The sequence below is a fragment of the Salminus brasiliensis genome, chromosome 19 (assembly GCF_030463535.1).
Source record: "Salminus brasiliensis chromosome 19, fSalBra1.hap2, whole genome shotgun sequence".
NCBI classification, from domain to species: domain Eukaryota; kingdom Metazoa; phylum Chordata; class Actinopteri; order Characiformes; family Bryconidae; genus Salminus; species Salminus brasiliensis.
In genome coordinates, this window is record NC_132896.1 from 21,323,935 (window position 1) to 21,468,113 (window position 144,179).

At 40.0% G+C, this 144,179-nt stretch overlaps 1 protein-coding gene across 4 annotated transcripts; it reads left to right on the plus strand.

The window, feature by feature from the left end:
• The first annotated feature begins 46,536 nt into the window (after window positions 1-46,536).
• Window positions 46,537-107,562, plus strand: pcdh19 (protocadherin 19). Of its 4 annotated transcripts, none has more exons than XM_072663594.1 (5): window positions 46,537-50,049; window positions 52,865-52,997; window positions 81,556-81,614; window positions 83,221-83,393; window positions 104,798-107,562. In XM_072663594.1, exons 1-5 carry the CDS (start codon window positions 47,918-47,920, stop codon window positions 105,358-105,360), a joined length of 3,060 nt encoding a protein of 1,019 aa, XP_072519695.1. In that variant the 5' UTR covers window positions 46,537-47,917; the 3' UTR covers window positions 105,361-107,562. The 4 variants fall into 4 exon arrangements, with proteins under 4 accessions (XP_072519695.1, XP_072519696.1, XP_072519693.1 ...); XM_072663595.1 differs by having other exon boundaries at window positions 52,883-52,997; XM_072663592.1 differs by having other exon boundaries at window positions 46,538-50,049; window positions 52,865-53,210.
• Window positions 107,563-144,179: the final 36,617 nt, after the last annotated feature.

Below are 144,179 nucleotides of genomic sequence, written 5' to 3' on the forward strand. Positions count from 1 at the left end.
CAGCCTCAGGGCATTTGGAGATGTTGAGGGTGACTGCAGGTAAACTGATAGGGCACATCATTATCATTCACACATACAGCCCTGTGAAAACATGCACCGAAAGAGAGAGAGGGAGAGAGAATGGAGAGATAGAGAAAGAGAGGGAGAGAGAATCTGCAATTCAGATGGCTCTGCCTGCACCCAGTTTTGCTGTTGCAGGGTGTATATTTGTGCCGCTACATCTGTATTTTTCGCCCATATGTTACTAAGGTGAGTGACAGCAGGTGGGGATGTGGACCAATTATATGTGGGCTGTTTGGTTTGATGAATGTCCCAGTCTGATTGGCCTGGCGAGAAGAGGTGCGGGCTGCCCACAGCTGTCGCAGGGAATGAGAGCAAACATGCTGAGGAGAGAAAAGCCACAGAGAAGCACACGGCCCGTCTCGGCCCCCATCTCTAAAGCTCTACCACCTCACTCACCTGTCTCCACAGCTCTCCTTCTCCTTGGCAGCCTCATACACACTGACAGTTATGGTCCAACTATAATGACTGCAGAGTGAGTGACTCACGGCAAAGCACAACGTCGCGTTCACCTAGACTCAGCCTTAAGCTTCACACAGCCTGCAGGAGGAAGGAGTAGATTCCTACTGAAAATAGGTGAAATGCAGTGTGAGGGACAACAGGCTATAGAATATTTCATCATATATATATATTACATATATTTACAGGCTCCCTCATTGCAGCCTGAAAGTACTGATCTGCATAAGCCAACATGCAGGTGAGGACGCAGAAAAGTTTTTTTTCGTCTGAAGACTTGTCATGTCTATGCAAAGGTCGCTGCATAATGTAAAACAGTAAAACAGTGCACCATGACTTCCAAGTCTGCTAAATCTTTCTGATTTGAAAGTCATTTGCAGTCTAACCAGGGGTTTGACTTGCCTTTCAAGCATGTTCTCTCAGGTAGAAAGTATGGTTTAGCATAGTACAGTAAACCGTGCTAGAGCCCACTTAAGAAATAGGACTTGGGCGTGGTACGCATGTAGTTTGATTGCTAATGAGGCCCGCTTGAAGAGTTGGACTTGTACAAGGTACACATGTAGTGGAACTATAACCAGACATCAGTGATGCTTCTGTAAAAATGTGTGGAGCACAATTAACAGAACACAAAACTATAAGGCAAGTTCTGTGCATGTGCAGTCTAAATCGGGCAGGCATGGAAAACTTGTTAGCGATGTGTTTCTACAATCTAAAAAGCAGTATTGTAAAAATGTAGATGTGCTCAGGCTCGGAATGTTAAGGGCAGTGTAAGCACAGTGTAAGCCAGTGGGGGAGTGGGAAGGGGGGACATTCATGCTTGGACACAGTACAACGCAACCAGGCCTAATGTGAGTACACCATTTGTCTTTTACACTTTAAACGGACCTCCACTACTTCTTCCAACTGCCATTTCTTAATTGCATCATGAGGACACAACAACTGTGTGCTAAGCAGATTTTTAGAAGTGGCCACATCTGCTGACTGTTGGGACAAGGTTTGAGGAGTCAAAGCATTAAAAAAGATTTGAAATTTGCAGTGGCAGCTCAGGGGTTAGAGCTCCGGGCTATTGATGACAGGGCTGTGAGTTCAATACCGGGCTCAGTAAGATGCCACTGTTGGATCCTTGGGCAAGGCCCTTCACCCTCTCTGTTCCCAGAGCGTTGGAGTTTGCTGCTCTGGGTGTGTGTGCTCACTGCTCCTAGTTCAGTAGTGTGTGTGTGTGTGTGTGTTCACTACCACAGAGGGGTCAAATGCAGAGGACACATTTCGCTGTACATAGCACAGTGACAAATACTTCTGCATGATGCTTTTTTTCACTTTAAAATTGTACAAAACAAAAATGATCTCATTTAAAATGTGAAAAAGAATGTTTCTTTATGAACCTCGGAAGAGCAGTTCATCTTCTAATCAGTTAACAATTCGCAGACATTTTAACAATACCACTGTATATCAAACCAAGTTTCTTCTTTTTTTGTCACTGACAATAACATAACCTTCGAAGGGTTAAATTAATTCCACCCAGTTCCTTTTCTAAGTCTTGGCTCCCTGGATTGTTAATTTCTCATGCTCTTGCAGATTCTTTCCTGTCACCTTCAGCCTTGGCTCACTTACTAAGTGCCTGCACCTGGATTTCTGTAAAGCTGCTTTGTGACAATGGCTTGCGAAAAGTGCTATACAAATTGAATTGAATTACGATTTGATTGAGGTCTTATGCAGCTGAACTCAACGCCAATAAACAAGGACAAGCTCTATGATTCTGGGATTACTGTTTCTTCCTTTTCCCTGCATATTTTTGGCTATCTTGGAACCTGTCTGATTACAAGTAAATTATACCAAAAAGCCACCCTCTCCCAGCCTTACCAACCCACACCCTAAAACACACGCAACAGAACTTGCAGTCTAAAATTGCCTACTTGCAGTCATTATGTTATTATGCTGCCTACTGAACAGCTGGAGATCTCGCTTAGATTAGGTATACAGCACACAGGCCCAGAGACTAGTTTTACTTTCTAGAGGCACAGCCTCTTCAGTTAAATCACATTTGCAACCACCAGACCTTAAAGAAAGAAGAGTTCGCAATTGAATTTGTTGGTAAACAAATCACACATCTTGCCTTTTACCAAGGTGACAAAAGACATTAAAGCTTTGAGGACCCTAAAATGCTTTGCATCAAACAAATCTTATATCTGACAATGAAAGGCTTAGGGATCTGTATATATATATATATATATATATATATATATATATATATATATATATATATATATACACACACACAAAGGAAAAGAAAGAAAGAGAGATAGAGAGGATGAAAGAGAGAGAGAGGGGGGGAGGTATAAAGTGAGAGAACACAAATAGAAATCCTTCCAGACTTTTATTCATGAAAGAGATTAAGGTGTCTATAATTCAATTCCATTACTATATTTAATAGAGAGCAACATTTTAAGATCATCAGCCATTCAGTGTCTTTTCTGTGCCACTACCTTAATCCTCAGGAGCTGGTGAAATACATTTAGGGTGAATATCTCTAGTGCCTTCACTAGTGGAGTAATGGCTTTTTCACTGTTGGAAAAATTCATTATTTTTATAGTATCGACTTCATAGCATGGCCTATTAGAAATATCATTGCGAAATAAGTGAATAAACTGAACAGGTCAAAAGTTTGGGCAACACTTTATTTTGATTTAGGCCTTAGTCGTGCCATAGTAGGAGTGAAGCATCTGAATACACCGAGACAAATATTTCGAAGATGTTCTGTTGATGCATTACTTATATTAACTAGATTTACTGTTACTTTTATGTGTTACATTAAGTAGACTTAGTATGTTACTTCCATTAAACGAAACCTCAACCCAAAACCTAATTTTAACCCTAACAACGGCTAACCAAAGTCTGCTGAGTGTTTAATTTATCTTTGACTTAATCAAATGACCACTCCAAATAAAGTTTCAAATAAACAGACTATGGAGCTGCCTCAGTCTGCACACCATTTACAAGAGACAGCTACACATCCAACAGAAGACAATACATTTGTCTTACTTCTGTTATACAATAGCCTGACTAAAAGAGCTCTAATGCAATACGGCTATCAATATTATGTAGACACTTAAATGTTATAAGGTGAGAAAGCCAAAGCGGAATACTAATTTTATACTTCCCACAAACAAATGTTGAAAATAACACCATGTGGAGGATGTGTGAGCCTTCACCTCACACATTCCTACAACCACTGTGACACATACACGCTACACACATTCTTAAATAAATCACTATTCGTCTACATTACTTTGTTTACAAATGACACTTTTTTAAACATTAGAAAAACATAACAGTTGAGAAGTACAGCAGTGTGGCAGCATTCGTCCAGTAAATCAGTTTCTAGAATTAAACATCTTAGGACTGCATTCTCCTTCAGCCTGACTTTAATTTTCATTTAGCTGTTCTCCCCACTGCCTCCAGTTTGGTCCCTACCGGTTACCTAGGAGTAGCCCACCCTGCCACCAATCAATGGCAGGATCTGCAAGGGTGCAGACAATACCAATGATGATACTCTGGGCCAATGACTGGTGCTACAGTGCGAATTGGTGAAATAAGGTGGTGTTTTTCAAATTGCTGTGACCTACTGATGGCCGTCAGGGTCACAAAGAAGTCGCATCTATGCATATTTGTTAGTTTTCCACACAAACAGAGCTACATAAAGTGGGTTTTGGAACAGAATATGAAACATTCTATTTCTTTATGGCTCCTATATGGCTAGAACAACATGCAAAAGAAATGCAATTATTGGGTAAACAAGACCAAAAGGGACATGCAGTCACCATGCTCAAAGCTTCAAGACATTTTTTGCTGCTTGCTCCGAAGTACATACACTAATCATGCGAAAAAAATAATCCCATTTGTCAATCCCAATTGGCTATTTCCAGGAAAAGCTCAGGTGACAGCAAATCCAAAAAGAAGCAGTGCTTAGAGTGAAGAAATGGCTACGGTATTACTCATAATTAATTATAATTTAAAATGTGTTAATTATGAATGTAGGAGATTAATGGCTTGCTTTGAAACACAGAATAAATAAGCATGTAATAGATTTTGCCATAATTGGAATCTGGCAGTTACATTGTGTACAATTATTTTAATGATAAATGGCAGATCCCACCTCTCCCACAACTCACAGGACTCTCCTGGACATTGATAGCAGCTCCCTGATGCCTGCAAAATACATACAACATCACAGAAATCAGAGTGTTCAAAACATACTTCCCTTGTAGTGACTTTTTTTTTTGCCCATGGGTGTTAAATGACTGTAAAAGACCAGCTTAGGTGAGTTAACAGCTGCCATTCTTTCATTAGCAAATATAATGTTATATTCTAACTAGTTAGCTGTGCTGCTTCATTAATGTTTCTCATAATGAGTAAGAGTGTGATGAGCTCCCTGTAAACTTTCGTAAAGTTAAAAAGGAAATACAAAAGACAGACTCATCAAAATTACAAAAAGTAGAACATTTTGATGGTGCTCTCTCCCTTCATCACTCTTAAAGTGAGGCTGGCTGGCCCAGGCGCCTGTTAGCTATTGTAGCGAAGCTGGGAACCTGACACTTTCCTCTGAGTATGTTGGATGCCCAGCAATGCCACATTGGTGGCAGTTTGAAAAGAGATGGTGGCTGACTTTGCATGTGTTAAGTCCTCACCCTTCTAATGGTGGGGGAATTGCTAGTGCGAGAGGAAGTTATAAAATGGGTGGGTTAACTAAGTGGCAGTACTAAATTGAGAGAATAAAAAAAAGTTGTTACTTGTTTTTGTAGGGTGGGATGTCTGGAATGGACCAATAGAAATGCTAGCAGGAGAAGCTGGGTGACTGCACAGTGCAGTCCTAAGATCAGGTAGGAGCTCATTCCACCACTGAGGGTTAAGGGTACTAAACCAAGCATGTTTTGATTCTAATGATGGACATAAATTATCATGATTTGTATTTCAAACACACAACAGGAATGAAACATCGGCTCCAAAGCTAATCATTTAGGAAAGAGGCAGAAGAGGAAATTTGTTTGCCAAGCATTGGTGTGTAATGCAAACTTGCAGGTCAAAGGTCACCAAACTTAAACTCTGATTTGTGAATAGCATCTCCAAAATAAATTGCCAATGGTTTCAGATGAAAGTGTGTGAAGGATGAAACTTTTCTCGGCTCCGGCCTTCAAGAGGTGAAGGTCGAGTCCCAGCCAGAGCCTGACAGGCTTAATCCTCAACTCCAAGTGTCTGTGTCCACACACTAATCAGTATCCAATACCTCGAGGGAGTGCTGGAATGGGCCTGCCATAATTTATGTGAACAGACGCAGCAAAGCTTAAGATGATGGCGGGGTGTCATTGGAGTGATCCATGTCTCAGTTCACCAAAAGCCGGCTCTCTGACTCAAAAACTGAGCTGCAGCTCTGAAAGCAGCTAGCTCCCACTTGGATGGAAAGTGGCTTGTTTCGGCAAACCTACAGTACATCTGTTGCTGGTAGTCACAAAGTCACAAAGATTCCCAGTACTGGAATACTCACATGACATAACATGATTAATAATCTCAGCTTGAAACAAGTCAGGTTTGTAAAGTTATCTTTTGCCAAAAGAAAAAGAAAGAAAGAAAAAAACACTGAAGCTTGGAAATGACAGTCTGTCAGTAATGGATGAACAGCAGGATGTGGGTAGGAGAAATAATTTTACTCTTGGGTCATGTTTATTTTTCGAAAGTGATGAATATTTGTTTCCCACTGCTGCTCCACCCCTCCCCCTTCCTTATACAAGGTACTGTTGTGTTGGCGTGGGTCTGGGGCCCTGATTGCTAATTACTTTAAGCTGAAGCTTGTGTAGGATTTCATTACGGCTGATTACTGCCAGGGTGGAGTTGTATTTACAGCACCCACTGGTGGCTGGAGAAACACTTCCAAACCAATTTCCATTATTCCATTAGTTAGCAATTGTTTCATTAAATAATGCTCTTTTTTATTGTTTCATATTTGCAGATGTGAGGGATATGAATCAAACACATCCGAGAGCTAATTGTTGAGACTGACTGACTGATGAAAAGAAAAGTGTTTCGACAATAAGTGAGTTGTTCGGTTGTTCTTTCAACCCATTGATTTAATCAAACCTCTCGAGTGGCATAATGTGATAACAGTACAAATAGAATGTGTCCTTTGGAATTAATAGCGTTCTGTGAAGAGCTGAAATGATCAAAGCCCTATTGTGACTGTGCTGGAAAAAAAAACACCAAAAAAAAGACTAGCACTGCTTCCACTACCTTTTAAAAGAAGGACGCCAGAGAGGGAAAAAAATGACCATATTTGTTTCAGCAAGCCCAGCAGGGTTTTTCTGCTTCTGTCCTGCTGCTCGATCGCTGTTGACAGCAAGCGCTTTTTAATCCAGGGGAGTAAATCCCCCCACCTATTCCCCATTCATGCTCCTTCACACATGGGTGACTGGCAGCTGCTTTTGTAAATAATTATAAAGTTCCTGGCAGAAGGCTCACAGCCGGGATCACACAGAGGGAGGAACGGTGGCAGTGGCCATGCCTGCTTGGCCAAGTATTAACCTGTCCATCTTAGTGTGTTGTGTGCTCTTTCCCTCTCTCTATATATATATATCTCTCTTTCTGCAGTCACAGACACTTCAACACAAACAAGGCTGCGGTCACTGGATTGAAATAAATATTTGCGAAAGGTTTTCACTTTTCAAGTTATTACTTTATCGGTCAAACATCTGCAAAGCACCACAGCAGCAGCACTACTAAAAAAAAAAAAAAAAAAAAAAAGAAAATCATGAATGTTTAACAAGATTCCAGTGAGTTTGTCTTGACTTAAGCCTCAAGCTGTGAACTAAATTATTTACCACGGAGAGATTTCTTGCAAACTGTTCTTGGGGTGATTTGTGCAGAGACAAATCGTCCTAAAAGCCAAATCTAATGAGTCATAATATTATGCATCAGTATGTTAAATGGAGTGGCAAAAGTAGCTTCATATTTAACATACCATGCCACAATAGTGGTTCGTCAAAATAATTCATTAAGGTGCTCTGTGGTTTTAGGAACGAAGCAGGTAATTACACTACGTGGCGCTATAAAAACTGTGCAGCCTTGGATGTTATCAATGCCGTCATAGCTGACACTGTTTTGGATGGGGGCAGGGGTGGGGTAGGGGGATGCTGGTGAGAAGTGACTGAAGCTACCCCCGCGAGACTTCTACAGGTGTCAAGGCAACATGACGAGTCTGTGTCAACAACAACAACAACAACAAAATCATTTTCTCCTCGCTCACAGCATGAACTCGCCTCCCTGAAAAAAAAAAATTAAAACCCTATTTATTCACATCTCGCCTGCACCTCCACTGCAAAAAGAAAAAAAAGCCATCCTTCAGCGGCTGCTCACAAAGGCGTATTCCACATGTTGCCTCTCTTTGGAGCCGCGATGGCGCACCTGTGTGCAATCTCTAGACAGTTACAGTTCACCTGCAGCTCGGCTCGAACGAAATTACTGGCCGACCGAAAGAGAGACAGAGCGCGGTTGTAATGAACTGAACTTTTACCATATGTACCAGTTATGGAGGCGAGATTACACAGAGGAAAACAGGAGCCATGCTGATTCGCAGCAGAATTAATAAGCAGAGCCCTAATGGCCCAGCGGCATCTGAGCCATGACTGTGTCTCTGACAGGCCTCCCCGTGCCGCTTCAGAGATGTATAGTTTGGTCGTGTTGCTTGGCAGAGCTGGTCTCATTTACGGTGCATTTCAATAAGGCTGTTTTAGAGCAGAGCGACTCAGTCTTAGCTTCGTTCATCACGACTGACCTTGCACTCTACTGTTTGTCCGCCTTTCATTGCCTAGAAATGGCTAAATATTTCAACTTGACCCAGCACAGTGTTCTTCTTCTTCTTACCCAAGTAGCAAGTATGAGATTTTCAGCTTTTCAGCACAACATATGCTCTGAGAGATAGATAATATTACCTTTTTCAAACTACATTGACAATTATATACACATTGCCCTCTAACTTAGTTACACTTAGTTGGTGTCATCTAGGACATTATACATAGCACTAATTGACTACTTACCCGTGTATTTTCTTGCAGCAGCCATAACAGGTCCTTTTCACATGACCAGCCTGACACTTCCATTGGTCTCTTAAGCAGGCAATTAAATTTACGGTATAGGCATTACCAGGCAGCTCTGGAGTGCAGCGGGTTAGCATGCATTTGTGATGTTTGCATCATTGTTTGCAACTTTCTCATATGGTAGACCTGAAAAGTGAGGACTAAGCAACTTTAATAGCCTGGTTCATCGATTCCCAACTGATCATGGATTACTTTTCGAATATATATTATATGGACAAAAGTATTGGGACACCTGCTCATTAATTATTTCTTTTGAAATCAAGGGTATGTTGTTGGAGTAACTGTCTCTGCTGTCCAGGAAAGGCTTTCTAATAGATTCTGGAGCATTGCTTCTGGATTGCATTCAGTGACAACAGTGTTAGTGAGGACACAATGTTGTATGATTCTATTCTAGTCCTCTTCTATTAGCAATTCTTCTCTGCATCTGTGTCAGCAATGGGTGCAGCCTAAAGTAGCTGAAGGCATTCATTAGAAAGGGTCCACACTGTATATTTAAGTTGTTAATATAGTTAAGTTGTGCTGCAGAGATCAACCGTAGTGTCCCTTACATATCGATTTGCAGGGTTGATCCATGACCTATTTTAAGTAACATTAACCTTCTATGTTCTAAACGGCCTGACTTGGCCATCACGTCTGCGCTGTTAAGACCTGATCAAACGTCATTTTTGTGTGGAGATGTAGTTCTGAGGCACACCACAGAGTACATTTAAGGCTGACTGCTCCATTTGTTTTGACTAAAGTAAAAGTATACTTACATTCTTTCTCAAACCAACAGATTTGGCAACCTGGAACTATGAAAAAAGCCATTAGTAACTGGCTTCTACTGGACTTGCTGCAGACTTCTGTGTGGCGTTAGGCATATCACCACTATAACACTGAATGATGTGATTTTACCACAATTATGTTATCGCAATTTATTTTTAGATTTTAAGAGAAAGAGGTATAGTTTCCCATAAATGGTGTAATACATCTTATGGCAGCTGTACACTGGCACTACAAACTTGTAAGACACCTTTGTAGCATATATTTATTTTACAGTTCTCCAGGCAATAGCTAACATTATTGGCAGAGCTGGCTCTTACAATTATGTACACTGGAACCTTTTTCTTCTATAAACTCTTTCTTGAAGGTTCCTCAAAGCATAAGAGGTTTCTCCACAGTTTCAAAGTTAAGAACCTCGAAAAGTTCATTAAGGATCTTATACTTTTAACAGTGTAGGGTCTATTTAGGTCTTTAACTTGTCATTTAAGTTTGGCTGTCCATATGTTCACACAATCCTTAGTTTATGTTTTGCATTAGGGTTCTCTTTAGACATGTAAATTTAGCAAAAGAGTAATGCTGTTTCCACCCTGCTTTCTGTCCAGTGTCTCTGTGTAGGCTCTAGACCTACTGTGACCTTAAACACGAAGACATGGATAACGTGAATGAATGAATGTTTTTACCTTGTGCTGTACATGCAGCTGAACTGGGTCATTGCATTCAGCACAGAGACTGTTAATCATGGGGTTATCATGAATATGCAATTTTTTGAGATTCAGACGCACATTAAAAATAAAAATAAAATAAGTTTGTTGAAACCCTTGTTGTTGACACACTGTTGACACATCAAAAAGCAGCTGTACTAAGCTTTCATCTAATAAAAATAAATAAATAAATAAATAATGAAAAGTAAATACCCAAATAAATATTTTGTTGCTATGCGACATCCACTTAGTTGAGTGAAATGCCAACATATGTTTATTTTAATCACCCTTAAATTGACCTAATGGGTATGTTGACACTGGTCAATTTTCATGTAATTTAGCTCTGAATACATTCTGATAATGCTTTTAAAGAAATAAAAAAAGTGAAGTGTTACCACTTAATTTCAGCTTTTTCACAGAACTCTGCAAACAATCCAACTAAACAGCATTTATCCCTTGTAGATAAGCTTTGATTGAAATGTTGATTTTAGATGTTCTTCCCCAAACATCAGCAACACATTATTCTGTGCTCATCATTCAATCTCTCTCAAGACCGCTATAAAAACTTTAAATGTTAATGTTTCATCATTCTCCAAAGCAAGTCCAAAGAGCTGTCCTGTGTTAGAGAAATTCCTCAGGCCTGTTTGCGAAGCCGGACGGATTTAAATTATTCTGCTTATGCATATATGAGGATAAATAGTGTATTAGCTCTGATGTGGGATGGCAAAACAGGTTAAGGGAAGAGAAGACAGCATGGTACGAAGAACTGTTACCCACTGCAGGGCTCTAAGCCAATACAGCTCGTTCCCCCAGCACAAGGGAGATAAAGCCATGATTAGAGAGAGAGGGAGAGAGAGAAGGAGAGAGACACAGACACAGATAGAGAGAGATATATACAAGGTACAAGGTGAAGAAAAAGAGTGATATATATTTTCTTTACTCCTTTTTCACTACAATCCTTCTCAGTGTCTTTGGCCTGGAGCAGAGCAGGCTATTCCTCCAGGCTAAAAGAGCTCCATACAGTCCTTCCCCCATGTTATTCCTCTACTGTCCCTTATTCTTCTCACCTCTCTCTTGCACCATTTTATTGGCATATTGAACAGCTGGTGGGGGAGTACACTTCAACTCTGTTCTGTTGCCGGTGTCTGATGTTTTCAAAACCTGGGAGATATAGAAGAGTTGTCTTCTAATACTGTCATAACATTCAAGTCTTTTTCTGCAAAATGATTCGTGTGCAAAATCATATTGATGTCCTGCAAGACAGGTTGCAACTTGGGTGACTGTGTAAAAAATTCTAAATACCTCCAACAAGAAACAGTAACAAAAATATTACTTTTGCAAAATGATTCAGATTTTCTGGAGCATTCTAAAGCTGCATTATGCTCCTGAGCTCCCCTTAGAGTTGGGAAGTGTAATTCGTTTTTATGGCACTGTTGTAAATACCAGTCACACTTTTCAACAGCTAGAGATACAGAACTAGTGTCTAAACTGAAAGAATCAAGTGAACTGATGCAGTACAGTTATCTTAATGGATTTTACCCAAATATGAGTGCTATGATGTTCTCACAAGGCATCAACTTAAAGTTCAGTTGCATTTAAGAGATGAATCAGGTGATCAATGGACTATTTAAGTAAAGTGATAGCTTGTTCTTGCATACCCAGTTAAAATTTTAGCTCACTTCAATAATTCTGTAAACAGTAAAACTTTATATTTGGGGCAAATGTTATCCATTGCTAAAAAAAACAAACCACATGGACACATTACATTTTGCATATTTATTTGAATGATGTGATAACATATACCCTAAATGACTTTTTGTGGAATAACTGGAATGTTATTTTTTGGAGCGTTTCTGCTGGGCTAAAGTAGTGTAGTGAACACATAAGTGCACAATGACTAATTTAATGTGTTTATATTATATACGGTATGTATGTTTATTACACACATACAGTTCTGGTTAAGTTGTTTCAGTAGTAACAGCAGAGGCTTTCATAGGCGAAAATTGAAAACAAAAGCAAAAGTAATTGATTACTAATGATTTTTCTGGTAGTGTTGTAGTGTTGTGATACATGTTTTTCATTGGACAGCAACGGCATGTGTATGTGTGTGTTTATATATACCTGAATTGCAATAAATCTTCAAGTAAGACATAGACAAACGTGTTAAATACATATTTTAATCAAAGAAAGAGTTCTAAAACTGTATTTGTTTACAGGTAGAAAAAGACTGAAGATTGACGGAACCAAAGTGGTACTAGTTTCATGAAATTTACTTATCAGTGTTTAAATGCAAACATAAGAGTGGAATACTCTGCTGGAGTAACTCTGCACTTGGTCAGTCTAGCTTTGCATGAAGTAGATCAGAGTCAGCAGACTTCACCTGCACACATTATTGAGAACATCCTGAGAGAATGAATGTGCACTGAACCAGAGTTGCATCATTCAAGTGTGTTCTCTTAAACCAACAGATATATGTTCTCTACTCTACTTCAGACTACTAGTCAGTTAGTCTGAAATGCTTTGTGGGATTTTTTTTTAAGAAAAGGGCCTGGTATTATTGAACGGCATCCAGGTATAGACTTTCAAGACATACAAGACATTATTCATTTGGTTGCCATGCAACAGCAGTTCCTTTGACAAAAAAAAATCACACACAAACACACATGAACGCATTTGCACACACACTCAAGCACACGTGTACCTTGGCCTAAATGCACTGAACAGATCTCACCATCAACCTTCAGTATTTTGCTTCATTTTTTGTTCCTTATATTTCTTTTGAAAAATAATTTGGAACTCATTAATCTCTACACCAGAAAATCTTATCTTCCAAGCGTAATTTGTTTTGACAAAATCGTACCTTGCTCTCTGTGAGCTGAAAACACTTCAGAGTTCCAACTCTCAATCCAATTTTACATTTCTATGTGGGTGAGAGCACTTTCTATTGCAACCAATGAGGAGAGAGGAATACTCCATTACAAATGGCTTCATTAAGTGCCCTCTGCAGAGGAGTCTAAGTGGCCTTGTGCTAATACTAGATCCAACTGCTTTGTCTCCCCCTCAGCCTAATATTCTGTGAATTCTCAAAGAGACATTTGTCTCTGCTCTCTCTTTCAAAGGAGAAATGACTTCTTTCTCCCTTATTCTATCCTTTTTTGTGCATATCTCAGGCAGCTAAATAGAGGGGGCCGCTGGAATTTAGCAGGGCCGTTTTGTATTCACTTGGGCCGGCTTACGTTTGGATGAATGCAGATCAGTGCCTTCACTTCAGAACGTCTCGTACATTCATATTCTTAATAGAAATGATTATGGATTCTGCGGGAATCAGAGCCGTTTGAATAGGCAGAGCGTTAGGCTGATTCCGTTGCTGAAAAGAACAGAGGAGATCAGCCTTCATTGTCAAGGCTGACAAGATTAAGCCAACTCAAAAAGCTGATCAAAACCAGTATGGCTGCACAGGCTGGGTGGGGGGAATCAAACCCATAAACAAGCTCCTGACATTGGCGAGGACACAGAACCTCTCAGGACAGGCAGGACACACACACACACACTTACAAGCTCTCCCACCAATCAGACAGATGTGTTCCTTTGCTATTTTTTGTATTCTCAAACCAGCGTCTTGTAATTTCAAGTTTTCCACCAGCTGGAAGGATTCAAATTCCATACCAGTTTAAATATGCTGATTGCTCCTTTAATTTTAATTTCCACATCCACAGCCTTACATTATGCAGAATAATTTGCTTCAGTAGTGTCCTTATACATACTGTTTCTTTTTAAAGATGCAGTGTGGTGGATGCAAGGCAAATTTGTAGGCTTCTGCGGTCATTATGTGGAATATTTCATAAAGAGTGAAAACTTAATCAGTGTGTAACTTCATTCCGCCACTGTCATGGGATTTGTGAGAAGGAAACATTTCTCATTTTGACTCTAGTGCTTAGTTGCTGTGTTAATAGCTGTCATTTTTAAATGAATGTGGATATTAGCATAGCAGCTGTGGGTGTGCTGTGGAATAGGAATCAGAATCACCACAGAGCCAGACAATGACCTAATAAAAACACAGACTAGTCAAATCGCTCCACCAAAATAGGCTCATAAAAAAAACCCTCCATTCTCAAAGTGCTTACAGCTCTTGGCCTTAACAGTATCCTCACCCTCCTGTTTACTCGCTGGCTTTCAGCACAAGCCAAGCAACAGAGACATCTCTAAGCATCTATTTTGCAGTCACATGTGTATATTAAATTCTGACTGTCCTGCTGCAGATCCTGGTCTACGTTTTCATTTCCAATGCAAATACAGCCATGCCGAGGCCCTGATCATTCATCAGGCAACCATCTCTGAACAGTTCCTGCTCTCATCCAGAACATTAATATTTCATTGCATTTCATGCCTACGAACAAGTTCTGCTTATGAGGCAACACATTTTCATTCTGGTGATAATCTCACACTGTGCTGGCATACATGCAGAAAGAACATCCCTCCATCAGACGCATTGCCTTCTATAAAGCGTCTGCTGAGGACGAGACTGATTTGGCCAATCATATCAGTGTCGAGTTTTATGATCCACTAATGCGTCTTTCTGTTTTTTATAGCTATGCAGTATTAGGGTGGCTGTATAGCTTAGCGGACGTATATGATATCAGGCCCTGTAGGACACAGTATAACTGTAGAAAAAAAAGAACATTTAAACTGTCCTTTATTAAGAACTTAAGAGTATCACTCTAAAAACCCTGTAGACTTCTACCTTACAAATATTTAGATTACTGATTACCATTACTAAGCATATATTATAAAATATATATAACATATATTTTGCTAATTATAATTATGAAATAAAAATACTGTCTTTCTGGGGGAGTTTTCACTAGATACTGTTATTTTCCTTGAATAAGACTGCACAATAAAACAATTTCCAGACTCTTCCCAGAAATGTAAAAGAAGCCTAAACTTAGTTTAAAAAATGCATTTGTAGGGCATTTTTGTTTGTGTTATTTGTGGGAAATGGCATGCCTCTAAAAATACAATGAAAGTCACCAAAATGTAATTGATTAGTGTTATGTTTATTATTTTTGACAAAACTCGTAACCTTATACTTCATCTAACACCACCTAGCTGCATTCTGCTTTACATACATGTTTTTTATGCAATTAAATGAAATCAAAGTCATGAAGCAAGTTTCCTTAAGTGCACGGCAGCTTTTGAAAAAAAAAAAAAAAGGAGTAATTAACTGAAACCAATGTTAAGTGATGTTACACATAGAGAGATTCAAATTACCTTCAGTAATCACATGTAATGGCTTACCAGTCTTATATCCACACAGGGCAAACACTGCCAATGGAGCATTTTTCAGGACACAACAGAGCTCATAATTCACACAGCAAGTTGGAAAACAATTTGCTAAGAAGCAGAGCACAGTTAAGTGGAGCAAGACTGAGGGTTTAAAAATGAGAAGATCACTCTCTATGACAGAAGGAAACCATTTCATATTTTTATTCCACACTTTTCATGTTTTGTAGAACTATGAGCGAAATATAGATTACACACTTCAAGAAAATCTTTGAAATGTCATGCCTAATTCACTTGATGAATAGAAATAGGCAGACTACACAGCATCTCGATAACGTTAGGATTCAGACAGACTCTTTTAAACTATTGATTTAACTGTTGATTTACTTGTGTGCTTTGGGTCAATGTCTTGTTGCACCACCCACCATCTCTTAGCTTGAGGTCATGGACTGCTGCCTTTACATTCTCCTGTAAATTGTTTTGATACACATTTGATTGTTCCCTAAATGATCACAGGGCTACTGTGAACTATCATGCTCCTTCCACCATATTTCACAGATGCGATGAGGTTTTTGTTGGTGTGCAGTGCTCTTTTTTCCTCCATGCATAGCATTGTCCAAGAAGCATTGCTGAATATGCAGTTGGTCTTGTGCAAACTTAAGATGGGCAACAATGTCTTTATTGGTGTCCTTCCATGAATGCCACATTCATTTTGCAGTTTTGTTGTTTTGTTGTTCTTTCTCACCCTTTTAGGATTTCCCTTTGTGCTCTTGGAGTGATCCAAACAGAGCACCCACTATTTTGGAGAGCAACAACACTCTTGAATGTTCCCTATTATCAAACAGTTTGTCTAACTGTGGATGGTTGTATACCGTGGTGTTCTGTAGCCTTTTCCAAATGCATGTGTCTACAATTTTTTAAAGACATGGTTCATGTTAACCAATCCCTCTTGAGACAAACAGATTCATCAGTAACCAGGTTTTATCTGCATTTATTTCATGGGTACAGCACTTGTGAAACTCAAAACCTCTTCTCCTTAATTGAAATAACTTTAAACATTTAGCTCTTATAAAATTCATTAACACTGGGAAACACAGTGTGGATGTTTACGCAATGTGTTAAATAAAAAACAGGGTCTGACAATTGTTTACTCAATGTGCTCAATAAAATACAACTGTATCACTGTTTGTGTGTTATTAGTATGATTTTGTTAGATTGTGCTACTTTGATAAAGTGATACTTACAAAAATTCCAAATGGTAATTTACTTTATTGAACTGTATGTAGTAGCCTAAGGACTTGCAGGGCTCAGCTATGTTCCAACAATCTGCAGAAACAGTGGAGTAGGGTGATGCTTTGTTTAATGTAACAAGTTGGCACTGTCCTGCCTTATTGAGTTTGTTGTGCTGCATATTATAGAAATAGTGCATTGTATAGTGTATCAGCCATGTTGTATTGCTGTCAACACTGCTTACAGTTGTATGTAAATGTTTTGCTTAAACAAAATGTTTACATAAAAAAGGGATGTAAATATGGAAGTGACAGATTGTTATGTTGTATAACCTAAAATGCATCATCAATTTAGTGATGTACATTATGAATGCATAGGACAGGGGACAATCAGATAACTTTCCTTAATTTTGAATGATAAATTATCATTTAATACCTTGCTATTAGCGTCTGTAAATGTTTCATATGAAGTAATTTTTGTTACCAGAAAATAGGTGGTGTTTTTAAAACACACAATACAGATTTATTGTACTTTTTCTGTTTTAATTTTCACAATTGTCTTTTCATGTATGTTATTCATTTTTAGATAATTTTTATAGATGCAAATGTAACCCTCTTTATTCATTAAGTTTGAATAATTATATTTGTTTTTGTTTTTTTATTAATATAATTGTAGAGAAATATATGTAACAAGATGAATGCACAATGGGTACAACAAGAACAGGGTGTTATAGTTCATATTTAACATTTTATTAAATATTTGTTTCATTATATTATATAAAGCTTCGCCAACATATCACCTAGGATCAGGAAACACAATTGTACAGAATAGTTAAGGGAATATGAAACGAGTAGAAATAAATGATTCAATCTGAGGCACTGCATTTTAGGTCATTACATTAACCAGTGGTGTCACTATAGATTTATAAAGGGGGTAAGTCTTTACTAGGGGTGGAAGGTGGGGGGTCTTGGGACATGGTCCCCCAGGATCTGACATTATCTAACTAAACAACAATTGTTTTGAAATACTGACTTTTTTTTTTTTTTTTTTTTGAATTATTTATATATTGCTTGTTTGACACAAAGCACTCTCAGTACGTTCGAGGCATAATAATGGTGGATAAATGTCAAATATGCATGCAATTAAAATACTGATATTATTCATTCAGTAACACAGAAGGTATGACAGAGACATTTGTGTCTGTTTGAAAGTGTAACCTGTTCAGTGTTAAATGTTATTTTAACACTGATATAACCACAGCATTAACCATGTCACAGCACATGTCAATTGATATTTTAAAACAGATTATAAGTATCGTATAAGTAAAGTATATACGTACATAAGTAAGGGTCTAATGTCATTATTAACAGTAATTCATGGCACTTTAATGCTTGGCAAGTTTTGGTTAACCTTGGTAAACATTGCTTGAAAAAGGGTAAGCCTTTGTAAACGTGGCTTTAAATGATAATTTGACAATACTGTTGTATCTACCATGACAGTTACTGCTAATAATTTTATGTAACAGTGTTAAAGTAAAACGTAACTAATATGTCCATGTTTTTTTACCTTCAGTAAGCGACAAATACACTAACATTATATTGTACTAATATCATATGTAATGTACTGTTTTGGTCTAATTAAATAAAATAAATATAATTAAAATCTAACAAATTATGTTGCTCAATAATGCTGTTTCTCATTTTAAGGTCAATTAAAACAATTAATTGTCATGGGTGGATGTGTACAGAAATATTAGCAGTAGAATTCAGCAACAAAGAATTAAATTGTCTAGCACACAGTTCTAGGGGGTTTTTCAAAAATGTCCCAGTCCCTCACAATTTTGTAGAAGAGTTGACTGTTGAACTGTTTGAACCATTTAAACCATTTAAAATTTGTTTTTCAACAAATCATCATTTATAAAAAATTTATAAAAATTTTAATTAAAAAATATTTATTTATCTTCACCATTTTATACAAAATAAGAGAAGACTTTTGACATATCAAACTGCCTTTCACGTTTCCCACCAAAGGAAGCGACATCACTGAATGTGATTTTACATATTACATTTATATTACGTTCATATTACATTCACATTTACATTTAAGACATTTAACAGATGCTCTTATCCAGAACGACCTACAAAAGTGCTTAAAATGCCACCTATTTTATGGCATTGCCGTGCAGCCCAACAGATCCCCAGCTCCGCTGCACCAGCTAACAGACGCCTGTGCCAGCCCACATTACTTTTACAATATCTATATAACCTGAGAGAACACGGCAAATTGTACTCTCTCTGACTCTTTATTTACTTATGGGAAAGAATTACTTAAAACTGAAAAATAACAAAAAATTATATGGGAGACAAGAAATGTATGCCCTAATTCCAGAATCACCCAGGAGCAACAGCACCAGGCCTTGAAAAAACACTTTTTTGGTTTTTGTTTACGTGGTTAATGAAGGGCCTGTCTTGCAAATCACATTACATTTTCTTACAGCTACTTTTAAGCTTAAATCTTCTGTCCAAAAATGTGTTATAGAGAATCTTTGACAGTCATCAGTTTGTTACATTTTAATTAAATTAACATAACTATATTGTATGATATATTATATATAATATGTATAATAATATACTACATATATAATATCATAAAAAATATATAATAATATAATAATTTAATAATATATACAAGGCAGGAACTAAAGAATACTGCTGCGTGACATCTTAATAACTACTATTAACTACTAGGCAGTCCTGATTAATAGTAGATAATAGTGAACCAATGATTATGGTACTGATCACATAAACATCAACTGCTCAGCTAAAATATCTTACATGCCACTGGGAGAACTATATATATATATATATATATATATATATATATATATATATATATATATAAATCAATCTACAATTCAGTGTCTAAATTATTTTATAAGTGTTATATTTTATATTTTTATAAAGTGCTAATACAAAAGACATCCTCAAAGGATTCCAGGGACAAAAGTACATCCAGTTATAATCAAACACCTTTTAACAAAAGTAAACTTGCCACCTAGTCTGGGGCATGTACTTAAAGTACTTTTACTTTTAAGTTAGCAGTTATTAAACCTTTGACTACTTATATCCAAGATTCTAGAAAAAGACTGTGGCCCAACAACATTGATCATACTTGCTTAAAAACCACATGATCAAGGATGTGTATCCCTATTAGTACTACTCAACCTCAGTGCAGCTTTTGATATGATAGACCACACTATCCTAGATTAGAGAACATGGTTGAAATCTTAGGAAAAGTTTGGTTCAAATCAAATCAATGGATTTCAGATTGTAAAGGTAAAAGATGTATCTTTAAATTATACTAAAGTGAGATATGGAATTCTGCAAGGCTCTATTTTAGAACTGTTATTTTTTTACATTATAAATATTGCCTCTATGCACAGTATAAGCAAACATGGCAGTAACCATTGTTATGCAGATGCTACACAACTGTACATCAGCCAAATCTGATGACACACTTAGATTAATCCTTTAACACAACAAGGCTTATTATACACAGGCATATTATTCAGTAACTACAGGGACTTTTGTACAAACTATTTGGAACAAAATTCTGTTACTGATAATAGAATTTTGTAATAACACTTTCAGCCTGATGGCAACCTATAGGCATTTTGGGGGTTAAGGTGTTTAAGAAAACCGACAAAGACATTAAATGCTGGATGCTGCATAAATTCTATATTTAAAACAGTCACAAAAAACAGAGGTTCTCCTTTTGAGTCCAAAAGCCACAAGACATAAATGATAGAACTTAATGTCAAATCCGGCTGATTTCTCTGTTATTCCTGGTTCAGCAGCTAAAAATCGTGAAGTTACATTTGATTCAGATCATTTGACCAACATATAATTAACATTCCTAGGACAGCTTACATGTACATTGTGATGTATACATGATGCAGAAAAATGAAAACATCATTTCATTACCTAAAGGCTAGACTATTGCAACACAACACTGACAGGATATTTAGGTAATTCTAAATGCTACAGTCAGGGTTCTTACTAAAACTAGAAATGTTGATCATATCAGTTCAGTTCTATCAGCAAATAATTGGGTTCCAGTTAAATTCTGTATTGATTACAAAATTCTTCTATTGACATGCCCTACAAGGCCTTGCTTTTGAGTACCTGAGAATATCTCCATTCTTATTATGAACCATCACTACTTCATTACTTAGATCACAAAGTGCTGGCTTCCTACTAGTTCCTTGAATTCAGAAGTCTTCACTAAAGGGAACAGCCTTTTCTTGTAAAGGAAAAACCATCCATATAATGTTTGTAACTCGTCATGTCTAAGCTGATTTGTTTTTTATTTTAGCTTTTGGTAATGAATGTTTCCTTTAGTTAAATGTTGTAGATCCAGGGGTTCATGGAAACAGGCTGTGTTAACGTCTTGTTCTCCTTTTTTAATTAGGGTGTTATAGTCAGATCTGTCACAGTTGTTAGCCACACTCTGATGCTGTTCAACATTCTCTATACTCCATAAATCCAATCACAACAAATTCTCTTACCTTCATAAATCTTACTAAATCTTTTTACCTTCTCTAAATTATTGACTGCCCACTTATCTGACCCACATAAGACCAGCTACCCACCCTCCTGCTACTGCTACCTGCCTATGTTGAAGCTTACATGGACTCTATTTGCTACTAATATTATTATTACCATCATTAAACATCTTTACTTACACTACATATTATTTACACACGTTGACAAAATTGTTGGTACCCCTTGGTTAATAAAAGAAAAAAAACACAATGGTCACAGAAATAACTTGAATCTGACAATAATAAATATTAACTAATTAACTAATAATAAATAGAAATTCTATGAAAATGAACAAACAAAAATCTGACATTGATTTTGAACCATGCTTCAACAGAATTATTTTTTAAATAAACGTAAAATAAAACAGGCCTGGACAGAAATGATGGTACCCTTAACTAAATATTTTGTTGCACAACCTTTTGAGGCAATCACTGCAATCAACTGATTTCTGTAACTGTCAATGAGACTTCTGCACCTCTCAGCAGGTATTTTGGCCCACTACTCATGAGCAAACTGCTCCAGTTGTCTCAGGTTTAAAGGATGCCTTTTCCAGATGGCATGTTTCAGCTCCTTCCAATGATGCTCAATAGGATTGAGGTCAGGGCTCATAGAAGGCCACTTCAGAATAGTCCAAAGTTTTCCTCTTAGCCATTCTTTGGTGTTTTTAGCTTTGTGGATCATTATCCTGTTGCAAGACCCATGACCTGACGACTGAGACCAAGCTTTCTGACACTGGGCAGCACATTTTTCTCTAGAATCCCTTGATAGTCTTGAGATTTCATTGTAGCCTGCACAAATTCAAGACACCCTGTGCCAGATGCAGCAAAGCAGCACCAGAACATAACAGAGCCTCCTTTATGTTTCACAGTAGGGACAGTGTTCTTTTCTTGATATGCTTCATTTTTCCGTCTGTGAACATAGAGATGATGTGCCTTGGCAAAAAAGTTTAATCTGTCCATAGGACATTTTCCCAGAAGCTTTGGGGCTTGTCAACAAGTATTTTGACAAATTCCTGTCTGGCTTTTGTATGATTTGTTTTCAACAATGGTGTCCTCCTTGGTCATCTCCCATGAAGTCCACTTTGGCTCTAACAACGACGGATAGTGCAATCTGACACTGATGTCCCTTGAGCTTGAAGTTCACCTTTAATCTCTTTAGAAGTTTTTCCGGGCTCTTTTGTTACCATTCATATTCTCCGTCTCTTTAATTTGTCATCAATTTTCCTCCTGCGGCCACATCCAGGGAGGTTGTCTACAGTCCCATGGATCTTAAATTTCTGAATAATACCGTAGTCACAGGAACATCAAGCTGCTTGGAGATGATCTTATAACCTTTACCTTTAACATGCTTGTCTATGATTTTCATTCTAATCTACTGAGACAACTCTTTCCTTGGCTTCCTCTGGTCCATGTTGAGTGTGGTACACACCATGTCACCAAACAGCACAGTGACTACCTTTACCCCTATATATGGGTCCACTGACTGATTACAAGATTGTAGACACCAGTGATGCTAATTAATGGACACACCTTGATTTAACATGTCCCTTTGGTCACATTATTTTCAGGGGTACAATCATTTTTGTCCAGGCCATGTTTCATGAGTTTTTTTTATATATATAATTCTGTTGAAGAATGGGTTAATGTCGGATTTTCATTTGTTCATTTTTATAGAATTTTTATTTATTATTACTTCAGATTCCAAGTTATTTCTGTGACCATTATGGGTTTTCCTTTTATTAACCGAGGGGTACCAACAATTTTGTCCACGTGTGTATATCAGCACACCTGAGCAGAAGAACAGTCTTATGTGGTGGTACAGTGACTCTCTATCAATAATTTATAAGTAGTTTTGAACAGAGGAGAATGAGTCACTCTTGTGAAAATCTAAAAACAAAAGGTTTTCCACCAGTCAGAAGAACTGAGTTGCTGTGGTTATTTATAAAACCATTGCATTTACCAAAGAACCCTTAAGTAACTTTTTTATGAGCATAGAAGTACTGAAAACATGCATTTTCCACATGGAACTATTTATGTTCCACACATAAATAGTTTTATTACAGAACTCAAATGCAAAAAGATTTACCTTTTCACCAAATAGACAAACATTTCTGAATATTTACAATGTGTTGAATGATGAACCATCATGGCTTGTTCATGTGAAAAGTTCATATATTTAAATTGAAAAGCAAAAAACCTAAGTAAAGTTTATCTTAGTAATTATAATTATTATGAACTGCATTTGTTCAGCCTGTCAGTAATATTGACAGATGTAACTTGCATTGCAAATGCATTGTCAATTACTGTTTTCAGGAGTACTGGTAAACTTTGGTAAATTTTAATTTCTCTCACCTTAGAGCATTTGATCAAATGGTTTTATAATAACCATAAAATAGATTTTAGAGGACAGGGGCTATTTTTTATCATCTATAAAATGCAGAATATGTTTAAGACAACAACATGTGAGGCTTTGTGAACAAAAACAAAGTTGTTTGCAAACTCACTCACTCACTCCACCATTGTGCAATGGAAGGTGTAAAATTACTGAAACGGACATTGGAAGGTCATGAAGATACCAATATGATATAGCGCTACATGTGACAGTCTCTGTGCACCCACTAAGATAGGACCCCTTTCGTTACTCTTCACCTCCAACTGTAAATTACTCTCCAAGTAGCAAGGACCTTTAAGGTCGCACGGCAAGTGGGAGATGAGGTGGTGTGATCAGCCCCGGGTAATTCACGACAAAGATACCACCTCAATCTCCTGAAATTATGGACAGAGGAGGTCCCTGTGGCTCTGGTGATGGCTGAAAAAGATGGGCTAGGACCAGAAATTCAAAAAAAAAAAAAAAAAAACTTGCTCCCCCTTGAAGAACATCTCTCACCCTCCTAGCTCCTAGAGGACAGATGTTGCTGAGTTGCAAGCTGAGTTTTCAGATGTGATTTTACCCCTGCCTGGTCACAACAATCCCACAGAGCACCACATTGAAACTCCTAGCATGGTCATGCTTAGCCACCCATACAGCCTGAACACATAAAAGAAGTGGATCAGGTCAATTTAGAGAAAATGCAGGAGTGAGCAAGGAATCCTATAGTGACTAGACTAGTCCCATTTAGCTTGTGACATGGCCTGATAGGCCTATCTGGTTATGTGTAAGTAAACTATTGTGAAGTGAAAGTAATCTCTAAATTTGACTCACGATAACTTGTATACTGGTTAAGCATTTGCATTTATTTAACACTAGACTAGACTATTTTTTCATCCTGTTTTAGGGTGTTCCAACTGCAAGTCTAGCAGTATAAAAAGTGTGGTGTGGTGGATAAAACTTTTTGAGATTTCACTTAGTACATGGACTGTGCAATTAACTAAATCAAATCTGATGAGGTATACCATAGTTAATTTAGCTAAAAACTCAAAAAAATAACCGCAACACTGTCAAAATTGTTTGAGTAAACTGAATTTGGGATATTCAGAGATCTGCTGTCTTGGACACAGAGCACAGTCACTGTGGAGAGGCAGCTCTGCTAGGAAATTGATTATTATGTGCATGTTTTTATAAGCTCTTTTGTGTACTCGTCACAGTATATACAGTGGTATGAAAAAGTTTTGATGATTTTCCTTTATAAATCATCGGCTGTTTGGATCAGCAATTTCAGTTAAATATATTATATAGCAGACAAACACAGTGATATTTGAGAAGTGAAATTAAGTTTATAGGATTTACAGAAAGTGTGCAATAATTATTTAAACAAACTTAGTGCATAAATTTGGGCACCCTTGTCGTTTTATTGATTTAAATACCTTTAGCACAAATTATTGGAACAAAATTTGTTTTGTAAGATCATTGACCCTTGACCTACATACACAGGTGAATCCAATTAAGAGAAGGAGGTTAAGGTTTTCTCCTCTTTGCATGTTCTCTGAAGAGTGGCACATGGGAGCCTCAAAACAACTCACAAATGACCTGAAAACAAAGATTGTTCAACATCATGGTTTAGGGGAAGGATACAAAAAGCTATCTGAGAGATTTCAACTGTCAGTTTCCACTGTGAGAAACATAGTGAGGAAATGGAAGACCACAAGCACAGTTCTAGTCAAGGCCCGAAGTGGCAGGCCAATAGGCCAAGATAGGCAGAGGCGAAGGATGGAGAGAACAGTCATAGTCAACCCACATACCAGCTCCAAAGATCTACAACATCATCTTGCTGCAGATGGTGTCACTGTGCATCGTTCAACTAGAAGAAGCCTTTTCTGTGCACACGCCACAAACAGAATCGCTGAGGTATGGTAAAGCACATTTGGACAAGCCAGCTTCATTTTGGAATAAGATGCTGTGGACCGATGAAACTAAAATTAAGTTATTTGGACATAACAAGGGGCGGTGTGCATGGCAGAAAAAGAACATAGCATTCCAAGACAAACACTTGCTACCCACAGTAAAATGCGGTGGCGGTTCCATCATGCTGTGGGGCTGTGTGGCCAGTGCAGGTACTGGGAATCTTGTTAAAGTTGAGGGTCGCATGAATTCCAGTCAATATCAGCAGATTCTTGAGAACAATGTTCAAGGGGTGTCCAAACTTTTTATCCCACTGTATAGAAATACAGCTTGGAGCTTTGGAGCTTGGTAAGGAAGTGTTTTGGTCAGTCTACTGGATCGGACAAAACAATCTTTCCTACATTTAATCAGACCTGTTAGCCATGTGAATCCATAAGCCAGTCAGTTCTGCCAGCATATTTAGTGAGGCTATGGGATACAGATCAGGCAGAAACATGGAAAGCAGACAGGGATGGAAGTTTTAGTAAACTATTGAAATGCAGCAACAAATGAGAATTTAAAACAGAAGTAAGTTAAACCTTATTCCCAACCAATTTCTCTTGGATCTTTTATGAAAATATTATCTGCTTATTCCAAACAATGGGTTCATTTTTATTACATTAGTAGCCCTGGCCTATATTTGTGTTTTTTATTTGTGTCCTGTTGTATATGACACAATGTTTTGTGTCATGTGTACAAGGACTATATGTATATATAGACCTACTGAACAAACAATATGAAGATAAATACTATGGGCAAAAACACACAGGGAAGAAAACTGCAATTGAAAATGAGCATTCTTGGACATGAAATTCTTGAGTGGAATCATTTAAATTCTATAATTTACCAGTAGTTGACAGTTTGTGGAGCCTTTCTGGGAAACATTACATTAAAGACATGTAAAACTTGAAATATGCTGGGTGCCCAATGAAGGTTTTTTTGGTGGCTATAAAACCTGCCATCTTTCACTGCACATCTATACTATCTTTCACTGAGTAGGAAAATTGAGAATCTGATTCATTGTTCAACAGACATAGATGAGGCCATAATGGAGAGCAAATATGAAGTAATTTCCCATTTTTTCAAGAATGGCTTTTGGAACAGGTAGGGCCAGCATAAGTAATAGGCAGAAGAAGTAATTGCCTGGAGTCTCAGCAATGCTAGGGGCCTCCACATCAGTGGCCTGCATAAAAAAAACAGAATAAAAGAGTATTTTTATATATATATATATATATATATATATATATATATATATAATCATTTATCATTTATACACCACCATCGTCCCCGTGCCGAAGAAGTCCACGGTGTCCTGCCTCAATGACTACCGTCCCGTAGCTCTCACGCCCATCATCATGAAGTGCTTCGAGAGGTTAGTCATGAGGAACGATGCCATCACCACCACCCTTCACCTCTCCCTTACCCACCTGGAGAAGAAGGACACCTACGTCAGAATGCTGTTCATAGACTTCAGTTCAGCATTCAACACCATCATCCCACAGAACCTCACCAGGAAGTTAAGCCTGCCAGGCCTCAACACCCCCCTCTGCAACTGGATCCTGGACTTCCTGACAGGGAGGCCCCAGTTAGTCCGGTTCGGGGACAGCAGCTCCAGCACCATCACCATGAACACTGGGGCACCCCAGGGCAGTGTACTGAGTCCTCTGTTGTTCACCCTGCTGACTCATGACTGTGTTGCGAAACACAGTTCTAACAGCATCATAAAGTTCGCCGATGATACAACTGTGCTGGGTCTCATCAGCAAAGGCGACGAGTCAGCATACAGAGAGGAGGTGCAGCAGCTGACAGACTGGTGTACAGTCAACAACCTTCACTGGAATGTAGAGAAGACCAAGGAAATGGTTGTTGACTTCAGGAAATCAAGACCGGACCACTCTCCGCTTAACATCAACGGCTCCTCTGTGGAGATCGTTAAGAGCACCAAGTTCCTTGGTGTCCACCTAGCGGAGAACCTCACCTGGTCCCTGAACACCAGCTCTACAGCCAAGAAAGCCCAGCAGCGTCTCTACTTCCTCCGGAAGCTGAGAAAGGCCCGTCTCCCTCCACCCATCCTCACCCTCTTCTATAGGGGAACCATAGAGAGCATCCTAAGCAGCTGCATCACTGCCTGGTTTGGGACCTGCACAGCCTCTGACCGCAAGTCCCTCCAACGCATTGTGAGGACAGCTGAGAGGATCATCGGAGTCTCTCTCCCCTCCGTCATGGACATTTACACCACCCGCTGCATCTGCAAAGCAACCAGCATTGTGGATGACTCCACCCACCCTTCACACAGACTGTTCTCCCTCCTGCCATCAGGAAGAAGGTACCGCAGCATCCGGTCCAACACGACCAGACTCTGCAACAGCTTCTTCCCCCAAGCCATCAGACTCCTCAACACAACTCAACTTCTGAACTGATATCTTTCTGGTACATGTACACTCTCCCTCTCTCTCTCTCTCTCTCTCTCTCCAACCATTTACCCCAGGAAAAAAGTGGAAGCATTTTTGCACAAAGCATTGCACTAATAACTTTACTTTACTACCTCACTGGACTCTATTTATTACACATTGCACAATTTGCACACTACCGGCAATTATTTATTATTCTCTGGTCTGTACTGTGTTGTGTTGTCTGTCCGCACTTGTTTGTTTGTGTTGCACTTGTGTCTTGTATGCACTGTCTATGTTGCACCATGGTCCTGGAGGAACGTTGTTTCATTTCACTGTGTACTCTGTATGTAGTTGAAATGACAATAAAACCCACTTGACTTGACTTGACTTGACCAGTCATAGGTGCGCATTATGCACCTATGACTGACTGTTTCAATTAGTTATTTAAAACCACCCACCCCCCCACCCCCACACACACACACACATATATATATATATATATATATGTGTGTGTGTGTGTGTGTGTGTGTGTGGTTTTAAATAACTATTTGAAACAGTCAGTCATAGGTGCATAATGCACAAAAGTCAAAGTTACAAGCTGTACATAACCAAGAACAATGGTAAGCACCAGGTGACCAGGTGTAAAGCACACCACTGGACTCTGGAGCAGTGGAAGCGTGTTCTGTGGAGTAACGAATTATGGTTCTATAATTTGTGTATAGTATATGTATAGTCTATGCTCATTTCACAGTCTATATTCAGTATTTCTAAATAGATCTGTGTGAATTAATATTTTACTTACGAAATAACATGCTAATAACAAAATAATTAATAACAAAAACAAAATAGTTCATCTTTTTGTGTATATTTTTATATAGCTACTGACTGTCCAGGCATTCTACATCTCACACAAGTAAAACATCACATATTTAAAGAATGTATTAGAGGTACAGAAGAATGCATTTCCTGTGTATTTTAAGTTGTTCCTTAATGATTGTAAATGAATAAATGTTTGTAACTTTGCTTGATACTTTGGTTGGGGGACATTATTCAGATGCCAGTTAAAAGCCTATTTACAATCCTATTATTTAAAATAAAGCATGCTGATTTTTCTTTTATGAAGGGCTCATGGAAAAATAAGCTGTGCTTTTGTTGACTGGTGTATGGTGTATTTCCCACAAAAGTTACATATTATAGCACAGTTTTAACATTGTACCAAAAAAGGAATTATGCCTTTACTGGATAGTGTAGCTATCCTGTTGTGTGCTCTGTTAGCAAAGCTGAAGAGATTGTAGACAGGTTAGCATTTAGCCCCTACTTGTTTCCCCAGGTTGGGCTTTCTTGAGTCTTACCGATAAAAAAAAAAAATTAGCCGGTTCCATCATGTGCTTAGCTCCAGTTTTGTAGTCAGCTGAGACAGTCCAGTTTGTTTTTGAAGGACCAGCCGTTGGAGAGAATAAATGGTAAAAGTTGGTCACCTAGTGCTGGCTTTTAGCATGAACCCTCATTTACTCCCCCATCTTATGCGTCTTTATATGAAGAGTTTAAGCTCTCTTCTGGAACAGCTGGAAAAGCAACTTGTTTTTTTATGGGCATGGATGGAGGTCTCTTCTGTGTAGTGCAAAAAGGACAAGGGGATATTACAGTTTTTCTCAGCTGATTTGGTACATTGGTACATGGCAACAAGTGTATTTCTTAAAACAGTTCAGCAAAACTCAATGAAATACCTGCAAAAGCACGTACCTCGCTCATAATTCTTTGTTTTTGCCTCAAAAACAAATATTTATGTCAATTGTCAGTGCCATCAGAATATCAATATGCCTGTGTTTTACTGTCTATAAACAAGGCAGTCAAAATACATAGTCATGTTGTCAGTGCAACAGTGTACATTGTAAGTATATTCTGATGGAATGGTAATATTCTTTTACTGTATTGTTCACACTGCAATTTGTTGACAAAAAAAATCTGATAGAAATTCAGGAAAGTACTTCTCTGACATAGCAGCACACATTGTGATGTCTCCTCCCCGCTGGCCTAGCACATCAATGGTAGCCCTTTGGCCAATGATGTTTTGAACTCTAGATTTTGCAAGGTTAAACCCAGTCTTTTCCAGGTATATGTACGTGTGGAGTGATTCTCTTGATTCCAGTTCCATGATATGCTACCGCACAAAACCAGTAACGAAGTACATATAATGTTTATTTTGAAACAGAAACAGTTACACACATTCCAGCCATAGCAAATGTGTCAGTATGCATAAGGCTTTTACCTGTATATAATTGTAGCTCTTTCACCCTGTCACCATTCATTTGAAATGGAACCTGGAACAACTGTTTCATGCTCACCTGGTGTCGTTTCAGAATTTAGTCAATAGTGGAGATGCTTACAGATTTTATATTTTGAAAAACAATTTTGTTTTCCTGTATAATGGCTTGCTGGATCTCCCTTAGCATTATGTCATTACTTGCTATGACCTTAGCACATATAGCTTCCTTTTGTTGAGGTGTGAAAATAGGACCTCTGCAACGCCTATAAACTACTTTTTGTCCTATGTGGTATAAGAATGCAAAAATACAAACCTATGTACTCTACGAAATGTTTGAAGACACAGTTGTTCTTCCAATATTTGGCTGTACCGGGCGACCAACTTTAGCCATTTTAAGACCCTGATTTAAAACATGGTCCACAATTGTTTGCCTTATTTCATCTGGGACAAACCTATGGGCATGGACTTTTCTACCTCTTCCTCTGTTTTGTCTCTTCAACCTTCTATCATGCAGCCTTAGCCCTCATCTTGGCTGATCACCCTGTGCATAGCCTTGTCTTTCCATTGTGAGACTTTATGACACAGCAGTGTTTTGTGTCTATATATGTTTCTCAATTGAAGGTTCATGAGATGCACCTCTGACCTATGTTTGGGAGCTGTTTGACCATTGGTTGATCTAAACCCTCACAAATTCCCCATCTTAACTGAAAGCCAAGATTCTGCTTAATTAACTAGGCCTATAAGAATTTAATACATTTAGGATAAATTATCCTAAATCTACCAAAACATTTCATAGAAATGTATGAATTATTAAGAGATTATGACAACATATGACAGCACTTTCGCATGTAATGACCTAGGCAATGACCTAAACAGACAATTCAACAGACAATCAATAGTACATTTTGATAAACATGACAAAAGCAATTGATAATGCAAAAAACAGCAGAAACTGGTACATGACCAGTTGCATCAATGTACGAAAGCATTTGCAAAATGTGAAACACAATGATGATATGGGATTATGATGTGCACAAGTGACAAGGAGATGTGGAGATTGAATGAACAGTTTTGAGAATATAAATTCTGATGTTCAAAAAAAACATGAACCAAACTGATGGAGTATCTCTTACTAAATGAATGTTTCAAATTAAAGGAACACATTTACAAATGAATTAAATAGAACATGTTGACAATAGCCTACTATTGAAGGTGGCATAAATTGTGTATTCTGTAGACCACCAACAAACACCAACAACAGACATGCGTAATGTTTTTTTTTACAGTCACTGACATGGATTTCATTGGAGGAATTTAACCTGCTAGATTTTTTCTCCTCTAAAATGTAGTCAGCCCATTCGGAGATGTGATGTTCATCTACGTTGGAATGACTTTCAGACATGCTAATTGCCTTCCTGTTGTCTGTGGAGCAGATGAACGCCAGTGTTTCAGGGTGCACCTGTGGCTGTGTGACCCTCTGGGTCTCTCTTTTAAATTTGGCTGTTATAGTCAGACCAGCATCGTTAGCCACACTCTGATACTGCTCAACATTCTCTGCTTTCTGTAAATTCATTCAGAACTAATTATGCCCACTTATCCGGCCCAACCTGTTGGAAGACTGACCGCTGGGGTCCCCTGTATCTGTGTCAGACCAGCTACCACCCACCAGACTGACCACCAGGCTCTCCTGCCACCTATGTCAGACTAGCTGCCCACCCTCCTGCCACTGCTGCCAGCCTAATGACCATGTTAAAATTTAAATGGACTCAACTTAACTGCCATCTTTTAATCTGCCACTATTATTACCACCACAATTAACCATCATTACTCTCATTACTCTTACCATCTCTACTATGATTAAATTAGTTATATTATATTATGATTATTTGCAGACCTGAGCAGTAGATCAGTTTTATGTGGTGGTATGGTAACTTTTACTGATACTTTATAAATAGTTCTGACCAGAGGAGAAGGGTTCCTCCCTTGTTGGTCTTGGTTCCTCTTTTCCACTGTCTCCTTTGGCTTGCTCACTGGGGGTCATAGGTTTTTATGTCTTGTTGTCCTCTTACTGTTTACTGATTCTGTAGAGCTGCTTTGTGACAATGGCAGTTGTAAAGAGTGCTATACAAATAAATTTGATTTGAATGACAGAAACAAGAGTAATGTAATTAATTATACCTTTGGTGACAAGATATAGTAGTGTTATAGTAGTAGTAGATATAGTAGTATTGGAGTCATTCATATCCCATAAAAAGAATTGATTTAGCCTTTTTTATTTAGCTTTAGTCTTTTTTTTGTTCTTTTTTTGAAATGTTCAAAATCAGTCTGTAATTGATTGTAAGAACAGGATTGCTTTTCACCAATGCGTAGAGAAGTACATTTTGTTAGACTAAATATTCAAGTGATTTAAATGGATAAAGTAGTAATTTACCACAACTGATTTGATAATAAAACTCCAATTTTACAATTTCACACTAACAGTGAATTATATGTCTTTGCTCAACTCTAATGATCAAGGGGAATAATTCAGGAAGTTCCACATATCAAGCATGCAAATCCACATAGTTTAAAATGTAATTTTTCAAAGCACTAAATTACAATTATGCTGCTCATGCAGATTATTACACACGCATACAATTTATTCCAATTTAAGGTAACAGCACCGTCCAATGGTGCCCATTCAATGTGTCAAGACCTAATAGTCATGTTAAAACTTGAGCTATTGTAATTACTGAGCTCACAGCGAATTGCAGAAGAGCGGCCCACAGTGACAGACAGACTCAGTACCTCATTTAAGCAGCAATTAATCAGAATGTCACATACTACAAGCATCCACAGTCTCATTTCCCTTAATTGCTAAAGGATATGAATTTTTGAGAGGAAGCATATTCTAGATAATAAAGATTGACAGCTGCTATTTGTTAAGGACCTGTGGGCCAGAACAGATGCCTATGACCTTCTGTAAGGTCATGCAAATGCATTTGTATTGAATTATAGGTCAGACAAGGTGAATGTCCTGGAGGGAACTGCTTAACTTCAGAAGATACATCTGCCCTCTTTGGGTTACCTGATCCCCAGTACACCTGTGTGTGATTCCCTTCAGTAACGCAGCAGCTGCATGTGATGCAGCACTGCAATGAAGGCATATATTATACCTCAGGCTTTCTGTTAGGTATGGAATGGCAAATCAGTGCTGCAGTGCATTAGTCATCCATTTACATAGCTACACCAATAATCCAGTGTCCAACTCAAAGGTCGAGGAATTTTACAGGGAAGCATGTCATACAAGTTTCTGACACATTAAAGCTAAAAGTAACACTTTACTGAACAGTCACATACTGCCATATGCAGAGGTATGTGAACCTCTGACCAAATGCCAAATGCCAAATGCCTTTTTTTATTATTATTGAGAAGTAGTAAACACATACTGTAGCTAATCATTTTCAGCAACCCTTAATGCAATTAGTCTGTTTTTCATAACATGAAAAATTTTAATCATCAATGTAGCTTGTGCAAAAAAAAAAGGGCAGCTTACAGAGTCAGGACTCTAGCAGAAATCACTACTTGCAAACTTGTAGCCAGTTCCTGCAGTTGGATTTCTTCCCCACTATTCTTTGCAAAAGTCCTCTAGTTCTGATATATTCTTGGGTTGTCTTGCATGCACTGCTAGTTTCAGGTCTATTAACAAATATTCTCTGATATTTAGATTAGAGAACTCTGAGGGACGCAAAGACACACACATTTCAAAAGACTTTGAGTTTGTGTCTCTTCCATTTTGGCTTTAAGATATTCTGTAGCGTACTTCAAACATTGGAATTTGCGACAAGATTGTGCAGGTCTCCTTCTTATGTGTTCCATGAAGATGATATTTGTGCAAGCAACGCTGCACAGTGGAACAGGGCACCAGCCTCTTGATTTAGCTAAACTTTCATGCAGGTTCTTGGCAGTCATATACTGTATCTGGTTTGCTTTACCAGCATATGAGCATTTGTTGCTTTTCACCATATAGATTTTGGTAGGGTAAATAATCAAGCGATTGAAAAGAATAAAGTGAGCCCCTTTTAATTCATCACAACTGATGTGAAAATGAAACCATCAAAATTTTCCAGTAGCAGTAAATGTGTATTTGTTTATAACAATCATGCAAATTCACATAGTTTAAAGCATTTTTCTCAAAGCACTAAATTACAATTATGCTGTTATGCAGATTATTGCACATGCATACAATTTATTCCAATTTAAGGTAACCCATCCATCCTTCCATATATCATCTTGACCTCCACAGGTCCCCCAAACTGCCCTTTTGGCACTGTAGAAACTGCAAGCTAAAAATACTCTTAGAAATCTTCTTATAGACTTCCTCTACCATGTAGGCATCAATTAGTTTTGTTTTCAGACCTTTAGGCAGTTGCTTAGAAGGAGCCCATGGTTGCTAAGTGCCAGAAGTGTCAGAGAATTTATAAAGCTTGCAAATTCGCCTGACAGTTTGTAACTACAGTTGGTGACATGCTTCAGGCCTGAGTTGCAAATCAAGGTTATCTAACTCTGAGACTTTGTAAAAAAAATAAAATAACTTTGAGTTTAAGGTGTTTAAGGTGCCCAAACCTTTGTATGAACCACACTCATGATTTTCTTTTTTTTATCTTATCATACTACATTGGCTGTTTTACTACTTTAAAAAATTAAAATAATAATTTTAAAAATCCAGAACTTTTGTATTCAACTGTATACTGTAGCATTTTGTCCTGAGCTAGATCTTGTAGCATCATGAACAAACACACAACTCCTATACGATTATTACATATGCTTAGCACACACATACATGCATAAGCCCTCTCTAAACTCTAAATGATAGTCTCTCTCCAAGTCAGGTTAAAATGCTGTTCACCCAGGCCTAGTGCTGCACTGCATCACCCCACCCTATCAGCTTTTCTTTCAGCGAGAAGGAGGTTTATTAGAGAGATTGGCCTAAATCAGAAGTAGCAAGTCAGCATCAAAGTGAAGACAAAGAATCGTAATTTGCATGAGGCAGATTGGGCAGCTTGAAAGGGTTAAGCGTGAGTGGATTAAAATGCTTTCACACATCCGTTTCCATACTCTAATCCTCTTAGTGCCCACTCCTAATACATTTTTATATCTTTCCTATCTCTCACCGAAGTTAAATATCAGATTAGTTGCCTGGCTTCCACTATATCATATTACATTCTTATCTAACACTGAGAGATGATGGGGTGGGGGGGTTGGGGGAGTGAGGTCATGGGCAATCCATAACAGACCCTCACTGTTGTTGAAGAACACCCCAAAAACAACACCCATCTTCGGTGTTTATCTCCTACTCAATGCCATTTTATATGGTTATGAGAGTTAATCTCTAAAATAGATGATTTATTTATCATCCTGCGATTTATTGCCGGATTAGGCTCCCCTGCTCCCTTGTTTACAACATGCTGGCAGAGAGGTGGCAGTCTTGTCTGCCCAGAGCTTGTGTGTGTGTGTGTGTGTGCACGGCTGTGTCTAGACATTCGTTTCTGATGTGCTCCATAGGAAAGCCTGAACAGACCAAATTATGCTTTCCTATCTAGCTGTGGGGGTCCACCCTGAAGGCTGAGAAAATCTATTTTATGCATAAAATGTGTTCGTAGACTTGCCCATTTACTTCGGCTTACAGCAGGATTTAAGCTTCAGTGCGTGCCACGACATCTCTTCTCCAATCACAGTTATCACAAGACCCTCAATTTCAGTAAACAATGGGGAACAAGGTTAGTCATTGTCTAAATGGAAGGTAAATCTTTACAGTAAGAAATTAGGAAAGATGGCACAAAATGATATACAATTCAATGGGTAGAATTACGCAGCGGAACATTCTTTTCATGACCTAATTGAATTTCCTTCTAAACGAAAGAATGCATATCACACACACACACACACACACACACACACACACATTAATATATGACTAGTTTATTCTAATGCTGCTTCTAGTTTATTCAAATTCTACTTTCAAGGTCTTTTGCTCTCACACAAACACACACACACACACACACACTGTGGCAGGGATATTACCTGCCCATGGGCTATCTCTGCTGCATCCTATACACTGTGTGGATCTAAATGTAATTCTGCTCGCCCTATAAGAGGCTTACAAGTAAAACAACACCTTGCGCAATCTGACAGTATAGTCTGTAATTTCAGAACAATGAAGTGGTGAACTTGTCCAATTTACAGAAGGAATACTAGATAAAAGCCCTAGCAGCCTTACACACAGAAGTTCTTAAATAATTCTCTATAGGCACTTCAAGAATGAAAGTTGCTTAAACTGTCAGATTTTCATTCTTTCAGATGCACAGCCCCACATTTTGTTCACTGTTAATTCCCAGGCCAGAAATCTCCCTATCACATTTGTCAGCCTTCTGACTATAGTAGGCTGTTGTGCTTCTGCGCTTTTGATCTCCTGCCTCTTGACAAGCAGGCAGGTAGACATTAGTAAAATAAAAGTACATTTATTGGTTTCATGGCACACACACACATTTTGATAGGGTTGTGGTCTAAGACTTTGGAAAGACTCTGAGTTGTGTTTGGGAGTCGTTGTCCTGTTGGAACAACCAATTGTGTCCAAGTTTCACTCTGCTGAGATCTGGATATGGACTTGCCCATTGTACTGTGTTGGTCAATTCAACGTGAGTGTGGTCAAACTCATTTTATGTGAGCACAGAGAAGCTACTAGGTTCTTAATCATGATCACCTATTGGAACTTAGAGGAAGTAGCAGTGCTGGAACTCAGCACTGCTACTTAAAGTTATAATCTAAGCGGGGGCATATATAATAGGACAAAACATTTTTGATGTACACTTATTCTTCCCTAGAAAAACAACAGTTCAAAAAAGTCACTAAAAGCCCAAGATTGCCATTACATTAATGTCTGTCATGAATCTTAAACTTCTGACCACAACTCTTAACTCTTAACTCTTAACCCTCACTTTTTATGGCAGGCTACTTAGTAAGACTTATAATAATAAATCATATTGTTGTTGTGTTACAATTTTAAAATATCACAAAGAAAGTAATTCAGTAATTCAATTGTGGAATGATTACACAGAGTTGGGGTTATAACAAAACCAAAAGTGGATGGCCCCTTCTTCTGTGTGCAAGTCTGTAGACACTAGCTTTGGGATAATTACCTATGAATGAAACCAATGTTGACATAGAGGGAATTCTTATTCTTCTCCACAGCCCACACACTGGGGCCAGCGGATGGTGAAACTCTGTGATCCTCCCCAGTCCCCGAGGGCTGAGTAAACATGAGCTGACACCAGCAAAGGAGGAATTCCTATAACCTGAGGCACTATTACCCTCCTTCCCTCTCCCACCCACCTATACACACTGTTGCGGGCTATCTGCAAAGGCAGATAATGAAGCCAGCAGCTATCTCCACTGCAATTACCTGAGACAAAAACCCCGGGAGAGGCAGTGTTTTGGAATGTACTATGCCCAGAGGACACAGTGAGGAGGGGGCAAGCCCAGCTCTGTAAAAAAGCAAGGGATAAGGGGATAAGAGATCAATCAAACCAAACTGACTAGCAGACACATTTTGACCTAGAGTCAATGTACACAGAGAGAGTGGGATGTTTCCTGCAATGTAAATAATAATAATTCATATATGCTGTGTCTCCTTGCATGACTGGGTAAAACAGTCATTTCCTGTGGTTGCATGTATACATTCATAAACAGGGGGGTTTCCAGGGTTCTGCAGGACAGAGAATGGTTTCACATATATAAATAAAATAATGCTAAATGCTCATGTGATCATTACAATTAATTCAATACACTGGTGTCTAAATGTAATTTAATTTGTTTCATTTTAATTATACTTTATACTGTTTAATTATACATTATTTTATACTGTACAGTACAATCAGTACAATGAACAATTATTGGCTTCAGTCTGAATTAGGGTGCTGCAGCAAATTACTATTTTGATTGTTTTGAAACAAATAATCAATTGTATTTTGAATCGCTCAGTTACCAAAAAGTAACTGTTATATAGCTTTAAGCATTTATATTTAGCTTAATACTGTTTTATACATTTACTAACAATGAAAACAATAAAAATAAATAACGTCAATGTTCATTGTTTTTTCCTGCTAATAAAAAAGATCTATAAAATGCCAGTATATTTTTTGTCTGTCAGAAGTAGCAGAATAGAATAATATTAAAAAGTAAATCCATTTTCCATTATATTTCAGATCAGAAATAATAAATAAAAAGGGAAACATATGTGAGAGTAATTTTAGCTTTCTGTTTAAAAGTATTTTGAGTTGTTGCTTCATTTGTATTAAAGACTTTTATTTTGACATAGACTGTCTTGAGCCACAATATCCTCAACTGTCCCCTGCCTGTAACCAACAAACTGACTGCCTTATTTTGTTGAAGGGTAAGACTTATTCCTAACAAGCAAGCTGATTGGCTCTTTTTGTTGAAGAAAATGAGAAATGTACATGTTATGTACGTCAAACCAGAGACTGTAAAAACGTCTGTTTGTGAGCCCCACCACAACCAGACGGTTTTAACGTCTCTAGTTTGACGTACATAACATGTACATTTCTTATTTTTACACTCAGCCTGTGTTCATATGAGACTCCCACTCCTCACAGATATACCTCTACTCTCCACTCAGACACCAGGGTGATGTTGCTGCAGATGAGTTGCTGTGTTTTATCCACATGCTTCATTCATGTAACAGACAGCTGCTAAGAAGTAACAACGGCAGAAGAATTCTATTCCTCATTGTTATGGTTAAACTTTGGCTTTAATTTGCGGTTCACATACTTCCTAAACGGTTTTTAGTTAACACAAGCAACACACGTGCAATGGTATCACCATCTAATCAACTATTAAAATGAGTTGGTAACTAATTAGTCAGTTAGTTGCAAACCGAGTCTAAATGAAACAATACCATATTATTACACTCTAATTAGATGATTATTTGCAGTTCAGTAAATAATAAAAAATAAAGTATTATTTTAATAGTGCCATTCTAATTATTCAACACAATTGTGAAGGTCAGTACTTATATGTTCTGTTGCGCCAATGCTTCTTTTTCTGCTTATTATTATTATTATTAATAATAATAATAATAATAGTTGTAGTGGTGTTAGTAGTAATAGTAGCAGTAGTAGTAGTATTGGTGTTTTAACAAATGTAATATCAAAATTAAAAGAGAAAAATCTATTTGGACCATGCTAAATAAAGGAAGCAGTTATTTCACAGTTAGTCCTATGGAGAATCTGTAATATATACACTGGCAGTCAAAATGATACGTGTATGTTGTACATTATGAGTCTATATGTAATACACTAATGATTAGCAGTATGGACATATTTGAAGGGATCTATCTCTTTATAAATCTCATGAATCTATCTAATGAACGACATAGTCTCCACTTAAATAGTTTGCGGGATTGTGTTGGGAAATGTCCAATAGCCATGTGTGTGGAAAGCAACTCATTTAGATTGTTATATATCTATATATTTTTTACATGATAAAGCAGTTTGAGGCTGTCATCAATATGACCTACAGAATACTAACAGTAACCTATTTAACCTATTTAGATATCTAGCTATGAATTTTTGATGATTTGATTGTTGTCTGCTGTGCATCATTTGAGGTTGCATGACAGTCAGTGTATCTTTAAAAATGGTTCTATATATTACATATTCATAAAACCATTTTTAGGAAAAGTCATGGAGCAGAGTCATGTGGAAGTAAAGGTGAACTTCAGACAGACAGTCAAACAGAGTGAGAGGGGGGTTAGGTAGAGAGAAAGAGAGAGATAGAGATAGACCAAGAGAGGAGGGGGAAGAGAAATAGTGAGAGAGAGAGAGATATACAAAGCACAATCTGCTCAGAGCAGACATTTCAATACTGGATGTGCAATTAGCGTGCACTAAACAGCATGCCATGCCTCTCAGAAGCTATTTCCTTAATCCTTACAGCAAGAAGGAGAATAACTCTCCCAAGGAACGCAATCTCTCTCCATATCCCTTGCTTTGCTGCAGAACAGCTATCTGCTGCTGGAAACTGCCACCTCCTCGTTGCTCCTTAAAGCACCTCTAATCGCCTGAGGCATTATACAGGGCTAATTTCCATACTAATTTCTTTCTTCTCCCCCTTCCCTTTAATTCCAGCCTGATGCAAAGCACATCCAATCGCAGAAGGACAGACGGCATTGTGGGATACATGTTTGGAATCGAGAATGTCAGCCGAGGCACTTCTGCAGACAACTCACATACAAACATGGGGAGGCCATTAATAACTCTCCTTTAGGTGAAGAAGGGACGGTGCGGATGGTGGTCCCCTAGAGGAGCGGCCCCACTGCCTTTATTGATACCGTTGGTCAAAGAGAAATGCTGCAATCCCCTGTCACTGCGCCTGCCTGCCCAGGCTGAAACTGTAACAGGGCCAGCTCAGTGAGCCCTCACCAATCGCGCTGCAGTAAACAGCGCTGCACACTCTGAGTGCTAAGCCTGAGCTCTCTCATGGCCATGTAGCAGCTTCTGTGGGAGCAAAATAACAGGAGATTATTCTGTGTGCACACCGGCTCAAACAAAGACACACACACATATATTCAAAGGAAAAAAGGAAAAATAAAATGATACACATATATATATATATACACAATAACATGTACAATAACACAAACGGGGATAGGGGAGGTAACATGTAAACAGAAAAAAACTATATTTCATCCAGCATTCCACAATCTATTGATGATTACTGCTTTGACAGAGGTCGGCCCCTGCTTAGATCGTTGATAGCCTCTTTACAGGAAAAGAGAGATGGAGTGCTTATGGGCCGACATATAAACAAGCATGCTGCTTATTATCCCCTGCTTAAGGATTCTGCCTGGGTGCGCTGGGGCATTTTAAACCATACCCAATCATGGAGAAAGCTCAACATTTCAGTACACACTCATGACATATTCCCTCAAAATCAATAACCATGCATTTTCTGCTCTGATGTGCCATGATTAATACAGGCCATATGGGTGGGAATGATGCGGAGTGCATAGCCAAGGTTTAAACCCTCTGATAATTGGTATGCACATAACCGCAATGACACATATTATAAGGGCCTTTTGGGCCAATTTTCTAATTGCAGTTTGGTGACTGCACTTGCTCCGTATGTCCTGCTGTTTGACCATTTTTTGACTTTTGCGATATATTTCAGTGCAGTGCAGTCAGTGCAGATCCTCCCTACATGCCAACTACATAAGTTACGTATGGCCACTCAACGGCCGAGGGATTATTTACTTAGCTGAACATTATACATTTCTAAAGGGGAAAAGAGTGCAGGATATTCATATAGGCAGATGTGTTTTGTGACTTTCAGACATTCACAAATCAAGTCATGTTACATATAAGCGCAGTGACAGTGGCTTCAATATATGTGACCAAACAAAAATAATAATAATAAATAATAATAATAGCTAATAATAAAGCTGCAGACAGTGAGCTGATTTTAGATCACTTATATAGATCATGGTCATGATTAGGATACCCATGACCTAAGTAGAGGATGTATAGGAGGTTTAGGTGAGGTCAAGTTTCTCAATGCATTGGAAAGCTTAGAATGTGTATTAATGTAAAATTGCAGTGAGTGTAAACATGCGCAGCGGCATTCGCTGTGATTTCCTCCTATTTATGCTGTAACCTCTGTTGCCCTGGATCCAGCGACAATGCCCTGAGAGACTAGAGGGGATTTGTAGTAATGCTCACGGATCAAGCTTTGCCAGCCACTCATGCAGTATATATTTAGATATTAGGCAGACGGATTTGATCAAGAAAAATAAACACAATCAATATGTCCTCCCTGCTTAAGCCCTTGTGAATAAATACACATGAACTCACATAAGCTTACAGCACAAATACAGTAAAAAAGCCTGCTTTGCAATAGCTCTGGTCTGTGCCCTCATTCCTTCTCCTGACATACGCCTAACTTGGCCCAGATTTGCTACCCAAACACACACACACATATACACACGCATACACAGTCATACATGCACACACTATTACACACACAAACATATACATACACACAGAATCATTGTCAGAAGCAATGTTTGCCATATTTACACAGAGGCTTTTCAAGCAACCTAATGGCTTACATTCTTCTAATTTGTCTTGACTAGGGAACAGCTGTAAACAGGGAGGAATAAGCACTCCAGCCTACTGATGCAATCAGATAGGCCCCACCCAGGCCTCCGCATTTACAGGTGTTTCAGCCTGCCTGTTCTGTTATTAATCAGAACTAGCACTGAATAAAACGCTCTAGCTAATTGACCACAGTGATCTCGATGATATAATGCTACCAAGCCATGCAGTGCAAGCGTGGCTAAGCGGTTGTGACCGTGCACAGTGTTTTTTTGCAGTCATGTTGGCCACCAGACAAAGGCAGCTGATTTTTCGTGCTTAGGGGTAATCAGGCTGCAGTTGCATTCTCCAGCTATGTATTGAACTTATGATTGTGCATATTGTGGGAATAGTATATACGAGTGTGGAATTCTAAACACTGCAGTAAAGGTGGAAAACTGCCACATATGGCACATTTTCTATGCTTTGTGCTATATATGTGCCATAACCTTTGGCACAAACGTTTACTCAGAAAACATAGAAAACACACTTGACTTGGGTGCCCAAACTTTTGCACACACATACAGATTTTTACATGTGTTTACTTGTGATCATGTGGTTAAAACACTTCACAGGTTAAAAATGTGTGACATGTAAAAGACTTCCTTGGATGTCCAAACACTTTTTTGATAGTGCAGAAAACGCCCTGAGATGGAACGGGAGCCCCTCGCCTTCCCACATTGGTGCTGTGTATGATGGAAGAAAGGGTGAAGATTGGGTGGAGGTTCAACACAGAGTTAAACTGAGAAGCAGGGGTATATATGAGGTTTAAGGCCCAGGGTTTGGGGTGTGGTCCTTCTCCCAAAATGTAGTTATTTCCTAATTCTTTAAAAAAAAAAAAAAATAGTGCAAAACTCCTGCATAGTTCAGTATTCTACCATTCTACTATTTCATACTGAGTAACATGATGGTTGCAGGTTAAGCGTACTAAAATGGTATACTGTTACAGCTCATAAACATTTAAACATGTGTTTCAGTATGCCCCCACTATGCACATTTGAACTGTGCAGAACAAATCATTCATCATGACCTCCATTCACACAAAGCGTGCTAGCAGACACAGCACATGGCAGAAGGAGGAGGACGTAGGTCACAACGTGACGCATCGCTTCAAATACAGCCAAAGCAAGCACTGCCATCTTGCTCAAGTCTGAATCAATGCACTGCTCTCAGTCCGGCCCCCCACCCCCAACTATTACACACACACAAACACGCACAGATACACAGAGACAGAGCCCAGTAGGACCAAGGCAGAACAGGGCAATAATGCAGCAACATGGCAGACAACCTCAGATATTCCTTTCAAACGAAGCAACTGGGAAGTCTACCACGCCTTGGCAGAAAAAAAACACCATAAAATCAGTCATTCCCTCTGTACTGCAGACGGTGCCGGCTCAAGGCTCCGAGCGAAGAAAAAATGGGTCTTAAAAAAGTTCAAAACTGCCGTGTGATTGAGAGGCTCCCCTCACACAAAGTAACGCTGTCTGCGGCCTGCACACCTTTGAGCTGCTTTATTTAGAAATTCACACAAAGCACACCGCTGGTTAGAATGAGGGGCAGAGGACTGCCGAGGCCGCAGCAACAGTGTGAAACAAATAGTCACAAGAAGAAAGGAAGAGTGAGAGAAATCAAAAATGAAAGGCCCTCCCAAAACCTTGACTGGCTCAGGTCTGGAGCTCCGTCTTTTGTGATTTGTGATTAGTGGATTTCTCTCCTATTCTCTTTTCCTGCTTTTTTTTTTTTTAACTTCAAAGCATTTGTGTGTCATCCTGTGTTTGTGGGTTTCTGACAGCCATCTCGGCTCTTCAGCAGGCTGATGTAGTGGCCATTTCACTCTGTCCCTCAACACAGCGCCAAATTCACTCTGTCTTTTATGGTCATTTCTCTTCCATTAAAATGAATGGAGCTCAACTAGATTACAACCCCCATTCATATGCATCACTCACTTTTGCAAGATCAAAACCTTCCCGGTATGCCACAGCAGAACAAATGCTACCGTTTCATGAGGCAAGCTACTATTTGTTGGATATCATAGAGGAATTTGTTGTGTAGCACAAAGAAGCAGACTAAATAATTAAGCACATATAAAGCTGTTACCACACAAATACAAATTATAATGTTTTATTATAATGTTTGACAAGTCTTAATTTCTTATTTGGGTCTCTACAATGCTCAAACGAATCGCTAATAAAGTTTATTTAATTGTCTCATAAACACAAAATGATTGGGAGCATTAATGACACTGATGCAAAGACTGCTGAATTGCAAAACAGATCTATCTGCTAATACTTTGATGTCAAAGAGGAGCCTAATAGACTGCATGTGAGCCTTGGCTTCATCAATACGGAGAAAAGGAGATAACAAGCACAGCTTGTCTAGTAGGGATTCCATTTGGCGCATAAAATCTCTCTTTCAGAAGTTTATTGATGGATCTTACCACATGCTATATTTTAAACATGAATTATAAAAAGGCTTGAGGAAAATGCCTCCCCCGCAGTTTAATCTTACCTCCCTATTAAGAATTTATTAATGGGATAAAACTAGCTGCAAAAACACACCTTCAGTATCCTCCCAGTGTTTTATGCATGAGCCACAGGGCTGTAAAAGCTGATGATAGCCACTGGGGACTCTCCGATAACCAATGGCAACGGTGGGCCGACAGCCTCCCCGAAAGCATCTCAAGTCGGGAACAAACATGGGCAGGAAATGCTCAAGTAACAAGGACATCTGTGTTTGTTCATGGCGTAAGCCTGTGCAAGATGTTGTGCAGGAGCTTGGCAAATAGACCCACGAACAGTGCCTGAATGCTTTGCCATGTCAAAATTATTCTGATTTTATAACACTTTAGGGGGTCAACCTCAGGAACAGGAGCACAGTTTGAGGTGATCTCGGTGACCTATTTCATTTGATTTGACTTAAATAAGTCTGATGGCAGCCTTCCTATACCTAAGTAAAGGGCCTATGTCCCAGTAAAAGGGCTCTGGTAGGATCCAACTCCTGCCTGAAACCTAGGCTACTTTGCTCAAGCAAGAGAAGGAGGAACGGGACGCTAGGTGTCACCCTTGTGACTTTAAAATCGGTTTGCCCTCAAAATGATCTCTGTTATGGGCGCCATATTACACGTCTCGCTCCACCACTCTCCCTGCTTGACAGTACACTGGGGGAGGGGGGCGATAAACATTGAGATAGATGAACTCGTCATTAAACACGAACAACTGCTTAAACGATCTTGCATCCTACAAACACCAGACGAGCGCAATTTGCCCCTGGAATACCTGTGCTCTTATTGGTGGACTATCTTTCCTTCATGCACCACTTGATCAGCATACAAACCCTTCAGGCAGGTCCTTCAGGAGCGCAAACTGGCAAAGAGGTCAGAAGCAGCACAGGAGAGGATACATATCAAAGAGGAGGGACACGCCTTTTTCTGTCTGCGTACTAAATGAACCAATCAACAAAATATATAACATGAAAGATGAGAAACATACGCACATGATGGTTTAAGATGAGGTAGAAAAAATAATTAAAAAATACTGCCTGTTGTAGAAATTGCCTTATGTTCACTGAACATCCATTCAGCCAAGCGACGCAGCCGAAGTCACGTGATCCTGCTCTCAGCTTGAGTGAGGAGATACCTAAACAACTCTCTTAAAATGTCCCGTGAGAGAAATCAGCGGGGGAAAATGGATTCACGCAGACTGTATGTCTCTATGCTTGTGTGTTAAAAACAAAGTAGGAAAGGGGGGCTGTGTGGGTGGATTACATTGCGGGGTTTAATTATTGTGGCGAAAGCAACTTCTGCTGCATGTTCGTTCTCCCTAACCTAACTAGCAGTAAGTGTGAGGACGACGACGCATATATTCGTCACCATTGCTCCAACAGGAGTTTCTGTTTAGCCGTTTTTGCTCTGCTCCTCAGCAACATGTAGCCCAACCTGTCTGCATTTGATCTCGCACAAGAAATAAACGCTCTCTCGCGCGCGTGCATGTCTGTGAGAGAGCGAGCGGCAGCGTGTATTATTAGCTAGTTGTTATACTGAGAAGGTGTGAGTGTCTATCGCCGCTGAGGAAGTCTGTTCACTATGCAGCATCCTTCCCCACTCAACCAGTTTACATTCGGCCATGGTCAGAAAACCTTTTTCGACAAGCAGAAAGAACTCGGTCAGATTGAGCGAGCGAGTAGTTTATAATATCATAACTTAAAAAGGGCTTTCTCAAATCTAAATCATAACGTTTCTTCTCTCGCGTAATCTGAAGCAGATTCAAAATAAACGGAATATCAGCGGTCCTGAGGGAGGAAGAGAAGCACAAATCTCCGCCGTCTTCCTCGCCCCGCTCTCCCGACACTGGCCGAGTTTCGTAGCCGGGCTGTGGCTCCACCCACCAGCAGCCCAGCATCTCCGGCGTGACCTCTGATTGGCTGAGCTGGACTGCGGGTCCCGAGACTGAGCGCGAGCCGCGCAGCTTCGTCTCGGCCAGTCCGCGCTGGAGCCGCGTGAAAGGCGCTGCGTTCACAGGGAACGACGAGAAACAAAAAAACTACTGAAACTGGGATATTTTTACTAAAACGCTGATACGCTCTCTCTCCCTCCTCAACAGGCTTGAACTGAGCTTCTACACGCGTCAGACACCTCAAGTTATCCCTCAAGCACGGATTTGATTTCGCTCTGGCTGGACTAATAGAGCTGCCTCATACAGGTCTCGGGTGAAGAGATTTTCCTGAGAAAGCTGCGGGGTCTCGCTCGCTGTGGGATTACTGGAGCATCGTAAAGTGGACCGTGTAGGCTACAATTTAAGACTGGCTCGTACAGCAGCAGCAGCAGCAGCAGCATCGTCGTTGTGCCACTTACCCGTGCAGTTTTTGTTGTTGCTGTCCATCTGGATTCTGTACCGCTTTAATGGATTTGCGCTTTGCCATAGGCTAATCACAGACTGATGAAGATCAGAGGCGTCTTCGTTTGAGCGCACCGTGTTGATTGGACACAGGCTGCGCTTCTGAAAAAAGCACGGCAGTTTGTGGTAAACGGGAGGATCATGGTGATGAGACCAATCAGTACTGAACTGGAACATTTTTAATTGCTTCTCTAATGCTCCCAACTTATTGACCTCCTCGTGTTTTTGTTTTTCTCCCACTAAAAACAAAATGGTCGATTCGCAGCATGGGGCTGTGATACATTGCAGCTTTCGCCAGTGCTCCTCATGGTTGTGTGTTTTTTCTCATTCGTAATGCGTTTGCATTTTTCTAGGTTTTGTGAGGATTTTGTGTGACGATGCAAGATATAGCCGGTGTAAAAAGATTTGCAATGAAGTGAATGGAAGTTTACCCTCCCCCTGCATGCTTTTAGCGTTTTGCGTTTCGCGTTGTTTTTTTTTTTTTTTTTTTTTTTAAAGGATATGTCGTGGGCGCCGTTGGGACGGAATGAGCGCGAGCTACCGGGACGCGTGTAGCCGAGAGCAGTAACCGAGAGCAGGGGCGAGCATCAACAGGTCGTTTTTTTTACCCCCCCAACCCGCGCCATGGATTTCGCGCACGTCCTTCTGCGCCTTCTCCTGTGCTGCACGGGCGCCGGTGCCGTCTTCAACCTCAAGTACTCGGTGGAGGAAGAGCTGCGCGCGGGCACCAAAATCGCGAACGTGACGGCCGACGCCAAGGTGGCAGGCTTTGCGTTGGGAAACCGCCAGCCGTACCTGCGCGTTATCTCGAACTCGGAGCCGCGCTGGGTGAACCTGAGCCCTGCGGGGCTGCTCATCACTAAGCAGAAGATCGACCGCGATGCCGTGTGCCGCCAGACGCCTAAGTGTGTCGTCTCGCTCGAGGTCATGTCTAACTCTATGGAGATCTGCGTGATTAAGATTGAGATCATTGACGTGAACGACAACGCACCGCGCTTTCCCGCCGCCCGAATTGACCTGGAGATCTCGGAAAACGCAGCACCCGGCACGCGCTACCCCCTGGAGGGTGCGAGCGACCCAGATGCTGGGAGCAACGGCGTCCAAACATATACGATCACTCCTAATGACATCTTCGGCCTGGAAATCAAGACCAGGGGTGACGGGTCCAAGATTGCTGAGCTTGTAGTGGAGAAGATGCTGGACCGGGAAAGTCAGTCGCACTACACTTTTGAGATCACAGCTGAGGATGGCGGTGACCCACCCAAGACTGGCACAGTACAGCTCAATGTCAAGGTGCTGGACTCCAATGATAACAACCCTGTATTCGATGAGCCTGTGTACACTGTGAATGTGATGGAGAACGCCCCATTGAACACCCTTGTCATTGACCTAAACGCCACGGACCCAGATGAGGGCACAAACGGCGAGGTTGTGTACTCCTTCATCAACTTTGTGTCCAACCTGACCAAGCAGATGTTTAAGATTGACCCCAAGACGGGTGTCATCACCGTGAATGGCGTGCTGGACCATGAGGAGTTGCGTGTGCATGAGATTGATGTGCAGGCCAAGGATCTGGGGCCCAACTCAATCCCGGCACACTGCAAGGTGATTGTGAATGTAGTGGATGTGAATGACAATGCGCCTGAGATCAAACTGCTTTCTGAAAATAGTGAGATGGTGGAAGTGAGTGAGAACGCACCCCTTGGCTACGTAATTGCACTGGTCCGTGTGTCGGACAGTGACTCGGGCGCCAACGGGAAAGTGCAGTGCCGTCTGCAGGGCAATGTGCCCTTCCGGCTCAATGAGTTTGAGAGCTTCTCCACCCTGCTGGTGGATGGGCGTTTGGACCGGGAGCAAAGGGACACCTACAACCTGACCATTGTGGCAGAGGACAGTGGCTATCCACCCTTACGGAGCTCAAAGTCCTTTGCAGTCAAAGTGACAGATGAGAACGACAACCCACCATACTTCACTAAGCCACACTACCAGGCTATGGTGCTGGAGAACAATGTCCCAGGTGCCTTCCTTCTCGCTGTATCAGCACGTGACCCAGACCTGGGAATGAATGGCACCGTGTCGTACGAGATTGTCAAGTCTGAAGTGCGTGGAATGTCTGTGGAGTCGTACGTAACAGTAAATGCCAACGGCGAGATCTACGGCGTGCGTGCATTCAACCACGAGGACACCCGCACATTTGAGTTCAAGGTGTCAGCCCGTGATGGTGGTGACCCATCGCTCAGCAGCAATGCCACAGTGCGCATTGTTGTTCTTGATGTCAACGACAACACACCCGTGATGACCACGCCGCCACTCGTCAACGGCACAGCCGAGGTGTCCATCCCCAAGAATGCAGGTGTTGGCTACCTGGTCACGCAGATCAAGGCAGATGACTACGACGAGGGTGAAAATGGCCGCCTCACTTACTCTATCTCTGAAGGTGATATGGCCTACTTTGAGATTGACCAGATCAATGGCGAGGTGCGCACCACCAAAACGTTTGGTGAGAACGCCAAGCCCTCTTACCAGATAACAGTGGTGGCCCACGACCATGGCCAGACATCCTTATCTGCCTCGGCCTACATCGTCATCTACCTCTCCCCTGACCTCAACACGCAGGAGCAAATGGGAGCTGTCAACCTATCCCTCATCTTCATCATTGCTTTGGGCTCAATTGCTGCCATCCTCTTCGTCACCATGATCTTTGTGGCAGTCAAATGCAAACGGGATAACAAGGAAATACGAACATACAACTGCAGGTACCTGAGCAATTTTTGACACAGCTTCATTGGTTTTACCAGTGTCTCTATGCATACTGTGGTTGTTTGTTGCTCATCATATATATATATATATAAATATCATCATATATTCTATGACAAATGGCAATGTAATGCATGTTTGATGCTCTAGCTCAGATTGTCATTGCGAGTGGGTTTAGCTGCTGTTAGTGTGTGCATGCGACTAGGCCTTACTGGGCAGTGGCCAAGGATGACTGCAGTGGTAAAATGTACGAAAAAAAGGAGAGCAGGAGGCACATGGCTGTGTAAAACCGCTATAGTTTTAATACTGATTGACATCACTGAAAATAACTCAGTGTTAAGTGTAAGACACTTATAACACATGCACTTGTCATTTTATCACATTCACACAGAGCCTACATGGCTCACTTACTTATTAGACCTAGATGATCCTCACTTTAAAAAGTCAGGGCGCAGCATGTCAAAATGATCCATAATCTCTCAAAAATGTCAGTTACATTTTTGGAAACGTATTACTGCACTCATAGACTACTACCTTTGTAAAAAGAAAAGGGATTAGCAGTGCCATTTGTACTGCTCATGTCTGTGAATGATGCCTCCTATCAACAAAGAGATTGGAAAAAGCGTGCCTTACGAATGCAGATCAGGCCTGAGCTGCTCCTTAACTGTCAGTTCCCATTAAGTCAAAAGAATTCAGTAATTTTAATACAGGGTTTTCCACAATCCTGTTCCCCAATTGTTCTGACCAATACTGTGACTTGGAAAATATGAGAATATATTCAACAGATTATAAGACAATATGAAAAGGATGTCCATATATATATATATATATATATATATATATATATATATAGTAAGTACAGCATCTTCGAAAGCATGACCGCAATTATGCATCCGAAAAGTAAACAATGAAAATGTACGGCATGTTAATGATCTTTGACTCCAAAATATTATTTTGTTCATATAGTGTACTTGGAATACCTATTAATCTGTTACATAGACCTCTAAGTTGATTTCCCATCTCAACATTACCGCTCAGCATTTCCATATAAATTGCTTTTGCAAATTTAACCTGAAGCCATCGCTATACTTCTACACTGAGCATAATTTTTGTTGACGTTCCTGTCATGGGATGCAACATACCATGTTACTCACCATATTAACAGAGATGTTTTGGATGAGGGAACATTGTAATGCATGAGGGATCCAGGTTTCAGGTTAGAGTTGTTATATATTTACAAGAAAGCCTATATTCAGCGAGACTGCAGACTGGCTGAACGGAGCCTGTGTGTAGATTGCTGTGGTTCACATTTATTTTTTTGTCTCCAGATATAAACCTGATGGAGGCTTTCAGCTCTCTCAGCAGGGGGGTAGTGAGAGTGCTTGATATGCTTTTCTCGTGCTATACTCAGAGACTCCTTTTCTCTGGCTTATCCAAGCTTCTTCAGATCAGTTTTGCAAGGATGGGAGCCAAATACTACAGCTGCTAAACAATATAGAATAAAAATAGAACTTACAGCACAGAAACTAATATTTTGTATATTATAATATATATTATAATATAATATATTTTTTATATATAATACACACACATATATATATATATATATATATATATATATATATATATATATATATATATATATATACACACACACACACATTTTAGAACTGTACAAAAATATATACAATAATATCACAAAATTAAGCAAATCTGTCATTCCTGGAAAGGAACTGATTTTTTTTTTTCAAATGCATAAGGTCATAAAGACACTTTATAAGGTGTTGTGTTTTTAGGAAGTAGCTTCTTTAAATATAAAAAGTTTAAAGAGTGCAGATTTAAAAGAAGCTGCTTCCTATTGTCACTTGCCATTCAAGAACCGTATCTCAAACACAACAGACTGATACAGGCTCTTTTTGGTTCCAATTTTCAAACCCCCTTTAAGATTTAAAACATCCATTACACTTTTGCCTGCTTTGGATCAGAGAATGAAAACTGCTTTTAGATGCCCTCCAATAGATGAGGTCCCTCACCGTTATCACCATTTTTCACAGCTAGAAAAAGCAAGAGACTTAGGCAGACACAGCCAGCACCTAAATGAAAGGTAGAATGGAGGAAGCAAGAGGAAGCAAGAGGAAGACTTTAATTAAGTTTAAGCTAAAAACGACTGCCTGCCTTTCAGGAGGAATGTGAAAATAGTGTTTGAGGCTAATAATGATCCTCTTGGGAAAACAGAAGGGTCAACTGGGAGAGGCAGAGACTGGAGCTGCTTACAACACACGCCTCGCTTATGACCTCTCAGGTTTGTGTCTAGAGTGAAAATAGTGCAGCAGGAATCTCAATGTCTCTCATTTACTGTGATTAGAATCAAAATCCCCTGCTTGAGTCAGAAATAGCCATAAAGGGCAAAAAATGTAAAAGCTGAACATTTTTAATTTGACTCCAGCTGCCAGAGAGCTTGCTAGTATGAAAAGCAAATTAGAAAAAGGAAATAATTAAGTGTGGTTTGAGCTTTGAATATCGTTGCTTACTTTCCTGGTGGTGTTCAGTGTCATTTATCGCTGTGTGTGCTGTTGTGGTCTGGCATGTTTGCATTGTGCTGCTTGTTTGTGACAAGTTGAGCCGCCGAGCATGGAAATGCAAACAAATCAGGAATTGGCTCCATTGGAGGCCGGAGGTCACTTGACTGTGGCCTCCCTTGGCGCTGCCAATGGGTCCCAGGCCTGTCACCTCAGTCAGAAGGCGGAGCCTGTTTGGGCCTTGACTGGGAGTGCGGTGGGGAAGGCAGAGCACTGCTTTATTGAGTCTGTTCAGTTTCTTTTACCTGCGCAGGGTGGCGGAGTACTCCTATGGCAACCAGAAGAAGTCTAGCAAGAAGAAGAAGCTGAGCAAGAACGACATCCGGCTGGTGCCACGCGACGTGGAGGAGACGGACAAGATGAACGTGGTGAGTTGCTCGTCTCTCACCTCCTCGCTCAACTACTTCGACTACCACCAGCAGACTCTGCCGCTGGGCTGCAGGCGCTCTGAGAGCACTTTCCTCAACGTGGAGAACCAGAACTCCAGGAATGCCGCGCCCAACCATGGCTACCACCACACCTTCACCGGGCAGGGCCCGCAGCAGCCTGATCTCATCATCAACGGCATGCCACTGCCAGAGGTGAGACCCGCTCTAATCAGTCTTATGGCCTGCCATGGCTGCCAACAAAGGGGAGGGATAGGGAGGCATGGGAGGACCGCGGGAGGTCAGGGTGCCTTTGGTGCATCGGGGCGAAGGCCACAGGCCTGGAGGACAAGACGGAATCAGAGCTCTTCAGGATGAAACGGAATGTCTTGTCTGACTAAACTGGTCTTTTGGTAGTCGTGGCCAGAACCTGTAAACTGACTGGTTACTTTTTTGTGTTGCTCATTCTCATGTTGATTTTATATTTCTATGATGCTATGATGTAAAGTAGCTGGGGTAATCCACGTATGGACAGTGCTGTTGTTATTACAAAGCATGGTAGGCAAAACTTGGACCATTTCCAAAGTGGATTATTTGGCCACCTCTGTTTCTGCTGTTTCCATTTTTTTATGTGTGTGCTGAGCTGTTGCACAAGAGCCAGAGTCTGAACATCTGCCAAATGCATTGACCCGGCTAATCGGCAGCGCTGCGTGTCATTTCAGGTGCGAGCATTAAGAATAATCATTGCTTAAACGCCTGATGTGAAAGTCAGGGCCCTACACTGCTGCTCTTTGCAGGTGGGCTGCCTGCACAAGGCGCTGTTTGGATTCGGATGGTACACAGACACACACTGAGCTGGAGGTGTGGACATGCAATCAAATTGAGAAAGCTTTCAGTTCACAGGGAGTGAGCACCGTTCTGCAGATCTTTAGACTATTGATTTATCAGGTTTGCAAATCTATGGACTGGTTTGATGGTCTGCTGAATACTCAGAGGAGTACATGAATGAGTGGGATGGTATCAAAGAGGTGAGGTAGAACGCAAAATTGACAAAGAAGGTAATTGAGAAAAATGACTCTATTTGAGCTCGAACATAAGCTGTTTGCACATTTGTGTGTGTGTGTGTGTTTATCTGCTTGAAAAAAGGGAATTAGGGAGGTGTACTGCTGGCAAAGTGAAGCACTTTAGATTGGCATTGAACCTCTGATTGGCTTTTTCAGTGTTGCTCTTCTTTGCTAAAGATCACAAAAAGCACAAGGAGCGGTGAGGCATGTAAAAGGTGTTCTATATATGTATATTGTTCTAAGCAGAACTTGAAGCTGCTTAAAATCTTTAAATGGTGGATAAGGGCATGTTATCGATGGAGCCCTGCTTACTGCGCCTCCACTGAAGCAGGTCAGGTTGCATTCTGGTGAACTGAAACTGCACACCGGCTGGACAGAGGAATTATGGGGTGTTGTAAAAGCAAATGTAGTAGCCAGGTATAGTGGCTTAAGCCTCTAATAAAAGCACCTTGGCAGCAGGATTAGGGGACCTCTATTTATTTCGACAGATGAATAATAAAAAAAAAGTGCAGTAGAAGAGAGAAATAAGTGTGCAGATTGAGTGTGATTTCTGCCTATATATTAGAGTACAGAGAACGAGAGGGAGAGAATAAAAAGCAACAAGAACAGAGTAAGAGAGTGAGGGAGAGAGACACGGTTAATGACAGACATCTGGGCTTTTTTTTCAATTTTCTCAGGGCTGCTAATTGTTCTGATAAAGCTCATTGGTTGCTTGCATGCGGACCCCATAACACACTGAGCCCCACCTGACACTGACAACTCTTTGACCACAGCCCTGTATATTTCTCCTTCTAAGCCCATTGAAAGAGCAATGATGGCATTAGGGCTAATCTCTCTCGGCCTGTATTTGTGTGTGAGAGACAGGTCTTTTTTTATTCTCCTGTCTTGCTCTTCCCGTAGCTGACTGTAGCGTCTCAGATCGTTTCTCCTCCATTGTGACATTTATAAAAGACAGTGGCTCAATTTCCAGATATTGTTGTTTAAGAAAAATGTTGTCAGCGTAATTACATGCCCGTTTATGTGGAGCACAAACAAACATTGGAACTGTGAAATGGCCGATAATAGCTCCGTCATGCCTTGCAAGCCTGGGCCTGAAAGCACTTGACTCCACAAGGCAGGGTTTCCCAGAGGTCTGCCTAGGACACACTGACTTGTGCTCACTTCTGATTAGCAGTGCATCGCTCTGTCCCCACGGCTTTGTAACCGTTCATAATTCAGACATCATTTGGAAGTCTTCTATGGCCTGCAAAGGTTCGGGCACTCCTGGTCAAATGGCACACTTGTGTACATTTTAACGATTTTAACGATTAACATTTTGCATGTTGTGTTTCATTTTCACATTAAATATGCTGTAAAAAAGGATGTACTGTATTTGTACTGTGGGGAAACATTTATATAGCTCTGTAGCTTATTTTTCAAAGATGTGCAGCTATGCTAAGCTTCTGGCAAATAGGATAGCATTCATAAAAACACAGCCTCGTTCAAATGACACATTCTTACTGATTACTCATTGGCTAACTTAGGCGCTTGGGATACTTGACCATTTGTAGCCCCGGCTGTTTGCACACAGAGAACATTCAGCAACATTTGTGTCAGATGCGCTACCAAAATTAATAAATAAATAAATAAAAAGCTGCCACTTGGACAAGGCACAAGTGCATGCGTACCAGCCATGAGAATTATGGTCCAAGATAACAGTGACATGAATCTCAAGAGCTCAAGGCCAGCTCTTTGCTTCTAATACTGTCTTGCTGTCTCTAGAGGTGGTTTTATACTGGCTGTCCCTGTGGATCCATGTCTATTGTTTTGAGAAAGCACAGTGCTTAAACCTGCTTGCGGTTTATCTGTAGAGGAGCATGCAGGCCAAAAAAAAAAAAAGCCTGCCAATTACATTGTAGCTGTTTGCAACAGATTCTTTAAAGAAAGAGGAGCACCCATGGAGATGTGCTTCTGAATTACTAGCGTGTGCTGTGCTTCACGCCACCTGTGATACAGTTAATAAGATAAAATTCTGCAGGATATTGATCTGCATTGAATTAACTTTATGTGAAGAGATATGGCAGATCCATTCAATTGGATCTCATTAGAGTGCTAAATGGAGCGGAAAAAAGAGAGGCCTTCCATTTTCTTTTTGTACTTTTTTTGGTAGCTCTAAATTGCATTCTTGTAGGAAGAAAATCTGTCCACGACTTTGCCAAGTTTTTGCTCAATGCTAATTGAAGTACTCCTCCACCAGATGCTAGCATTCTGCTACCTGAGAAATTACTCCATAAATCCCACAGCTAGCATATGGGTCTCAGATACAGTCTAAGAAGTGGGCTTTGCTGCTCAGGAGGCACCTGTACAGTGGTTCACAAAACATCCTCATGCTTACAGTAGCGGTATACTTGAACTGTAATTACACATGTGCAATATAACAAATTATGCCACATTACAATACATCACAATACACTTTTCTGAGCATATCATAGTTGTCATCAGAATAACACTGACTGGCTGCATTTTTCATGAAAAAGATGGATCTCAGTATGGAGCCGATCAGAAAAAAATGAAGCTAAAGAAGGAAGAATTTAATCTAGTACATCTAGCCTGAAATAGCACACACACACACATACACACACATATACAAGGTGTGATTTCTTGTTAACTGTATATCTTGAGCATGTACTTAGATAGCAGTATCAGTTTTAGTATTGCTATAGAAATATATTAAAGAACTGATATTGTGCTATCTGTAATAATTAAAAATGTTTTGTTCTACTGAATTCAGAACAGGGCAGTATGTGAAGTGTTCAATCAGATTTGTTGTATAGGTTTTCACATCATTTTATTTTTAAATGTGGCACACTTGACATTTTATATTAGGGATTTCCTGGTTCTTTGTTAAGAAAATGTTTATCCTAATATATATATATATATATATATATATATATATATATATATATATATATATATCCATCATGCAGCTACAGCTTAAATACACAAATACTCCAGACAAATTCACGTCATTTTCAGTATTCAAAGCAAATGTCATGCTGTACTGGTGTTCTGCACATCTGCCGCCACCTCCGCCGCCAATCACCTGCACCTCCCTCTGGCTACTCCCTCCCTCTCTCTGTCTCTCCTTGCATGCACACAGGCAATATCAATTCCTCACTTGTGCTCTGTCTCTCTCTTAACATCTTAATTGCCAGATGCCTGAGCATTTTTTACAATATATTGTAAAATATACAATATATTTACAATATATTCTTTTCCCATTTCCCATATATATATATATATATATATATATATATATATATATATATATATATATATATTTGATTTTTTTGCATGGATGCTTTCCAGAGCCTCAGTATTCATGTATTCCCCCTCTTCCCTTCTGGACAAGTTGAACTCATGACACATGACACTGAGCATTTTTTTTAGAGATGGATGTTTTGGCTTATTTGAAGCAGTGGGATTTCATGTTTCTTCTGCTTTCATCACACTAAGCCAATTAATCATCCTAAATCCCATACAAGATAAGGTAAAGGTCACAGCATGCTGCCTCCCTGAAGGGCTTTCTTGAGCTGGGCTGCTCTGATGAGGTACAGCGATTTAAACAGTTTCATTGAGAGGTGCCTTCCTTCTCTGCAAAAGAGGGGAACTAATCAGAGGAAGGAGGAAGAAAAAATGCAGCAGACTGCAAAGAGTGGCAGCTGAACCTTGAACTAGAAATGCTTATTTTTTATCAGTCTTAGCTCGGCTGTACTTTGATGTCACCACTTCCTTGTGCAGAGAGAAAGGGAAGTGTAAGAGTGCAAAATTAAAGGGAAAAATAGAAGGAGTTAGAGAGAGAGAGAGAGAAAGAGAGAGAGAGAGAGTGCGAATCGTCTTATCTCAAGCACCTTGTGATGCGGGCTGATTGGATTCTGGCAGATGAAGATGGGAATTATCTTAGAAGGTTATATTTGTGAACTGCTGATTTTTTGGCACTCATTTTTTGGAGCCTTCAAGGGCTCCCTGCTAACAGAGCAACTCCATCGGAATAGAAGGAATGCATACTACTTGCTCAGCTACTGTTGCTCATGCATGGCAACACAACAGCAACGTAATGTCATGCCATCTCGTTTGCCCTTAATCTCTCCAGTAGAGCTTGCAGGGTGAGGCCTTTATGGAGCCGTAATGAGAAAAGCCATAATAATCTCTGTGACTCATTGATTTTAAGATGAAAATATTTTTTCATAAGAGAGTGGGAACTGTATGGTAAGCAAACTTAGATGAACCACATAGCAGGTGGGCACTGCCAACAGGCACGGCCCCCATCGCTAAGCTCTGTCTTTATATGAGACGGGACATAAATATGTCATAATAACCAAAGGCAGCCAGTGGTGCTTCCTGGGGCCACCAACCTCCAGTCAGAGTGCATGCAGGCAACGGGCAGGGTGTCAAAACAAGGCGAACTGACACAGGGCGATGAGAGTGCATCAGCACAGCCCGGCTCCAAGCACACATGATGGCTGCTCAGTGTGAGCGGCAGGCCGGTGCACTGTGGACAACGAATAACTGGAATAATAATGGCCATGTCAGAAAGCCAGAAAGAAAGAGAAGGAAAAGAGATTTGTGGTATTTTGTTTTAGCCATGCATTCATCTTTTTTCTTTTCTTTCAATTACCTTGACTATTTGGGGATGAAAATGAAGCGAGCCTCTGATTTCTACAAGAGTCTCTTTCCATAAGGCAGAACTGTGACTGCTCTGCTCATCACGCTCTCTTTGCCTGCTAAACAGAATTTTCAGTTCAGTGCAGGCATCTCCATGAAATTGTGCACCGCACCTGAAAATGCGAATTTAGGCCTTCCCCTAGTAGCTCGAGTTCAACAAAAATGAAAGAAAAAAGGAAAAGAATGCAAAATCCATTAAGAGATGCTACATTAGTTTTTAAGGCTCTGATTTTGAAATTGCATATATATGTCACCTGCATAGGTGTTCAAATATGAGAAAAAGTGAAAGTAGGTGGGCTTTTCTGCTTTAAGACTGAGCAGCTAATCTGATTGATTAAAGTTTCTTTCAAGTCGACCCAAGTCGTCATATAATTAAAAATAGACATTTTTTCACATTCCAGGGAACACAGTTTACTTTGACAGTGCTCCCCTCACACAGAAGTCTTTCACAGATGAGTCACAGGTTATTTTGAATTCAATTTCCGAAGCCTGACAACAAGATGTGGATGTACTAGCAGGTTTTATAGCCATGATTACACAGTACTTTTGTGATGTCTTACCCAATTCTTATATATATATATGCTGTTGATAGACATTTGGTTAAAAAAATTAGTTCAGTTGACAATGCCCTTTGCATTCTTAACTGTTTCCTGCAATGTTGGATTTAAATGAAATGCATCATAATTTCATTTTATGACTGAATGCATTGTATGTTTGGGTTTTAGAAACCTTCTGCTGCTCCTCGTGTTAAATGAAAAACCATTTGGCTCATTTTTTGCCTTCCTTTGAAATTCTTTTTTTTATTAAAACAAAAAAACTAATGTAGAAGAGACATTTGGAAGAGATCAGACACAACAGAATATTTTTCACACTTTCTCAAAGCAACACTTAATGTGTGATATTGCTGAGATTTTCTGTGGGAAGATAGAACCTGTGAAAGCGGCCATGATGGAAATCTCGCTGGCCAGAGAAAGATACAGTTGAGGCTCACAAGAGAGAAAAATAACTTCATTAAATTATTCTTTCTCTTTCTCTCTCTCTCTCTCTCTCTCTCTCTATCTCTCTCTCAGCCTTATCTCTCATTAACACAGATTTAGCTGCCAGCACTGAAAATGCCCGCAGTTAAATTAATAGGATGGGGAAAGGTCGGCCTACATTTTTTAACACAGGCTACACCAGTTGTTGTTGCCACAGGGAGTGTGGAAAGGCAATTTTCTAACATACATTTCATCGCCATATGTGTGCTAAAATACATGCCCCTGCTGTACAGCATGGGTGGTCGTTCTGACACCCCATCATTTGGTAAAGTGTGTGCGCCATGTGCTCATTGAAGTTACACATGGAAGACACAACAGAGTGAAAGATAATAAAGTGATGTGATGTGGAGTAGATAATCCCTGTAGGCCACAGTTGACTGAAGGTGGTAATAAGTGCCACTGATGACAGAACAGTTGCTTCTTAGGTTCGGTAGCTCAGCTGTAAACAGTAAGTTTCAGAAGCCTTAGAAATGACTAGAATGTATTTGTTTTGCATTTTATGTCATGGTGTGCTTTTTCTCCAGAGCAGGGGCAGGGGACATTTAGAGCTAGTTGCGCTTGTACCAAAAAAAAATTATGAATTAATTTTCCTTTTTTCCCATTCATTTCTGCTGATGTCATTCAGGTGACAGGATGTTCTCTGACCCAGGTGTAGCGGATGATGTGCCAATGTGTCAACTAATTCAGAGAAGTAACAAGGCCATTGTACAATGCTGCAGCATGGAGAGGAAAGCTTAGTTACCGGAAATGCACTTTTACATGGAAAAAAAAAAACTGAGGTAGAAACACAGAGAGAGAGAGAGAGACCTTTTATATTGCTCTGTTTCTTTTGGCCAATAATGAAGTCAGGGAATGTGTTTTTTTTTATCTTCTCTGCTGCCACACCAAATGCCAGCCCCTGCATGTGTTATCATAAACCAGGGGAATATGCATAAAGTTCAAGCGCTTGCACAAACACAAATGTGTTATTTCCTGACATGTTTAGAGACACAAAAAGAGCCCCTGTTTGGTTTATTCACTTGTGCCGCAGCTCCTTTTCTCAGATTAATATCAGTATACGTAATTGTTTGTGTATCGATTGCCTCTGACTACCAGCTTCTATATGCGGTTCATAAAAAACTATGATGTATCGAGTCAATTACACATCAAGAGCAGCTTGTTATTCCTGGCCTCAACAGTTTTGATTGTTATGAATATAAAAGTCTAAGAGTCTAAGAACCTAATCAAACTGCAACTGGACTGAATTTCCTCCAAGATTAATTTCTGTTTTTGCCTTCGTTTTATTTTATTAATGGCAACTGCCTCCCCTCCTCCTTATCTCATCTTCCATGATTGCGTTGGACCCTGCGCTGTTTGTCTAGGTAGGCAGCCTGTGCTGACTTTTGTGGAGAGGCGGCTTAATGAACAGAGAGATTGTTGGCAGGGCCGGCAGTAGCACTGTAGATGCGTGGCTGGGAAAACAGCAGGCCAACGTAATTGTCCATTGTTCATCCACAGAACAGGAGGCAGAGCATGTAATGAGCTGTAGCACTCGCTCACGTCTGGCCTAATGGACTATGACCAGTGCCAGTCCTTCCAGGGGCCTTAGCCGCTCCTGTCGTCTCCGCAGCCCGATCCATCCTGCTCTCACACTCCAAACCCTGGAGCCACTCCTTTTATATTTCTTCTTTGCTTGGTTGCTGTGAACGTTATGCTATTTTGACGACACACTCTCAGTTCTGTAGAACAGATTCTAAAAAAAAGAAAAAGCTGGAGAACAGGCTGCACAAATACAAATCTGAAGATCAGAGAGGCAGAAAGTGCTGATGTTAGTCATGAGATATTTTTCTTCACCGATCCCATTTTGTATTTTGATTACTCCAGTTCCCTGACAGTGATTCCCTGTGACTTTCGGGGTAAGGGCCTTTTGAACTGTAATTTATTGGAGTTCAGAACATGATGTCAAAGGAAAGTGCAGACCTACCATGAGGAGGAAGTAAAAGAGAGTTTTAAAGTGGTCAGAAACGCATTTTCTGAGAGCAGTCTGTTAAACACAATGGAAAGGCGCCTTGACACTCTCGTCACGTCCGGAGTTTGACGTCCTGCAGTCAGAGAGCCAGAGTTAATGAATGAGATTGGTGTGCTCTGATTCGCTGCTCTTTTCCTGTACACTGTGCTTTCAGCAGGGGCTTTGGCCTCCCTAACTACACACTGACGAGGCAGCTGTTCTCCAGGAGAATTGAGGAGCGGGGGTGGGGGGGTCAGGCGGGTTAGGTGGGATGGAGGCTCGGAGAGGGAGAGAGAGACTACATGAGGTTGACGAGTCTCATTTCACGGCTCTAACGATGATGGCCTTAATATATCCTAAGGGTCCATGGGAGCAGGTCACTATGGAGCTGAGCTGGGGTGCTCTTCGTCCCAAACTTCTGAGCCATTGTTAGCCTAAAGCACTCTGACAGGGGCCATTACAGTAAAAAACATGCAGTCCCTTGCATGGACCTGCCCAGAACAGCGCACAGTGATTGGCTACAAATAACGCTGGGGGGTGCGCAGGGGAGGAGTGTTATTCCCTGTTGGTATCTTGTTTATTATATCTTGGGTGTGTCATATAACAAATGGAGGGAGACAGTTTTCTCTCTAGGGTTCTTAGCCTTTCCCCAAAGAGCATGATTAATTGTTATTGTGCTCTATTTTTATGTCGCGCCCCCTGAAATACATAGGTGTAGGTAGGCTGACAACACCGCCTCAGGCGCTCTCTGACAATGTTTGCTTTATGGTATTTTCATATTTTATGGCCCCTGTTGATTTAGCTACTACTTGCCATTAGATGTAGTACTGGTGCACTCTCTGCTGGAGTTTAAACAGTGCAGCGAGCCTTCTGTGTTGACTGTGTGCTTTTTTAACTGGAGCAGTAGTGCTGGGGGGTGTTGCTTAAATGTAATATCTAATCCAATTCAATTACATACAAAATGATGAACCATATATACTGTATACATTATTGAATATGTCCGGTATGTTTAGTGCTAAGGCATACTACAGTCTAAATGATATTCAACAAACACACTGGTTTGTTATTGCAGAGATTCTTAGATATGCCCAGCATTTCTGGTTTCACAAGCTCCCACTGCAGTGTCACATTGTGATCTCATGCTTTATTTTATTGTTGTACAGCTGTTTTAATGTGTTATTAGTGGGAGTACCTTCACAGCTTTTTGTAAAGGTCGCAGTGCTATCCTTTCATACTTGATGCTATCTAGTATGAGTAGCACTGGGCTACCACTCTTCCTGATAAAAGAAACTAGAGGAAACCAAAAATATGGAGCCCATTAAGATTCCAAAAATGAATAAAGACTGCCATTAGAGAAGGGGTTTTTTAATAACGATAAACATTTCAAGATAAATACCATTTATATTATCCTTAATTCCTTTTAAGAAAACAGCTCACAGTGTTACTTCGCAGTGTTAAACCAACACTTGCAGTGATAAATATAACACTTACAGTGTTGATTTAACACTCACAGTGACTGGCAGGTTTGCTGTGTATGTTTATCTTGCTTTTTACATGTGTTTTGTTTTCTAATACAATATTATGGTAATATCATAAATAGTCATAAAAGATTAAAAAATTATAATGAAGTTATATTTATATTATATTTATATTTATTTATTTATTTAAGTTAAAATGATAGATTTTATTGAATAAGGACCTTTTGCACAGGACTGCATATATTCAGTTTGTTTGTTTATTTATTTATTTATACATTGCTGTATAACATTGTTAGGTTAAATATGAAAGCTGTTTATCTGGGCAGTAGGTATTTATTTGCTAATGAATCTATTTTTTTTTCTAAATTCGATGTAGGTTCTATGAGAAAACACAATTATAGCCATTGTAATGGATTTTAGGTCTTTGCTTAGATGCTTAGGACTTTTGTTTGCCTTTCATATCAGCTCCTTTTAGGAGCACTTTGTAGTTTGATAATTACAGACTGTAGTCCTTCTGTTTCTCTGAATACTTGGTTAGCCTTTGTCAGGACCCCACAGGACCACCACAGAGCAGCTATTGTTTGCGTGGTGGTTCATTCTCAGCACCGCAATGACACAGACATGGTGGTAGTGTGTTAGCGTGTGTGTTTACCTGGCACTAGTGGATAAAACACAGCAGCGTTGCTTGAGTTTTTAAAAACCTGAGCGTCACTGCTGGACAGAGAGTGAACCACCAAATAGAAATGTCCAGTCAGCGGCAGCCTGTGGCCAGCATCCTGTGACCACTGATGAAGGACTAGAGGATGACTAACGCAAACTGTGAAGCAACAGATGAGCTTCTGTCTCTGCCTTTACATCTACAAGGTGGACCAAGTAGGTAGGAGTGTCTATTAAAGTGGACAATATATATATAAATATATAAATACTGTCAAATGGCACTAGACGTTAAAAATTTCAGTGTGAAGGACAACATAATGCATAATGATACATACATTGACCAGCACTAGGATGCGGTGTACTAAGCTTAGAAAACTCAGCCTGTACCAAACCAAGAGGAATCTGAGTGGCTTTTGCTGTGACTTTTCAAACGGGCCTCAGTAATAATTACTCGGCAGGCCTAAGCCCAGATTTGGCCTTGTTTTGCCTAGGACAACAGGAACGGGTCTGCCTGGGTTCACTCTGGCTCCAAAGCATGTCTGAGGCTTAGCTGCTGGAAGATAGCACAAAGTGCCAGGTGGGGAGAATGCGAGACAATGGGCAGGCAGACCCGCAAGGCTGACTGGGGGAGAGAGCAGAGAAGAGAGGGGCTTTTTTGGCTGCTGTGCTACCTGAATGCCCAGGGCTCTGCTTACTGGGTTGGAGACACAGAGAAAGCGAGAGAGTATGGGAGAGCAGGAGAAGGGACAAGGTGGAATGAGAGAGAGAGAAAGAGAGAGAGAGAGAGAGAGAGAGAGAGAGAGAGAGAGATTCTAATTATAACCCTCCAGCCACTGTGTTGTGGTGGGCTACGCCAGGCACCAGCTTGCATGAGCAACTGCAGAAAGCTGACTTTTGGTTTAATTTGGAGGACTAGCAATAATCCAGACTAAGTCTCTTAAAGCTGCAGCTTCCCCTCTGTCGGATTATGGGGCTGTCTTTAAAAGGATAAGAGCTGCTTATCAGTGCTTCCCTCAACACTTCTTAGCAACTTCAAATATATATATATATATATATATATATATATATATATATATGTATATATATATATATATATATATATATATATATATATTATAAAGAGGACTGGTTACAGTCACATTTGGGTTTATGGTCTATGTCATTGAGATTATCCACACATATAACAGTTGGGATCCAAACCTATCTGGAATATGCACAAAATGCACACTGGGTGAAAAGAATGTCCTAAATACAAACATTTGGTAGAGTTTTATAGAGCACTTTTTGTGGTAATAGAAAGGTCCAGCTGTTCTATAACAACTCCACTGCTGTCTAACAAGAAATTGCTGCCGTGCTGTTTCCTTTGGTATTAAACTCACTGCATACATCTAAACACGCTCGCATGGCAAAGGAAACGTGATCAAAGGCATGTCTGTGTAATTAGTGCATCACGTGAATTTATGTCCATTCTCAACAGGCCCAGCTTTCAAATAAGCGTCTGTTTGTTGTTTTTGCTCAGTCTTCATAACATCCTTTTTCCTTGCCAGGATGTAGATTGACATTAATGGGTTTGCGATACCTTTCAGTTTAAGCTTTAAATAAATTCCCCATTTGCAATGATGGCATGGCGGTTGAAGATTTTATTTACTCGTTTTGTTCACCAACTTGAAATAAACATTTGTGAAGTGGCTAACTCTCAGATCTGGTTAAAACTTTATGACAAAGACTTTTTTTTGCAGATACAGAGAAAGAAGAGGGATGATACTCCCTCCAATTTAGCCCTGTTTGTCTGAAACATCATTAATGAAGTGTTACTTTTTGTCTCCTTTGTTTTTTGGCTGACTGGCTGTCAGAGCTGGTGGGGGAATAGACACCAATCTAGCACTTGTCACCATACAAGTTGTTTGAAATCGCATGAAAGCGAGAGGCTGTCACTTATCCCGAAGGGGTGGAGAGAGCGCAAGAGAGGACTTCGGGGGAGGGAGGGGGGTGGAGAGAAAGAGAACATGCTAGAAATAGCGGTGCCAGTATGCACATACTTGTTTACAAGTTGAGATCTTTTATTAACTCCTCTCATTAACCCTTTAGGCCCCTGCGAGACCATGTTTTCCACAGAGACAAGAGTCGCTTTCTGCCAGTTGACACCCTCACACTTCAAAAAAAAAAAAAACATCAACAAAGAAAACATGAACAGAATTGATATAAGCAGATCTGGAGAAGTAGATTCAAACAAAGAGATTAAAAGAAGATCTCATGTAACTGTTGTAAAACAAGTGTACTCTTTTAATTGGGGCTGTGATAGAAGAGTCTGTCAGCAAGATTAGATTAACTCCAGTGTTGCTGCTCTGTGTTAATTACCAACCAGATGTACACATTTGCTCTTCACGTTGTCATTTGGACTTATGCATATAAGCAAAATCCTACCACGTGGTTTTTACCATGTCTTCCACACTATTGTTCTAGGGATGATCCTGTTGAAACACAGTGAATAGTTTCCTTTTGCATCTCGCAGCCTCTTGTGTCCTCCTTGTATTGTCTGGGCTGACCTTTGCTGCAGTCCCTCTAATTATCTCCATCAGCGAGAGCCTGTTAACCAGGACAGTAATTATATCACATTTATGTGAAGGGATGCATTCACCAGTGTTGGCAGTCTAGACGAAGCTACTGTCACTATGCACACTCCAAATTTAGACAGTTGATTTTGTTAATGATAAAGAAAATTATAATGATATCAAACCATCTATTAAAAAAACACCATTAGAAATGGTAGCGGAATAATTAAACTCTCGGTACGTATGATTATTTCATGGAGGGGGGTACTCTAATAAAGAAAATGTGAATCAAAGCACGAACGATGCTTCATGCCAGTAATTACCTAAGTGCAGATGATATTAATTTTCATCAAACTCCCTCCCATAGATGTATGACAAGCTCATCGCAGAGAATGATTTTCAAAGATTCCTTAAATGGCTTGTTAAACTGAAGTTCAGGACTGTAGATGTCAGATTCATGCTGCTTGAGAAAAAAAAAAAAACACCAAAGGAAGCGATTGGTCTCGAAGCTCAAACGGAGCTGAATGGGGGCATTTGGAATACTCTCTTGGCGTGTGTGGTTCTCCTGTAATGAGTTTAAGTGAGGCCCAATTATTCCACTTGCCATCAAAACAGAGGGGAAATGATGCTTTCCTCCTGTCTGCCTTGTCTGGCAGAAATATCTTTTGATGGACAACCGAGTGCGTTCCGCAGACATGGTGCAAACAGTAGCGTACTTCACAGGTTTGTTCAGGTTTGTTGTTTATTGTTTATTGTTTAGTGTTTTGTTGAATATGATGCCTATATTTATTGTATGTAATGTCTGATTGTCAGTTGATGTTTCGTGTTAAGTGTAGCATCATGTTTTTAAGGACCTATATTTCCTACCCCACTCAGTACTTCTGTGGTGGAAAGGAATGATTATAAGTTTGACTCTGTCTTTGACTATACGCTAGGAAGAGATTTTTTGTGTGTGTATTGTTAATGAACTAATGCATACTCAAATCTAGTGGTCTGCCTTGATAAATATGTCATATCAGAATATCCTTTGGTACTACACTGTATTATTTCACTGTATAGTATTTACGTATTTAAATAGCAAATGCTATACACTGCAGCTTACTGTGAGGCACTCAAAAATTAGTGTAAACCATTGTATGGTTTCAATGTCGATTATTATTTTGGATATAATGCTGGTTGATGTGTCAATACCAGTAAAATCAGTATATACAGTGGGGGAAAAAAGTATTTAGTCAGTCACCAATTGCACCAATTGTGCAAGTTCTCCCACTTAAAAAAATTAGAGAGGCCTGTAATTGACATCATAGGTAGACCTCAACTATGAGAGACAAAATGAGAAAAAAATTCAGAAAATCACATTGTCTGATTTTTAAAGAATTTATTTGCAAATAATGGTGGAAAATAAGTATTTGGTCATCTACAAACAAGCAAGATTTCTGGCTGTCACAGACCTGTAACTTCTTCTTTAAGAGGCTTCTCTTTCCTCCACTCATTACCTGTATTAATGGCACCTGTTTGAACTCGTTAACAGTATAAAAGAAACCTGCCCACAACCTCAAACAGTCACACTCTAAACTCCACTATGGTGAAGACTAAAGAGCTGTTGAAGGACACCAGAAACAAAATTGTAGACCTGCACCAGGCTGGGAAGACTGAATCTGCAATAGGCAAGCAGCTTGGTGTGAAGAAATCTACTGTGGGAGCAATAATCAGAAAATGGGAGACCTACAAGACCACTGCTAATCTCCCTTGATCAGGGGCTCCACGCAAGATCTCAGCCCGTAGGGTCAAAATGATCACAAGAACGGTGAGCAAAAATCCCAGAACCACACGGGGGGACCTAATGAATGACCTGCAGAAAGCTGGGACCAACGTAACAAAGGCTACCGTCAGTAACACACTACGCTGCCAGGGACTCAGATCTTGCAGTGCCAGACGTGTTCCGCTGCTTAAGCCAGTACATATCCGGGCACGTCTGAAGTTTAATAGAGAGCATTTGGATGTTCCAGAAGAGTATTGGGAGAATGTCTTATGGTCAGATGAAACCAAAGTAGAACTGTTTGGTACAAACACAACTCGTTGTGTTTGGAGGAGAGTGAATGCTGAGTTGCCTCCAAAGAACACCATACCAACTGTGAAGCATGGGGGTGGCAACATCATGCTTTGGGGCTGTTTCTCTGCAAAGGGACCAAAGGGATGAAACGTGGCTGGGTCTTTCAGCATGACAATGATCCCAAGCACACTGCCAGGGCAACAAAAGAGTGGCTTCATAAGAAGCATTTCAAGGTCCTGGAGTGGCCTAGCCAGTCTCCAGATCTCAACCCCATAGAAAACCTTTGGAGGGAGTTGAAAGTCTGTGTTGCCCGCCGACAGCCCCAAAACATCACTGCTCTAGAGGAGATCTGCATGGAGGAATGGGCCAACATACCAGCAACGATGTGTGCCAACCATGTGAAGACTTACAGAAACATTTGACCTCTGTCATTGCCAAGTATTGAGATTAACTTTTGTTATTGACCAAATACTTTTTTTCCACCATTATTTGTATTATATTTCCCATTTTGTCTCTCATAGTTGAGGTCTACCTATGATGTCAATTACAGGCCTCTCTCATCTTTTAAGTGGGAGAACTTGCACAATTGGTGACTGACTAAATACTTTTTTTCCCCACTGTATGATATTTGCTACTGATATAACAATACAGACAATATATTGACTAGTGGTTTATCTAAAATGCTAACTTGATAGGAGAAGTACAATGTTCATAACCTAAATGTCTTTATTCAAATTTTTATTTAGTTTGCATTCAGATTTAGTTATGGATATTCAAGTCCATGGGACAGAAGAACAGGCTTGGAGGGTAACGCCAGAGCCAGAGGGGGATAGGGAGGGTACCTGTTCTAAAAGGCCAGTTATGTCTGCTGCGAGACTTTTGACCATGTGGCTGTGGCATCACCAGGAATCGACCTGTTTTTTTTGTCTGATGGTGGAGCTTAGACGGCTGTGCCACTCAGGTGCCGCAAGTAATTTTAAACAATTTCTGTTCTGTTCTGTTCGTTCTACCAAGATGAAATTATCACACAGTGTGAAAGCTGTCATTTTTAAACAGCAACAGTTTGTGTGTGTGTATGTGTGTGTGGTGTTTGGACACTCTTGTAAACAGCTCCATTCCTTTATTGAATGGTACATTGTTTTCTCACTGAGCCTGTCACCTGAAGTAAATGTGGCTGATACTCTTCTCTGTGCCGGCTACTCTTCTTGCATCCCGCCGTATTTCCTCTGAGAGTCGCAGCAAATTACACCACAGTAGGAAGGAGACGTCCCTGTCACACTGCACTGTTTCGTTCCTCATCTGGGGACACTGCTGCTTTCCTCCAACGCTTGGTATTTTTAAGTCCTCTTAGGAGGGTTGCACTTGGAAATTCACGTCAGACGACTAGGGGATTTCTACGCTTTCCTTTCAAAACATCTTAAAGATGATGAGAAAAGACCACAGTTGGAGACCTAAGGTCTCCAACTGTGGTCTTTGCTCATCATCTTTAAGATGTTCTGAAAGGAAAGCGAAGAAATCCCTCGTCTGACATTAAGGAACAAGAAGAAGCCGACCTGAATAGGACGTCTCCGCGCATAAGCCTGGAATTGGCTGTAGCTTAGGAGGTCCTGTATGAAAGGAGATGAATAGCATTATCCTCCGCTGTGCAGAGACAAAGAGCACAACTCAGCCGATCTGCATCTTAGTAGATAAAAATCTAGCCCAGAGATATGTTTAAAGCTGATAAAATATTACGCATATTCGAAAAGAAGCACACACGCATACTAGCGGATGCATGCACACACACACACACACAAGCACACAGACAGCCTTCGATAAGAGACAATTGCGGAAAGTTGTTTACGCCAGCAGAACAAAAGGATTTCTGGTCCTCATTTCAGGGAAGTCATGGTGACGGGAGAAGTACACAAGGTGTGTTATTAGTTTCAAATGAAAGAGGGAACTTCATTAGATGTTGGCGAGCCAGATGCACTCTCCACCGAGCATAATCAAGGCCTTTATCTGTGCCTATGCAGATGTGCACAGGCCACTGTCACTGGGGTCGCTATGACCTCTCAGCCGTCTGCTGTTGTTTTCTATGACTGCCCACCTACCCCCTCACCCCACCCCAACCCCCTCCTCCCAGCTTTCCTTCCCCTTAAACCTGTTTGTCCCCAAAGAAGATCTAATACAAATTAAATTAAAGCAAGGCAGTGCAGATAATCCCAGTGTGTTTGGGCTGCTGTAGCAGCGTGGGGTCAAGCCCACAGCATCTGGCCCCCTCTCGCCACAGCTAGCATGCAAGCTGCTTCGCTCTCTCTGGGAGTCAGTGTACTGACTAGCCTACTGAGGAGTGTGAATGCACACACTTGTGTTTCTGTATGTGTGTGTGTGTGTTTGAGGGATGTGCTGGGAGTGGTATATAAACAGTGTGAAGGAGTCAGTCAAGGGAATTTTGTTTAAGTATGTGCAAGTGTATGTGTGTGTGTCTTAGAAAGTGGTGTAAAAGATTGTATTTTGATTGTATTTAGCTCTTAGTGGAGACCTTGTTTTTCTACAGAAGCGTCATACACAAATCTGCAACATTTCTTGCTAAATGTTTGCCAAGTGTAAAGCAGCATGCAGCATGTGCATAGTGTAAATTATAGACTGTAGTACAGGAAAGCATGGTTGGAAAATTGAGTTCAAATAAATGTTCGCTCGTAGAACACGTGGGACATGGTTGGAATTAGCTCAGTAGCTTTATTCCCTGGTTCTGTTCTACGCCTATCGTAATGGCATGAGAGGACATTACTGTTGCGATGCTGATAGCAGTCTGTCGGAGCACTGATTGCAATCTGCTCTTCAATCTACAGATGTGCCAGTAACGTGCAGAGAGGTAATGCGCTCCTCTCAATCCTGCCGTTGACAGCTGCCTAAAAAGACCATCCTGAATATTAGGCATGCAGATGCGCTCAGCGTGGCTAAATCGGGCCGCTAACTAGACTTCCATTACTGGATCATGAGTTGCGCTGATTGGGTCAACCTGGTTGTGGTTACAGCAAGCTTTTTAGGCCCCCATCTGTCTATTAGTGTGGGGCGGCACTTCCCAGCACCCAACCTGCTCCTGTCCAGCAGTGGCCACTGTGTTCGGAGTGTGTTTGGCAGGATGGCTTCGGCACATGATTGTAGTCATCGGTTGGGGGAGGGTGGAGGGACAACATTGTCTGTGTGTGTGTTTGCCTCGAATTCCCAGCCAAGGGCCATGCCTGCCAGCACAGAGCATGAGATAAACATCATTTGTTTGAGCAAATGGGCCAGGGGTGGAACGATTAATGAAAGATGATGAAGTTCCACCTGTATCCCTCAGTAGTGCTTCCTGTTTGCTGGAGTAGTGCTGCCATGCTGGCGTGGATTCTGACTCATCCGTTAGTGAGTGTCAGATTAAGGTATGTCAATATCGGGACTGACTCAATTCATCTGGGGGAAGAAGAGAGACAAAGGGATGGAGGGAGTAAGAGAAAGAGAGAGAGAGAGAGAGAGAGAGAGAGAGAGAGAGAGAGAGAGAAGAAGGAAAGCAGCAGAGAGGAAGGGAGTTAAAGTGGCAGGGAGACAAAAAGAGAAAGGGGGACAGACAACTGAGAGTGTGAGGGAATGAGAGACAACAGGAAAAATTAGGGAGGGAAAGAGGAGACAGAAAGAGAGGTAGAGAGAGCAGAAAGGAAGAGAGAGCAGAGAGTGAGAGTGAGTGAAACAGCAGTGAGTGAGTGAGTGAGAGAGTACTGCATTTGAGAGGTGCCTCGGAGTCTGTAATGAGCTTCTGCAAATCTCCATCTAGCATAAAAAATGCCTGAAAGATGCCTTGTCATGGAGATGGGAAGCGCCAGAGCTTTTGAGTGGGGTGGGGCTGAGAGTAGCGCCGAGAGGGAGGGGGTCTATTAGATATCCCAGCAGTGCTGACAGATTTTTGGGGGAAGCGACCCTGAGGTGTCGTATCATTATTTTGGATCAGAGTATCAGCCAAGTATTTGATTTACACTCATAACAAAAGCAGCATCCAAAATGGATGAGCCCTCGCTCGCCGCAGGAGCCTCAGCGCGGGGATATTACATTGATGTAAAGGTGTTCACATCGCTCATCTCCCTTCCCGATCCTGCCGCGCCTGTTAGAGAGTGAAAGAGTGAGTGAGTGAGTGAGTATGAGTGAGAGCGAGAGAGAGTGCAAGCAGAAGAGGGAGAGAGAGAAAAAGAGGGAAAAAGCGCAGTAAAATGACAGCGCTGGAACTGTAGTGTAGGAATGCCACTCTGTCTCCTCCGCCCTCCCTCTTCACAAAGCTCGGCATTGCTGCTCTGGTCATTTGGCATGTACGAGTGGACTGGATTAAGCGGGGCTAAAATCAAACTGCCAGAAATGTAACAAGTTGGGCCTTTTAAGGCTTTGGATTACAGGAAAAATATTCACTAAAGTCGGTGGAATTATTTGGACATTAAATTACACTGGACCTTTTCCTGCTGCTAAATTGGTCGACTGACTGGAGCCGCCTTTAAAAACCTCTGCCACTAATGCAGCTGGAAAGCTCATGCAGTCGCTAACAGCCCTGTTCTGTCACGCCCGTTGCTGGGAGAGTCGCGAGGCCACTAAATCTGCCTGGATTAGCGGTTAGCTTCCTGTGGTTTAGAGGAGGCGGGGTTTTTGTGCCCCTTACCTGTCGCAGGTGACAACCGGAAGACATGCAGAGATTTCTGGGACAAGGGGGCGTGAAACATTTCTTGTGCCCATGTCCATATTAGTGAGAAATCCCCAAGGCCTGCCTCCAGGAAATCACCACTATTTGGGTTTGATTAGGTTCCACGGGTTTAAAGAAAAGTAAGCCGATTTACCCTTTGAAAAAGCAACGCAATAGCCGCATTTTTTTTCCTCCCCTTTTTAGCATGTAAAACCCAGAAACTTAATCTTGTTTCTTTATTCAGATTGCCTTCTGAACAGTCCGGTGCAAACACAAATAGACCTTTCCCACAATAAATAATTACACTTGTGGATTGTATAGGTGGTATTTAGAGGTTTATTTGATTGATTTAATGAGGCCAGTCTGTGTACTTAACACCCCAAATACCACAAAGACCCACAGAAAACAAAATACTGTAGATGCTATCTGATTCCCCCATCCATACGAGCAGGTCGCATGGGACAACACTATAATAATTTAGCACTTTGACAACAACTAGCACAAGCATGTCAAACTTTCTGCTGATAAGCTTCGTGATTCCAATTCCTTTCATTGTGCAAAAAGGGAAAGGGCTTTGACGTAGGATGGCCTTATGAATTATTAATACTGTTGCTATTAATGTATGTATAATTAATCACATCTTAACTGACTGCAGGCAAATGGAGACTATAACCCTTAGCCTTATGTAGATGGAGTCTATTACAGGATTAAACACAAGGGCATTCCCTCACTTTCTGTCTCCCTTTCTGTCTGTCTTTCTGTCTCTGTGTTTATGATGCAGCTGTTGGCTAGGGAAATATGTATTCATACTTCCTTGGTTTATTGTGTGTGGATTGTGTGATTGTCCTGTCAAAGAAAGAGGTATTTTTTTAGACCACCAGGAAAGAAAAATTAATAGAATAAAGCAGGAAAGTGGTATTGTGTTCACGAATCTGTGACAATTTGTTTCCTTTTTCCCAGAAGATCACTGCTGCATTTATTAGAACAATGTCAACATGGAGTATGCAGGTGTCAAAGTGTATATATATATATATATATATATATATATATATATATACACTTTGACACCTGCATACTATATATATATATATTATATATATGTGTGTGTGTAAGTGTAAATAGATCGATAGATAAATCAATATTGTTAAGAATTTGTCACATTACATTCAAGTTAAATTTTTTTATTAATTATCAGACTGCGCCTTTGTTTCTACTGCAATAGATAAAATAGCTATTAAATCTCTTAGAAATAACTTGGATTTTAATCCAAGTTCTGTAGCATTTCATTCCACAATGTTCCATTTGCCACATGAAGGAATTTAAACACGCTAATACATTAATGCTGCAAATTATTCACACTACAGTTTTTTTTTTATTTATTTTCTTAACCCTTTGCATCTGTAGTTGCTTTCACACATGCATGCTTCCATGATAGAAAATGTGAATGAACCTTAAAATATAGCTATAGACATTATATAGCCAAACAGTGTCTATGATCTCTGTGGGAGTTTTTCTTTTGCCTTGTTGTCATCGGCTTTTCCACTGTTGGCTTGGACCGGGATTTCTGGAAAGCTCCTTTGTGACACTGACTGTTGTTAAAAGTGCTACATAAATAAACTTGAACCTGAACTACATAAATCAATAAGAAACTAAGAACCTTACAAAAGCAACAACAGTGTAAATCATGTTTCTTTCAAGATCCTTCACTGTAACAAGAATCCACAGGCTCTATAAATGAGAACTGCAGAGAATTGTGGAGAAGCATTGACTGTAAATATGATGAATACAGTCATAAGTTGGAATAAATGACCACCGCTGCTCTTTCTGGACTGTGTTCATTGGGTTGAAATCAGGAGATATTAATATTCTGCTCATGTGAAACACATGCTCACATACTGGGTACAATTTTATTGAGTTATTAAAAGTATTTTTAAAACTTTTTTTTTTTGTTTTGTTTTGATAAAAGAAAGTATTTATTGTAGGTGACATTTGAACAAATGTGGTTGGTTATTGTACAAATTATTGAATTACTTTCAGACATTTATTTTTTATATATATACTAGCAGTTCAAAATAATTGCTCAATCACAGATCACACATGCAAACACCACTAAAGGTGTATATGGGTATTGTGTAGGTCCTTCTCTGGTGTTATGACTGCCTCATGTCGCTTTGTCATAATTTTTATTGTCATAGTTTCTTCATAGTAAATTAACTGTTTCCCACACATTCTTCACTGCTGTCTACAGACCTCCTGTAGTTTTGGGATTTTTCTTCTTTACACATTTCCCAACATCAGCATTTCTCATAAGTTGTTAATAGTATTTATGTCTGGTAAATACGTTGGATCTGACATCCCCTCACTCCCCAACCCACTATATCACTTGATGTGAGGCTTGTTGGCATATCAAGTCTAATTTTGTGGGAATCTTCCAGAGAAGATGAGTGTATTTGTTATATTCTTAAAAATAAAGGTGTGTTGCCATAGATAAACCAGTTTTGCGTTCATAAAGAAGCATGTTTGTAATAGTTGTGTGAAGGTGAAAAACCTTCTCATCAAGCTAAGGTTACCTTCCTCTTGATGCATCTTTATTTTTAAAAACATATAGAATATACTTAGATTCATTTAGATGTGTTTAAAGGAATATAAATCTATACATGCCTCTTAAAACATGCTTCTTTATGGAACTAAATGTATTGTACTATATGTAATATGGTTCATTTGAAGCTTTATTTGAAATATATTTACATCTGAGTAATTCTATCAGACTGCAAGTGGTGCGTATATGCAGTGTGTATCCATTCATTTACTTTTAAAGTATAAGCCTTTAGCAGCTGTGAATGGTTCACTTTTGTAATAAATCTAGACTCTGAATGGATCAAAAATGTTTGGTGAGAATTGGCAGCTGACAAAGTGTTCTAAGGACTGCAGTGACTGCAGTACATTTGTCGTTGTGGCTCCCGCTGCAGTTGATTGCTGATTTGCGTTTGCCGGCAGCCAGTGGCTATTAAATGCTAACAACTCCTCATATTCATCACAGCTCCCACAGCCTGGGTAGAAAATAGAAAGGTGTAATCTCATCTAGTAGCCAGGGTAAGCCTCAGGCACTTCTTCACCCCTTTTACTGCTGAGCCTCCCCCAGGGCCTGCATGTTCTAGAAAAAAGAAAGGGAAAGGGAAATCTATAGTCTAACAGATGGCAGTGGATCTATGGGAAACTCTGTAATCACAGGGTTGGCAACATAACACCCAGCTGAGTAGAGTTTCCACCAGTTGTGCTGCTGGGTGCCGGGCAAAGAGCATGATTAGCAGGTATGCAACTTGAGGTAGAGGGCAGGAAATTGAGTGTGTGATGGCCCAGGCTTGGTGTCATGGGAGCAGCATGGGGTGCCTAGCCAAGGTAAGCACAAAAGAGCACGAAAGAGCGCGAAAGGTGCCAGCGGACGAACAACGATACGCAGGCTGCTGTTTGAGTGTGGGCATGGGAGTAAAAGAGAAAAAAGTGGACAGAAAATGAGCGAAAGAGAAAGAGAGATAGTGAAAGATGAACGTGCGTGTGTGTGTGTGTGAGAGAGAGAGAGCGAGGAAAAGAGAGTGATGTCTGGGAGGAGTGACTCAATGTTGAAATGCAGCCTGACTCTGTGAGGGGTGTTAGATGCCAGCGGCTCTGAGGCTCCCCAGCCCCATTCACATAGTCAAACAAATACACACACACACACACACACACACAGGCTCCTCTGCAGCTCTACTGCGGCATTGCATCAGGAGAAATCGGCACATCTCCTAAGCCTGTGTGTAGAATCCACAGTGTTTATCCCAGTGTTCTTCCAGCCACCCTCACACAGCAGAACCTGGCTGCCATCTATAGCTTTTGTTATTTATAATTTAGAGTCCTGTGCCGCTTTGCCTTTCCTTGCCTTCACGCTGAGCCCTACTTGCTATGCTCTTCCTGTGAATGAGTATCTAAACAACAGGCCTCATTATGTGTACCATTTCCCTCCCTGCACTCTGGGGAACTGTGTGAATAAGCCCTAAGATGAGTCAAGAATGAGGCTCCAAATGAAGCGGTGAACGCCAATCAGCTATTAAAATTAGGAAATGGAATGGGTTTGCTTTAATTGAGGAATTTTCTCCTAGTTCTCTTCTCTTTTTTTCCTTCCCCCTTTGTTGAATATGTGATGCTGCATTTGTATTCTGCTGTTGTGGTGGACAGGCTCTCGGCCCTCAGACTCATACATCTCATTGGAGAGGCTTTTTGGTGGACCTTGATGAAAGCAGAGTGTTTACCGCTTAACCTGCATTTTCATGTGCCTCTCACAACTTGCACCATTAACATTTTTTTACCCAGGGCTTAAAAGCGAAGTTAAGTATATTGCTTCCTGAAATGAATTAAAAAGAGATTTAATAGCTATTTTATCAGTTACGGTACAAACAAAGGCACAGTCTGATAATTAATAATTTCCCAGTATAGTGCTGCTTCAATTAGTTTCTAATTTTATGCATCCATCCATGTGTAAATGCAAGTGAAATTGTACTGGTTGAAGTATCAGTCTCAGCAGAGACAGTACTTAACCTTTTTTCGGTTTTGCCACCTGAGGAACTCAGGGCACAACTGTTGTGCCGCTCCCTCTTGTTCTGCACTCATGCCCCTGTACAAGGAATGTACTCACATCCGGACTACGAAACCAGTTGTCATGCTGAGAGGAGGGCAAATCAAATCTCACGCCAGCGACTGCGCGAGAAGATTGCTGTTCCTCTCGGCTGGCTGAGGGCGATGGAGGCTGGAGGAGAGAGGCACAGAGCTGGTCAGGTTGGGAGGAGTAGTTTAAAGAGAACCCCACCTGCTGTCACCCTCTTAACACTCCAACCTCAGTCTTGTCACTCATGCCACTCTGAGTGGGCGATTCAGCCTCTCCGGGCACTTTGGCTCCATGCTGGATAAAACGCAGCGATAATTACAGGGATAGAGTGACGCTGGTCACCGAACTGGGGCCGCTCTGATCATAACAACACATTGTAGAACCTGATTAAATAGCCATTTGTGGCCGACTTGCAGTATTTTAAGTGGCCCTCTTCCTATGGCCTGAAACCGACCTCCGGGGGAGAAATATTGACATGCCCTGACTCTTCCAGCAATTTGATGGTGGTCAGTGGCAGAGGCAGGCCACATTTTGTTACGGGAAGCTGCCACTAATGCATAGAGCTCCTGTTCTCTAGCAAGTGGGCTGCTCAGGGCACTTCCTAAAGGCACAAGGTTAAGCCCTGTAGAGGTAGCCATGGAATTCATTACTGCTCCTCCTCAGCAGGCATGTGGAGACACTGATGGTAGAAGTGCATATTCCCTACATTTTCTACGGGATGAGTGCAAACTCTGGCCTCAGTCTGAAATACAGAAGCACATCTATCGAATACATCTATCATTTATAGACACTTTGGTGCAGTAACCTAATTGCAGTGATAATTTCCCTTTTGAATACGGTTTAAACTTTGTTGCCTTTAATTTGCTTGCTGGAGCAGGCTCAGTTGAACGAAAGCAGCATTTGCATAGTAACCGTATTACTTCACATCTCTGAAATAGCTCATTCTGACATAAGCACTGAGATCAAGATGTGATGGTGGCTCTCTGTACAACATGGTCAGCAATTTGCACACCGTAACTGCAGTTTAACAAGCCACTCTCCAGGTTTAAGAGTCAGAGTGGCATAGCAGGAGAGCCGTGCCGTGTGTGGGAACACAGTAGGGTGATCTGGTGTGGATGGGACTGCACGAGAATCTGGTGCCTCCCCATGGAGGCGATATTAATGCAGCACTCCCTATCCAAACCAATTATGGGCCAGCCTCATGGAGGGAGTTATTGGGGAAATTTGTATACTGTCTCTTTAATGAAGTTTTCCCCTTGTTACTCGCACTATAGCTGTTCATTAGTCTCTCCTTGGATGGCCGTAGAGATGGAGAGACTCTATAATGAGTTCTCACAGGGACCAAAGTAGAGCACAGGTGGCATGTCCAACCTAAAATAAATCCTCCCTATATATTTATACACTGACTTGTCCTGAAAGAGGATTGAAATAATTGCCTATGCCAATTACTTTGGTATTAATGGAGTGAAGCCGGACAGGAACAAAGGAGTGAATCACTGTCGCGCAAACCGTAGCAAGAACAAACAGTGTATGCTCTGCGAGGCTTGCTAATATAATGTTAATTAGACTGCCTTTTTACAAATTATCTCCTTGATAACAATGAGTTAAGATTTAATTAGAAGAGGACTAAAAAGAAACGGAGGGTGAGGGGAAAAGCAGGAGACCGGTGGTAACCTTTGGTGAGTCCAGACTGTATCATCAGCTGACAAATCTCAATCAGAGGCTTGGCTGGCCATCCCTGATAATTAAAAATTTATCTGGCTGTGAAGGTAATTAGAGAGCGTGGAGGTGAGACAGTACACAATACCTTATTTACTGCTGATTGAAGATATTTTGGCACACAGTAACTAAATAATATAAATATTATGTACGGCACTGTGCACACCCTTAGATGGGAGAGTACTAACAAGTGGGATGGGAAATTTTCTAAAATTAAAAAGGAACATAAAGAAATAAATGTACTAAGAAGTATAACAAATGTTAGTTTTTGCATTGGGTTAGAGGGTGGAATTAGGGGAACTTTTAGCTTGCTAAAACTGGCCCATGGGCAGCTTCACTTGTTGATCTGAAATTAAATTCATTACTTTTAAATCCCTGTTGCTTGTTGGCTGATGTCCCAGAAAATTGCATTTGGTTCGGTTAGTCATTTTTTAAACTTAAGACTGAGGTTTCTGGAGATCCATATAAATCCATATACTTTAAAATAGCATTATATTATAATAATCCAGCACCATCACTGTACTTGTCCTGTGTTGTTGTAGCCTTTAGCAGCATCTGAGACAGTAAGTGTGGAACGAATTCTGCCTTTTTCCCCAGGCTTTAGCAGTCTGCTTCATTTTTTTCAAAAACCACACAGGGTCATTGTGGGTTATTTGCAAGAGGGTACACAAAGCTCTCACTGATGTGCCTTCAAGAGCATAAAATTTCACATTGATTCAACCAACCTGTCACTGGTGCTTCCTTTCCAGTGGGTGAAAACACGGATCAGATTTCACAGTGGTGAACTCCTAACCACTTTCCACAAACACAGACGAAGGGTAAATGAGTATGTGCTTGGTGGGGTGGCTTAGCACGGATACTAAATGAGAATAACATTCTGCTTTGTGACTGTGAGCAGCATATGTTTGTCTTGGAGAAGACAGGCTAAACACTGGCTGATAATAGTTGTCTTGGCAGGTTCTGTTGGATTGTCATTCAACTGCTTTTGTCAGAGTGGGGTTAATTTCTACAGTCCCCATGAAAGAGGCCATCGACTCCCTCTTTTATTTAAGTTTGAAAATGGAAGAAGTTGAATCTGCCAAAGGACGCAGCCTTTTCCCCATGGAAAACACCTGCATCTTATCAGCATACTGAATGAGAGGGTCTTTTTCACACACTCAGACACAGAGGAACTCTCCTTTCTTTCCTTTCTTTTCTGCTTCAACCGTGACATTGAAGGGTGACTCTAGATGAACATCAAGTGAATTTGCCACCTGTTTATTGCACCTCTCCTTTTCTCCATCTTTTCATTTTTCATTTTTATGGTCTACTGCTGCTATCTACCCCCTCACCCCCACCCAACTCTTCTTCCCCTACAAATTCTATAAATGCACCAAAAAAAACTGTTGAATGCCAGATGCCTTTGAACTCAGTTGCTCAATATGGGTCAGAGATCCGTCATATGCAGATCGTCAAGGCCTTTTCATCTGCAATTGCAAAGTTCAAAATCCCCTGACACTCTCTTAATTTCTTCCCCCTCAGATTTATTTATTTATTTAATATTCATATATTAAAATCTCTTGTGAAATAGCAGGGATGAAAAAGTATGTATTTAAAAAAACACACACACACAAAAAAAAAGAAGCCTTCCTGCCCACCCTCGTTCTCACCCTCCCTCCTTCCCTCCCTCTTTTCTCCAGCTCTCTCTGAGATGCACTGTCGTCCCTAATGACTCCATTTTGAAGAGTGTGGTCAAACTGAATATGGAGAAGAGGGGAAAAGGAAAGGAGAGGGAGGTGGGAGGGGAAGGGGAAGGGGAGGCAGGCTGGCAGCAGAAAAGCACACTACATGTGCTCAGAAAGAGAATGGGAGCTTGCCTTTGAAAGTCCAGGCAGCTCACAAGGGTCTTTGTGTAAAATAACATTTCTATTGAAAGGCAATTAGTGGTAACATTATTTTGGGTTCTGTATAATTGAATGCATCTCTCTCTCTCTCTTTCTCTTTATAGACAGAGAATTATTCCATCGACTCCAGTTATGTAAACAGCAGAGCACACCTTATCAAAAGGTATGTTTTATTACAAATGTACAGTAACCAATTTATGTTTATGTAAGTTTGAATTTGGTTTAAACAGCCCAACATTTGCATGTTCGGCTAGTTGCGTGTTAGGTTTGCTGACATTATTCCATGTTTACTTTTTACAAAAAGTTCATTGTGTAACTTATTTAGACTTGTTTATTTATTAATAATTAAGTATCCTTCACACTTAAACATAGTTGCGATATTTAATTTTTAATATTACCTTAAATAATTCCATCAAATCCCTTATGAACATGTGTGCAGTTTGAATGCCTGAGAAGCCTCAGTGTAAGCTGCGGCTTGCATCATTAAAGCACGCTGATGTTTGAGCTCAGCGGTCCAAGAAATCAAAGGAATGTTTAAGTTTGCGTGTGGTTGGAAGGTCAGGGGGTGCTGTCTCGGGTGTGCACAGGCAGGGCAGTGTAAGGTCGCAGAGATAAGAAAAAGGTAATGTTCTTTCCTGTTATGGGGGAGAACAACAGGGAACAACGAACCCGTTGTCCTGGAAGGACTTTTCGGCCAACATTCCGGAATCCACCTGAAGCAGACCAGAGGCTGACAGAAGGACTTGGCATGCAGACATGTATAATGAAAGCCCTTCATTGCCCACAGGCTTAGTGGCTGGGGTCCTGGTGGCTGGGCTTCAGAGTTCCTCTCTTACCTGGAGCAAGAGAACATTTTAGTTCAGCATTTTTAAAACCCATTATGGCAATTTTGTCTTTTTAAAACAAAAAAAACAAAAGACATCCAGTGTTTACATAAATAAAGACTATTCAAGTGCAGGCTCTGCAGCACACTACAAAGAGAAATCCCCTCAGGGCCCCGCAGACTGGGACAGGTGCAATTAGACTGATAAAATCAGAGTCTGCAGTCGTGCCACTGCAGTGCCTTCATGGCCAGCCTGGGAAAGGAGCAGGCTGCCTCCCTCCTCGCTCTCTCTCTTGTTTTTCTCTCTCTCTCCTTCCTCGGAGCACACCACAGCATGTGTGTGTGTGCTGTTTGTGTGCATGTTTGTACACATTCATTTCCATTCCTCTGTGTTGCATCTGAATCAGAATATGTTCCAGTGGGCTGGCGATCAAATTAAGGGAAATCAGGCTTGTGCACTGCAGCTGTCAATAGCCTTTTTTTCATTACCCCCTCCACCTTGTGCACTTGTGCTCAGATGTTGATGGTGTCCTAGAAAAGTACATTTGCTTAGAGCCACTCAGCTTTCTAGAACATTTTAGGACTAACACCACCTTCTTTAAAAGCAGTCCTAGGCAGTTTCGAATCCCCAGCCTGTCTACATTGATGTTTTTCTGAGTTTGATATGCCCCTCAAAAGCTTTTTTTGAAACAGACCCATCATCCTAATAACGCCTCTATATTTTATAGCAGTTGATCTGCTACCAGCACAGTGTGGGACCTCTGATCTATTCCCAAACCCGAATCAGAGACTGAGCAGAGCGGTCAGTCCATCAGCAGTGAAAGGCTTTAGCTGGCTCTTAAAGCAGAATCACAACAAGGCATAAAAGTAGAAGAAAGAGAGGGATCAGTCAGTACGCGCAGGGCTAGTAAATCAACATCTTCTCTTTCGCTTCCCTTTCTTGCAGCACATCGACGTTTAAGGACATGGAGGGGAACAGCCTGAAGGACAGTGGACACGAGGAGAGCGACCAGACAGACAGTGAACACGACGTGCAGAGAGGCCACTACGCAGATACGGCTGTCAACGACGTGCTGAATATGACCGTGCCTCCAAGCAACTGCCAGCTACCAGACCAAGGTACGAGAGTGTGTGTGAGTGAGTGGGGTAGAGAGAGTGAGAGAGAGAGTCATGAGGCTCTCCAGCATGAGCACAGCCCATTACCAGTCCATTACACTGAAGGCAGATCGGGCCTCAGATGTGTGCAGACTGAATCACACCTCGGCCAGGTGCTTTGAAGTTCCTCCGTTAATATAGTAGAAGCTGCTGATTCCCCGGTCAGGCTTTGATACAGACCTCGGTAACATCACTGACGGACAGAAAGCATGTCGGCGGTCCGCCGCAACAGGCTCCAGACCTGCCTGAGTGACAGCAATTAGACTGACAAAGGTTGAAGGTGGAGAATCTACATATCACGCACCCTCATGCATTATTCACACGGTTCATTTAGCAGGAAATTAATGTTGATGTGTCTTTTTTGACTCCCATTTATGAAGACATCCGGTTTGCTGACATGAGTCAGTAGGAGGTCATGTTCGCTCTCAGCTTCTGCCACTCACTAAACCCAGGTTAGAGAGTGATGAGGAGTGGCACTGCCGTGAAAAAGAAAAAGGTTTAAGACAAAAGGCAGGGATTTAGATTCAGATCTGTTCTATTACTTGACTTGCTTTCTCATGTCATGCTAAATATGTCTTTGATCTGATTCTCTGATTCAAGCAAAAACAAATCAGCAAAAGGCTCGCATTTGCTTTCAGAAGCCAACAGGGAGAACTGCACAACAGAAATGAGCTTACCGGTTTGTGAATGACAAGAGTAACTTGACATTCGGTTAAGAGGAGGCAAACAGAGCTGCAAAACATTTAGAGCTGGTTGAGATCATTAAAATCCAAATAGCCACGCTCAAGCCTGGCCGTGTCCTGACTCCTGCCTGATATAACTGCCTTGTGCTTTCATTGCTCTCATCTCACTGACTTGCCTGCGGAAGAATCGGCTAATGAGAGAGAAATGAAGAATAGAGAGGACAGTACTACAAAAACAGAACCGCTACAAAACTATTTACCAATTGTGTTTTTTTTTTCTCTCATCCAGCCTGGGTTTGTGTAGAACTGGCAGAAGGACTAATTAGATTCTGTTTGCACTAGATAAGGTGCTCTATGGCTTACAGCTGGCTAATTAGTCTTTTTTCCAAATGAATCTTAGGATGGTTGGCTACCTGGCAACCAGGCTGTATGTACATTTCTGGCGGATGGATCAGCAGATTTGTTTTAATGTCATTAGACTTGCTGAGGTGGCTGGCGTTGCAGTGTGGCCCTGTGCGTGCAAGGGAACGTTAAGGCTCTGCGTTGCTATGGCGGACAGATTCACGCTGTCATATAATAATGAAGTTTAATTATCGAGTTCACTGCCTATTAGTTATTAGCCTTAATTATTTTTCAGGCACACAAAATACAACATTGGTTCCTATAAAACATACTTTGACACAGCCCCTAGGCTCCTACTTGTGTAATTGGACAAATTAGAAAATCAAGTATTAGTGTATGATGAATATTACTCATGCCCCGCCAAAATCACCAATGTTGAATTAACTCCGAGAGAGATTAATTAATTCTGTGTATTCACTGCAAGAGTTAATTCATCAGTGGCAGTTCTACTGCATGGATGAAGCTTTTCCAAGGCAGCGTTTTTTCACCACTCAGTTTGAATCCATTTCAACAAGATGGATGTGCAGAAGGTGAAAATAGAGAGCAGATACTGTGCGCTGAAAGCAACGGTTTCAACACCACTCAGCTCCGATTTTGCCAGTGTCATTAGAAGGTGACAAATAACAGGTCCTAATGGAATTTGGATCCATATGCTCTATCATACTCTTCTCCAGCTTCTACAATGGGAAAAGAACAGCCCATTTGTTCTAATGAATATCTGTAAAATGCCCTCACTTGGGCCAGAACTTGCATTGTCTTTAAGGAGTCTCTATGGCAGTGCACGGGCTGAGCGGTAATGAGAGCGGGTAATGATTATTAAATGAATTGACCAAAAGGCCTTTTACATATGCAGCAATGTAATGACATTGGAAATGGAATTATCATTCCATTACGATCTCTAAAGTCTTATTACACTGCTAAAGCGAGCGCTGGGCTTGCTAGCATAGGACTCGGCTGGTACAAAGCACAATTAAATCTCTGAAAACCTAGGGTAAGACTGTTGCCCAAGTCTCTGCAGAACAATTTGCTTAAGAGCACCGTTCCTCCTGTACTTATTGGCTATTTCACCACATTTGGCTGTGTTAAAAAGAAGTGTGTAAAGTCAGAGTTGGGGAGCCAAGTATTTGACACTATTGGTATAATAAATTTAGACAATCAAGTCTAATGGATTCAGAGAAAACAAACAGCAGGCAGTATTCCCAGTCAGGGCAGAAGTGGGAATACAAACACGGCCGTTCGCAGAAATAAGAAATCCTCAGCCATTTAGCCGCCTCTGATGGGACCTGCTCTGATCTATGGTTTGCGTCTTCTGATACAGTGAAACGAGTTTTAACAGCAATTGCCAAAGGACACAAACAGAGAATCTGGATACAAAGCCTTCCCTTTGTTTTTCTTTTGTGTGTTTTCCCCCCCAATTCTTTCAGGAAACAGGCAGGAAAAGAGGGTTGTAAAATCCCCTCGCTTCCTGGGGTTTTCTCTGCCGTGTAAATGTTTACTATTCTCTCAACTCGCTGCGAAAGTTACCGTTGGCACTTGGGACGCAGCGTTACCTCTGATTTAAGATGCTCTCCCCTCCCCTTCTCTCCTCTGCTCTACCCATTGTCAGAGAAGAGTGTAGGAAAGGCTTGCGATTGGGGAAAAGCACTCGCTGGGCTGTAATCTCTATACACAAAACGCACACTTCCTCTGAAATGCTTGCTTTATTCACTTTGATTCTATTACCGGCATCTGTCTATTTCTCTACGCTTGAGCTGAGCTTTTTTTTCTGGTGAGATACACTCAGCAGTTTACAGAGCCTGGTACGGCACATCAGAAACACTGCAGATATTTTCCTCCATCTTGCTCAGCGCTAACCGCTATTGTCCTTTCCGCTGGAGAGAAACTGAATGCTACACTATAGCAAGCCAGCTTTAGGGCTACAGAAGTGATGAAACAGGGCTAATGGCCATTTGGAAAGCAAGGAGATAAAACGTGATGAATGGGTGACAGCATGGATAAGAGAAGGATTTGGTCGAGGCATACTGTGTTTAAAGCTTGCTTGTGTTGAATTATACATCATGGAAGCCCTAAGAGACTCCCTTGAGGAACATTGGTGTAATAGAAGACAGGGGCTACACATAGCTAGCATTTTCTATGTTAATGTTTGCTTTCTAGATCTTCCAGCAATTGGCAGCAGCACCTTTGATTTTTCCACACATGTTAAGTACTGGCTTTAATGTTTTAAGTCAAGCCCATGGTGGTTGGTTGAAGGCTATTTGTAGCACCCCAACGGAGACCAAATAACCATCATCAAGCTCTCTCTCGCTCTCTCTCTCTATCCTGAGGAGATTCAGCAGCTCAATTTGCAGCTGCCGGGTTCTAGCATGTTCCACTCAGGGTGTCCCTTGCCCCGGGACTCCTTTATTCATCAATCTTGCTGTCCCTGTGGGCATGTATCTCCTCCTCTGCTCCGGGACTCCACACCACCCCCGGTACTCAACACCCAGCAGGGCCTCATGCCTCCTAATTGATTTCAAGTGTCTCTGTCTCCTTCTCTCTGACTCCTCTCTTCCCTACTGTTCACAAGAACTCACATTTCATGCTTATGCTGAAGACTTGCCCCAAATTCAACATAAGGGAAGATTTCTAATTTGCAGCTCTCTGATCACCTAATGAAAATGCTGACAGGTGTCAAAATCATCACAGCAATGGCAGAGAGGGCTGTGCTGACAACCTAGGTGCCTGTGTGTGAGAAGCAGACAGAGAGACAAGTCTGAGGAGTAGGCAGGAGGAAATGGAGACAGAGAGGGGGCATCCCTGACAGGTTGATTTTTTTCTTCACTCTGAAACATATTCCTGTGAATGCAGCAGATTCTCACTCAAACTAATGTTAACATTTATTGTAATCAGATTTTACACATTTGCTGCATCCCTTTCTGATGGGAATGTGCTGTAAAATTTAATTGAATTCTATTTAAAATGCAAGTACTGTGTTACGGCCATTTCAGTAGTACTATATGTGCATGGTAAACAGAAAAAAAAAACGCTAACCCAACCAGTTGACGTTTTATTATTGTCCACATCGGAAGTGCTTCATGTTTTTTTTTTTTTTTTTTGGAATTTCTACTGGGTCTTCCCTTGCTTGGCCCTGGGATATCTCTCTCTGTGTCTGTTTCTATCTGCCATCAAAAATATCTTAGATTATCGCATGAACGTCTGCTTGTACTGCTATTACAGCAGACCCTGAATCCCCATGTCCACTTCCCCCACGCTCCAAATCTACCCTCCCATCTAAACAGCCCAAACAGGTCTAATCAGCTGAGGAATGGGCTGCTTATATTTTCTGCACTTGTTATGGATAGCGTATTGAACATATCTGAAGGAGGAAAAAAATAGGAGCAGTTCATTATTTTCCAGGGTCTGCAATGAGGCTGATGTATCTCATTGCAAACCCTCAGCTGACAGCTCATTTTCCAGACAATCCTTGCTTTCAGACGCACAGAGAGAAAAAGATAAAGCGAGAGAGAGAGAGAGAGAGAGAGAGAGAGAGAGAGAGAGGAAGAGAGAGAAAGAGAAAGAGAGAAGGGTGGGGGGGGAAGAGAGAGAGAGATAGAAAGACGAAAAGTAGATAGAAAGGGAAACAACTCTGGATCCTATTGCTTATTCATGACACAGACACATGGTAGGTGTGTTAATAATCTTTGCAGAAACCCAGCAAAATCACAATAGTTTGTTGAACACGTGTGTAGCGCTATGCAATTGAGCACGGCTTGGAGCACCACAGCATCAAGCTCATTCGGCGCATCCAGGCGGAGATTAAGGCGAGGTAATGTTGCGCTAGTTGATAGTCACCAGAAGAAAGAGAAAGTGCAGCAGCTCCTCAATTTAAAGTCAATTTGTGAGCTAGTGAGATAGAGAATGAGAGTGTGTGTGTTTAACACTTAATGGAGAGTGAGCAAGAGAGAGATATGAATAGAGGAATGGATAGAGAGTAATCCGAAGGGAGATAAGGGTCGAGAGGAGAGGTAATGCTAAGAGAAGGCGGAAAAAAGTAGATGTGCGTCCTGATTGATTAAGGTTTTAGCCACTTAGTGTTTTTACCGCACTACAGGTCATCTCTCTCATCCACTAACCAGAATTACACATGTGCACACACAAACCCACAGGTAAAAAGGCCCACGGGTGGTTCAGTCTCAGGGGTTTTGAGGGGTAGAACGAGGCCAACCATGCTCCGTCCCCCAGCTGGGCTATAACCAGAACATAACTAATAGAGAGGTGAACCAAGGCCAGTCCCAGCAGAATACTCTTGGACAATCTCCACATGTGTAATGGGCTCTTTGTAACCAGACCCCCCTCTGCACTTCAGACCAGGTCTCAGCCTAATATTGCCCTGCAGTGCTATCAACATACATCCCTAAAATCACAATTCAATTCAATCAGGAAACTTGAGCTGAAAATTCTGTGCTTCAAGAAATCACACAATATCACAGTTTGATTTGATTATTTTGTAGGGATGTAAAAATACAATGCATTGTATCATATTAAATTGTACCAGAATTGATTGTTTAAAGATGCATGATTGTAATCCAACAAAATCGAAATTGACAGATTTGACTGCAAGGTATGTTGCAGTCTTTTAATGTGAACAATGTGAGCTGATAAGTGCAGCCATGCTGTGTTCTGAATGCTTGTGTTCATTTTAATTGGATACCAGGGTACTGGTGAGTTTTGTGTATTAAATCAGCCCACACAGTGTGTGATAAAAAAAATCACCACTCAACAAGTTTGACCGTAAACAAATAAGAATCGTACAAAATAAAAACAGCTAGCTTCTGGCTAGTCTGTTTACTCCTGGGCTAACATAAATGCTTGAGCGTTAGATCACACAGGGGAAGTGTGGGCTAGCATTTACTTTCTTCATGACACCTGAAGCTTTGAACTGTCGCTAACGCAAGGCCATTGGGAAGTTGAATGTTCTCCACCCCATCTCCTCCCTTTCTTCCATCATTCACCACCAACAAGAGGGTCCGGCTTAATGCACAGACCACAGTAAAGCCGACCCAGACTCCCAAGATCCAGGACTTTTGTTCCATCTCAGGCTGTGGTCCACACTAGCACACTGTCCAATTGTGTTAGCTAACAGACTAAATTGCGTGCTTCTTAAATGTTGTTAATAAATAAAGGGAAAACATTGCATGTTTTCAGCCCATTAATACTTATTTAAATACATATATAAGAATATTAAGACACCACTGCACTAATGGTATGCATCGTTACGCCTCTATTATTGGGATGACTCAAAATAATTTTTTTAAATACTACCAAAAGGGTTTCTTTGAAAGTTCTTTTTGAACTTTCTTTTAGAACATGGCACAGTGTGACTGAAAAGCCTACACAGGTTTTTATTACCTTTATCTAAAAAGAACCTGAAAAATTGGTTTTGGCCAAAAAGAGAAGGCTTACTTATTGAATATCATTATTAACCATAGCAACTATAATCAATTCAGACATGCCAAATCAATGCCTCTAAAGACAGATCACACAGCACAGTTCTGGGGGCAGTCACGGTAGTTGGGTTCTGACTCTGATTCAGCAGAGCCTCATCAGCAGCAGGACAGAGCTTGAACAGAACCCTCGCTCCCCAATTCTCCCCGTTTGACAGGGATTGGATTGGACTGAGCCTCTATCAGCGTGCAAGCAGTGTAATAGACGCCGGGATGAGATCCCTGCTGGCAGGCGGCCCACAGCACCCACAGCAAGCCTCACTCGAGTCCATTAACTCCCATCAGAGCGGCTCAGCTCTGTTCTCTAAAGCTTGCGCTCCTCATCCTGGCTTACGGGCCAATAAACGAGAGATGCGCATGGCCACGGCACACATTAAAAAAACGCAGTCGCACATGAGAGAACCTTCAAACAAATGCACCTACGCGTTCGTGAAGACACACTAAGCTGTTGCGCACATTATGTTCTTTGGCAATGGATGTCTGTTTATAGCATTGTTTTTTTCCCCTCACTATTTTTTTTCACTCTTCAAGCTTTCTCTTTCAAGGCAGATAATTTTACATACACACCGCACTGTTTAAAGGGGGGGGGCTAAAATCAGCCGTCTACTGACAAGTACATTGTAGACTGCAGTTTTCTGTCTGGAATACAAAGAGACATTTATCATTGCAGCTGGGAAGAAAAAGAGAGAGAGTGAGAGACGGGGAGACTGAGAGCCGCTCTATCACTGCGGCAGTGCGAGCAGTTCTCTTTTAACCCCTTCTGTAAAAATGCAGCATTATGCATATTATAGAGGAGATATCTACTCAGAAAATAAAATTAAATTAAAAAATCCTTTTCCAATGTCTCTTTTTTGGTGCCGCAGTTTTTTTCTCCTGCAACACCCTCCACTCCAGGCCATCAAAATCTAATGCGGTAAAATAGTCATTTTTCCTTGACCGAGATAATTACAACCATAAACTAAAGTTTACAGCCCTGTGCTGCTGGTCTTTTCATATCGTGCCATGCTCATGCATATTCATTCTCTGGGATTTAAAATGTTAAGTCACGTTAAAATCCCTGGAATGCAAATCGTTCCTAGCAGAAATGTTATATGTGTACAGAAGTCAGGAGATGTAAGATCCAGCAGGCAAAACAGAACTTAAGTCTCATTTGTTCTGCAAATAAGCTTTATTATTCAAGCATGAAGACGATTGTATTTTGTGGATGTAAATCTTTCATAGATATAAACAAAATAGACAATAAAATCAGTACCTCAGTAAGTTCTTTACTGATATTTACACTAGACAATAGCATAATATGTTTATTTTGACCAAAGAAAAAGAGCAAATATTTTATTGAATGTTATGATTATTGACTATAATTGATTATAACATTTCAGAAATGCTGCTGAGACCTGTAATCAGTCTATGCTGTGCTAACTGCATCTGGGTCATCTCTCACTATGCTGTGTATAAGCTCAACAGGTTAAAAGTAGTTTTACACCAAGCCTTTCTCCCTCCTGGCCTGACTGAAAGTGATTTCAGTCAGGCCAGATTATCGTCTGTTGATGAAACATTAAAGAAAAGGAGCAGTGCCAGTATCAGCATTTCCCCCTCACCCAAAGGCCTCTGTGACCACAGCTGATAAGTCCAGTCTGTTTATGACATTACCTCCATCTTACTCAGCAAACATGCATGTACAAATGTTCCCTCAGTCAAAGCAGCGTTCTCTCTACTGAGTTTATGCAACCTTTTCCTATGAATGATCTGACATGGCTTCTGAGCAAGTCATAGAATGCCTCATTTTTTCTTTCTCTGTGCTTTTTTGTCTATTTTCAAGGCCTCCAGTACAAAAGAATGAAATCATTCTTCAGGTTCATGGTTTCAGGCCCTTGCCCCCCAAGTCTTTTAAAAAGGGATAGTAAAAGGATTAAATGTAATGGGGGAGAAAGACTTTTAAGATTGCTGGGAGAGAAGAAGATCTCATTTTTTCAAATGATTCACCCTGCTTTCATGCACTACTTCGCTATTAAGGAGAAGACTGCAGAAGGGGGAGGGGGGGGTCTGGGAGAGCAACACAATTTACAGAACCAAACATCAAAACATCACAGCAGGACACTCAGACCCTTTGGTCTTTTCATGCCTAAGAATATGCATCACAATAATGAAAACGACATGCTCCCTCTTTATTCAACTCACATTAACATCACAAAAGATCTAAAGTAGGAAACTTAATAAGTCTCAGATCTCAATCTCAGCTGACACTGATACAATTTAACTTTGACAACGGATGTCTAATTTAATTCCCTACCATATGAGATTATTAGTCCTTGTGACATGAGTGTTCTTAACGATGTATAGTTCTACCCGTACGTACACTCCCACATTTCCCATTTTCTCTCCACTGAGCATCTCTCTGTTCTGAAATAAAAGAGAAATATGCAATTTCTGGTTAATGTCCAGCCACTAAGGCCTAACTCTGTTACTATAGTTACTTACCGATGGCTGTGACCGGAACTAGACATCTGAAGAGTAAAATGTGTCTTAACAGCTTAATCAGAATACATTCTTGGACAAAATGTGTTACATATTTCCTTAGGCATTGTTTTACTACGGTTTTACATAAAGCTTTTGGCCTAGAGTGTATTTTTTAAACAGGCAGGTTGAAGAAAATGTAGAAGAAAATGAAGAAATGTAAAAAATGTAGAAGACTTGGGGCATGTATGTTCACTGATGGTTTTGCATGGTAAATAAAATGGATGTTGACATGACCCACGACTCCTACCACCACCAGTATAAAGAAATCAGTCTGTAGGTTTCTCTACAATGTAGAGAAAAACAATTTGAATAACTGTTTATATCACAACCATTGAATGATGTGGAAATGTTGAAACACTGGTGGAATTCTCAATTGGCTACCATAGATGAATGAATGGAATAGCTTATTACACTCAGCAACATACTGGAGTCTTTATTACAGCATGTCATATCCTGGACATATGGACAAGCATACTGGCCCGAACAAACTAAAACAGTACTTTAATGTTGTGTTACCTGAGCCAAAGAACATAATTTATTTATGCAGTCTTTGTCAGATTTTGGTCATTTTAAAAATTGTTTCGAAAGCTACGCATTTCTTTCATTTATGAGTTTTTAGGTCCATTTTTATTTATGCAGAAAGTATGTGCCAGGAAGTAACTGCATGGGGGGGCGTTGCATAGATTAACATTGAGTGGCCAGACTTAACTACACTAGGATTTTGGTAGCAATGGCAGGGCCGTGGATGGCAAACATTACTCCATACAACCAGTGACTTTCCCCTGTGCTCTGTCTTACTCTCCTGCCACAGATAAGGGCATTTAATGTCACAGCCCAGCATGTGGCCAGAAGTGGGCACAGGCATCAGGGAAATCCAATTACTTTTCAACCGCGGCTGCACGGGCCACATTGTGCAGCATGTAAGCCCACCTACTCCTCTGGCACCCTCACGTTTCTCTCAATGCCAAAGACGGCCAGACCGGTTCGCCCACTAACTTCATTAGTCTCAACTCATGTCTGCAGTAGCTGATACCAGCCACTGGTGTTCTCCTGCACTCTCTCTCACTCCAGTGAATTAGGCCCAGCCCCAGTCCTTTCTGTCCTGAGCTGAGCCGTCAGCAGGGAGAAACAGAGAGGCACGGATGCAGCTTTTTTGCTGTCTCTGATGTGGATGGGGGTCGGGTGGGTGGGGAGGGTCACAGAGTGGCTTTTCACTTGCGAATAATGCCTGAACCCTTTAAAAAATATGCACGCCTTTTTTGAGCAGCAGACAAAAAGGACTTTTTTTTGTTGCATGTGGCCAGGCCTTATTCAATGCAAAGACTGCTTCAGCTGCATTTCCCTCCCACCCCCACCAATGTCTGCATGTTCATCACATTCCTTTTGACTGGCTCAGGCATTCTCAGGCAGAATCTGCTTTACAGAGGCCAGGCTGTGCATAGGAAGGGGATAGACTTGCGCTTAAGTGTGATGTATGGCAGAGAAGAACTGGCTTCACATCCTACTGTTGCAGTACCCATAGGAAGGGCAGTCTTCAAATGTTTTTTCACATGCTCAGAAAGAACAATCAAAGACGGGAAAAAAAATACAAAAGGCATTGTCCTCTTTCCCTGCATTGCTTGTTGGAGGAAGTTTGAGAGGAAAAAAAAGATCTGGTAAAAAAAATAAATAAATAATTAAATAAAGAGCATGGAGGAAGTGGTATGGGAAAAGAGAAAAAGAAGGAAGAGAGAGGTATAATGGGCTAGCTTGAGAAACGGGATAAAACAGAATATAAAAGACGTGGCTGAGAATGGCACAGACTGAACATGCCTGAATGAGAAGGTACATTGCATTAATTATGTAACACAGTCTATGCAGGCAGGGCCCCTTGCGTGCTCCTCACTGGGAGCAGCAGTCTGGAGATGTTAGTATTCCACTAAAGTGTTTGAGGCCTGGATACTGAGGGGAAGACACATTGATTTTAGCCGGTGAGGTTGCAACGCGCCCAGGTGGGTTTATGTCAGCCTTAGTCTGACAGGCACCTGGGTGTTGGCTTTATACCCTCCAAATAAAACAAAGCACTAATAGAAAAAAATACTTGATGATATTTCAAGAACACAATAGTGGGAGAGGAAACCATGGTGCTCTATGTGAAAGGATGTGGAGATATTTAAGGCCATGATTAAACCTGTCATCAGTGTCATGACTGATGTACGCTATGTTTTAAAGTGGTTATGATGAAGACAAAATGATGACAGGACTGAGAATAGAACACTGATAATAATATGTAGATATGGGTAATGAAAAATGATACCAGTTTAATCTTCCTAGGCAGGTAGTGCTTCATTTAGATAAGTGCCCTGTATTTGTTGCCTTATTAGCTTTCCACATTACCCCATCTTAAATTGCAAGTGTTACTAATCTGTGATGTGGGAGGGGGTGTCGTGGGGTGGTGGTGGTTAAAGAAAAGAGTAAAACCCAGGGACGTGAAGAGTAAAAATAAGATGAATCACACAGGCTTCCAACAACAGATCTATTTTTTGCCATCGCTGGCCCAAGAGATACTCACATTTTCTCAGCTAGATGCTGGTTTTCTGAATAACAAATAAAAGCCATAATAGAGAAATATCTCATAGGCTTGCTTTAACTAAGACTGCCGCCCTGGAGATTTCAGAGAGGTTCAGCGACTTCGGCAGTGTGCTTCTCACAGATCGTTTCATCCTCTCCAGCCAATGAGTTTTCCTCCTCAAGCCCACCCCAGCACACCACCCCCTCCCCCTCACCCATCCAACCCCCAAAGCCCAGCTCGTCCCCTTGCAGTAATTTACTCACTGCTTTTGTCCCTCCCGTTCCTCTTACACTCAAGGGTTTCTGAGCAAATTAGCTAGATAGCTCGGTCAGGCTTAAACACAGAATGCATCATTTGTTATAGTGTATTTAAAGATGTCCTCCACAACCAATCCTTCAGATAGAAAGAGACAAAGAAAGAGAAGGAGGGGGTGAGAGGAAGAATCTGTCCCCACAACTGCATCCAAGCGGACTGCATGGCTCAGCGTGCGTGGTGTAAAGGCTGCTGGCTTTGTGAGTCAGGTTAATTTGAGGGCCTCCATTGGAAAGAGGACTTGGGGCTTGAGTACTGTTACAATGGCTTCTTCTGTGCTTGTCGCTGTCTAATGGAGAGGCTGCAATTTCCTAGCTCCATGAAGGGAACAGTGACATAAATCCTGTTTTGTGTCAGTGCCCTTTTTTTCGTCCTCCAGTGGCTTCCGAGAGAAGGGCTGACCCTGTGTTAACGTGCTTGCCATTCCTCAGTCCATGTTCTAGACACCTCTGAAGGCTATCTGGCTGCACAGCAGCAATGCAGTGATGTCCACACACAGCCTTCCCTGGGGAAATCTAGTGGCTCTCCGCAACTGCTAACAGAGGCACTGAGGCATGGAGTTCCTCGGACTTGCTCTGAGATGGAGAGCACAGAGGCAGACTCCACACCCCTATGTGCTTATTTATTCCTTTATTAATTTATTAATTCATGAACTTAGTCTTCTATTACCTGTGTAACAAATCACAAACGTCATAAATTGGTCTGATACGACAACAGAAGCGACTATAAGTGTGTATTGTTAGTATGTTAATGTTTCTATTTTCAGTTTATTAGAGCATTTAGTATTGTGACAGTGCAACCGTTTACTATAAATTGTTAGTTGCTAATTTGCTACATGCTGACATGTGAGATGCACTTACAAGAAGTGTGCTTTTGCTCTCTGCTCTACACAGAGTACTTAAAGCGACTGATTTATTGACTGTAGTCTGTAGAATGTGCTTTTTGATGTAAGTCACTGCTATAGACTAGTGTAGATACCATCTTGGGTGGTTGAAAGGAGATGTGTATTCACACTCACATATTTGATAATGAACCAAAAGGCATAAGCAAAAGATCATCAACACCAACCACACTATTCAAGAGGGCTGAATGTGCGTTGATCATCATCCTAAAACATTCGATCCAATTTTTTTTTTTTTTTTAAAGGGGACACTGGGGACACACAGTATCTAATATAGTTAGGATGTTGTGGCTGGGAGGTTTCAAGTAGGCCTAAGTTAAGAAGGAGGTGGTTTGGTTATATAGGCTATTTAGGCTATTTATTGCTACATTAGTAAATGCTTATGTATGTATGTTCATTAATATACTGTATTGCGTGACTTGAGAGGTATTTCCACCCTCACACACACACACACTGCCATGGTCCTACCACTTTGAGCTACCTGAAACCCTCCAGCCACAACATCCTAATTATGGTGGATACCCGTTTGTCCCCAGAGTCCTGATGGTAAAAACAAAAATATGGTCACCCTAGCATGGATGGGTCAAATGTTTTGTATGGTAAAGGTATGGCTAGGACTATATATATATATTTATATCACTCTCACATTAATTCTTTGTGGCTGTACAGAAGAAGTAAAAAACCTTTTAAACTTCCATTTAAACAATTTTACTAAAAGTCAAATGAATAATATAAAAAGTAAAAAATCTAAATGTAGCCTATTTTTGTCCGTTTTTTAAAAGGTTTTAGACCTTAATTGATTGAACATCATTTTCTAATCCTGGTTTACTGACATTTCTCTACCCTCTGTGCAGAATGAAAGAAATAATGTTTAGGTCAGACTAAAAATGTCTCTTGTCATAAGTTGATGAGCTGTAAAATGTAGCATAAAAGGCCATGCTACATATGTTCTAAATGAGAAAACAAATAAGAGTGTCTTAAAAGAATCAAAATTAAGAAAACAACTAATTAATGTCATTAGTCAGGAACTACATTTAGGAACATTCTTATGAACTTTACATTGTTTTTTTTCTTTTCGGAATCCACCCTCAAGTTGTGCAACTAATGGTGGCTGTTGTTTTAAGTAATAGCATTTGTTGTGGTCAGTTTTTTTTTTTTTTTTGATGCTGGTTTTTGAATTTATTTTCTGATTGAATGACAGATGATTGATTTGGGTGAGGGATGTTAACATATAAAAGCAGAAATCATGTGGGAAGGTATTAAGTTTATTTATAATTAATTTCATTTCACACATGAAAAAGCACAACTTTTCTAGTTGCCATAGCAACCCTGCAGCCTAAAAATACCTTATGTTATTCTGATTAAAAAAATTTTTAGTGTTCTATGTGCAAAAGTTATGGTAAATATTTTACTTTTTTTGTAATTCATAATTCAGGAAATAAATAGGAATTGTGCTTTAAAGATGTGCAGATGTTTATGTTTATATGCATGTTGTCAAGAATTTGTTCTCTTACTCTCACTTAGAGAATTAACAAAATGTATAATTTGTTAAAGCGCATCATAAGACTTTAAACTCTAAGCTGTAGGTTTCTGCAAAAAGCGGCTACAGTAGCTGACAGCAGAGATGTGTTCATGTCGCAGTATGAAAAGGTGCCTAATTGAAATCGTTAGTATCTAAGAAACATGTCCATCCTCCATTACATGCCATTACAACAATTAACATTTACAACCATAACATCAAGCAATCAGTCAGTTTGCTCCTCCTCCCCTTTAACAAAGTCTCTGGCAACAAAACGATTGTTAAAAATATATATATTTTACACAGCTGTCGAGCAGATGCTGTTTCTACCAATTTAAAAGCTGCTGTATTGTTTGTCAACACCACTTTAAAAATTCATCCTTTAGCAGGGACCAGCTACAGAAGGTGTGCATGTGTGGCTGAAAGGGCCAGTGGGGAGGTGTGTGTGTTAAATTTGGCATGATTTACTGGGAGCTACGAATGAATTTCTGAAAGAAATAGTGGATAAAATGGAGGGAGGAGGGTAATAAATAATTAAACAGCAAGTTAAATAGTCAGTGTGTATTAAGCTTTGATGATCTGTATTGCTGCTTCATAGAGGAGACTGGCTGTCAGGCACACTCATCAGTACTGGCTGGACCAGACACTGATTCACTTCCTGATAAATTGACTGGTACTAATGCTATGACATGCAGTCAGACTGCAGGAACTCTAAATTTGCTGTCCACACGATGATCTTAACAGGTCAATGTGGGGAGCGTAATATCCTCAATAATTAATACTGGACTGCGAAAAAGGGAAAGGCAGAGCTGTAGGGTCACTGGGCTGAAGGGTCTGTAGCTGAGAAAATTGAGAGAGAAGGAGAGAGAGAGAGAGAGAGAGAGAGAGAGGGAGGGAGCGAAATGGGCAGCAGATGTATCGGGACAGGAAGGGAACAGTCTAGCATTGAAGAGTGTAGGGAGAGTGGAAGAGGGCAGGTGGAGGGGGGCAAGCGAAGCTGCTCTGGATGGTAAAGCCCCGGCTCTGAGTACTTCTTCTGTTGCTCAGTGATGCCTCCTCCCCCACTGTTTGTAAAAACAAGACCATCACACTCCATCTTGCAGTCCCGCAGGGCCGAGGGCTTGCGGCTGATTTATTGCGCGCCGACTGAATTGCCTGGCTAGGATGACAGCAGCACTTGGACTCTCCCTCATGGGAAGCCCCAGCGCTTGCCTGGCCCATCTCAGGCAGTGTGTGGCAGCCAGTGATAGCATTAGAGTGGAGACACGGGCCTCTGCCCTGCCCTGGGTCCATCACGCCCTCAAAGCCACTTGGCCGGTCAGTAGGTCTGCGAATAATGATTATTTTTGTAATCAGTAATCAACCTATAGACTTTTTTTCAGTTACCATGTACTGTAATAAACTATTTAGCCGTTTCCCAATAACTGATATTCTTAGCAATTTACTTTAACTTTAACTTTAGAACAACATTTTGAAAGCTAGTTTTGCAAAGTTTTGTGTTTCTCAAAAGACAACTTAGTCTTCTAAATTACAAATAAGTTTAAGTAGGGTGAAAATACTCTTAAATGGACAAAGAAGTACTATGTTAGTAACGAAAGGGTAATGTTTTTGGGAACCCTTCATAATTTATGAAGTTACAAAGTACTTAGTGTTAGGAATGCTTTGCGAAAACCCAACCCAGATTTTATAGATTTTTGTACATCCCTTATGTGCCACAGTGAAAGGCCTTTCTCATGTGCTGCATTAAGAAAACTCACACACTTTGCACATTCAGGGTCTTGCCTTCTTTAGTACTTTCTCCATTTGCTGCTGCCATTGTTCAAAGCTACAAGCAATTTCTTAAACCAAAACAATATAAGCTGTATAGCCCCCATATTTTCTTGTAGTATATATTTGAATGACCCCATATTTTCTTGTAGTATATCTTTGAATGACCTTGTGTGAATGACCTATATGTGTCATAATCATTGTTGAATTTTGAAAAAACCCAGAATCACCATTGGTAATGAAGGAGTTATTTCGATGCAATCTAGAAAATGCAGGATTCATTGCTTAGGCAGATGAATGAATAAAGATAGCAATTAGAGAGCAACAGTTGCAAAGCAGCAAGTTGGCAAGGAGGTCTGAAGTAAAAATGTCTGTCTTTGGAGACTGACCTGGACCGGGCCGTCCTTAAAAGAGGTCACACGGATTAATGCTCTGCCAGTTTTGCGCTCATTCTGCCCTCGTCCGCAGCAGTCCAGAAAAAAAAGAAATGAAGCAAAATGCCATTGCTGATGTCTGCTCCTTCACTCCCAGAGCTGATTATTTCGCACAGGGGCCGGCTGCAGATGTATTGTTTCATCAACTGGGTGCTGAGAACAACGAGGGCGGGTAACAGAAAGAGACATGGGGAAGAAAACAGAGATACAAAAACATTTGCCACCAAATGAGCTCAAATGTTGACACCTGTGTCCCCACATCATGCTCAGTGAGCAGTTAAGTGTACAGTACACTACAGAAGAAAAATCAAACAATATACTAGTCATTTAAAAATGACAGCAAATGACAAGAATATAATTATCTGAGTTTGTATCAGTATTGGGTTTAACTTTGGTTGGTATTAGGGGTGCACAGATTTGAGCTGGATTCACTTCAGGACTGGTAGATAATTGCTTTAAAATGTGTCAGCATCAGTTGATATTAGTTGTGGAGTTTTCTCTGCTTCAACTACACCTCATGCAGCTAGTGAACTACATAACAACCCAAATGAACTGGGTGTATTGCATGCAGGGCAGTGGTACTCCACAACTGGTTCTTAGAATTGCAAACTACTAGTTTAGGTGATGCTAGGCTACTGTACTAAAAAATCTGCATTTACTCACTTTACTACATAAGGGTTGTATATGTTTATGCATTAAATGTGATTACATATCAGCACTGACAGATATGTACATAAAATTATCATATATTGACATTGCACCCTCAATTTCCATATCCCTAGTGTATTTGCCCTACTTTTTTTGCTCATTTTTTGGCTATGTGTGCTGTAGGGAATACCTTTTTTTGGCCTGCATGTACCCCAAAAGTACAGCATTACCCCTTGTTGATAACGATGTAGGGACTGAGTAGAAATAGGGAGTTATCTCTGACTATAATTACATTCCGAGTTACATACAGTGTGTGTATGTCACTTTGGACTCTGCAGCCCAGTGCCAGCCTCTCCTCAAACCCTCTTGCGGGATTACATCAGCGCTGCGACCTCCAGCTCTTACCTCATATTTTTGGAGGAGAAACAAAACATGTTCTCAGAGCAGGAATGCATTAGCTGCCAAACAAGATGAAAAGTCTGGCAGCATCTCAAAGAGGGCTGAATGGTTTTTCTTCAAATGATAACCCATTCCGTTCGTGTTTTGGGGATCCTAGATCCAGCCTCCCCTTGATTTATTTCATTTAGCCACATTTATGACAACAAATAACATCATCACCATGGAAAAAAAACACCTCTCCAAGGCACCATTTGGGGTGGGGCATGCAGTGCGAAAGTGAGGAAAGGAGGACGGTCTCCGCCTGCTTTCCTTTTTCACTTTTCAGCTGCTGTGACCCCAAGTCCTGACACTTCACTTTGATAGAGTTGGCGAGGCTGAATCCATCGCCTGAGGTTTATTTTCGGCTTGCCATGAATCCACGAGAGGGGGTTGATCTGACGGGGAACAGGTGGGCTCCTCTCCCCTGCTGAAGTAAATTGATGTTATTCCAGGTAACTACAAGCTGAGAACATAGCGGTAAGGGTTCGGCTTTTGCATTTGAAGTGGCAATATTTATTATTTCTCAGCCTCGGCAGATATGCATATCTGGATATACATATTTAAAGTGTTCCCAAAAGCACGGGGCATTCTTTCATCCTCCAAGCTCGGAATTAAACCACAACATTTCCGATTTGTCAGCACTGCTGTGGGACTTGGTCGCTAGTGTGTCTCTCTGTCTCTCTTTTTCTCGTTCCTTTTTTTACGTTATCTGTTTTGCAAGTCAACTTTATTTCTCTTTCAAATCTAGAACAATGGAAATGCTGCCAACTTCCGTCTCCCACCCCAGAACCCAGGCAGTAATTAATAGGTATTAAATCCTAGATAGGAAATGTTCCCACTGACGTACTGCTCTGGACTGTATTTTAAGTCTTTTCCCGGAACTGATTGGCAAGCTTATTTTCCTGATGACTTTCAATAGCCGTTCACAGTGGGGGGGAGGTATCTTCTGCCTGCGTTGCTCTCTTTCTGGCCTGACTCGAAGATCAGCCACATTGAATGTTTAATTGCTTCATTTGTTGGCATTATATTTCTATCTTTCATTGGGCGAAAAGAGATGGAAGAGCTTTGGTTTCGTCAGGGGTCGGCAGGCTGTCATGTTCTATTGCCGTTTGTTATGTGGTTAGTGCAGACCTTTGAGAGAAACATCTGTGAGTTGTGAGGATGAAGCAGAGGCAGGATGTGAGAGGGCTGTTAATGGCGTTCTGCTTTCAGAACGATGTAATTTCCAACCGAATCGCTCCCCAGGAGATCTCCTAAAGCATCGAGGGGGTGTAAAAAATCTTTGGTGTGTGAGCATGTCCTTCTTACTGTAAAGGGTAGAGGAAAGGAATGGAAAAAGGGACTTTTATTGTGTTCTGATTATTTAGGAGGTAAAAGTGATTTGAATCTGTTTTGAAGTGACAGATATTGATGTATCAGATGCGGATAAATCCATGATTCGGCTGCAATGGAGTGCATTCATTTGACTCAAGCTGTCTTGGCAAGACACACTGTGCGCTATGGCAGGTGTGCTAGCTGGTCTCTGCCACTGTATGTATAGATAATGCTCACCCTTGTTGCTATGGTGATAACATTGACTTTTGGTGATGAAAAGCCCTTTCAAGCCATGGACTTGTGTGTGTTCACAGGGCCTGGTAATTATGAGCTAAATTTGAGCCACTTGAGGCCAACCTTGGTCGATCTAGAGTTTTACTTTTCATTCCATTTTAATTTCTATGTTCCTGTCTGGTACTAGCCCCATCTTGTCTCTTTCCTTTCTCTAACTCTCATCCATGGCCACAAGTGGATGTTCCATCTCTTTGCGTGTATCTCTGTAGACCTTAATTGGCCCCCCCTCTATCAATCAATCTCATCAGATCATACTTAAAAGGGGACAGCTTTGACAGTCATGGCCCTGGAATGCAGGTCTCCAGTCTTTAAATATTGATTTGTAGCCCAAAGCGGAGGTGCTCCACCAAGTCCAGAAAGAGCAGGAAAAATAGATAATTAGTGATTTTAATTGGGTGATCTGTCAAGCCGAGAGTGCCAGATTAAACGTGTAGCAGGATCAATAAAAATCCATCTCACAGTTCTATGTCTGTCACCTTGGGCCACTTGAATCTAGCAAGGCTCCAACCTTTTGGCGATTCCGCCAATAAGAAGTCTTAGGAAATCTGGCAACTGACATCTGTGTGACAGCATTTCTCTTAAATGTTGCCTACAGTGTAGAGTGCAGCTTACAGCAGTACATAATGCCTCGGACCAATCTTTGTCGCATTTCATTGTTTTTTTCACTGAACATACAGTATACTGCATACTAATCTATGAACTTTTAGAAAGCATTAGAAAGCTTTTGAACCGTAAATCAATTTCCATTGACTTTTTATATACTACATGTGCACATTACGCTTGCAGAAAGCTCTGTGCAGAAGGGTATGCCTTAGTTTAGCATTTGTATAAATTGGCAAACATTTAAGCATGTAGTGCCCTTATTGGGCTATCTGTCCAGATGGCCAGTAAGAAATACTGCTGTATGAAGTCAAAGACATGCATGAAAAGCTGTTTTAAGCGGACTGCTAATGAAAACGCATGGCGCCTTGAATGTTAGCGATGCAACTCTTTTAAATAAAAGGGAGCAAAAAAAAGTATGACAGCTTCTCAACTTGAGCGAGGAGGCCAAGCTTTTTTGTTGTAGTAATGATACAAAAATCAGCTGGAAAGCCCTTTCCTGCAACACAACAAAGCATGACTATAGTAATACTGGCTCAACAAATCTCTTTTTTTTTTAAACATCATTACATATTTATAACTGCCAGCTAGATGACAGAGACAGAGCATGATGTTCACTGTATAACAATAGTTCTACTTTTTCACTGTCCATCACACTGGAATATCTGATTGCACTGTTTAAACTTTCTTTTCATCAAGCCTGGACATAGAGAGGAACAATTATTCACTAGTTGGAAATGGACTTTTGATTTTACAATGCACCCTTTAATTGGTACATCAGAGGACCATCAGACTTCCAGCTTTAGTGCTGGTAAAGTCATAGAGAGGCAAAATAAAAAGTTTCACAATGGAGTGGAGCCATTTAGCTAATCACATTCTTTGCCTTCTGTTTTTTTCTTGCTGCTGTAGAGCGTGTGAGGCATACAGAAGTGCAAGCAGTGGTAAAATCCACAAGAGAAAACATAAATCAACCACAATTTGAGGAACAGGTCCAGTTAAGAAAGAATTAACATAATATAATTGTATTGCTTAACATTTCACTGACAATACATTTCAAGACAAAGTTCAGTTTGACTCAGTTATTATTTGAGTGTGTGCATGGCCATGTTGTTATGGGACAAACTAGAATGTTCTGTGTGCTACTATGATTCGTGTGATACCATAATCATTTTATAAAAGTACAAGGCTGTCTTTATTGTTGGATGCACTGTGATAGTTTCTGACTGAGCACACAGATTCAGAGCAGAATTTAGATGCCTAAGATTGAACCATGCAAAATGAAATCATTCAGCCTTTCTAACTTTAAAGCGTGACACGACTTACTTGTTCAAAACTAGTTCATGTTTTTAGAGTATGGGATACACATTTAAAGAACCTACAACAAGTGTAAAGCATTTATTCAATATACCAAATACATTTTGTTTCGTAAGAACATATCCAATCTGAGAGCTGTTCAGGAACCTTGATATTAACAAGCTAAACCTTTCTTTTTTCTGTCTTCCCAGATCCCACTGAAGGTTTCCATTGCCAGGATGAATGTCGCATATTGGGCCACTCAGACCGCTGTTGGATGCCCCGGGTGCCGATGCCGGCCCGAGCAAAGTCCCCAGAGCACGGCCGCAACGTCATTGCGCTGTCCATTGAGGCCACTACCGTGGACGTTCCCCACTATGAGGACTGCGGCACCACCAAAAGGACTTTTGCCACCTTTGGCAAGGACGGGCCTGAGGAAGAGCGAGGGAGCGAGCTGAAGGGCAAGAGGACAGCCGAGACGGCGGCTGTCTGCAGCCCCAAAGCCAATGGGGCTGTGCGCGAGGCGGGCAATGGTCGTGAGGCCGTCAGCCCCATCACGTCCCCCGTGCATCTCAAGAGCCCCCAGTCCAAAGCGTCATCCACCTACAACACGCTAAAGTGCCGGGACGCAGAGCGCATCGCTAACCACAGCCTGCTGCGGCAGCCCGAGGGCAAGGACAGTGAGCCGGCCATGCGGGAGATCAATACGCTCCTGCAGGACGGCCGAGAGAAAGAGTCTCCCAGTAGCAAGCGCCTAAAGGACATTGTGCTTTAACTAACTCACACATGCACATAGAGTGCACACACCATTCCCAGTATGTGTGTGAATATGGGTGTTAGGAAGTGTCATGCAGCTTGGGCTAGAAAGAGCGACACACACCTGCAGCGGAGCATACCTTTCATTAGGACACAGCTGCAAGACTGCTAGTATGCAAGTATGCTAGATTGGAAATGTGTCTGCGACGCTCGGGCTGTCACCATGGCTTTTGTAGTAACAGCAGTAAATGTTGTCTGTTCTATGCTGTTTTTTCTTTTCCTGTTTTGCAGTATGACAATGAGTGGACAGGCTTGTTACGGTTGCTTACCAGGCTGGTCGCTGCAACGTGGCATGCCAAACCCTGCCCTCACTTGCTCTTTTTGTTTTGTACCTGGTTAAGGAGAAAAGACCTTTTTGGTGCACCAGGGGTGCCACCTGAGTAAAGTCATTGCCTTTAAGACTCATAACAGAACGTTTTCTGATAATGCCTTCTTTGGTTCTTTGATGCGCTGTTTTGCATCAGCTGCCAACAGCCCAATCGTTCCCGAAGAGAACAATTCCATTTTTTCCCCATGGAGAACTTTTTCACATGCTGCACTGCCCAACCCAGCCTTCCCAATGCCGGCAGCACACGAGCGCGCAGGACGTTCCTCGGATCTCATTTCATTTCTCCACCTCCTCACTCATCTGATAGGACAACCCCCATCTGTTTCCCTCAAGATATTCCAGTGATCAACAAACCTAATATAAAAAAAAAAAAACCTTTGGGGTCATTATGGTAGTAATTTGTTATCACCGAAAGGGAATTAATGAACTCTTGCTGTCTGTCACACATTCTCTGAAAAACTGGAATAGGATGAAATAGATCCTCCAGATTTCAACCCAAATATATATATATATATATATATATATATATATATATATATATATATATATATATATATATATATATATAACAGACTCACTGCTTTTGAAATCTTCTGTGCCCATTCTTGATTGTAGCCGGTGGAGCACAGTTTACTAGAACTTTGTGCTCTGGTCTTGTACTTTTTTGGATTTTGACTATGGGGCTAGGATAGAAGGGGTCGTCACTTACGTCTTGCTATGTGGAACTCTGTATAGGGTTTACTATTATCATTTTTAATAACCTGTTGTTATGTGACAATCCCTTTAATGTTTTGTTGCAAGAGTAAAAAACAAAAAAATAAACATTGGTGTTCAACTAAAGCTACAGTAGCGTTTGTTACACAAACACAAAAAGAAAAAAAAACATATGCCAAAATATATTTTATAAATAATTTAAAAATGTACAATGAGAATATTTAATGCTGTGTAGTTATTTTATCAGTAAGTTATACTTGAAATTAACTGGCATTTGTTTTCTCTGTTTTGTTTTTGTTTTTTTTTGGTTGTTTTTTTTTTACTTTTGCTTTATATCAACTATGTTTGCTTTTCTGTTTTCAACTGATCTTGGTTTTTGTTCACTGTGTTACCCCTGGCAACTGTTGATTGCAGTCTACCTTGTTGTAAAAGAGTTTCTTATTGGTCAGTTCTTGTGCCATCAAGTTTCTGTGTGGGCAAAAAGAGAAAAAAGACAAAAAAAAAGACAAAAAAGCAATTTCAGCACCAACAGTAGTGTGTCAGTGCAATGAGCTTAGAGTGAGATAGCAAAAGAAACCATAAAAAGGAAAAAAGAATCAAGGCAAACATTAAACATTCAAGATAACAGGTCGTTGCTTAATCTTAATATTTAAGTGAGGTTAAAGGACATGCTAGCTTTTGAAGCAAGTAAAAGTGGTTCCACTCATTTGTGAAGTACTGATTGAGGCACTCAGTATGATCTATGGATAAATCTTTATGCGAATTCCTCTTTTATTCAATTTGAACAGCATTTATAAAAGCCCAATGGTGCAAGTTTACATATATCACAAACAGGACTGCACAGATTTGGTGGAATCACCACAACAAAGTACAGATGGTCCAGAGGGACACAAAATGTGTCCATAATGTCCTGTGGAGGGCCAACTGACTGCTTTACAGTACGTGTTTTAAAAGTATGGAAAGTACAAATGGTTAAAAAGGCTCAAATGCAAACAACAATATAGACCTTGTAGCTGAATGTGTTTTGCTGGTCTCACCTACAGCTTCTGGCAACATGAAAAACGGAATTATCACTGAATGTATACTGCAGCTTATTATTAAACTATTAAATGTTCTCCATCTTGTCTCCTTGTCTGATTATATCAGTGTCGCATGTTTTCGTCACACTCTTTTTTAATTTGCCATCAAATGGCTCATAATGGAATAGATCCGCTTTGACTGGAAAGGGAGAGAGTGAATGTGCATTGTTGAAAAGTAATGAGCATGACCAGAGCTCGGCATATTGCAATTATCCTTTCTTAAATGATCTTTTGTCTTGCCATAATTCATTAAAAGCTATAATGTGATCTGAATATCTACTGCAAACTTTCTTGAAAATGATATGATAATGTGCATGGCAACGACTATTAAAGCTATCAGGATCAAATGAAAATGAGCAGTTCTGCTGAATCCCTATCTGAAAGTTGCCATTAAGATTCAGCTCAGGCACTTGGGGTCCTCTCTCATTACTCCAGATGTGTGACATCATTTTTAGATCTCCAGATTCTCTCATTTGAGGAATTAAAATGAAAGGAGGCAGTAAATACATTAAAAGCTGCCAGAATAAAAACGCCGTTTGGGAACTATCCAGTTGAGGAGTGTCTATTTCAGATGGCTGGTCTTTTTAATTAGCCAAAGTGGATGATACATGCCATTATTGTCAAATACATTATTCCTTGGATCCTCACCCAGTGAAACATGATGCTACAGATCTGTCAAAATAGATACCAGTCACAAGGCCCTCGGCACAGAAAGCTGAAGTGAAGTGGGCTATGAATAACCAATGGCTCTCCTCCATTAAAGGGCTCATTTAAGGGCACACCAAATTTTCCTCACTTCTTTGTAAAATAAAAGCATAATGTAGTACACAAACATTAGGTTTCAAACACTATTTACTTCCTAGTGTACTATCATTTGATATTAAGCTGGAAAAAGACCTTTTTTGATGTTACAAAGACAAATACATTTACATATATCTAACTGTTTGTCCTTTAGCAGTTAAGCATGCATATTTCAAGTTTTTCAACCTGGACTGCTTTTTATTGAAGCACAATACAAGGCACATAATAGTTTGTTAACATATACCTTCTTCACAAAAAAAGTCACATCATTGTTTAATTCAGGTGCTGATATGTACACAAAGTCATTCAGAAGTGGTGTTAAAGAAACTTACTTTACTTCAGATTACTGGGGTTGTAATAGGAAACCATGTCTATGTCAATGTCTAACACCACAATACAGCCAGTGCATCTACTGGCCAAAGCCACCAGTGAACCTACAAGTGTCTTCTGAGTTTTGAATATAATGATAAAATGTTGGTAAATGTTTTAGGCAAAACATTAATTATTACAAAAATGATTTAAACACTCCAGGAAGTTGTTTTCTGTCCCTACTGCAGTGAACAAATCTGAAGCTTCTCCAGAAAGAAGCAAATCAAATCAAACCACTGTGAATGACTTTTAATGAGCATTTAATTAGCAAAAATCCCCTTTCAAGGTGCAGTGATAAACACTGCCTGTTTAATGCAAAGGTATCAAGAGAAGTTGAAGAACATCCATGTAAAGATGCCTTTGTACCTTGAAAAAAACATGCAAGACAAAATGTATAATCTATAATATCCAAACAAACATGTGCCATGGGCTTTGTAAGGTAGTTTTTCATTTGCAGGCTATTTTGATGACCACTTATTAAAGTGGCCATCAACGTGGCAAAAGGGCTACAAAATCAAAGGCTTCCCTTTTTTTTATTCAATAGACACCTCAAACTTATTCCAGCCCTCTGTAAGTGGAAGACATCGCACAAGTAAGAAAATTCAGCTGGAGTGTAGAAGGAGCCATGCTGTGAAGAAAAAGAGAGAACACTCAGCAGGAAAGATAAGCAGCTGTCACACAGCTGCCCCGTGTTATGGGCTGAGGGGACTGTTCTATTTCTCTGATTAATTTCCCTTTGTATTCGGCCCATGGTTGGGCAAACATGAGAGTCTCTCTTAATGAGTACGCTAAAACTTAATTAATAATGCAATATTATTAATAATTCCAATCTGCTAGGAGGATCTGGTTACTGCTAGTCAGGCTGCTAGCCAGTCTCCAGTAGCTGCAGCGCCTGGAGTGACTCGTGTTGCTATATTGGTGTTTGTACCTGGGGCTCCTTCTAATACGGAGCTCTCAACCGCAGGCTTTTTAAGGTCAAGGCGCAGCACTTCAAAGAAGCTTCATTAGCACTGCAAACCAAGCGGGATGCTTTAATTACAAATAAGTTTGCCCTTCCCTTTTCCATTATATCTGGTCAGAGGGGCGATGGTCTACATTACTTTCAGAGCATTTTGAAATATAAGGAATGCCCAAATGAGCCTTGTCCCCTAATGTTTAATTACTCCTGATTCCCCAGTGGTCAGGGTGAATTCCTCCTATTATACAGAATTTATATCAAAGGTTACCAGGACACACGTCCTATTAACGTCCTATTAATGTTCCAATTATCATTTCGCAAAATGGTGGATGGAGAATCAGAGAACAATTAAAATGATTTATTTCTGACACAGACATGCAAAGAAAGGAGCTGCGGGAGTGGGGAGCGAGGGGGTTGGGGGCAAAGAGAACGGCAATACAAAACAGTTTGTACCTTGTCCCTTTGAGTCGTTCTCCCTCCCCTCAATCAGTTCCAGCCATCTCTATTCCTGCATTGACCTCATTCTATCAAAAGACTTGCAGCTGCTCCTGCTGAGGGAGAGGGCTCATTGTGACCTGCTATTCATATAGGCCAACCTCTGGGACCAGTTTAGGATAGTATGCAAAGACTGCGATCAAAACGACACAAAACACTCACATTTTTACACTTTTCTTACTGTACATAAAGTAGCATTTTATGTAAGATAGAAGCAAGTAGCTTGACTACACCCAATCTGCTGTTGATTTAGATGCCAAACTGGGCACCGTCCAGTTACTTCATGTTTAAAAGATGTTAAAAAATAAAGGAATTATTTTTTTTTTGGCTGTTCTGTTGCTCGATCTCTTCAAACCAACTGTTGTACATGGCAAAAGAGACACATTAGCCTGTTAATGGTGGCCAACAGTCACCCTGCTATTTGTTTTCATGGACATCTTTTCTGGAAGCAGGCAGTAAATCTTGGGGCTAATGTGCTTTTTTATACCCTTAATTCTGTCACTAATTGCAAAACACATCATGACATAGAGATGCAAATAAGGGGTTGGGCTACATCTCGGCGGGTGTTGCACACTGCTTCTCTTTAATTCCACAGCCTGATCTCAGCTGGAGCCTGAGTAGCACACTGGAGTCCAGCATAGCAACTAGCTAAAAACCGGGAGGAGGAAGACAATCACCAATGCATTCCACTCACTGGCTGTTTCCTGGCAACTCTGACCCTGCAGGAAGATGACCAGATTAAAAGCCCGTTTGAATACTTTAACACTAACCTGTTGAGTATCGATTTACAGGCATCTGTACAGCCTGGATGGATTGCAGAGACGTGACGAGGAACGATTTACTGCATCCTAGCCTCAGTGCATATGGTCTGCAGAGTGCAATTTCCATCAGCTGAGTTTACCATGAAACATAATGGTCAGCTTGGGACAGAGACCTTGTCAGTTTATGATGTCAGTTTACTTCAGCTTTATTTTGCATACAACACAATCCTTCTGTATGCAGATATGGCAGCTCAGACCACACTCAACACTACTGTATTATATGCCATTATTGAACATATGGATGTCTGGCATCAGCAAATAGTGAACGTCATAGCATTGACTTATACTCATGGGCATAAGAACCAAGAGTTCTGCACACCAAATACAGCACAACACAGAGGAATACATCAGAAATGAAAGGATGAATAAAAAAGGAAAATACACAAGCTCTATCATTCAGGGCACTCTCGAACTAAACATGTATGTTCATATGCATGATCCTTTTATTAGGATAACGTACTATTGTACTAATTATACTATTTTGACTGTTTCACAATTTAAAAAATGTGTAACTTAATAAAAACTAATTGTTTGTGTGCCATCTTTCAAGCCAACTTCTGGTTGTCTCCAGCAATTCTGCTTTTACTTTGTGACGTGAACGGGCAGGTGTTTGTTGAAACGATACCACAATGAAAACACGTACATGGAAATTAGGTGGTGGCTCAGGGCGTATCACATTAAACATTTTCTGAAAAACTGGGATATGGTGACAATGCACCACAGGGCTTACTCTTATCAGCAAAGAAGGAAACTGCTTATTAATACTGATCACTTTTAGCTAGATAAACAATGTGCAGTGTAGTTATTTATAATTATTTAAACAGTTGCAAGAAACAGAAAGAATATTGTTGCTGTTGTGTTAAAACCTCGTATCTGTAAAATGTCAGGAGATGGAAACAACCTTCTCAACTTTCACTGAAATATATTGTGGAGCATTTCAATTGGACATTCATCATGAAATCAATGTAAAGTACAACTGCCAGATTCACATAAAAACAAAAACAAAAAAACAAAAAAACGGAAATGCGATTTTTTTTGTATACCCTTGCACATTTCACCTCTTTAGTGAATAGAAAACAAAACCAAGGAGTTATACAGATTGTCCAGTTTGATAATACTGATGGCTGTGTTGACCACACTTGGATGTATTAGCTGAAATCCATCTGCCATCTTGCAGCTGTCTGTAGCTGACAATAAGATTTGGCTTTTTGTCTCAATTATTGGTCACCACACTGCCCAAGTGAGCAAAAAATCTTTACATCATGTTTAGAGGAGGGGAAAACTGTTTGATGGGATGTTATATATTTCCGGTGTGTGCAGATTTTATATTGTCACAGAGACACGGTTCTGACTACTTAGCCCCTACATTTCTCTACACTGAGGAAAAGGGATGGAATGTCAGGCAGATAATGGCCTCTCCTACAGATCCACACCTTTAGGCAAGGCCATTATCATCACTGTGGGAGAGTAATCGGATCGACCTAAAGCCAGCGCAAAGCCAGTCTGCATGCAGTCACACAGTCTATCTGTGTGTGGTGTGGGGAGGCCTGGAGTGCACAGTAGGCTGGTACTGGAGAGCCGCTCTATTGGAAGGTCAGATTCATTTGAAAGTGAAGAACGTTGGGAATTTCCGTATTACCGAAGGTCCGCAGAGCCGGTATGTGATGTGAATGAGAATACAATTCAAAGGCCTTAAGAGGCCGAGGTGATACCTTCTCTGATCTATTGTCTGATTCACACTGACAGATAGTGGCCCTGGCCTTGCAAAGTTCCCCAACTACTCTGAGCAAAGAGAAAAAATGAAATTTATTTTGGAAGAAGTTGCAGTTGCACAGGACAAGCATGAGTGGACTGATCTTGGAATTTCTAATATCTTAAAATGTATTGTGCATGTTTAAAAATAAAATACTAAGTTAGTTTCATTTGCATGCATCTTAACTATTTTACATGTGGTTCAATTGTGAGCCTATTGGCTATGGACCAGACTTTCTGCAAGTGAATTTAACACTGCAATGAACCTAACTGAGCATATCATTTAAAGACAAAATATAGTACAGACTGTAAAACATACCGCTAAAGATGTATAGTATTACAAATGAAGTGGTCTAACATTATTAAGCATTGTTGGTGCATTGTTCCATGACAAAAAATATGTAATAAAAAATTAAGATAACCAGATTAACCAGATTAAGATAACTCAACACTGAACACTAAGTAAAGGTCAGATTTCTGAAGGAGCTGAGCTGCTGAGCACAGGTGGATTGTTATTGTATTTTACCAGGTTGATTAGTCCATGTCACATTTACAATTACATACCTGTCACACAAACACAGTCTCCTCCTTAGTAGAGTGTGTAGTCCACACTCTACAACCCTAATCAGGTCCTGTGAATGAAAATTACAAACAGTGTAGCGCATTTGGAGCTGGTTATCTGGATTGGCAGTGACACTCTGGGGGAGTCCCAGGTCAGTAATTGGACTGAAGGCAGACGGATGATATCATAACTAGGTCGGTACGTCTGTCTTGCTGGCATGTCTCTGAGGCCTCTTTGTTTTAGCGGAATGTTTTTGAGGGGAACCGAGCTTGAGTCGCTCATCGCCTGTAGCAATCAGATGCTGACCCCTGCCACCCCTCTTAGACCAGGGCAAGACAGGATGTGGGCAGAGCCGCTGGAAAACAACTGCTGTTGACCTAGTCTGTGGGGAATAAAAGAGCTGATATCAAAGGCTAGAAATTAAAGACTGTGGCCTTTCAGAGGCTTCATTATCCTCCACTCCAATCGGGGCAATGAATCTCTCTCATTCGCCTGGTGGACATGCATTATTGGAGGGTTGATTAGTTGACCCAAACTTTCTGCCTGTCAATGATTTACTCTCTTCCTGCTTCTGGTGCACTGGCTGCATTCTGTCAAATAAGCAAGAAAAGAAAAAGCACAAAGACTAAATTGGTTCTGAGGGAGGTATAGAATGTGGCAAACATTTCCGATTATCACCTGGACACAGCCAAAGAGTGCAATACAGGAAAGCAAGAGCACCTCAGGCTTCTTTATTGACAGAGATCGAGTGATCCTGTGAGATCCCCATCAGCCTTTGCTCTCTGAATCAAAGCTTTTATGCTCATTTCTTCCCCAGGCTGACAGCCTTTTACACAAAACCCAAAAATAAAAAATAATTGGGGTCATTCTTCACAAGATGGATTGTAGAGATCTGAAATTTCCAGAGGACAGCTAAAATCGCACAGGCATGTCATTTAATGTGTCAGTTCATATAGTCCAGGAGTACACTCTGAGACAAGAAGACAGATGCCTATAAAATATGCAGTGCTGCTGTCTTGTGTTTTTCTTTCCTCTCTCTGAAGTAATCTATTCTTCTTGTCTCCACAGGTCTATTTCAAGCTTTTTAAAAAATATTTATTTATTTATTAGAATATTTTCTTAAGTAACTCACGACTACACTGGATAAGCAAAAATGTGATGCCCTTGTTAAGATCACACATCCAAAATGAAATAATAGAATATGTGAACACTGACCCATTGCGAGCTAATTCTCACATTCTATTCTGGTGTAAATGCACTCTAATATAATTTTTTTTCTCTCTTCTCTGTGCAAATGAGTCTTTATGGCAGTAAGGACTGGTATTAATAGTGCTCCTCTTTGGGTTCGAGTGAGAGGTCATGCTTCAAACAAGGTTTATTACACATCTGTGTACCATAGTTCATATAACAAAGTCAACAAAATTCACACCGTACTGCCATGCTCTTCATTAATCACCATGCTCATTACTATGGGCAACGGAGTCCCTGCTTGGTGCAAGGTTAGGACGATCCCAGGATGGGATCATACTATGTGTAGGACAGGTGACACTGAATAGAGAAGACTAGGTTCTAAAGAAACATGCATTCTAAGAGTGATGAAAGGCAGGATGCACCTCATCCATTACTATGTATTTTTATTCATTACTATTCAAAACATACAAAGACCTTTACAAATAATGTAATATTTTGCTGCAAGCATTTGTTTTGCAATTATGAAAAGTGAAACAAAAGTACGAAAATGAGAATAACATCAACTGAAAAAATATATTATTATTATTATAAGTAGTAGTAGTAGTAGTAGTAGTAATAGTAGTAATCAAGCAATATTTGTCAGTTTATAAAAAGCCTTCATATGTTTCAGAATTCCACAACTTGTAGCATTTATGTAATCACATATTAGAATTTCAAAACCTTTTGCAAATGTGAATATATAGTAATATATAAATAGTTAATAAACTCTATTGGTTTATTATTGGTAATGTTAAATCTTGATATTTGATCAGACATACCACTTAAATATACTATCTGTGTTGTACTATATGTTATGACTTGGAATCTTTTTTTGTCACATTGTTCTTTATCGTTTAGGAGGTTCTTGAGTGACAGTTATGATATATGTATACTCTACGCACTGCATATAGTATACCTGCAATACTATTAAAAAGCATATAGTATGTAAAAAGTAATGCATTCTTAAGTAATGCAATCATGATTCTATTGTATGTAACATCACATGGTCATTCTGTATATACCCATTAAACAAGTGCACATATTCATGATCCATTTTATATTTTATATTTACTGTGCATATATCATCTATTCTATGTTTTTTTCACTTAAAATAGCACTGTAGGGCTATTTGTTCTATTGGTAAATGCTAACCCGCGTTTCAGTGCCTAGAACCTGTTCCAAGATAGTGTTACTGTTTTCAAAAAACAATCTAAAATGATTAAAAAAAAAACACACAAAAAAAACTATGTATAATTCATTTTCGGATACATTATACTCACACACATATATCTCCAATAGGCTGTGTGTGATTTGTTAATTGGTTTTAGAAAACTGGAGATGCTAAGGTGCCTTGAGGGTCAGTTTGGATTGCAGAACATCTACTATATCATTAGTGACTCTCATTCTCCAAAGTAAACAGATTGCAAATGTCTTCAAAACATTTGCAAACTACTGAATAATTAATAATTACTGTTGCAACATACAGCGGCAAGCATATGATCACCTGCTGGGAGAGATAAAAAAGAGTTGCTTTGTAATGGAGACTGCAAAGCTAGGAATGATTTTTTCACTGTATTGTTGAGCTTGCAAGCAAGGACATGTATTGTTAAATTTTCAAAAATCTAGAGGACAGTGTGCTCCCTGTCTTACTCTTATCATAATATCTTCCAGCAGGCTACACAGTAAATGGAAGAGAGGTTTCCTGTGAAATACAACTAGCCCTCATTTTCCATGCCTGAACTGTAGCCAATATAGAAGGATGCTCTGAAAGAAAAATCTATTTGTACAAGAGGTACCATACCGCCAAAAAAAAAAAAAAATCTTTGATTTAAGCCATAGAAGGATGAAACGTTGGCGGGACACTAAACATCTCAAGTTATGTCCAGTTTGTTTCCTAATTAATTTTGTGTTTCCATCTTCAGTTGTTGCTACTATGGTAGCAGCCTGGCTTTGCTTTGGGTCCAAACAAAAGAGCTGGCATCAGTGTAAAACTGGTTGCTTTGATGATGAACTGAAGTTGTGGTGTGTTGGTCTCAGATGAAACAAAGAACATTACTGATGTTGCTGAATAAAATGATGCACTAAAATTGCTGTGGCCTGAATTGCCAGAAAAGGAGAAACAAATAAATTTCAGTGAACACTAAGGAAAAGCGACTTAATTAGCATCCTGCATTTACATGCCAGTGATGGCACTTTATGTCTATTAGCCAGTGAGCGACTTAGATTAAAGAAGTTTTATTGGCTTACAATTTTTTTGCTAGTGCTTTGTTTATTACTGTACATAAACCTCAGTACCTTGAATAGGTTATGAAGGTGAAAGTAATAATAAGAAAAATTCTCTGACATCCTCTTTGAGAGTCTGCCCTCCTTAATGGCATCGAACAAGTCATTCAATCAGAGACTGCAATTCTGCTCTGAAAATGTCCTTTCAAATTGACAGGAATATGAGGAATTTCATTACTAATCAACTCCCAATCAAACGGCCACACAGGCCCATTTTGAATGGGAGCAATCAAAGCATATCAATTAAAAAGACATGGAACAGATGATGGCGTGGATAGAAGAAGACTTAAATTGCTCACAAAACAATCATTAGTTTGCTTGATTAAAGGCACATGGCCTGATATACATGTGTGTAATAAAAGATTGGCAACCATAGGGTTGTCAAGGTTAATTCAAGTTTATTTATGTAGCGCTTTTAACAATGGATGTTGTCATAAAGCCTATAAATTCATATATTCACATATTCATATATTCAATTAAAATCATATTTACAAATCTATAATATCTATCATCATGCTGCCTAAAAATTAGACAGTGTTAGAACATCAGTTAGTAAAACATGCTGACTATGATGTACTTCACAATAAGTAATTGGACAGCGCCAGTTTTTGTCATTGTTATTTATACTTTTTTACACATTGGGTTGGAATTATAACAATGAAAAAAAAGCAGAACATCAGCTTAATTTACAGTTATGTACATCTATAATGATTGAGTCGTTCAAAACAACTCAACAAATAAATATATGCGTGCCAAAAGCATGAAAAATAAGATTGAAAAATGAAAATGGCAGTTGTAAAAATTGCAATACATATACATTTGATTTTGATTAGATTTATTAAGACATGGCAACTCAGAAAACCTGAGATTGTTAAGATGAGATTTGGAAAACAAAGAAGACTCTTAGAGAGAACTGTTTGTATGCTGGGAAAATCAAACCCCCCATGTGACTGCCTAGAACCTGCATGAAAGAAGTTAGTTTATGCATTGCTTGCACAAACATAATCATAATGGAAGAGTCATAAGAAGGAAACCTTAACTGTGTCCTCGACACTGTTTGAAGTTGACAGTGTTTGACATATGCTACAGAATATCCGGTAAAGCCAAGTTTGAGAAACAAGTGCTATAGACTGAAGAATTTAACTTTCAACTTAATTTACACAATCAGCAGATGTATGTTTGGTGAAAAAAGGAACTGCATGAGAAGAACATCTTGCCCAATGTTAATATTGGGGGTGGATCTGTCACACTGTGTTGATGACAGTGCTTTGAAAATTGTTGAAAATTTCAGAAATATATTTTTACTCACTATATTCATCTATGTTCCTCTCATTACATTTTACAGTCATATGTATATTGTATACTACATGTACCGTGGTCTTTATCAGAGCAAGTGGACTCAAACAGAAATCAAGGGCTAAAACGTTGGATGGTGCAGTGGAAAGAGTGCACATCTGGCCTCATACTCTACAGATTACTGAAAACAATAGTTATATCATGTGCTGCCTGCTCTGTCAACCTTTATGCCTTAAATAACTAAACATCCAAGGTAAAAAACATGTTGCTCTATGCTAAGGTGGTTTCACTTGCAGTGAAGATCAGTGAGTTATAAAGAACAAAGAAAAAAAAGAAAACTGAGAGTATGTGATGTATCTTTCTACCTGTGGCAGGAGACACACACAGCGAGAGAAGGGAGTGGTAAGGAAAAGACAACAAAACTACTGTTATCATAGCAATATTCGTAAATCCACAACAATTCCCACAATAACATTTAAACTTCACAGCTTACAGCTAAAGGTTTCCTGATGAAACACACACTTACAAATGTTGGTTCCATATTACGATTATGGCATGAAAAGCTTTGTCTATAGCTTACCACATACTGTGGATTCTCTGTACGACTGTGTACACCAAACTGTGGCGTCTGTACCATGGTGGTTCAGTAAGAATACACATTTTATTACACCCTCAATGTACTGCCTTTTTTCATGTTGTTTAGCTACACAAGCTGTTTTTGCATATAACTGTAAGGGAGAGAAGGTAACAAACCTTTTGTTTTTTATTTTAAAAGAAATGAATACGTTTCTATATAGGGATGGCCTAAAGGTTTGCAGAAATTGCAAAAATGTCTTATCAGTACAAAATCCACTTATGTGCTTTGGGTGAACAGTCAAATCTTTCTAACTATGGTTGATTACTGTAGCTTAAAAATTCAAGGGCTATGAAATTCAATGGTTATCTAAAGAAGGAAGGATGGAGGAAAAGACAGCAGGGTTGGATGAGTGCTATCAGAATGAAATGCACTTATGTGATTGGAATCAGCAATCAAATATTTCTTGATATGTTTGATAGCTTGGTAAACCAAGGAGTGGGCATTTATAATCAGATAAAGATAGAATAAAAGATATGCAAAAAAAAAAAAAGACTGGAAGATTGCACAAAAAAAGCTGTCAATAAAACCATCTTCCAATTAATAGTCTACTCACTAAGGTGTCTAAAAAATTATAAATGAAATACAAGATTGTTGGGTTGCATTGCAGAGTATCCTCAATATAAATGGTAGTTATGTACTTTAGGTCTTGTGGTCTCTATTGTGTGACAATAGAGAACCAAGGGATGAATGAGGAATTAAATAAAATTATTACATAGTAATGAAGAATGTATATTATGTTTAGTTTAGTTTAGTTTAGTTTAGTTTACAGCTTTCTAAACCAACTTTAACTGTAATCGATTTAGCTCACACATTACAATTAATAAGTGTTGAAATATGAATTTTGAATTTGAATATGAATATGAAATAAGAATGAAAGATAAGCACTCTGAACCAACACTGCAATGTTTGTAACAATAAATAGTATAAAAATAGTAGTTTGAAAAAATTAAATCTCCAGTGTAAGTTTATGGGTAAAATGCACATATAACAGAATATGAACTAATATTAGTGGGCTAATTTCTTAAAAGAACTGCAGGATAAATTTATATTAATATATAAATTAATATATAAATAAGAAATTTACAGAATACCTTAATGGCTCATATCCAACAAAATATTTCTATATGTTCCAGACAGGGCTTCACTGTGTAGTAGGCAGGTTGCGATATTTTGATCACAAAATTGGTATGTTCTTGATTAACCAAGTCAGTAGCAATGTCTGAGCATTTCACTTATGAAAGACGTAATTAAAGGCATAAAACCGACAAGTTCATATGTTGCCCAATTTAGATGTAAGTGTCACACAACCAGGCAATGGCTTTAATGGATTTACTTACATTAGGTGTTGCTGGCTTTCAAACCACCTATACCAAATGGAACATATCGCTGCTGTAATACAAGAAAATTTATATTTCTGTTTTTGCCATTTTTCACTTTTTGCTAATTTAGCAGCTTGTCTTCAATATTTTATGATGAATGGACCAATATAAATTGTGCAAAATGAGGTGGAATGACTTTCAGTTTCAGTTTTTCTTGCTTCTGTGAAATTGCCATTTTGGAAATACAAAGTGTTTACATGACAGCATAGACACACAAGTCCTGCCTAATCAGTGATTCTCTGTTGAGTCATGCATCTGTAAGTGCACTCTAAGTCTTATTTGTCATGTAGCTTATTGTGTTTCTGGTTATGAACCTATTCTAGGCTATAAATGTACCCGTTGACATGTTTTTGTTTTTAACAAACATGTATTTCCTTATTTTTCATGTATTTCCTTTTAACAATTTAGTAAAGTGCAAAGCCAAATCAACAACAGCCATGTCTGTAAAATGTAATAATACATGTAAAATGTATCTAATTTTAGAACAACAGGTGTTGATTACATTGTGGAAAAAATATGATTAATAGGTAAAATAAACTTCTAAACAACAGCATGAAATTATGGGTCAGCTGATCTGTAATATCTCACTTTTAGCCCTAATTCAAAATGAATACTGTGGACAGTGGCTTAAGAAACTGAACACTCTGACTCACTGTGCCCATGGTCAATGTTACCTTTGTTTTCTCTGATGTTAATTAAGACTGGAAACAAAGCTGATCATGAGCCAAATGCTTTAGATTAAATTAGATTGGTGTCCAAATGAAGTTCATCTATAGCAGCATGGGAACTAATCGAGAAAGGTGTGGGGTGATCTGGGGTAAAACTAGCACTTATTATAGAATTTGTCATGTTATGCATTTTCACAGTGTTTCCTAGAGCAGCTTTCACAATCTCTAACAAAATGTTTGCGATTATATAATGTATTAGCTTATGTTTAAACAATTATTAATGCATACAGTATGGACAGTGGATGGCTGGTCTTGTATGTGGATAATATATTACTGATGCAGAAACCGACTTATTTGTTCTTGTTTATTGTTTATTTGTTTTCTAAGGAGGATTCATGAGGAAGTTGTACTTTACAAACTATTCATCACCACTAAGGCATTTTCAGATAACCTTTTTGTGATACTACCTGAAATTAATTTGTGTCATATTGACTGAATTTTTATGTTCCAAAGATTATTGGTTAGCATCAAAGTGATCTAATCTCACAATGCATTCAAAAACTGCCCATCCGTCCTACCACTGGTGGTCTCCTCTTTTGGGTAGAAGCCTTTACAACAGAAGCTCCTAATGAGCCTTCACCTCCTTTCAATTTCAATTTATATGTCCAGCCAGGGGTCCTATGGAGCGATACAGGGCCATTAGAGAGGATTCTGGGGTGAGTTTGTGGAGTGTGGCCATAGAGGTTTTTTCGTTTCCTATGGGGTGGGTGAGGGGGGGTTGAAGCATCAGGAAGTACAACTACAGGAAACGATTACAGGGAAGAATTATTTTCCTGCTTGGCTGAAGAGAAAAGATGAGCTGCTGGTACAGGAAACGTAAAAGGGCATGAAGTCATGGGGTCCTTAATGCTTTGTATTCCACTGCCAAAGGCATCGTCTATTTCAACCTCCTCCTGAAAATCTAGATGCAGTCATGTTGAAGAAGACAAAGAAGAAGAAGATGAATAAAAAGAAGAAAAAAAAACAGGACTGAGAAGATGAAAATAGATTGTGCCAGAGGATATGGCTTGCAAAGACAACAGATAGAACCAAAACATTGCTTTTCTAAGCTGCATAGTGCAATAGAATCTTTCTTAAAAGTAAAGCAAAACAATACCTCAGCTGCAAAACTTACAGTAGGGGAATATGTGTTAATAGCTGGATGGCCTTTTCTGTGCTGCAAGATATCAGAGAATCCCTGAAGCCTAAAAGAGGCCTTCGTCCTTGAAGAAACATAAGTTGCAAAAGCAATGTTGTATACAACTGTAAAAAGAGACAACAAATAGTCAAATGAAGCAGGAAATATGAAACAGGGACCATGAGTGATGTTCGGTGATGAACACTGAGCACTGGTATGTGAATCTAGTATAACATCCTATAAAGCAGGCAAGGCAGTATTCTGCTTTACATAAGCATTGCATAATGGCCATCTTCAGCACATGAAAATGCACTGTGAAGTGACTGTTTCAACATTGCAGTTCAGTGATTTAGTTCAAAGCACAAACAACTCAGTGATGGTCTATTTCTATATGTATTTAAATATTCTCCAAGTCTACACGTGTTAGGGGTTATTGGGCTGATTCTCTTTTTTGCATGTCATCCTCACTTCATCCGAAGAGTGTCATTAGAACATAATTTGACTTCTCAACAGGAGTGAACCCAAGGGGGGAAAGGAAGGTAAGAGCAATACAGACTGGAGTTCTGCCACACTCTCGCATACTGTACCTCAGTTGTCATCAGATTTAGAACAAGAGCCTGACATCAGTAGTAAGATGTCACCCAGCTGAAGCTAAACCCTCTTCATTTCTTTTTACCTTTCAGTCATACACCAGCAATGGGGAGCCCGGCAAGATGTTACCATAGCAATTTGCTCCTTTCACTGACCGCAGACCAGAGTTAGTGCATTGCAGATTTTCCAGAAATATGCACTTCAGCTACAGTGCAAATAGTTATGACACTTCTGAACATATTTGTGTGTGTTCACTTGCATGTGGTCAGTGCTAGTGGCATTCAGACCTAATTGCATTGACCCAAAAAGAACGAAGAACAAATGCTGTCAAGTGTGTAATGCCAATAGCAATAATAACAGTGATCATTATAGAGACATCAATCTGGAAAATTATACTGCATGATTCACCTAGACTCACCACCCCCAGCTCCCCACGAGAAGCATTCTTTGTTTAGAGTGTTGGGTGGCATGGATGGAGTCCTTCATTTCAAATACCATTTGCAATTTATATATACCTGCATTCATTGCCAGGCTTTGTCTTAACCCAGCTCTAAGCAAAACTGGACTCATCCTGAAACGCTTCTAAAAGTAAAACTTTTGCAAATTCCTTTTAAATTCATACTATAAAATTATACTAACATAAATGGATATCTATATAAACTATACTACTCTAATATTTTAGAATAACTGATTGGTAAAAGGAGTTAAAGTCATGAGTGAAAGTTTGATGTAAGAGTATGTAATGATGTACACACCAACACAATTTCTAACTTTGTCAGTTATTAAATAATTGTCTCATAGTTAACTTTAGGGCTCCCTGGGTTTACATACTTGAAGGTTTCTCCTATTTAGACACTGACCATATGAGACTTCCACATTTCACAGCCACAACACTCTGTATCTGCTCTACACTCACACACCAGAGTGATGTTGTTGCAGATGTGTGGCCATGTTGCCTAATGTCTCCGTAACAGACTTATTCACATTTTCTGTTCATGTTCAGACAGCTGCTCAGTCTGTATGTTTTCACTGCAGCACTGCACCCAGATTGAGGCAATTATTACTGTAAAAAGTGAAATTGGCAGCAAAACTGTATTCCACATGGTTATGATTAAACATGCATGATGACGTCCCCAACCAATCGATTATTCATGTAGTTGCCAAAAAATTTGGTGGTCGATTTAGTCAACAAAGTTGATTGATCACATATAGGAAGAACAAGCACTGCCTACATAAGCGTTCTGTAAATAGTAATCTGAAAGTTACACCACACTACATAAGAACCAGTCTGTGCCCACTCTAGCTGATTAGTTATTTAGCTATTTGCTGGAGTCTGCAAGTATTTATTTATTTTACTTACTTATTCATTTAAAGGCAGGATCATTATTTTCCCATTCTGTAGCCATTTCATCAAAGATAATTTATCTCTGCCCGCTTTAATGAAGTGATAATTCCATGATAATTAACATAATCCTGCACCCAAGCAAATTTGCCTAATGACTGTTGTTTTGATAGCGCGAATGGGGAAAAGGGGAGAGTGTCTTTGTAGGAAGGGACTGAGACACGGAGGCAAGATGCCAGTCTTGGAGAGGGTGCACCATGAGAGACTGGAAGAGGAGAAAAGTGTTGTGGAAATTTACTTTGTGACCTTAACTCTCTGCAGACACCTGGCAATTGATTGGACTGGGTGAGTGATGGAGGTTTTGTAGGTCACCTGAATGCTCCAACAGACAGAAGACAGACAGCAGACAGAAAGAGAGAGGGATAAAAAGCAGATGCTTGTGCCCTTGTCAGGTGAGGACATCAGAATAAGCTATTGTATAGAACATTTCATTTGTTAGAGGTATCATCATTTACTTTTGATAAATCTTTCTTTAACCCTGCATTTAAAGGCACTTTTGTTACCACAATGTCTATCAAGTAACTCATAACTTCCTTTGAAAATGCTTTATTGACCTGATCAAGGTTGAGCATACACACACACACACACATATACTTGAGCTAAGGCTTTGTTTGTGATACCCATACTTTACATTGTGAATGTACTAAGGGAAATTGACAATGCCATTCAAAGGACATTCACAATGTAAAGAATGGGTATCACAACTAAAGCCTTAGCTCAAGTATACATGTGTGTGTGTATGCGTGTGTGTGTGTGTGTGTGTGTGTGTGTGTGTGTGTGTATGCTCAACCTTGATCAGGTCAATAAAGCCTTTTCATCAAGGAAGTGCAGGATAAGAGCCAGAGAAGACCACAGACCTCCTTCAGCCGGCTATAACTAGAACAGAAAGCAGTCAAAAAAGTAAAAAGTGTATTTGTGTCTTTGTGATTAATTGTGAACCTATAAGGCCTTGTGCCTGGCCGAGTATAATTACTGCAGACTTTAGAAAAGGGTATGATTGGCACTAATTCTGTTGGCTACTCTTTGACAATTGTTTAGTCATGTTTAGGAAGTTCTGAACAAGTATAATTTTGCTATGTGATGACAAATGAGTTTTTTCTATATATGTGTACTTTGATCTATTTACATCAAATGTGACTATTTACATAGGTGTGACTGCTTGTCCAAGTTTGTTCTTTTTGCTAAGGAGAGTGGCATACCCCTGTTTTTATACCTTAGTTAAGCCCTAATATGTGCTTGTGTAAACATTTTCTTTTTGCTCTTCTGTATCACACTGTATCACATTTTTTTTTGTCATAGATCTTGGTGTGGTAACTTACCCAGCACACCCAAACCATTCAATTAAATTCTTGCATATACTCTTTACACATTTAAATTAGGAGCTTTATTTATGGTTATTGCATTTAAATTAAATTAATTAAATGTATTGATTATTGAAATAGTGACACTATGACACTATGCTAAGAAGTCATTCACTAAGTAAGTAAATACATATCTGAGACATTTAATAATTTTAAATGTCTCAGATATGTAGTTTCATATTCCAGCTTTCATATATGAGAAGTAAATGTCAAAGATAATGTGGTCTTTGCTTTTATTAAGCATTTTTTCCTATTTCCTCTCCCTCTCCATCCCATTCTATATTCTATATAACACTATAACACAAATGTCTCATACAGAGCAGGGGAATCTGTCTGTTGTCCTTATGACATGCTATCTACTCACATTTCATTATCAGCAGACAGCCCATCATCTGCTTGCATTGACCCTCATAAAGTGAAGAAAATACATTTTGTGTGGTAACAGCACAGTTCTTACTGAGAACACTGTCAAAGTCACCTAAGGTAGACAGTAACATAAAGAAAGGGAGAAGGGAGGGGATGAGTAAGCTCCAAAAGATAGAAGACAGTAAAGTGGACACTGCAAATAAAAGCCACTGGGTAGGCCAAAGTTGTTTAAACATGTTTAACCATCTCATTTGCTTTGAACCATCTTTAAGGACAGTGTGGTCTAGCTGTGGTTTATTGTTCTGGAGACAAAGCTAAGAAGGCTTGGTCCCTCATTAAAGATCACCGATTTGTACACAGAACAAAGACATTCCAGTCTATCTCTCTCACAGTACCAGGGAGCTTTCCACCAGCAAGGTGTATCAATTAAGAAGCCTGATTGTGCTTCTCCCAAAATGAACTGAATAATTTATTTATTTAACATTTGGGACCATATCCTATTAGCAAAGGCTATGACATCATTAAACTTCACTGTGGCACTGTATAGAATTCCAGGCTAAAAGATAGCAACGTTATAATATTCAACATTATTATAACGTTAAATTGGTCTTTAACCACCAGGTTAAATAAGTATGTGCAAACACCGAATCAGAATATATATATATATATATTGTGTAAACCTGTCCTGCTGAACTTGAAAATGAAGTTGTAAGACAAGTGGGTGGTACGTTAAGTCTTCATAGTTAATTGAACACTGATTCACTGTGTTAAAAGATGACTGAAGAAAACCTTAATTTGTCTGCAGGGCCTATAAAGGTACTTTACATTCTGACACATTAAAGCAATTATAGCTAATTTCTGTTCCTTTTTATCATTAAATAGTTTGTGTGGAAACCTATTTAATTTGACCTTCGCCTTTAGTCTGTGATTATGCTCCTCAGAGGCTTCTCAGTGTTTTTTAATTAATAATTCATAGCAAACCGATAGTCTGTCTGTGGTAAGCTGGGGAAAGGGCAGCATCTTTTAGAGAAATTGTAAACCCTTTCACCTAAAGAGATGCTTATGATATATATATATATATATATATATATATATATATATATATATATATACACCTTAACCCATATAGCTAGCATGCCTTTAAAGATATGAAGACAACTAAATTAACAAATCAATAAATTACTATGTCACACTTCCACAGCTATCAAGTCCTAAAAGCGTAAAAAAGTCCTTTTATAGTTTAGGAATGGATTAATTAAGCATTTATTTACTGTTAATGTTCTAACAGCTGTTTTCATTCATTTCAGCTTCCTTTTGCATAAATTCACATTATTATGATTCCATTATCCTACTCATCAATTCTTCATTGTTGCTAATCTCCGCACTGGTTTTCAACATTTAAACATTGATTATCAGTTTGTCTACCTTCCTGTTACCCTGAAGCAAGACAAACAGCTCATTTATATTCATAAATAATTTAAAGTGCAGTCCAAAAGTAATTGTATTGTTATATCATGTTTTCTCTTTTTTGTAATTTAAATAATCAAATTTGAAGAAAATCATTTTTAAACAATACAAAATCCTATACAAATAATGGCTCTTTTTTGTACTCCCCTATAGTCAATATTTTTAAAACTGTCCTTTCACAAAATATTTGTTAATAACAGTTGCAGCAGGTCGTGTGAGACCCATGTAGCTTCAGGGACCTGGAGTTGTGGGTTTGATGCTTGCTGTGTGAGGAGAGTGGTATGTTCTCCAAGTGCTCCAGTTTCCTCACACCTCCCAAAAACAATAGGTAGGTGCATGGTAGGTGAATTGGCTATGCTAAATTGCCTCTAGATGGGACTGAATGGATGTGTGGTGTAACCACATGATCTATTTTAGCATCACTATTATTCACAATATACATGTTTCCACTGCGTACAATCTAATCTGCATAACATCCATTGTTATACAGATCAAAATAAAACAAAGTAAGATATTTAAGTGCAACACTTCCAGAAAAATACATTCAAAATTTCAATTGAGTTAACATGCATTTGTATTTGATATTTCATGACAGTGAGCAACTCAGCTGTTCAGACAGCCAGGGAAAACCTGGACATCACCGGGAGAAGATCTAGATGGTTTGATCCAGAAAGCCAGTGAAGAGAATGCAGTAGAGGACTGACATGGCTAAATTTGGGAAGAGAAGTTGTACTGATGTGTTCTGGATCAGTTTCAAGGGATTTCATGGCATGCATACAAAGAACAGCCAGGAGGGAGTTGCAGTATTCTAGACACTGAAAACATAGCTTGCTTTAGAGACTAGTTGTGCATGAAAGATGCATGAAGATCAGCAGCTCTCGAAAAACTAGCTCAATTGGCACCAACAATCTTACCACCCTAAAAAGTACTGAGATCACATTTTTTTCATTCTGATGGTTAATGTGAACATTACTGAAGCTGCTGGCTCGAATTTGCATGATTTTATGCACTGTGCTGCTGTCACACGGTTGGCGGATTAGATTCTCAACACTGCAGTTACACTGACATGGTGGTGGCATATTAGTGTGTGTTGTGTTGTAATGGGTTGATCATCAGCAGTGCTGCTTGAGTTTTTAAACACTGCGACCACATACTGTCCCGTCTATCAGACACTCCTACCAAGTTGATCCACCTTGTAGATATAAAGTCAGACCGAAGCTCATCTGTTTGCTGCACAGTTTTTGTTAGTCATTCTCCAGGTGGACGCTGTTTAAAAACTCCTGCAGCACTGCTGTGTCTGATCCACTCATACTAGCACAACACACATTAATACACCACCATCATGAAGTGCAGTGAATGACCCACCACCTAAAAAATACCTGCTCTGTGGTGGTCCTGTGTGGTCATGTCCACAGAAGAACAGGGTAAAAGTTAACAAGGTATGCAGAGAAACAGATGGACTACAGTCTGTCATTATAGAACCACAAAGTGCTCCCATATAGTAAGTGGAGCTATAAAAAGCACAATGAGTTTAGAAACAAGGTGGTAATATTGCTGATTGGTGTGTATATATATTTGCTCCTTTTTCATTGATATTTGACATAGCAATTAGTCAAGTATCTGCGCCACTATGAGGCAAAGCCTAGCATCATCTCGTTTTTTTAACTGCATTCATTAGATGAAGTGCATGGTGCCCTTTGTTCTCTCTAATTGCAATTAAGAGAATGGGGGGGGGGTACAATTTAAAAAGGTTTACCTAAGCTCTTCAGCTGTGGTACTAATTTCTGTCAGAGTTCAGTGTGTGACACTACATTAGGGGGAAAAAATTTAGCTATGTAACAAAAAGTGATTCGTGCTTGTGCTCCTGTAAATGAGTGCTGAGACTAGAATACTACAATATGCAGAATATGGGTCGGAATATGCAGAGGGGCAAATCAAGAATAGATGACCCCATCCTCTCCCTTTCAAAGATTTCAGCCCACAAAGCATTAATATTAATTTTCTTTATTTTAACAAAGAAGGCAACAGGCATGGGGTTCCAGGGTGTGAGCACATTTTTGCATGAACGCAGATTCAGTCCAATAGTCAAACACAGGAAAGGGAGTCATCTGTCTTTGCCCCTGGGCTCGATATTAATGAGACATTGCCACACTGCAGCCAATTACAGCCACTCCTAGACAGATGCCTTCAGTCGGCAGAAACAAGCAGACAATCCACCCCCCACCCCCAAATCACCATACTTTCACTCGTTCCTCCCCTAAGGGTTATTCTCCTGGTGCCCCCAAACATCACTCCCCTCTGACCAAAGAAACTCGTTCTCACATGTTCATCATGGAATACCAACACTTACAAAGGGGAAAAAATGGAATGCATAACCATAAAGGATCTACACTGTCTTACACTTCAGCTGCTCCATCTAAAACTGTGCTAGCACCAATACACCAGTGTAATGCAAAGTTTTTTTTTTTCATTCATTGCATCCTTTTGATTTCCAACAATGCTTGTTCATTCATTTCAGTGAGTAGTGCTGAATAGTCTGGCAGCATGCAGCAGACAGGGGTCAGAGTTGCATTAAGGAGAGGCCGTGTGTGCGTGTCCTACACTAAAAACTGCATGATAAAACCAAAGAGAGAGAGAGCACTAATGCACCAGCAATCAGCCTTGAGGGGACTCAGCACATTATGACTAAAGGTTGCAAAACGAATCCGGTCAGAGCCATAAATTGAGAATTGTTTCTAAATAACACAACAGTGTGAGGAGGCAGTCGAAGGGCTTCAATACGGTTCTAATTTAAAAATTTGTATCCCATTATAATGTGCTCTCCTCTAGGATAAATTATGGTGTTTTAGCATGAATTGGATTTGGAGCATTAACAGTGAAAGCGAAGGTAATCACGCTTTCCAAGGTGAAATATTCAGATGCAATCTGGCGCCAATGCCATGGCTGTGAATAAAGTTCTTGGCCACCCACTGTTCTCAGCATAGTGAGGAGCTCAATGACAAGGGACCTTGGGGAAATAGGTACGCAAACTGAAAGAAAATTATGTTTCTTTACGACAGACCCAGGGACAGGCCTTGGTTTGACTAGAACACTTGCCATGCAACATACAACCTTGGTGCTTACAAGCTGTGTAATCCTGAAATGGAAGGAAAATTTCAAGATTAATGTTGGAAATTATATTAATTTAAGTTTGTAGTTTATATCAGTTTAAGGATCAATAGTATAAGGATGTGTTGTATGAGTCAAAAAAAGCAAAAAAAATTGTGCTCATGGTGCATAGCAGCGAACAAAGTGCAACCGACACAGCTTACAACACTTTACAACCAGTTATGCAGTCTTAAAAATATTATCCATGCATACTTTTTGCTCCAGAAAAAAAACATACTCTATAAACACTGCCAGGCCACATGTGATGGCTCATTAGCTGCCCATTTGGAAGACAGAGGCAAAAAGGCCTACCTGTCTACCATCAAAGCAGGCACTTTATTGGAGGGCCTAGAATTAGGGGTCTGAATAAGCGCAGTGGCTGCATTCAGCTTATTCTCAGCAGACAGGCTTTGTTATCCTGTAGTGACCTGAATAGGGAATGAGTCTCTCAGACGGAGGCCATGGACTTGCCAGTGTAGACCTTATTGGTAATCTGCAAGCTACTCGCAGATCCACAAGCCTGCCTACATTCATGCATAGATATATACACCCCCAAACATACACGTCAAGGCATTCTCACACACTAGTGTCGACACAGGCATTCAAACATGGACACTATCATCTTGCCAAAGATTGGCTTGCTCCATTTTCCCTCTAAAAACGCCTTTTGAAAAAAAAAAAAAAAAAGATACAGATGAAGAGGAAAAAAAGGAAAAAGCAATCCGAAAGGTCCGTGATCTGGCAGCTAAGCCTGGATGCAGACAAAGGACTTGCCGAGTTTGAAAGTAGTGTCAGGCAGATGCTAGAAGGAGCAAGGGGACCTGAGATTCGTTCCTGCTTGGCTGATATTCAGACAGCATCAGGACTGCGCACTGCTCTGCATGAAGCAATAAGATGGCTGTGATGTGAATTAATTGGCACTGATTGAGACGATCACCAAGGTTATTTCTGAGAATCAAACAGAGGAATGCCAGAGGAAGTGGCTTGTACAAATCACGTCCTCAAAGGTCACTGATGCTATGGCAATACTAATGACAATGCTTTTAAGAAGATTATACAGAGCTATTGTATTTTTTTTTATTATTTATTTTCACACAAGTGTCAAAGCAGCATTATGCGGGAACTGGCATTTCTTCCTCCTGGCGTACCCCTACAGTCGGTAAGTGGAACTCACATTTTGAGCTGCCACTGAAGGACACGCTTTTCACATGTATTTTAAAAACCTAGAGAATAGACATTTGGAGTGAAAGAAGCATGTTTGAAACAGTAATATTACATAATTTAGGTAGAAATGCTACATATGTGCACCATTATGTAGCACATATGTGCACCATTATGTGCAAGCCTACTTTATCATGAAATTACTGCTGAGTAATGAATTTCAGATGATAACTGCATCACTTTAATAGCTGGATTTAAAGACCTTGTGCTAACAACACAAAGGAAATTATCATGTCTTTGAACAGGGAGACACTAACCAATCTTATGAAAACTGTAACAACCAGGTATTCAGTCAAAAGTGTTCCATAGTTAATTGGAATAATTGAAACACAGTACATATTGCAATAACAGTAATTGAGGAATATATATTTAAAGCTTTTTTTCAGGGAGTGCAGCGATTGAAATCTGTTCAGCTGTGCTTAAAATGGCTGCGCTTAAGGGTGTTGAAGCTGAAGGTGTGTGTATGTATGTGTGTGTGTGGGTATTGGGTGGGGGGTTGGAGGTATGGGTGCTAGCATGAAAACTAAAAGCTTCACACGTTTAAAGAGATGATTCTCGGGAGTGCGTGTCATAGTTGGGCCACTCTCAGTTGAAAGTGTTTACTGGAGTGCAGAGGCGCAATCTTTGGTGAGAGACCTCTCCTCTACTCATATTTTGTGCATGGGCCACTCAACAATCATGCTTGCCAACCCTACCACACTCCTCAACCCACCTCACACTAAAAGTGAGAATATAGGTAATAGCAAAGCAAACAACATTAGAAAGCAAAGCCTGCAGCAGTGTACTCATATACAGAGTCTTATGAAAAAGTGTGGGCACCCACCTTACGCATTTTGTTATTTTTTAAAGCAACATTATAAAATAATTTCACCTTAAAATTAACACTTCAAAATAACAAAATCGTGGTGATGCTCCACTGACTTCTAATAGGGAGAAATGCCACTCCAGACTTGGCATGCCAGCTACTGCTCTATGTAACTTTGATAAGGCTAATTTACTCATGTAAAATGTTTAATTCTACAGAGTCTGTGTTTATCACTTTCAAATTTAAAAAAAGGGCCATTTGGTCAAGGGTGCACAAACTTTGCATACAATTATAGCCTTAAATGCATGACTAATAACAGCAGAATCATATTATCCAAAGACAAATAACATATGGCGGAAATAGCTCAACTAATAGGAAACACAGGTAGCTTTTCCAGTGAGTCAGTTTCAAATGTACTAAAACACAACAAATCTGGCGTGTCAAAACATCAAAGTATATTTCAGCTGATGGTGCCACAGTACACAGAGATCCTCCTATTAACAAGGGTTACACTGCAATTAAACCAGTGCACTCTCCAAAATGAGGGCTGCATGCAACACTCCATAATTACATATTAAGTACTGCCACCTGGGAAAGCCTCAGTAAGCAGATCCTTCTTCCTTCATATTATTTCCCATTCAGGGCACAGTCCATGTGATGAGAGAGAAATAGCATGCGAGGTCCTGCGGGTATGAAAATGTGATTACTTGGAATGATGTGGACTGTTATGCACTGTTGGTCCTGATTTCAGACTATTTTCTAACACTTCTAGCTGTAATCCAATGAAATGACAGAGTGAAATCCATTTATTAACACAAACAGCATTTTAAAAACATTTGCCTTTACAAAGACAATGTTGATGGTTTCAGAAAGGTATTAATGTCAGTTTGAAAAGGGACAATTTGCTCAGTAACACCATGTCACTTAAAGCATTTGCTGATTAAATCCCAGACCTTAGACACTCCAACATGATGAGAGGTCATTTTGTCTCAATAACACTTCTGTTTAAGCTATTGAGCAACAAGCAGGCTAGCCACAGATGCACCCAGAGCCCCACAAAGCATGTGTGATACTAATAACATCATAAATTCTGATATTTATCTAATTTGCTCAATTTACCCGTGACCTTTGGAGATAAGTGCTGTTAATATTTCTTCATTGTATCTGTCAACAGGCTAGGAATCATAAGTGTGCCAAGCACAGACTGCTCAAATCAGGTGCAAAACAATTACTTTTTTGGTGAAAAAAGTCACACCTCTGAAACTGCAAGAGAGGTTCAAGTTATCAAATTATTCAGAGAGCCCATTGGACTCTATTAGAGAAATGTATTGCAGTAAGCATGTATTTCATGGGGAGAACTGACGGAGTCTTTGAGCATGCCATGATTGGCAGATGCATCGAGGGGATTCAGGAACATTCTTATGGTTTGCACACCTTATTGTTGAGTGCTGGTGCCTGAACAGATTTATGATGCCTGATTCTGAGAATAACTGGCTTGCACTCTTACTCACAAATTGTGCAGAGTTTTTATTTGGATGAGAAAAAGTGAACTGTAGAGTTTTTCTTCTCTCAACTCAGCATAGCACTTTTTTAATGACTCACGTTTTGAACTGTTCCTCCATGGTTCCATGACCCTTCAGCATTGCATCAAGGTTGTCCTCTTGGCTGTCTCTGGACATCTCCCAAAGGATAAGCCCTGTTCAATAGCCACAGTTTTGCCACAAGCCTTAGGGCTTAAGGCCTAGGCAAAGGAAGCTGCACTTTCACCTCTGGCTGCATCCTCCAAGGCAAAGGAAGACTTCAGAACTGGCCAGGTCAAGGAACCTTTCAAGCAGATAGCACATCATCTACCAAGACTGGGTCACCTCTGTGTCCAGCCATCTCCCTCAAATGCCACTCTCCATCCCTATAATCTAGCAATTAGAGCAGAATGTGTGCTGAGTTGTGTGTCCCAGCAGAACTCAAGGGTGAAAAAGAGCATGCGCGGAAACACACATGAGCGCTCATGTATATGGGATCATCCAGTGAAAATGGTATTGACCATTTCAAACATTTACTCATGTGACTGGTCAGCACTTGGACATCTACTGAGAGTTTCAAGGTTAAGCCTGAAATGTAATTTTGGTAAAAATCCAATCAAACTTCATTTGACCAATAATTCCCTCTTAGCAAACATTTGTACCCTAATTGTTGTGTGGTGTAAAAATATTACCCCCAGTGCCCTCATGTTCACATTGTTGAATGTGACATAAAAAGATGGTTGGAGCAGCTCTAAAATCGCACATTATTGGCTATGTCTGCTCTGGCTATTGTCCTTCTGTTATATCATTCTTCTATTTACCTTTGTTATTTTGGTGCTAAAAGCCAACACAGCACCCCCACCCTCCACCTTCAGGCCTGTATGTTCTTTTTGTTCCATGCTACACTTTTACTTAGTTCTACACCATCAATTTACCCGGTGACATTGATCTAATATAGTCTATGTGAGAAAGAAAGGGAAGCTAAGGCCTGAACGATTTCATCAAAGCCAAAGATGTGCCTGAAGTCCCACAAGGCTGCGATCGGATCAAAGTGCCTGTCCAGTCCAGATGAAACATGATGTCATCTGCTGACAGAAGATGCCCAGTCTGGTATTGAGGAATCACCATGCTTTTGGGACAAAGAACTCCAAGGTCGCATCATGCATAGCTTTTCAAACACCTCTGAATTCTCTGAACTGTGTGAGGAAAGTTGAAAGTTGCAGTGCATCCATATGTTATGAAGAAAAAGAAATTACATTGATTTTTGACATATAACAGTCAGATCATAAAAACAACAACTCTTATTCATACTGTTAATAGCAGTGAAGAAGTATGGCCTCAGGACTATAGCTCAGTCACAGCTCGCACAAACCTGCAAATGATTGCAAAAAGTAAAGAACACTACTATGACATGAGTCATTAGGTTTTAGCTCATAACTGCCACGCTGAAAAATATGCTCTCTGTCATCGAGTCAATAAAGAACATGTTCTGTGCCGAAGGGTGACTTAATGATTTAAAGGTACTTGTATGCGACGGAAATGGTCAGCAATGCTGAGTAAAAATGCAGCCTGCACTCTGAGTGCCCACGCTTTTCACATTCTTTTGAATTCATTTTGAGGAGCAGAGTTACTGCAAATAATTCATCTCCCAAAGAGGCATCAGTCAAGCTTCAGCTCAAACAATTCAAACACATCTCTTGCCTAAAATGAGAGTTTATTGTGGCAATGGATTGTTCTGTACCTTCTGTGCTAGCAGAGGTTTCTCCAGTTAAAAAAATAAAATGTTTCCAAAGATAGAGTGCTAATGCTAAAATCTGTACTTGCAGGGTACAATCAAATCTACACTAACGTTAATGTTAATAACGAACTAGACATTCTGAATAAATGCTTTTTGTGTTATTACAATGCACCATCTGCTCTCAGCTTATTTGTGCTAATTGTCCTTAACATTTTGAAATTACCACTTCTGCATGTTCTGGGAAGATTTTCCAGGCATATAGCTTTCCAGCAAGGCAATGCCTCTTTTGTCAGCTGCAAGGAATTCAACTTAGAAACTAAATGGAAATGACTTTGCTTCAAATTTGCTTTAATCATCAACATAGTTCGCCAAAGGAGAGCTGTCTTCATGCCGTAATTGATGTATTCAGTGTTTCAATCACTCCTCCTGACTACCATGGTATCTATTTTTAATTGATCAGGCCCATCCCAGGAGTTTTGTCCGTTAATCATTTGATGGATCAGACAATACGACAGATATCCGGCTGGGATCCAGCTTTAAAGTGCGTTTATTTTTACTGTCTCAAGCAAGTTATTAGTACCTGACAATGAAAGGCAATGTAACTGGAGTTGTAGTCTGGAAATTAAATACATATGGACAGAACAAAGAGTCTTGCACATCTGGGTGTTCCTTTTTTTGTGTTAAAATGAGGGTTTCAGGGTGTATGACTAAAAGAAGAAACATCTACAGTATAATACCTTTATGTAATAAAACCCAAATAACTTGGACAAAGTCACAAAAAGCATACAGGACCCAGTTTTCAGGCATCTAAAATTAATCTGATATGGGGAGACATTAAGCTCAATCAATATGTCAATACATTTGTGTGCATATTTAACTACCTATCATGTTGATATCAGATAGATATATATCAGAACAAGTATCTGATCTGATCTGATATCTATCAGATAGATATCAGATCAGAACAAGTAAGTTATACCATCAGACATTAACACGAGAAATCATGATATACCATGAATATTGATATGGATTTGCAGATCTTCGATCTTCAACTTCTCTTGTATTGCGATTATACAACAGATAATGATATTTCCTAAATTTCCTGGCAAAAAAGACACAAACAGTTATAAATTTACTGTTATATTATGTGTAGTCACTAATTTTAATTTGAAGTTTAAGCACCCCGTTCAAATGGAATGCAACAATTTCTCTCTCTCTCTTATAATACATATACTTACACTTGATTATTTATATATATATATATATAAAATAATATAAAATATATATATAAAATATATATATAAAAAATATATATATAAAATAATCAAGTGTAATCAAATCATTATACCAGCCCTATTCTTAATCACATTCACAACTTCATCCAACAAAAAGAATGAAAGAGTGTGGATGAGCAGGCAGGAGATGGGGGAGGGATTAGTTCAGCACTGCGAGGGGGCTGGGTAGGGTTGTAACCAGGGTCAGCAGGCAGGTTGCTGGCGAGTTTGCAGTGTTGAAGGAGAGGGCAGCAGGTCAGGCCAGCTCAATAGAGGATTAAAAAGGGAAAGCAGTGCATTAGCGTGGCTTTGTAACCCAGCCTTCGCAGCGCCCTCTTTCTTTAGGGCTCCAAGCTCATTTTTCTGGGCCTTGCCTGAGGTCAGAACTAAAAAAGGCCGGGGCACCGGGGCCAAGGGAGAGGTCAGACGACTTTCTAAAGGCTGGCTGCCACCAGTCCGCTCTAAAGGGGCAAAGGCAACTGTTGCTAGGCCATCACAATGCGAGATATTAAAGCTATTTATCTAACGCCTCATGAATACAGAGACAGCTTGGAGGGGTTCCGCTGCATGCCTAATACGCTAATCACACCTTCTGCCCATCCCAGAGACCCCTTCCCACCCTGTTTCATATATTTACCCCTCTCTTTCACACTTAGACACACAGAAACTAATGTTTAGTTTAAAATGCAAGATTACTGTCACAAACCTAAGCAGCACTCACAAAGTGCTGAAGACACATCTATACAAGCATTCACTGAGTTAGCATAAATATTACATCTACAACTAATCAGTACAAAGATTGGGGCAAGGGATAGACTCTTTCTTTAGTTTCAACTAAATCACTTACTACCTTTCACTTATGCTAACTAACCACATCGGCAGAGAGCGATGAACTCAACTAATGAAGTATGCATTCATATTTCCTTTTGCTAATATCCAATATGTGTTGGCAAATTAACATGCTCCACATTGTTCTATTGCGCACACATTATACAGTATCAAAGAGATTAAATTGCCTGAAAAATATCAGTGCCATTACATATTTAAAACTTACATGTACTGAGGTATTAAACTAGTTTTGACTGACACACCCAGCCAGTATGTTCATATGGCACTCACATGGTATGGGTCCTGAGTGGGTTTTTGTACATACTTTGGGTAACACTTTATTTGGAGTGGTCCTTTGTGAATGATTAAAAGAGTGTCAGTAACACATCAGCAACATTTTAGTGAAGTAGCAGCAGTAAAGCATCTGAATACACTGAGGCAAATATCTTGAAGATGTTCTGTTGATGCATTACTTGCATTAAGTAGATTTAATGTTGATATGTTACAGGAAGTAGAGTATATGTGTTACTTCCATCATGCAAAACCTAACACAGCCTTACCCAAAACCTAACCCTGGCCCTAAGCCTAACCTTAACCTTAACCCAGAACCTAATCGTAACCCCTCTAACTCTAACCCTCTCTTTGGCCACTTAATCTTAACCTAATCTAGTTAAGATTCAGTTCCAGACTGGTGTCAACAGCTGATCTATAACAGTTTTGTTAAGGATGTTAAGTAAGTCTGTATTAGGAAAGCATTTCTGCATTCATGTTTATTCATTTTTTCCCCAAAAGCAAAATTATGTGTTGGCTGCATAAGACACAAGCATTACAAATTACAAGTACCAATGCATTATATTTAAAATGCAATACAGGTATACTGCATTTAAATCACTTTGCAAATATTATGTTACTTTATTTAACACAGTCAGTAAAGTTTTTTGTTTCTTTATATGACCATCACCATATCTACTCCTTCACTTACAGTATGTACTGTATATACATGTGCATGCATAGGTATATGTATACTTAGGTATACGTAGGTTAGGTATACAGTGGGAAAAAAGTATTTAGTCAGTTACCAATTGTGCTTCCACTTAAAAAGATGAGAGAGGCCTGTAGTTGACATCATAGGTAGACCTCAACTATGAGAGACAAAATGAGAAAAAAAAATCTGAAAATCACATTGTCTGATTTTTAAAGAATTTTTTGCAAATAATGGTGGAAAATAAGTATTTGGTCAATAACAAAAGTTCATCTCAATACTTTGTTATATATCCTTTGTTGGCAATGACAGAGGTCAAACGTTTTTTGTACGTCTTCACAAGGTTGGCACACACCGTTGCTGGTATGTTGCTGGGCAACACAGACTTTCAACTCCCTCCAAAGGTTTTCTATGGGGTTGAGATCTGGAGACTGGCTAGGCCACTCCAGGACCTTAAAATGCTTCTTACGAAGCCACTCCTTTGTTGCCCTGGCAGTGTGCTTGGGATCATTATCACGCTGAAAGACCCAGCCACGTTTCATCTTCAATGCCCTTGCTGATGGAAGGAGGTTTGCACTCAAAATCTCACAATACATGGCCCCATTCATTCTTTCATGTACACGGACCAGCCGTCCTAGTCCCAAAGCATGATGTTGCCACCCCCATGCTTCACAGTTGGTATGGTGTTCTTCGGATGCAACTCAGCATTCACTTTCCTCCAAACACAACGAGTTGTGTTTGTACCAAACAATTCTACTTTGGTTTCATCTGACCATAAGACATTCTCCCAATACTCTTCCGGAAAATCCAAATGCTCTTTATCAAACTTCAGACGCGAACCAAGCTGCTTGCCTATTGCAGATTCAGTCTTCCCAGCCTGGTGCAGGTCTACAATTTTGTTTCTGGTGTCCTTCGACAGCCCTTTGGTCTTCACCATAGTGGAGTTTGGAGTGTGACTGTTTGAGGTTGTGGGCAGGTGTCTTTTATACTGTTAACGAGTTCAAACAGGTGCCATTAATACAGGTAATGAGTGGAGGACAGAGAAACCTCTTAAAGAAGAAGTTACAGGTCTGTGACAGCCAGAAATCTTGCTTGTTTGTAGGTGACCAAATACTTATTTTCCACAATTATTTGCAAATAAATTCTTTAAAAATCAGACAATGTGATTTTCACACAATTTTTTTTTCTCATTTTGTCTCTCATAGTTGAGGTCTACCTATGATGTCAATTACAGGCCTCTCTTATTTTTTTAAGTGGGAGAACTTACACAATTGGTGACTGACTAAATACTTTTTTCCCCACTGTATGTTTCTCCACTGTACGCTGGATATTCCTAACATCTATGTATATACAGATGAGTCACAAATTAAAAAGCTTGTTGGAATGTATAAAAGTCCTGAACAAGTCCAGTTGACCTCAATTACGGATCAAGAACGTAAAAATATCTAAGTGATTTTAAAATAAGGATTCATTGTTGGCGTGTGGATGGCAGGAGCTTAAGCCACAAAAACTGCTGAACTATTAAACAGGAATAGTAACAAAAGTTTCAGCTGCATTTATATTCATGGGAAGTGCATCACTAAAAGAAGTTAGAAAAATATATTTAAAGAAAATCAGAAGTACAACATTTCCTCAGGTGACTGAAAACGTAAATGCAGTATATGAGCAGACAATCAGAGATATTATAGTTGTGTTGCATTGCATAACCCTTATTACAAAGATGAATGCACATTGGAATTTAGTGGTGCAAATATCACAGGCGCTGTTCTACAGAAACATTATTTTTTTATGCAGAGTATGGATTAACCTTATCAGTCATTTAAACTGTTTGAACAAATAATCTGCTAATTTAAAATTGTAAAGGAGAAGAATAAGATTTATAAAATAAGTTAGATTTTTGTTATGTCACTCTTTTAGTGTGAGACACAAGCAGAAACAATAAATGAAACAGAACGTTGACATAAGAAAACACATACCTTTTTATTACGTTTAAGAGCTTTCACATTAAAGCTGTTCTGTTAGCTCATGGTGGTCGAGCACCTTACTAAGACTAGTCAGGTTGGTATTTTATACAAAAGAATTGAACAGTTGTAGTAACCTCAGGCTCTTGCAAATGACATTGTGCAAGGATGATCAGGCTATAAATATCTGCAGGGTGTTTGACGGGATTCATATATTGAGAAGAGGTGGAACAGTGCAGTGAAAGTCTTGTTTGATGTGTGGAAAATGGGTTGCAAAGCAAATGTTAATTATTGGCAAAGAAAGTCGCTGAATTTGCAGGTGTTTCAAAGTGTTAGGTCATACACTTCAATACAATAGTGTCAAAAATCCCAGTCACACAATGTTGTCATGTTATCTGCCTCCATATTTCACTTTTGAAACAAGGTTTACTGGATATTAGGTCAATTTGCTTTCATTTTTAATGTTATACAGCTGTCTCATTCTTTTTTTTAATTAATCTACAGCTCTGTTGATGATTCATCGGTTATCATTCTGAATATTCCAAAACAATCAGATAAAATGAGACTGACACATATTACATAGTACAATCAATGCTCAGTAGCCTCAAATGATCTTTAAGCGATTCTGTGCAATGGCATCTCTTGCAGACTGAAAGGCTCCACCTACTACGCTGTTTGCGCTGTTTGTTGGTGCTTGAAAAAAATCCTGCCTGAGGCTACTAGAGGAGCCAATGTGCAACAAATGATAGATTGATGGATCCATTTGGAACACATTCTCATTTAAGTCGGGTCGGGAAGTGTGGGTCTTATGAATCAATAGGCTTTAATGATTAATTCGTGGAGGAGTGCAGCCATCTGGTTATTAATTTAGACACTTTTTTTGCTGCCAGTAGCTGTTGTAGTCCATCACTCTGTAGCCAATTCCAATAGTCTGGATAGGCTATGTTACCTGCATTTTTTATTTAAACTAATACAGGTGGGCTTTGCAAGAAACATTTTCTTCATTTTAGCAGGTTAAGATTCATCTCTTAACCTTTCCTCTAAATCTAAATGCTGTGCATCGGAATGAAAACAGGTCACGGGAGTTTTCATGCTGTCAGAAGATGTGAGAGAGTCATCATGAACTGGCATTGACTGTTAGGGACAGATGCACGCAACAAATGTACACTCGCTTCCATCTCAACAAATGCAAATCTCAGCCTACCACAAGGTAGTGCATACGCTACTGACTGTTCTTATTAAGCAAACGTGCTGGAGAGAGCGTGTGTGTTCATTCTGACAGCAGCTAGACCCTCTTCTCTGCAGCACACTCCCTGATTGCTATCTGCCTCCCAGTGTCAGTCTGCAGCCTCAATATTGCATTGTTCCAAAGTGTCTGCCTTCACTGACATCAAAACGAATCACACTCATTTGTGGGACCAGCACTTAATCTTGGAGACAGATTGCAGGAAATGAAATTGTGCTCTGTAACCTTTGATCATAGGATTCCCTTCCAGTGTTTTCTTGGAGAGAAAAAATCTACAGACTGATTTTTTGTATGTGAAGGCAGTAAATGCATATGGTAAGCCCCAGTGACATGATTGTATTGATATTTTGGTTGAGATGGAGACATATTATGCACATAGAGTATAGTAACATTTCACTTGCAATTTATATCTAATGTATTTATAGAAATATTATGCACTGTGTGGATGTATTGTACCTACATTGTGCAGTGGTGGCTCAGCGGTTAGAGCACCGGGATATCGATAACAGGGTTGTGGGTTCGATTCCTGGGCTCGGCAAGCTGCCGCTGTTGGGCCCTTGAGCAAGGCCCTTTACCCTCTCTGCTCCCCGGGCGCTGGAGTTGGCTGCCCACCGCTCTGTGTGTGTGTGTACTCACTGCCCCTAACACATGTGCGTGTGTGTGTTCACTACCAGATGGGTTAAATGCGGAGGACACATTCCGCTGTACAGTGTACACTGTACAGTGACAAATACGTGCACCTTTACCTTTACATTTTTTCTTCTTCATTGTTTTCATTTTTATGACAGGAATGAACATCAGGTAGTGAAGGAATATGTTGACTTTGAAACAGTTGAACTGAAGCTAGTGCTCAAATTAACATTTAAAATGTCGAAATGTTCTGATGCAGAGACTCAGAACAATTGAACACCCTTTATTGTGTTTCATATGCTTAAGCCTGTTAACAATTTCTCCATCTGGAAATGTGAAGAATCACACCTAAAAAGAACGAATTACACATAAACAAAGGACTGACAAAAGAAACACAATCTGGCACTACTAGCGCAGTGTTTCATCTAACACATGTATGATCTATTGTTAAAGACTGCACTGTTCTGTAATAATAATAATAATAATAATAATAATAATAAATTAAGAACTACACATTCTTGCATAATGCTGTGTAAATATTCACATAATAATACATTTGCCAAATTTATTACTATGTGAATAATAATAAATTTATTATAAATTTGTTATAAATTATTACAACTTTCCTCTCTGAAAAGGAATGAGAGATGACAGAGTTAAAAAGGAAGGGGGTGGTAAAAGGTTGTGAACAAGGTGGATGTGAACTCAAATCTTTCAAAATAAGTAAACTACTTTTAAGTTAAAGGACGTTTTGTGGTGATTTGTGATGATTTTATAGTTCTTCTTCCTTACTCTCTGTGACTCATAACTTTTAAGAAGCCCATAATTTGTTTACTTCTAAAATCCAAATCCTCAGGAAGGGAGAAATCACAACCACTAAATGTACCTGCATCATGTCAGCTTACGATCCATAATTGTCAAGCAAGTGTAATTGAGAATATGGCAAGAACTGCACTTATTAGCAACATGTTATCTTAAAGTTCTTAATATAAACCAATTAAAGGCAACAGGGACTCTGGTCACCAATATGATGGGGGAGCAAGGACCTATAACAGAGCTTTTTATTCTGAAACAGTAATAACACTCTTTAAGTGAAGAATGCATTCTTATGACAATGGAATACACCAGTATAATTGTTGAAGAAAAGTGGTTAGGTTTCATAAACAAGGGAGGTTCACATTAACACATTCAAAAGGCCCGAAACCAAAATCTTCTCATTAACTCATATGTTCATATGTTTATATGTTCAATATATCACACCATACGTCTTAGGTGCTATGTGTAATGCAGGGCTGTATGTCTTAAGCCTACTGTTCCTCTATGTGAGCACTCAAGATAAGACAAGACAAAATGTATACTTATGCATTAATCAGTCAATTTGTCATTGGCTGCACACAGTAAACCTGGTAACAACATTTGTGTCCCTCCTTTGTCTTAAAATTATATTGCTGACATGATTATCCTTCCTGCTCCATGTAGTTTAGAACTCTACCATACACAGTATCGAATATTGAAATATTGAATCAACTCCAACCTTTTTAAACTCTAAAATCAGCAGTACTAATATCTTTTTACTGTAATAGTAGGAAGTGTATAAAATTAACAACTGCCAAAAAAACATACTTATACATTGTGGCTGTATATTTTATACAGTGGAATTCTGGTATCCGCAGCTGCCAGTATTTTACTG

Excerpts from the sequence above, each read along its gene's own strand:
- pcdh19 (XM_072663592.1), top strand. The coding sequence starts at position 47,918 with ATGGATTTCGCGCACGTCCTTCTGCGCCTTCTCCTGTGCTGCACGGGC. Across the intron at positions 50,050-52,864 it reads ATACGAACATACAACTGCAG|TTTCTTTTACCTGCGCAGGG; the intron begins GTACCTGAGCAA and ends GAGTCTGTTCAG. Across the intron at positions 81,615-83,220 it reads AGAGCACACCTTATCAAAAG|CACATCGACGTTTAAGGACA; the intron begins GTATGTTTTATT and ends CCTTTCTTGCAG.